Source organism: Mchenga conophoros, linkage group LG14 (genome assembly GCF_057382185.1).
Source record: "Mchenga conophoros isolate Kocher_MC1m ecotype Shallow Benthic linkage group LG14, M_conophoros_male_GT1.1, whole genome shotgun sequence".
NCBI lineage: Eukaryota > Metazoa > Chordata > Actinopteri > Cichliformes > Cichlidae > Mchenga > Mchenga conophoros.
This window is the reverse complement of record NC_140539.1, coordinates 20,420,933-20,523,908: the sequence shown is the minus strand read 5'-3', so window position 1 is coordinate 20,523,908 and position 102,976 is coordinate 20,420,933. Positions and strand designations below refer to the sequence as shown.

Genomic DNA, 102,976 nt, shown 5'->3' with positions numbered 1-102,976 from the left:
AAGAAAACTTCCTGATGTTCAAATCGAGCATCAAAATGGGGAAGAAATGTTATTTATCTGAATTTGAATGCGACATGGTTATTGGTGCCAGACAGGCTCTTCTGATTGTTTCAGAAACTGCTGATCTGCTGGGATTTATCCAGTGAGCGGCAGTCCTCTGGGTCAAAATGTCTTGCTGAAGTCAGAGGTCAGACGAAAATAGCCAGAAAAGTTGGAGCTGACAGGAAGGCAACAATAATTCCGATAACCACTTGCTTCAACCAAGGTGTGCAGAAGAGCATCTGTGAATGCACAGCACACTGAACCTTGAGGCAGATAGGCTACAGCAGCAGAAGACCACACCGAATGCCATTCCTGTCAGCTAAGAACAGGAAACTGAGGCTACAATTTGTACAGACCTATGAAGAAATTGGACAACAGATGAGTGGGAAAATGGTGCCTGAGTCTCACTTTCTGCTGAAATATTTGAATGACAGAGTCAGAATTTGCATAAACTACATGAACAGCTGCCTTGTATCGATGGTTCAAGCTAGTGTTGGTGCAATAGTGTAGAGAATGTTTTCTTGGCACGCTTTGGGCTCCTTAGTACCAACTGAGCATCGTTAGTGCCAGAGTCTACCTGTGTATTGCTGCTGACCATGTCCATCCCTTTATGACTACCCACTACTACTACTCTTCTGATGGATGCTTCCAGCAGTATAAGATATCATGTCATAAAGCTCAAATCATTTCAAACTGGTCTCTTGAACATGACAACCAGTTCATTGTATTGAAATGTCCTCCACGGTCACCAGATTTCAATCCAATAGAGCAACTGTGGGATATGGTGGAACAAAGGATTCCCATCGTGGATGTGCAGCCAGCAAGTTTGCACCAACTGTGTGATTTCATCATGCCAATATGGAACAAAATGTCTTCTGCACTGTTCTGGACAGAGATCGCACACGTCAGTCCAGGATCCATCCTGAGTCACTCACCCTGTTCACTACCCTGTGGTCAACGTCTGAGCCAGTATGGCTTCAGTTATACTGTATGACTCTCGCTCATATTCGAGGTAGGCTTGGGTAGCATGGGGGCTAGTCTGGGCCCCCCTACTGGATGCACACACCTTGGATGCTCACAACACATGAAACTGGGTTTAATCTTACTAGTGATGTCATGTTTTTGTTGTTTTAAATGAGTACCAACTCAGTCCTTACGTTCTTAAAAGTCCTTTAGACATATAGCTCTCTGAATAATTCTATAATTCTAAACCTTTTTGTCAAATTAATGGAATTTTTTAAAAGTTATTAGTATTTACTAATTCTGATGTAGACAGTCAAATAAATCAGCTGCATCTCCTCTCTAGTACAGATTGAAATGTGTTTATTAATCTTGTTTTCACTAAAGCTGCCTTTCTCTTGAGGTGGTCTTTGTCAGATTGATTTTATGTCAGCCTTTGGAATTTACTGGTGAGTGTATTAAATATCATGGCACATCTTTTCTACCATTTGCTCTGTGAACTGAAAATATAGGACAAGTTTTGCCCTTGATCTTTATGATGTGCTACGTTTCAGTCAGATGGTTTATGCACAAGCCAGTGCCCTACATTTTTCTCTCAGTTTTCATTCTGTATTCTGCAAGGAATACATGTACACTCTCCAGGGAGACGCTTGCTCTTTTCCCCATCACTTCCTCCCCCCCCCCCCTTTTCACTCTCAGTCAGTTCTGGTCATTCTGTCCTCTCTCATAATCTCTTCTTCCCTACTTATTCCCTTTCATTTGTTCCTTCTTCCCATAATCCCTGACCTTCTTAAATCCGACTTTGTGACTCCTGTGGATAATGACTATGCCCAGGAATCAAGTGTAGTGAATCAGAAGGAGGGACCATCACTCACACGCCACCATTAGTTCATAGTAAGCCAGTTCAGACCGTTCGCATTCCCTATGTCATCTTTAATTTATCTCACTATGATCACTTCTACACGGACTAAATCTGAAATCTTTTGCTGCATTTTGACCTTTCGGTTCTCATTATAAGTGGGTGTTTACCACAAGCTGATAAATGCAAAAACACCTTAGTTTACAGAGCCTCCAAAGTAATTATAAAGCTCTCGTAAAGACACAGAGACGATAAAGGAACCTCACTCCAGTTACTGTGGGGACTGTGTAAAATTACAACGTTAGATAGTAAAAAAAGAAAACTGGATTGCTGTAGGTGCTTTCCTTTAAATGTCAGTGTTGAAAATGTAACATAAAAGAAAATTTTGGACAAAGCTTGAATTTTGAGCTTAACAGGTGTGCAAAATGTTTAGCACACCTGTTATTATATTTTCTTCTTTGCACAATTAAGTAACGTGGGGACCCTACTGGACACAACACGTGAAACTGGCCTTAATCTTACTAGTGATGCCATTTTTTAATTTTTTTAAATGAGCCCTTAAGTTCTTAAAAGTCCTTTAGACAAAATATCAAAACATAAAGTTCTTTAAATAAAGAGCTTAAGTTTTGCCTTATCTGTTATAACAAAAAGTATTATGTTTCAACAGTAAAAATATTAATTTGATTAAGAGGCTTGTGCATATTGGTGGATTATTACAGACACATAAAACATGATTTTGATCATTTCCAACACTCTTAATTTTAGACATCTGTTAAGCACTGGATAAAAAGAAAATGCCTAAGAATGCAACTCCAGATCCATTTTGTAGATGTGTTTGTGTTGATTTATAACTCAAAATGTCCAAACAGATTGATTGAAGCATTGAAGATAGAAAAACTAAAACAAATCGTAAATGCCCACAGTTTAAGATTTTGACTTTAGTCACTGTGATCAGTGATGTCAAAGGCTGCCGACAAGCAAACAGGAATAAAAAATCTCCCAACAAGATGCTTTGCAAGCCCAACGATTAACCGACCCAAACCTTATACCCAACTGAAATTTCTCTTTTACCTTTTATTTCAACTGTTCTGCTATAGCTTGTCTAGGACCTTGGAAAGAACAATTTTAAGACTGGCCAGAATTATTAAGGATTGAGCACCCTTCTAAGGACAACTTCCATTTTAAAGTAATCAGAAACGGCCTGAAAGGAAAGAGAGGCATAATATTACCAGAAATAATCAGGTTATGAATAGCATCTTCAGAAGGAGGGCATGAGGTAGCGCCAGTGCTCACTGGACTAGAGTATTATCTTACAATCACAGCACCATTAAATGAGAGCATGGACAGAACCAGAAGGAATGATTTTTATTGTACATTCTACATTAACATTCATTTGAAAGTTGGATTGTGAAGGATAAATTGCATTGTCATAGATCAAGATAGGAATAAATAAAAAAGCATTAAATATATACAAATATATACATACAAAAATATATATACAATAAATTGCATCAAAAAAATCAAACTTAAAAAATGTGATCCAAAAATATAATTGTTATGATTCTGAAAAGTTTCATTCCACATAATGGGTACGTATATATATTTTTTGATTTTAAAATCTCTGCACTATTAGCCCAATTTTTATGTGGTTAAAATGGGATTGCTGATATTTAAGCATGTTTTGGGTGTATGACCTGATGTGTAAAAGAAAATCTCTGACTATTTCACAAAGTACTTTAGACCCCTTTAGGCCAACTGGGGGCTGTTTTCTCAAAAAAATGAAGCAGTATCATTTTAGAATAAAATTCCTGATCAGCTGATCAGCTAAAATTGCAAACTCATGTAGATTTAGGACAGGACCCGCCCCCGGATCTAGAGGGAACAGCACAGAAAAGCAGCCTAACACCCAGGAAGGAAAGCAGTTCAGTGATTACAGATATTTCTTATTATGCTTCATAACAATCTGCAGCAAAACTGCAGTGGTTTCTGAGTCATGCTTAGGGATGCTTTTTTTCTGTGTTGCTCAGAAATTGAAGCAATTAACTTCAGTCACAGCCATTTCCATCTCTCATGCACACACTTACACTCCTACACTTTTGTTACCTGCTGATTACACATTTCTTAGGCTCTACGTAGCTAACTTAGCAACATGTGTCTGCATATGTAAAGCCCATAGATTACTTACTGTACATTAGATAACAGCAACTTTTTTAATCAGTTAATTTTAATGCAAATGTTTAAACTTCATAAGTTGATACTGCTCTTATATCAAGAATGTGAGCTGATCTGCCTGCAGTCGAGACCTTTCCCCAACTGAAAACATTTCCTGCATCATGAAATGAAAAAGACCAAAAAGTAGATCCGGGAATATTAAGTAGAGAAGACTGGGACAACAATCCTCTCACAAAAATTCAACCAACTGGTCTCCTCAGTTCCCAAACGTTTACGGACCGTTGTTAGTACTCAGTAACCCTGTCCCAGCTTTTATGGGATGTGCTACTGTCATCAAATTCAAAGTATTTTTGTTAAAATCATAACATTTCTCACTTTAAACAAATAATATGTTGAGTTTATGAAATCTGCAAATCTCTGTATTCTGTTGTTATTTACATTTTACACAGCATCCCAACATTTTTAGAAGTCGTGTTAAACAATCAAAATATACAAGTGTGACTCTTTAACCTGTGAGGGCTTCATTTTTATGCATCAGTGATTAAATGAGAATGAGGATGCCACACAAAACCCTGCAAGTCAATTGTATTAATGCAACAGGTTGAGCCCTCGTCTGCAGTACATTAACCTACTTTAATGAGACAGCTGCAGGTTCTGAAGACAGAGATTGAATGAGACACTGAATGAGAAAATTCAAGGACACTCCAGCGTGTCTGTATGCTTTTTGTAATGTGCACCATCTGACAGTTGTGACCGCCAGTGCAATCAGATACAACTTGGCAGGACAGGTGCTACACGAACACTACGGAAATCTGCTACCCGTCACCTCCTGTTCCTACTTACCCACGTAAAACTGAGCTGTCCTCCAGGACGAGGGGGTTAAGGTGTATGCTGCTGTCATGCATAAAGATCTAAACACTTCACACAGGGACAGCAGTGGCACGTTGTTGGGCTCAACATGATGTGGACACTATTCTGCTAATAGAAGAAAAAAGTAAAGTTTGATGACAGCATTTCATATTTGTGTCTAGGTGGATGTATTGGGTTGATTAGAATTTGCTTAACAGTAGCTTCTTCATATATATATATATATATATATATATATATATATATATATATATATATATATATATATATATATATCTCCTTTCACTAGCCTGTTCTAAATTTGAACAGAGTCGAGATTTCAGCAGTTGAGAAGAACCAAACGGGACTTTTATGAATCTGCACTGGCGTGACAATGGGTACATTTGTTCTTTGTGCACAGCTGCAGAGTAACAGGATCAAATCGGCAAAAACATACTGTCACTTTAATGAAAGGAGCGCACACAAACATACAGTTCATTATAAAAGGCTTACACAGAGACCAAGAGCGGGGATGTACACAGCGGAGGCTCAACTATCAAATTTTGTAAACCAAATCAAAGCTCAGGACAAATATTCTTTGAAAAACATATATTTAAATTGAAGAAGCGTGATGTTCTCACACGAACCCGGTGAATGACCAGCTCACAGCTTGTTGACAAACGCACGACACTGTAGGTTACATGATTCCAATAAAGCTCCGCCGAACTGTGCAGAAATTAGGGAGGAGGGGACAGACTGTCTGAGGAGAGAGGGGGAAAGGAGACAGAATGAAAGAAAGGAGAAAGCGAAGGAGAGAGAGCATTATATTATGAAAGACACCGAGTAGACTCATCGTACCAACGCCTCTCTGTCTGCAGTCAGTCGAAGACGGAGAAAAAGAGGAAGGGGGGAAACCCGTTGTAGGGCGACCTCTCTGAGCGCATCTTACGCCCTGCATCTCACTAACACACAGCCCACATCACGCAGTGAAGACTTGTGTCACGGGACTAAAACGCCTGTGTAACTTGGAACACTGTGCCCGAGAGTTGCCGTGGGTGGAAATGAACTCTGAAGGTGGGCTTCGTGTCGGCGCATTCACCGTAAGAATCGGCGCTTCTGCTCATCACCAGTCCACATGAGAAGTTTGACAGGAGCAGGTTGAAGGGAGTCTACCAGTGCTTCCGATAGGCTGTTCACTTTGCAGGCTGCAGCTCGCGGTCGGAACTCGACCACTGCTCCACAGGACACTGAGGTGAGTTGGGGTTTTTTAACAGTTGCTGTTGTTTTGTAGGCTGTTGTGGGCTAAGTCAAGTCAGACTTTTAACATGTCTGCATTCGATTAAATTCTCACGCTAAATGCCAGCAATTCATTTTAAAACACATCAACCTAGAGTTTCATCAAAGAAATTGAAGTTTATGTAACCTGTAGTGATCGGGACTAGTTAACAGTAGTGACCTATAAGACGTGCAGGGAATTGTGTATGTGTGTGTGTGTGTGTGTGTGTGTCTCACAAAGCACCTGCAGTACCTGCATGGCATCCTGACAAAGGAGCCTTACAGCAGGATCCTGAGTTTTAACTTGCCAGAGGTTTTTCATGCACTAAAAGATGTTCCTTTGATGAAGTTTGACCTGCTTGCGTTATGAAATGCTTTAAAATGCCACCTTAACTAATGTCTCAAAAAGGACGTTCGTAAATTGCAGGAATAGCGCTTGGGGACATTAAGCCCTCCTGTAGGTACTAGAAGCTTTCAATTTGAATAGATCCTCCTGATTTACTGCCTAAGCAGTTATAAGGATATTGTTGAAACAGATGTGCAGGGTAACTGGTGGGTGCTTTAATTTGTGTTCAAACTATAGCAAATATGATGGAGATATAATCCAAATTTAACCATCATTTCCAAACTTTTCCTAACACCAACACAACATCTAAATCCAAATAATCCAGACATTTAATATTTTCATTACCTGAAATCTTAAGCTGTACACGGTTTAACCTGTACAAAGTGTTATTTTTACATAGGCAGCAAAATGCCGTAAGTGTGGTGATTCATCTATGCACTTTACTGCAATTCTCATCCAGCTGGTGACATGGACATCATAAAGGCATGATCAGATTTGTTATTGTTAATTTCCCACGATGTTGCCTGCCTTCAAGCTGCACCTTTGATTACTGGAAGGAGTCGTTCGTTTCTGTTTAGATTTCTGCTCTGCGCTGAGATTTTGCATGCAGAATACAAGATGAGGACACATATGTCTATCATGCTAATAAGGAACAGATAAAGAATGAGGCTTGATGAGCGAGAGGGCAGCACATTCAGTCAGTCACAGCTTGTGTCGGGTGTATATGGTACATGGTATATTGTTTTATTTAAAAAGAAAGAAACGTTTGTGTAGACAGGTGTATATTCGGGAATGATACAGGTATGCGAAGTGCAAAAGTCCTCTCAGTGGTCTAGTGGATAGTGGAAGCTCACTAGAAGCTCAGTTTGTTTGTATCAGAATTATATTTGTATGTGATTTGAACATTTCTTTCAATGCTGACTTACAAGCCAGCCTATTAACCCAGAGATTCAGAAGCTGAAGTCATCCTCCTTCAGCAGTGATTCTGTTTAGGTAATTTAATGAAATATGGCACAATAAAGCCAGATTAAATGCTATTTAGCTGAGTACTTACAGCTGACTAACGTATATCTTTTTTGGGACGCTGTTTTATGAACTCAGTCATCTACTGTTGGTCAAATTCCTTGAAAGTAGGTCAGACCTGTTGCAATAAGCCAGCTCATTTTAGTCTGTTCTAAATAAAAGAGCCAATCAGAGAGAAATGTAAATGTGTTACATGTAATAGTAATAACAGCAGTGTCACTGACATAAATGCTAAGAGCAATGAGTTTGTGTTATTTTCTGCAAAGCGATCGTCAGCTCGCTTCCCTGGAGCAATTACATTCACTGTTTCACATGACTGCTGAAATGGACTGAGGAGGGAGGAGAAGGCAAAACGTGAAATAAGCAAGACAAATGCAAGGAGCTAGAGATAAAGAATTCATACACGGGCAGAGAAAAGGGTCAGAGAGGGACCAGTGAAAGAGATTTAAAAGGAAAGGATAAACACAGCATCCGTTATTTTATTTCTCCACCTTTAGAATTGCCTTTTTGTTTTCAGTATACTCACGAAGAACAACCACAGTATTCTAGTTTGCCATGCAAGGCATTGCCTGCAGACGACAGCTTTTTAAAAAACTCTTTTTTGATTCACCAGAATCTAAAAACACCTTTCATTCCTGATTTACACTCACAGCTTCATATAAAAATGTACAAGAATGAACAACATTATAAAATGCTGCTGTCAAAAGTTATAGACTTATTAAGAAAAAAACACCACCACTGTGGGGCTTTTACAGTGAATCAGCTGTTTTCACAAAGTGTTGATTTGTCATCAGCCAGTGAGACAAATGAGACAAATAAAAAGAAAAAAACAGATTTAGACAAAGAGGGCTCTGTCTTTAGATTTATTGTAAAAACTGGGACATAAAAATCTTTGCATAGAGCTATAAAACACCCGAATGGTTAGCACAAGCATGAGTATATTATGGGAAACCGATTCTGTTTTTTGGTTTTACTCACACAGATGATGCTCATATCAGTGTAGTTCTATTCTGCGCGACACTACACGCAATGACCTGGCGCTCCAGCAGTGCCTGGATAGGTTTGTTATGGAAAATCCCTAACAAGACTGGCGATAACGGTACATGTACTGTGTGTATTTTACTATGCTTGCTAAAAATGATGAGGTTAAGTGTGTGGATTGTACTGTGAAGTATTCAACAGCAGCATGTTGACTCTGCTCTGATGTATCTAAAAGGAGATCTCAGGGACGTTTTATTTTTTTCTTTTAAGTTCTGAACTTTTGGATTATGTGGCATTGAATACAAAATAACAACTAACTACTTTAATAAATAACAGTTAGAGCCTGACCACTTTATTCACCAGTATTGGCTATTTGTATTGGTGTTTAGAAATGAAATTTTTAAAGTGAAGAATGGACGAGGCAAACGCCCTTCAACCGTGTTACTTGTGTTGACACAGCATAGTGTGTCCTCTACAGAACTCTGCAATTTCCCTGTTTAAATACATACCTTCAGCAGATGCGAATGCAGTTAGGCAACACGTAAGTGAGTAAATACAGAGAATATTGGATTTTTTAAACCAAATATCAGCATCAGTTTTATAAATCCAACATTGGTCAAGCTCTAATATCATCTATCATCTAGTATAAGTACTTTAAAGTCTCAGTGGATAAATTAAGGCAAATACTTACTTTCCTCAGGCCACAGTGTGGCCACTTGATGGGCAGGTTACTGACAGTAGAGGCAAGCCGGAGTAAACCTAGATCAGCAGTTTAGTGGCGGGCACGTGGCGGTTATCATCATCTATCATTAGTCATCATTGTTCTTTCAGCTTATTTCAGACGCATTTTCTCCAAGTTTATAGAAAACCTTCCCACACCGACAGAATGCATTTTTGGCCCCCAGAAGCAACTGTTTATCTTCTAGGAAATCAAATTACCTCTGATATGATATCATTTCAGTGCACTGAAGTTCTTAGACATAAGATTACAGTCTTAACATGCCTCATAGCTGAGTTTATGCTTCATTGTATTCTGTCTTGTGGTCTGTTACTACCCATATAATACAGCAGGGTGTGTAGTTTGATATGTTTGAATGTTTCGTTTAAAGATAAAAACATATTGTGGTTTAATATAGCAAACTGTATTTTTTTCTTCTGAGAATCCAGAAGTCATCACCTTTTATTTGGTATTTCAGTTTTAAGCTTACTAAAACAAAATTCAGAAACCTGTTTGTCTTTAATGTTTTGTTATGTTTCTAGGATTATGAGTTCGTTTCCTCTCTGCCAGCCGCCAAAGACATGTTTCTGTTTTTTTGTGTGCTGAGGATAAGAAGTGGGTCACATGCTTGAATTATCCATTTGCAGGGTTGCATGCCTCAGTGCCAAGAAATTGCAATACGTGGGAGACCTCTGCTAAGAAGAAATACATTTGTGGAGGATGGAGGAGAGAACTGAGGAAGGACACACACAGGAGAACGGAGGCAGTGATTGTGCAGCCAGACAGCCTCGCACCTCTCCCTGCACCAGTCTGAGGGTACACACAAACTGCCATGTCCTCTTTGTAGATGTAGTGAGTGTGTAAGTGTGTCTGCTGTGGAGTCACATGCTCTCTCTGTGTACGCTTTCAGACATGTCTGTGTGTGGAGACCAGAAATAACTAAATAACTAAATTAGAGCAGTCCAATAATCCAGCAAGCCTCTTCCTGCAAGAATGATGTGCAGTACAGCACGTACCCTTTCATTTTTAAAATATGGAAACAGAGTATATGAGACAAAAGGCCATTCAAAGCTCTTCTTTGGATGTTGCCTGCCTTTTATTCCATTCTCTGTCGAGATGATCACACACTGATTCAATAATATTAAGGTCTGGGTTCTTGGGAGACCAATCCATGACTGATAGTGTTCCACTGAGTGCTTTTCTCTCCAGGTGTGCTTTTATTGCACTGGCAGTGTGTTTGGGGTCCTTGGCATGCTTAAAAACAAAGCCTTGGTAAATCAGACACTTTCCAGATGTTATTTTATGGTGGATCCAAATCTGATGGTACTTTTATGCGTTCATAATTTTGACAAGATCCCCAGCACTACTGACTGAAATGCAGTTGCAACCATGACAGAGCTTCCACCGTGTTTTATAGCTAGCCTTTCTCTCCCCTGATCTCATCTGCGTATTCTGACAATAATTTGAACCAAAAGTTTCAAATTTGGATTTATTACTCCAGAAAACCTGGTTCCTGTTCTTGTGTAACCTCATCTCAGCATTTCTGATGAAACTTCAATGAAACTTTTCAGGTTCTGTGTCAAGTCTTTGAGTTTTAGGCCTGCCACTTGTCCAGTTTTCTTAATGACACACTGCGCACCAGGCAGACACATGAATACATTTTCAGCTAACTGCCCTTTGGGAATCACCTTGTTAATGCAAAAAAAAAAAGCAAAACTTAGCTTTGTATACCTTCAGCTAACGAAAGTAGAACAAATTATGTGTTTTTGCCATTGCCTTCTACTAGATTCAAAATTAGCTCTTTGCTAAGCTATGTAATAGAAACACAACACGGGTTCATGTTTTGCATTAGGTTCCTTTTTTATACTTGAATGATTCACGGGTCAGTGTTAAGTGGCTTAATGAACAAAAGAGAAAAAACATTCCTCTGAAAATGGTCAGGTACAAGGACTGGACTGAAAATGAGTAAAACAAAGCAACAATGTCCAAAGAAAAACTTTGAAAGACCTTCAGGAAGCCTGGAGGATTAATGCTCAAGAGCTTTAAGAATACTAAAACTCTGGGTCCTTGGAAGCAAAATGTAAGAAAAGGAACTGGGGCTCAAGACTTATACACCGTACTCCATGTGTGCATGACGAATACTGTATTTAATAAATTTTGACCTTTCTTTCTTAATAAAAGAGCACAACCAATTGTCAGAGGGAATGAATGAATCATCTCTGTCTTCTACTGAATATGCTGTCCCTGCAGTTTCACCGTTGATCTGTTCATGGCCATAATCTCTGTCTGTATTAGTTTGAAACTTTTCGTCTCTTGGATTTCACTTGTTGAGGAGTTTCATCATCTCAAAGCACAGAACAACACCTTGTAACCACAAAACAATTTTCCAATCTTTGCAGTGCTTTCTTCTTTCTTTTCCTCACAAAACATGTAAAATCAGCCACCTAATAGCAATTATTCATCTTAACAATATTGTCTACAAACACTAAACACTCCTGATTTTTTGTTGTTGTTGAGCAGTAAAAGTCATCCAAGAATAAAGACGCTCAAATCAAGCATTCTCAGGGTAGTGATTTTTTAAATGATTTTTTTTTTTTTACAGTAATCTCCCTCCCGTGTCTTGTTGTTGCTACAGTAAAAATGTAATAATGGTTATTCAAATTTTGTTGAGGTGAAATTAACAAAAATAGCACAGAGCAAGATGCAAATCTCATATTGTCGCATAATGACCACCTCAGGCTTTCCATCTCAGTCTTTCCCTTCTCCTGACTTAAGCGTTTATATAACATAAGAAAAACTTCCAATTTGCTCAAAGCATGTCTCTGCCAACAACATGAAAGTTATAAAACCTTAAATTAGATCAGACAGCGTTGTTTCTTTTTCCCCACTTGAAAGTGATGTGAGACAATGGTGTTCAAGCAGCTTATCATAATACAGACTGCAGTGGCAGGACAGACTTACTTCTTCTCAGAATTGTTTGGTTCCCTGACCGGCAGGGTGGGACATGGCACAGCCCGTTTCAACTCCGATCAGGTGCTCAGTGTTATTCTCTGCTTTTTGTTAAATCCACCGGAGTCTCAAACTTTGGTGTCATAACGCCTCAGTTTTTTGTTACTTCTAAATCATTCTTACTTTCTAATCGTGTATAGTTAATTATTTTATTCTTTATTAGGTGGATGATATCAAATGAGCCAAGAACAAAAGCAGGTCACAGGTCACGAGGAAGCTTTTGCTTCAACTTTCACACAGACTTAATGTGAATGTCTTTTTAGTGATTTCTAATCATGTCGAGGCCACTGCTTATTTGCCACTTGGTGGAACACTGGTTTGGAGGTCACAATGCTTGCCATTGTTGAAAAATCCCAAAGCAAGCAGGATGTTATTCAGAAAGAAAAGTAGTCCGTTACCACGTTTATACTTTTGTTAAATTGTTAGGATGTCTTACTCACGAAGGAATAATCAGTTCCTGATGACTAGGTCTTTTGAGTGCCTATTGTACTTTTTATTATACAAGCAATTACCTTCATTGTCAGTATTATCTGTAACAGAATGAGGTGTATTACGGTTCTTTGGCTACTTCTTTTAGAGAGATGTTGTGTCATTGGGTGTTTTCACACATTACATAATTTACTGGTTGTGTAACAATGCAGTTTAACTTGCTGATCAATTTCATTTAAGAACATTTCTTTTACAATCCTACTTTAATTCTGAAAAGCATGCTGAATAACTGTACCAAATAATTCAAAAAAATATGAATTATGCTAAGAGTTGACATGCATCAGACATCTGGCTCAACTTCAATGAGCTCTACGCTGGTACCACATTAAAGAGAATGGGTAAACCCATGAGTTACCTGGAAAAATGCAGAGGTGCATAGAGACTACTTTTTATAAATACATCTCCAGGAGATTTTGCCACTCACCAAAATACAAACACTTTGATTTTTGCTGTTACTGAACATAAATGAAGAACTTTATGACTGCAGTAAAGTCAACTTGTGTCTCAATAAAAGTGATATTTGGTGTGAGCTTGAACTAACATAGACACAGTGCACTGACTCCAACTGATTTAAATGCGACTTAGATGAGAAACAGTCATGTGTGACACAGAGGCTTAATTCCCTCTAAGTGTCACTGCTGATTCGTGGCAAGGAGCCTTCACTTGGTGGGAAAAAAATGTGTATGCATGCTTGCTTCATCCCCACCATTAAATGTCATGTCATGACCTACTGGTGTTAATGTTCTACAGCTAGCACTGGCCGGCATGATCTCACCTCACATTGATGGGGTCCCTCAGTCTATCCTGCTTCTAAGGATAGGTGCTGACATAAGACATATTATTAGTCACAGTCTTAAACTCATTATTATCTTAACATATCATGTTAAATATACTCAGAGTTACTTCCATCTGTCTAATTTGTTGATGTAGTTTTACAACAACTGTTTCCAATAAAGCGACTACTAAATGGTCAAAAAGGCCAATCTGTGACCTCAAATCAGATTTGTTATAAAACATCAAGTAATAGCAAAGTACACAAGAAAAGGACATATAGGATATTAAATGAATGTGTTGTCTCTAAGCAATAAATCCATAATAGCCCTTCATCAAATTATAATTTAGGTGCTTTCAGAGTGAGTCTGCGAGCTCTGTTTGCAGGATTTAAATCATCTAGCAATCACAAAGTCAATTACAAGTCTTTTCACACATGATTGAGTTAGGCCTCTAAACAGACAAAAAGTCCATACAGGAACTAAGATGTGGCAGCAAGTTCCAAACTTTCATTTGGTAAAGTGGGACTTTCTGCTAAACAACTTCAAGAACGTACTTTCTTTATGTGCACAAGCAACTTTAGGTAGTACTCTTGTGACAGATATTTGCATTTTGTTTGTCCCGTTTCAATTCTCTGCGGCATCTGTGGCATGCAAAGGCTTCTTCTAGTCCTCATTAAATCATGACAAAGTTGATTATACAATATTAACTTAAAAACATTAAGGCATCATAGCATAATTGTTCTCTATTAGCATTACTGACGTCTAGCTGCAGTTTCTTAACTCTGCTAGCTTATTAAGGGCATTAGAAACCGGCACTGATTAACACAATTAAATAACTAGGATTAGCCCTTAACCTTATGATGTTATGCCAGGATTGTTAAGGCGTCCCCTGTGTGTCTCCGTGAGTCGTCAGAGTACTGTGGTGCATAAATAAACATATCAACAAACATTTCTTCAGATGTAATTTTAGATTTACATATTTATACTCACTGGCCACTTGATTGTGTAAATTGCTAGTACTTGATTGGACCCGCTTTTGCCTTCAGAACAGCTTTAATTCTTTGTGGCATAGATTCACCAAGAAACTAAAAACCTTGATTCTCCTCTGAGATTTTAGCCCACTTTAACATAATAACATCACACAGTTGGTTTGTCAGCTGCACATCCATGATGCAGATTCTGCCACATGCCAAAGGTGCTCTGTGATCTGGTGACTGTGGAGGCCATTTGAGCACAGAGCACTCATTGTCACATTTAAGAAACCAGATGATTTGAGCTTGTGACTGGGTGCGCTATCCTGCACTGTGATACACTGGAGCCATGAAGGGATGGAAATGGTCAGGAGCAATAGTCAGGTAGGCTGTGGCATTTAAACAATGCTTAGTTGACACTACCAGGCCAGAAGTGTGTCAAGAAAATGTCCCCAACCCCATTAATCCATCACTACAGTGTCAGCTATTGATACGAGGCAGAATGGATCCATTCTTTCTTGTTGTTTGCACCAAATTATGACCCTATCAATTGAATGTCACAGTAGAAATGGAGACTCATCAGACTCAAGCAAAGATTTTCCAATCTCTTGCCGTTCAGTTTTAGTGACTCTGTGTGAATTGTAGGCTTAGTTTTCTGCTCTTATTGAATAGGAGTGGCAACTGGTGTTATCTTCTGCTGCTGTGTGGTCAGAGATGCTCTTATGTATAACTTGGTTGTAAGAAATGGTTATTTGAATTAGCGTTGCCTCTATTTCTGCTCAAAGGAGTCCAGTCATTCTCTCCTGACCTCTGGCATTAACAAGACAAGTTTGCCCAGAGAACTGTTTTGGGACTCAAGTGAAGCACAGTGACAGCCATTATCCACAAATGGAGAAAACTTCTCAGGAGTAGCGAGCCTACTAAAATTACTCCAAGAGTAAAATGACAATTCATACAGGAGATCACAAAAGACCCCAACCTAAAAAAAAACCTACAGGCCACACTTACCTCGGTTAAAGTTCCCGATCCAACAATAAGAAAGAGACTGGGCAAAAATGGCATCTATGGGAGAGTTCAAGGAGAAAACCCCTGCTGACTAAAAGGAACACAAAGGCTCGTATCACATTCGCCAAAAAAAAAAAACATCTTGATGATACCCAGGACTTTTGGAAAAATATAACGTGCACTGACATGAGAATTATTTGGGAGTGTTACATCCCTTAACATCTGGCATAAAACTTACACAACATTCCAAAAAAGAACATCATACCAAAAGTCAAACATTGTGGTTCTGTGATGGTCTGGGGCTGCTTTGCTGTGTCAGGACCTGTAATTGCTGGAGTTTGGGCCCTGATGCTCAGGCACACTTGGGTTATGGAACAGGACAGCAGGTCCACCTTAATTGGAGATTATGTATTGGAATTTCAGGAGCGGGACCACACGCTCCTTCCGGTTGTCAGGTTCCCACAGTACTGCAAGCTGATCATTCTAGTTTACGTGCCCCACCCTCCCTCCCACCTTATTCTCAATTCTTTAACTTCTTTATTTCTATTTAGTACATGGGGATCTGCCCGGCCCGGGAGCCGTCACCAGTCCCCTCTGAGGCCTTCCTCAAACCGCAGCTCAATTCATGTCCAAGCATTCACCTTTACTTACTAAAACGCTGTCAAACCTAAAATGAGGACGTGGGCCCAGCTAGTGAAATGGCTCATAAAGCACAAAATGAAGGTTGTAAACACAAGGTTTGTGTGCCGGTTTCTGTGAAAGAAACGATCAAGGAGAATTAAAGCAAAAATGATTTGAGCTCTTTTTGCCATTGTTTTATGACAGATAATTATGTTTCTTTTAGACACAATATTATACCTACTGCCTCAAAAGACAATAATAAATCATTAAAATCGGGAACCTCACAGGCAGGATAATTAGTAGCTTTGTTTACAGTACATCGAGTGCAAACACTGTAGAGAGGAGGGAAATAAGTCGTGTGCACAGTGCACATTACATCTCTTTGCGCTTAATTAGAAATGAGATTACAGGAGACAGAGAATAAATACCATAGGGGGATTTGCTCCCATGGATGTGCAGGGAGAAACATTTACCTTTAGATTAAACTCCATCATCCATTTCATGTGAATCTTTTAAAACACATCTAGTGACTGGAACAGCTCTACGTTATCCATTCCTTCATTAAATGTACAGGAGACTACATCACAAAGTCACTAGAAAAAGAGTAAAAGACATTTCAAGTATGAAGTTTATTTTGTGTTCTCTTAACAAATGTTTTTTTTTATAATGATGGTTAATTATGTAATCAGCCTATAAAACACTAAATCCCAGAGTTCAAATATTCCACTATATATCCTGAAACATCCAGCTATTATAATGCATAAGGCAGAGGACGTGCAGTTTGATTTTGAATGTTTTTCTTTTTTAATTGAAATCGTTTGAGGTCTTTAGAGGATCACAAGAAAATATCATGTGTCAAGTGTGAGCAGTATAATACACGGGCAGTTATGATGATCTTCAGGAAGCGACACAGCAACTGACACCTTGCTGATATTCAGAAACAGTACAATCTCAGGTTGAAGGTTCTTCATATAGCAGCTCTACCAGCACCACTTATCAGTTAATATATTCAGAATCTCTGATTTGTTCATCTGTTTAAGGAATTATTTACCTCCACTTATAGAAAGCCAAAATGTATTAACATTTTCCTGCACTGTGGTTTACCGGCTCACACATTACCACAGTGTTCCTCCTTTGTATGAACATTATTACCATTAATATTGAGCAGATATTGTATTGAACTTATAGTTTCCCATCCTTCATGAATTGTCACCAATCTAAAGCTGTATGTTGCAGATGCTCCCCTCCTGGCTTTTGTTGTAGAATTTTGGCCAGGTATTGAAGAGGGGATTTCCCTGCTGCTCAAACACAACACTCCTTCGATTTCCTCAATCTTTCTTTTAAGGGTCATTTTGTATTTGTTGACGTCATGGTGAAAGAATCAATTCAAATCACATTTTAGGATGAAAGAAATAAGTTTGAGATTCTGATTTCCTTCATTACACCTGCAGCCACAGTGCAACAGTTTTAGTACTGCAGAATTTAAGATTTGGTCTTTAAGTGAAATTGATGTGGGGTTGATGTGGTGATTTTCTCTTCTCTTATTTCTTTAACACTTTAAAGGTATAGTCAGTCGTTTTTTGAGCTTTAAGGTTCTAAGGGTATTGTTATAAATGTACACCGATTACTGTAATTACATCTTCTAACAAATCGATGGGTTCTCATAAGGTGTTTGTGTGAATGCATGCAAATTTCAGTGATAGTGAGGCACTGTTATAACGTTACAGCTGGGATTCATTTGATGGTGTGACTACGGTGTAACTCAACAAACTGCACAAGCCAATTCATTTTTAGTTATATAGTTTTATTTATATAGCACCAAATTAATTAATTTATTGATTGATTGATATATTAATTAAATTATTTTTATAGTGCCTAATTACACCAAGGAGTGTGTCCTATAGGCTAGACCAGCTAATTTCACAATGTGACTTCCAGCCTTCACAGTTATCGAAGGATGCATCCCCTGAATTGGGACAAGTATGGGATAGACAGGCAGAGGGCTGACTAGAGATTAGAGACAGGTTAGCGAAGGAGCTAAAGGTGCAAACCGAACCAAAAACTAAAGCAAGAGAGAAAAGTGACTATCAAAAAAACAGAAAATGTAAAATAAGCGACATGGAGATGCTGAAAAATGAGAAATCAAGTGGTAAACGTGAATTAACTAATTCAGGGGGGAGAAAAGACAGGCACTGACATAATGGAGGGAAAGGAAAACAAGGAAACAGAGGAGTCTATTAATAAAGACCAAAAAAAACACTCACTCACACACAGACACAAATGCAAACCCCTAAAGTAACATTGAACAACAATAAAATTTAACAGCAATCCAAACATAAAACCACAAAGGTTAACTGGTCAGATAACAATAAAGTAGAGAATCAGACTCAATAACATCACAAGAAACAAAGCTCAATAGTAGAATAATAAAGAAACTAAAACAGAAATAAAAAAAAACATCAACAGGCAGAAAATCAAAACTCCAAACACTAGAAGAACAATAAAAGAGAAACGGAGCTACAAACAGTTTAACTAGGAATCAGGCACTCCAAAACAACACAAAACCCTAGGGCCATGACACAGGGATGTTTTTACAAACTTTACTGACTGTGTCTCTTTGTCTGAGTGCAATCTACCACTCCAGAATGCTACAGAGCAGCCTGTTAAAGTGTTGGTTTCGACTTAATTCAATGATGCCTAAATGATTAAATTTTTTCATAGACGTCATGGCCCCCCCCCCCCCCCCCCCCCCCTTTTTTTTTTTTCTTGGAGATTGGAGCTGGCTCTACTTAGCACATAACTACTCTGGACTTGTTTTTGGAAGTGCTTGCTGCAGCACTAGAGATAAGTCTATAACAAGTGCTGACCTCAGTGGTGACTCCCTGCGCCTGGTTCTTCCTGTTAAAAGGGAGTTTTTTCTCCCCACGATTGCACAGGGCTTTCTTATAAGGGATTTACAGTAAGTTACAGGTCATGTTCTCCCTTTAGTGTTGCACAGTCTTTACCTTGTAAACTGCTACTATACAAACTGAATTAAAAAATATGTTGAATTTAATTGAATTTAGTATTTTTATAACAGCAAGTGAAACATGTCACGTACTGTATAACAAAGTTGTCCATTCATCTGTCAACACTCAAAGGTTTGTTTCATCTCGCTGTTGTTCACAGTTCATAGAATCTTATTTGCACTTCATTGCTTCGCGCTCTATCCCCTTCCCTCATCAAAATCCTTGTTATTCTTGTGACGCTGGCAAATGTTAATTATTAGTGATTTTTGGATGAGTTGACGAAGTTGAATGTGGCGCGTCCGTGCATTGTAGAAGCCACAGTGGTGACATAAGCATTTCATTTCCGTCTTTTGTGGGTAGACACAAACAGAAGCATTACATAATCAAGTATATTATGGAGGATGATTATGTTAAAACAGTGTGTTTTCTCCTGTTGGAGTTTCATGCATATCAATGCGTTTGTGTGTGTGTTTCTGTTTTTTAGATGTTTCTGGTGGCATTGTCCTTTGCCTACTTCGCAAAGGCTCTGTCGGGGAGCTACATGAAGAGCACAATAACCCAGCTCGAGAGGCGCTTTGACATCCCTAGTTACCTAATAGGTGTCATTGACGGGAGCTTCGAGATAGGTGAGTAGGCCTGCCTGTGACTGCTGTTATTTTGTTGTTCTATTTGTAGCCTCTGTGTCATGGGCTCCCCTCGCTTCTCCCGTTCTGTCTTTGGGGCGAAAATATGAATGGGTCATCAAGATATTCAAGCTTCAGATAAAAGATTCATCAGAGTTCCCAGAAGAGGACAGAGGGGTGTGTTTGCGTGTTTGTGTGTCTGTGTGCGTAGATGATGAGTCATAATGTTGAGCAAGGACATAAGCTGAGGTCCTAGCTGTTTTTAAGCTATGGAAAGCCACATTCTAAAATTTGAAAGATGTTGTTATGCAATATTTGTTTAGTGCACTTGTTAATGGGCTACAAAAACACTGACCCTTCACACAATATAAAATCAGCTGGGATGGAACTCCAACATAAATCATATGCATTCAATTGATTTCCTAAATGCTATTTAACAAGACATGAGAGTCAGGTCACATCAGAGTACTGGCAGGGACTAGAAAGATAGCTCATATTTCTCCCAGAGTAGGATCAAAACTTTCCTTTTTGTTAAAGGATATAGATAGGGCTGGACCCTGAATCTTTCCTTAGTTACACTGTAATAGGCTTATGCTGCTGGGGGCTCCCTCCCTTTTTACTGGAAGAAACTTCTGGAAGGCTCAGGGAGGGGTAGCTATCTAACATGACTAGTCAGGGGTGAGAGGAAGACAAAGTTCAGTCACTTAAATCACATTTCTTCCATTTGAATTTCAGCTTGACTTGTTTTACAAGCTCAGAGTTACTACTAGGAAAAGTCACAGATGTACTTTGAAACAGTATATCAGCACACAGGCTCATCATTTAGGAACTCCCAAAACAGAAGTGATCATTTACGGCGCTCTTTTTAAAGAGAAACTCAATGAATTTTACAAATCAGAATGTGTGCTGAAGAGGTCATAATACATTTATTGAGAAGTTGTAAACACCCTTTCAAGCCTCAAGAGCAAGAAATGTGTGGATGTGAAAATATGATGTTAGAAAAAAATGAGTTCTTTGTATTTTAATCATATGGTAATAATAGGATCATCTGTAATAAATTTTTCAGTCAAAATTCAGTCCGAGTAGTGTTACAGCATGCATACAATGACCACTGTATATACTGTTATCAGGTTGTTCTCCAATGGTCCACTTACCAATTTCTGGGGCAGTTATATACGTAAGTCTAATCCATTCATCTGAAGCCTCTTGTAGGTTATAAATTATACATGGCTTGCAGTGCAGACTCAGTCCCAAAGAAACATGCTATAGAAACAGGCTACAGAAGATAAAAGTCATTGTGTTACAGTGGGAGACAATAGTAATGAAGAATAATTAGCATCTATGATCTGCAGCATTGCGGGTCGCACATGTGTGTGAACCCTGGTAGTCTGCCGGAGGAGAAGATGGTGATGGCACCTTGGGTGGAGTCGATACGGAGTATCCTGATTCTCTCCATCTCCTGTGAAAGCTGCTGGTCTCATGTGGCCTAGGCAACAGGCTTTTTCTATAGGACTGTTGCCAGGGTAACATAGAGGCAGAGCAGGGCACTGTGAAGAGGAAAGAAAAGGGAAAAAGGACAGTGCAAGGAACAAGAGAGGACAACAGAGGGGGTGTGTGAGGGGGTCGGGGAGGAAATAAAGAATAATAAAAAAGGGAAGCAGAGAGTGATAGTAATAGATGCTGATCTTCAGAGAGATCATGCCTGCAAGATGAGCTCAGGTGACTGACTATACGTACATACACATACTACGCTACATGAACCATTCTTAGTTTGTCATCTTCATGCGTTGAGCAGCCGGCAGCGCTGATATATTCCTCTATAAACTTGTTTAGCTTCAAGCTCACCTCTGTATCCCTCTGTCTCTCACTTTTAACAGGTTTTGGGAAAACAAATCTGTTACTAGATAAAACTTAGATACCCATAATCCATTGATGAATCTACGAGTATAATAAGGACTGCGCTATGAGAGGCATGTGGTTATTTTCTTTACAAGGCACTACTGCAAAAAGTGATAAGTATTGTAGGATACTATGTAAGATGAGATTTCTTCACCACTACACCACCCCATTTAAAATGGAGTTTCCATGTCACTGATCGTGGGCAGAATGCGCTAAAAAAAGGTGGCAGCAGGGAGCCTTGTTTAATTTTTCTGTCATGTTTGCTACTGCGTGCTGTAAATTCTTCTCTCAAAGTAAGATCTCACGCCACTTGAGCAACTAGGATTTCCGCATGAAAAATTAATGCATCACCTTACTCTGACTCATTTAAATGTCACGCATGCTATTATAACATCTACTGACTCTATAGTATAGGATAAATATTTTACTTTTACTGCATGGAAAATAATCGCCTCGGCCTTTTCCTTTATGATTTGTATCTGTACAGGTACAGAAAGCAAGTTAAAAAAAAGACCTTGCTAATTTTATTCTCAGCACTCAGAGCCACATATGAACCAAACACTATCAAAAACCCCATAAAAAAACAATCCCAAGCTAGTGCATGGAGGCAATGATGTGGTTTTTCCCCCATGTCTGTGCTTTCTGCTCTAAATCAATGATATTTCTTGCTCAAACTTTCCAGGCAACTTACTGGTGATAGCTTTTGTCAGTTACTTTGGAGCCAAACTCCACAGGCCAAAGATCATTGCAGTGGGCTGTGTATTGATGTCCATCGGCACCTTCATCATAGCTCTGCCTCATTTCATCATTGGTCGGTGAGTAATCCCAACTAACAGGTCTGTTTGCTCTTTGACTTTAACCATAACCCTAATAGCAGATATTAATTATTGTATGAAAGACTCAAATAATCAATTAATGTTATTCATTTTTGTCAGGTGATGACTTGGGATAGTTTTAGTAACTGTGGAAATAAATGTCATGGTTATTTTGGAATTTTAATGATTTTTGTAACTGTTTTTTATTTCTAATAAGAAATGAGTGTACATGTTTGAATTTATTTTGCAGTTTGTCTAATCCACACAGGCTCAAAATTATAAATACGGTAATTTAAATATTTTAATAAGGGATACTGAAGGTTCTGCAGTGTTTTTTAACTTGATGAGGGCAATACCTGTTGACTTCTCGTTAGTGATGATGGTGTACTGTGACTGGCAGTTTGTTTTTTCCCAGCATAGAAAAAGGATTTTCTTGACAACAGTCATTGGACTGACTAAAACTCAAAACAATGGGAATGTCAAAGGAACTCAGTGAAGATCCAAGAGGGAGAACTTTCGATTTATACAAGTTGGGAAGGTCTCTTTGAGACATTTCTAAAATAATTGCATATTCCAGATCATCAGGTCAAACAATTGTATGCAAGTACAAGTAATTCAGTGTGTTACCACTTTACCAAGGCCTACAAGAAGACCCAAACTGTCACCCTTAAATAAGAGGAAATTGCTTATGATGTTTAGGAACAACCCAGTGACCACCAAGACTCAAACCTTCCATGAACTGGAAACTGATGGAACACCATCACTGTGCACAGCGAAAAAGCTTTTTACGTCTCTGTGGACTGAGAGAGTGCTGACCACGAAGAAGCCTCGCTTCAAAATTGACACCTCCAAGTTTGACACCTCCAAGTTTGACTGGAATTTGTAGCTGCTCACATGTACAAGCCAAATGACTTCTGGAGAAAAATGTTACGAGCTGAAGAGACAAAGATTGAGCTTTTTGACCACTATGACACAAGGCATGCTTGGAAGAGTAAACATGAGGCTTTCAAACCTAAGAACACTGTACTGGCTCTCACGCATGGTGGTGGTCACATCATTCTCTGGGACTGTTTTGCTGCTAGTGGTGTTGATACAAACCACAACCCTATTAAAAATGTGTGGACTGTGCTTAAAAACCAGGTAAATGCCAGAAAACCAGCAAGTATAAACTTGCTAGTCAAGAAGAGTGCTCAAATATCCAGCTAGAATTATCCCAGGAGCTTGTTGACGGCTGCCACAAATATCTGGATGAGGTGCAAATGATATTTAACCAAATATTATTGGAGTGTATGAATATATTTGAGCATATATGTATACTTTTACTCTGTGTGGATTAGAGAAAATCCAAAATAAAGTTCTTGTTTTTTAAAATCATTAAATATGCTGCAAATATTTCCACCGTGGAAAAAGAACAGTTCAAAAATAATTAAAGACCCCATCACATCCATGCCCATGATGAGTGTGTGGAAAATCCGGAGGACAGCTGCGTATGCGCTTGCTATATAGGGAGTGCAGAATTATTAGGCAAGTTGTATTTTTGAGGAATAATTTTATTATTGAACAACAACCATGTTCTCAATGAACCCAAAAAACTCATTAATATCAAAGCTGAATGTTTTTGGAAGTAGTTTTTAGTTTGTTTTTAGTTTTAGCTATTTTAGGGGGATATCTGTGTGTGCAGGTGACTATTACTGTGCATAATTATTAGGCAACTTAACAAAAAACAAATATATACCCATTTCAATTATTTATTTTTACCAGTGACACCAATATAACATCTCCACATTCACAAATATACATTTCTGACATTCAAAAACAAAACAAAAACAAATCAGCGACCAATATAGCCACCTTTCTTTGCAAGGACATTCAAAAGCCTGCCATCCATGGATTCTGTCAGTGTTTTGATCTGTTCACCATCAACATTGCGTGCAGCAGCAACCACAGCCTCCCAGACACTGTTCAGAGAGGTGTACTGTTTTCCCTCCTTGTAAATCTCACATTTGATGATGGACCACAGGTTCTCAATGGGGTTCAGATCAGGTGAACAAGGTGGCCATGTCATTAGTTTTTCTTCTTTTATACCCTTTCTTGCCAGCCACGCTGTGGAGTACTTGGACGCGTGTGATGGAGCATTGTCCTGCATGAAAATCATGTTTTTCTTGAAGGATGCAGACTTCTTCCTGTACCACTGCTTGAAGAAGGTGTCTTCCAGAACTGGCAGTAGGACTGGGAGTTCAGCTTGACCTCAACCCGAAAAGGCCCCACAAGCTCATCTTTGATGATACCAGCCCAAACCAGTACTCCACCTCCACCTTGCTGGCGTCTGAGTCGGACTGGAGCTTTCTGCCTTTTACCAATCCAGCCACGGGCCCATCCATCTGGCCCATCGAGACTCACTCTCATTTCATCAGTCCATAAAACCTTAGAAAAACCAGTCTTGAGATATTTCATGGCCCAGTCTTGACGTTTCAGCTTGTGTGTCTTGTTCAGTGGTGGTCGTCTTTCAGCCTTTCTTACCTTGGCCATGTCTCTGAGTATTGCACACCTTGTGCTTTTGGGCACTCCAGTGATGTTGCAGCTCTGAAATATGGCCAAACTGGTGGCAAGTGGCATCTTGGCAGCTGCACGCTTGACTTTTCTCAGTTCATGGGCAGTTATTTTGCGCCTTGGTTTTTCCACACGCTTCTTGCGACCCTGTTGACTATTTTGAATGAAACGCTTGATTGTTCGATGATCACGCTTCAGAAGCTTTGCAATTTTGAGACTGCTGCATCCCTCTGCAAGATATCTCACTATTTTTGACTTTTCTGAGCCTGTCAAGTCCTTCTTTTGACCCATTTTGCCAAAGGAAAGGACGTTGCCTAATAATTATGCACACCTGATATAGGGTGTTGATGTCATTAGAACACACCCCTTCTCATTACAGAGATGCACATCACCTAATATGCTTAATTGATAGTAGGCTTTCGAGCCTATACAGCTTGGAGTAAGACAACATGCATGAAGAGGATGATGTGGACAAAATACTCATTTGCCTAATAATTCTGCACTCCCTATATTACTAGTACTTAATCTGTTATTTAGAGCATCATGGGTCAGCCTATACCAGCATGTTGCCTTTTCATTAAGCACTTTCCTTTCTTCTTTCACAAATGCACATAGTCACATGTAACTGTACAAACGTCCCTCCCAGCACAAGTTGAAGCTATAACTAGTTTGAATGAGTATTTTTGTCTCTGTCGCTGATCTGAACTGTTTGAATTTTGTGAACAGCTATGAGTTTGAGACATCAGTGCGGTGGGTAGTGAACTCAACTCTTAACCCCTCTCCGTGTCGGCCAGACTCACTAGCAAACCTGACAGAAGACGGTACACTACCTCAAGTGCCAGCCTCAGGTTTGTGCTGACACACACACACACAAACACACACTTGTGTAAATAAGAAATATGTCTAATTGTACTTGTCTTTTGCTCAAGGTTGTGAAGGCGAGTCCAACCTGTCCATGTGGATCTATGTGCTCCTTGGAAATGTTTTGCGCGGGATTGGAGAGACACCTGTTCAGCCTCTGGGAATCTCGTATATAGATGATTTTGCCACTGAGGAGAATGCTGCACTTTATGTTGGTAAGAAAAACATCACCTAGTGGTAGAGATACATTTGCTCTTACCTATTTTGACTGACATACTGCAGATGCACAACCAGAGAGAATCCCACATTGCGATAGATTTGAAAACTGAACGATATGTAGCAGATGTTTTGGTTATTTCTGTGGGAAGAAAGTCATGGGGGAGATAATCTATGGGCTTTATCTGCAAATCACTGATGACTTTCCTGCAGCATTTTATCATAGTTCCTAAGTCAGAGGTAGCAACTATGTGCTCAGACATGTTGTGGTTCAATTCTGGTGCCAACTTTTTGGCATGGGCAACAGTCTGTGCAGGTAGAGAACATGAAACTTGTTCTAGACTGTAAACCTGCACTGCATCAAAGGTAAGTTATGTGCATTGGATGTGCTACCAGGGCTAATGCCAAAGCCAGTGTTCTATTTCTACATTTACAGAAAATGATACTCCTCTGCACCGAAATTAGGTAGGATCTTCTTTTGCCCGTGCTTCACCTTTCCACAAGTTTCAACTTGGTAGTTTTTGCATAAACTTGCTCGAGGACAGAGAGACAGACACACAAACGAGGCAGCTCCTATCATTTAGCCAATAAATGCTCAGCTACAGTTCAGATGTAATAGTTAACACAGCCTTTGTTTGAACACATTATTAGCTCAGAACAATGTGAGGGTAGCAGAAAGTTCTGATTTTCTCTAAAGGAGAAAAAAGGTGATTTAAGTGACTTTGAACTGCTGGTCTGCTGAGATTTTCCTGCACAACCATGTGCAGAAGAGTTCAGAAGAGAATGACCAAACTGTTTTCAGGAAAGGAACAGTAACTCTGATAACCACCCATTACAGTCAAGGTATGCAATGTCACTGGGCAATTTTGCATATGAGCACCTCTGAATGCACAGTGCGTCAAACCTTGAATGAGATGGACCACACTGGTTATCACTTCTGTTTGCTGAGAACAGGAAACTGAGGCTACAGTTTGCCCAGGCTTACCAAAATTGGACAACAAAAGATTGGAAAAAAGCTGCCTGGTCTAATGAGTCTCGATTTCCAGTGCAACATGCAGAGGTTAGAGTCAGAATGTGGTGTAAACAACATGAAAGCAGGGTGGTGGTGTAATGATGAGGGGGATATTTTCTTGGCACACTATGTCTATCCTTTTATGACCACAATGTACTCATCTACTGATATCTGACTGTTTTATATGTCATGTGTCTCTTTTGGCATGACTGTCACATCCTAGGTTGTGTGCAGACCATTTCAGTGGTTGGCCCTGTGTTTGGTTACCTATTGGGCTCCCTTTGTGCCAAAATCTATGTGGACATTGGATTTGTAAAAATGGGTGAGTTTCATACTAACACATTTTTTAAATTGTTATTATGAGGCTAGACTGTCTACACAAATCGCTGCCATTAACACCATGACTCTGATTATTATCTGAGTGACTGTGGAATATTAAAAGTCCCTCGATTCATCTTTTGGTTTAATTATTGTTGCTGATATCATAAAAAAAACAACGGTGCCACAATAGCTGATAAGAATTGATAAACATTAAAGGGTGAGCCCCAGCTAACAGTCAGATGTTAAAATAAAATCATAATAATAAGCACCATCACCGTTAGGAAAAAGCTAGAGGTGGATAAAATGTTTTGTACCCATTAAAATAAATCATATTTGACTGTGGTTTAGGGTCCTAAGGCCAGATCCACAAAACTATGCTGACATGGTTGTGTGTACACAAAAAGACAGAACGTTTTCTGTTTTAATAAATTGTAATCATACATAGCCTGATATGCTTTTCCACAGTTAAATGAATATACAAATGCCCCCAGATAAACATCTGCAACTGAAACTGACTTGTGCAACTGCAGAACAGTTGGCTTTGCAGACAATTGGGGTTGTGGCTATTTATTTTACTGATTTATAATGTTTATTTTTAAATGATGAACGTGATAATATTTCTACACATATATCTACATATGAGTGAGCAGAATCTGTAGCAGAGGGATGACATTTCCTGCACTGGAAGCTTTCAGTTCTATGGACCAATACATGTTTGAGCAAACTTTGGCTGCTTTGGTTGTATCCAGGCAAACAATGCAAATAAAAAGCCCACTGTGTAAAATAGGTAATTTAACATGTTAATACCTCAAAACAAACAAGTGATAAAAAAGGGTTTGTAAACAACGAGCAGCAAATGTCAGCAAATCTTTTGATAGTTTCTGGCCCTAGAAATATTGCCAGTCACCCCCAGAGGCTGAGTCAGCAGACTCTTGGTTGGTTTCTTACATTGTGAGACTAATGGCTAATCAGCATTATTGCTCGATTTTAAATGTCAAAAAGATAATCGGTCTCAAATTGCAAGACTGAAAGAAACATTAGGCTAATTTTAGGACTGTGGGGAAAAAAAAGCTAAGGTTAAATTTGAATTTTGTGCTGAAATCTTAATTTAAATAATTATAAAGCTCATTACTCATTAGCATTATAAATGAAGTCTGATTGCTGAAAAGTTGCCAATTTAAAAAAGCCATGGGATTACATTTCTTGGTTTATACTGAATCTTTTTTTTACATTTCACCTGCATGCAGCTCACTCTATAAAACTCTATTTTTACCTGATCTAAAGTATCCACATTGTTACTGTACCATTTTTCGAAAAAGCAGCAATGTCTAAAGCAGCAGTGTCTAAAATTGCATTACCACTTTTTTGTGCACATGCATTGTTTATACGCTTAAACTCTGATACTGTGCACAGAGACTGAGACTTAAATACAACAGGGCCATTGTTAATGTTATTTGTAACACCTGTTGCCTGACTTCCTTTGGAGCTCAAATATCTGCTGTGAAAAAGAGTTTTTCATTCATAAAACTGAGGCCTGATGTTATCGGGAAAAAATGGCTCACATTCGTTGCGTGCACAATTCTAATCAGAGCAGGTGTACAGGATTAGCATCACTTAGGTAATGAGGCCAGCTGAGGAAGAAGAGGGACAAAGCCCTCTGGTCGGCAAGAAAGACTGAGAGAAAGAGACAGAACAGAACAGAACAAAGAAAAGGGGACAGCAGGAAAAAGCTAAAAGGAAAGTAGCCTTTAACAAAAAAAGGAGAAGAAAAATATAGAGTTTCAGATCAATTAAAAACACACAAAGGAGTAAACACGTGTTCGTCGGCACTGGATTTTGTTATTATTATTCTTAATCTAAAAAAATAACATTAGTTTCTATAGTTTTCCTATGCTGCATAATACATGTTCATAACAAAGTAACAAAAAAAACCCCAACAAAAAATAGCTTGAGTAAAAATATCAATCAGTACCATAAAGTACGTCATTTTCAGACTGGACACACAATCTGAGTGCTTAGAATAGATGAAAATCAGAAAACTAGTAGAATGAATAATACATGTACCTTGTTTTCAGAAAGCATTACTTAACTTTCATCTTCTTCCAAAACATAGAGACCATCACCATTACCCCATCAGATTCCCGCTGGGTGGGGGCCTGGTGGCTGGGTTACCTCATAGCTGGGGTTATCACCCTTCTTTCTGCTATCCCATTCTGGTTTCTGCCCCGCTCACTACCCGTGTCCAGGCCAGAGGTCCCAGAGAAGTGCACACCAGAGCAGACGAATTTCATCAAAGGCTCTCCCCTTCTGAAGCACAAGTACTCAGCAGATGAACACACTAGCTTTATAGAGATGGCCAAAGGTAAGGAAGTCTATAGGTTATTGGGTGTGATGTTTTTATATATGTCATATGTGGAAAACAATGTTTCTCAGAGCACATTGTATTTGGGATTAACACTTCACAAACTTGCAGTAATAACACATTTTCTTTGTGTTAAAGTGAGTACAAGCCGCATTTTAGATGAAGAATTGCTTATACATCATATTGCCAAAAGTATTCACTCACCTGTCCAAATCACTGAATTCAGGTGTTCCAGTTATTTCCATGGCCACAAGTGTATAAAACCAACCTTGACATGCAAACTGCTTCTACAAGTATTTGTGAAAGCATGGGTCGCTCTCAGGAGCTCAGTGAATTCCAGTGTGCTGCCGTGATAAGATGCCACCAGGGAATGACAGCAACTCAGCCACTTAGTGGCACGCCATATAAAATCACAGACTAGGGTCAGTGGATGCTGATGCATGTACTGCGCAGAGGTCACCGAATTTCAGGTCAGAGTGAATCTTTACAGACCTCCAAACTTCATGTGGCCTTCAGCTTAGATCAAGAACAGTGCATAGAGAGCTTCATGTAATCGGTTTGCATGGCCATGGTTACATAACTAAGCGCAATGCAAGTTGTTGGATTCAGTGGTCTAGAGCTTGCTGCCACTGGACTGTAGAGCAGTGGAGACACGTTCTCTGGAAGCACAAATCATGCTTCTCCACCTTACAATGGACAAGTCTGGGTTTGGTGGTTGCCAGGAGAACAGTATTTGTCCGGCTGCATTGTGGCAAGTGTAAAGTTTGTTGGAGGAGGATTATGGTGTTTTTCAGGAGTTTGGCTTACCCCTTTAGTTCCAGTGAAAGGAGCTCTTAATGCTTCAGAATACCAAGACATTTTGGACAGTTTCATGCTCCCAACTTTGTGGACACAGTATGGGGATCGCCCCTTCCACATGTGCATAAAGATATGCCTGCACAGAGTCCTGACCTCAACTTGACAGAACGCCATTGGGATGAATTAGAGCGGAGACTGCGAGCCAAGCCTTCTCGTCCAATATCAGCGAAAATTGGTCAAAAGTTCCCATAAACACTACCTTACCTTGTGAACACTACCTTACCTTGTGGACAGCCTTCCCAGAAGAGTTGAAGCTGTTATAACTGCAAAGGGTGGGCCAGTATCATAATAACCACATAGCATAACACACACACACACACACACACACACACACACACACACACACATACACACACACACACACACACACACACACACAAAACACAATAATCACTTAAGTTCATATGTGTATGAAGGTAGATGAGAAAATAGTTGAGGCGATATAGTGTGCCTGATGCATCACTGCCTTTGCATATTGCTATGTTTTTTGGCATATTACATCAATATGCCGACAATGTACACTCTGTACAATATAAAAAAAGTGGAGGCTCTTATCAAAACTTCACTTGCACAGCTTTATTATCCCTTTGAAAACTAAATGAATTTATACAGTGCAGCTCACCACTACGTCATCAAGACACTGAATCAGCTTTATGTCACGACTTAGAGAGTTATTGCTTATTTTGTGCTGATGTTAATGGCAGAGAAGGTTTGGAGATGTTAACAGTACCACATTTGAATCCAGCGAGCTCTTTAAAAAGACTGGTTCTTTCAAAAAAGGCTCTAAATACATCCTGCTCAGCTAGGAATTTGATTTTAAACACCTGTGGTAATGGGACAGAAAACACCTGAATTCAAAGAGGTGCGACCCAAATACTTTTAGCCATATACTGTATGTATTGCATATTTTTGTCTTCCTACCTTCACCTCCAAACAGTCGCAGCAGATGACTGCCCCCCTCCCTAAACCTGGTTCTGCAGGATCTTTCTTCCTGCTTAAAGGGAGTTTTTCCTTCCTGCTGTCACCAACTGCTTGCTCATAGGGGGTCATGTGATTGCTGAGGGTTTCTCTGTATTATTGAAGGGTGCCTGCCTTACAATAAAGCACCTTGAGGTGGCTATTGTTGTGATTTGGTGTTTATATAAATAAAATTGAATTAAAATGAATTTTAACTCATCTGTATTTTTGACTCCACAGACTTCATTCCAACCCTGCGAACGCTGCTGGCACACCCAGTCTATCTGGCCTACCTGTGCGTGACAATCATTCAGCTGAACTCTCTCATCGGCATGGTCACTTACAAGCCCAAATACATTGAGCAGCACTTCAGACAATCAGCTTCAAAGGCCAACTTTCTGATGGGTATGGTACATGTTTCATGAACATTGTGCCGTTATATAAATTATTAGTGTGTTACACTTGAAAATGATCACAGACGACTAGGGAAAGCTTTCCAGCTTGTTTCATATTGTATGGGAGAAAAAGGACTCGGACGTCCCTTGTTTGATCAAATGAATTCTGGCGTCAAGTATGGAAACGGCGTTATAATGCAGGAATCATGTGTTTAACATGGTAATTATTACAGATTTATGGGCTTTCTGTCCATTCAGCGTTACCCTCCTCCTTCTTCGCTTTTACATTTGTTGGATGAAGCAGAAATAGAACTTCAGGGAATGGATCTTGTTAGAGAAAGGAGAGCTGGGTTAGCTATATTCTAATTCAATCCACTAACAGCCACAGCTGCAGAGACTGGAGCTTTGTGAATATGAGAACTACTTTGCACATGAAATAAAATATCTAATGAAGTTCATAGCGTAAAATGAAAATATCTAGGTTCATGTGGTCTCATCAAGGGAGATGCCTGTGCTGACCAGACTGGCTGCATATGAAAGAGAATGTAATATTAGTGACCAGAGCTAATGACATGGATATAGATAAAAGACCATGTCTCCACATTGATGTTAAATAAAGCTATAAAAAGATAAAAAGCAGGGTTCTTTTTTGATCATGGTAACTTGGAACTAGTGTAGGGTTATTTTACCTCCGGAGCTGCCTCACTTGCAAGGTAGGATAAGCAGGTGTCTGAAAAACAATAGTGAAGCTTTGATGAAAAATTTAAAATGTTACCGTCATTCATTGTTCGAATCCTCATCTAGCCTTTTAAACAGCATCTAATTAATCATGTGCTTTGCTGTTTCCTTTAATCTCAGGTGTGATAAATATCCCAGCTGTGGCACTGGGGATGTTTTCTGGAGGTCTGCTGATGAAGAGGCTGAAGCTGAACATCATGGGAGCAGCCAAGTTCGCCTTTGGCACATCCCTTATAGGTTACATCCTGTCACTGTTCTTCTTCGCAATGAGTTGTGAGAATGCCAAGGTGGCCGGGGTGACACTTTCATATGACAAGTGAGTCAGAGGCGATTATATGATGTGTCGAGGTTAATGGCTACTTGTTTGGAAAATTTATTTTTCCTCCAAACTATTAAACGCAGCAGAGTTAGCCATCTAATATTTGAATGATTCCTCACTATGGTGGCTGAAAGCAACACATTATTTAAATGTTTCATATCATGCATCAGAGTTGATTGCTATGTTTTTTGGCATTTCTCAAAAAAGAGGATTTCTCAAAAAAGAAAATGTATGATAAAAGTCCATTTAATCATGAGGATGTCGACTCATATTTAAGCAGAACTGGCAACATTTCCATGGAGCTGCATATAAAGGAGCACGAGGTACCCTTTTGTTAAGCATATTTGGGAACCAGTAGGTGATTACAAGCTGAAACCAACACAAAATCATCCTCTGGGTTTGCCTAATAATGCATGTCAGTATTCAGACACAGCTGAAGTGACACTGCTGAGATGAAAAGTTAAAAGTAGCCAGAGGGGTGCAGCGTGCTAATTAGTCCATGCAGCGAATGTGCCGAAGCTCGAAAACCAATTTAAAAACCAAACACTGCATGCGGTAAATAAAATATGGAATTTCCTAATGCTCAGCAACTTGCTTATTTAGTTTCATAAATGAATGAGGATTGCTCTGGCGCCAGTCATTTTTGAAGACACTGATGATTGGAAATATGCACATTTGACTGTGTTTATTTGAAGCAGTAATATTTCATCTTATTACAGATTACATTGTCACCGTATAAAAAGGGGGTTGCTTGTAGTGATGAATCTAGAGAGAACTGTGGGAATTAAATCTGCAGCTTACTTAACAGTCTGAGCTCAAGATATAGTCTGAATCTTACTGTGTAAACTAGGTGGTGACGATTTAGGAAATAAACAGCAGGATATTCCTCTCAGGAGATGATGGACCAAAAAATCCACCAAAAAAACTGACCTACATTTGTCTGTAGGCCAGGAAGAGTGACTGAATATGCTGCACTTTGCTAACAAATTTGCCATATCACCTTGATAACGTATGTCTAATGTATCCCTAGAAACTCAAAATCCATATCAAATATATACAAAATTGTAAATAAGTGTATTTGTTTCTGAGTTGTACTTCTTTCTTATCATCTATCTTCCAGCATCGAAAAGATATCGTATGATAAGCACCCGCTCTTCACAGACTGCAACTCAAAGTGCGTTTGTTCATCGAGCGACTGGGACCCAGTCTGCGGTGAGAACGGCATCACATATGTTTCTCCGTGTCTGGCTGGCTGCACCACCTCTGCTGGCTCAGGAAAAAACACAGTAAGTTTACAAGCGGCTCAGAAAGTAAATACTGTACAACCAGAATCGGTTGGAAATTATGAGGCAAAAAACTTTGTTAGTGTCTCGTCTGTTTTAAAACTTGGAATAGTCTTATATCCCAACTGCGTAACCTTGGCTGGCTCAGAAAAACATGCATTTTTCTCGGAAGTGGGTTTCTACGTTTCATTTGGATTACACACTGTTTTGCCATAAAAGTCATTTGGCGTGAACTTCAAGGCATAATTCTCTCTCTTTTTTTTAAACTAAATGTTACTGAGAAGAGATCTTCTGTCACTCATTCATGACTGTGCATTCATTTATTCTCCATTGTGAGAATGAATACAGTTTTCATGAGAAAACATCGTAAAACTTGCCCACAGCTGGTTTAAAGAGAAAGATACATGCTTTAATATGAGAAAATAACAAAATGAGTTGTACAATCTTCTATTCCTGTATACTTAACCAATATAAGATAAAAAATAAGAATAAGACACTAATTTCATTGCATCAAATTGAATTGCTGGTAAAATCTCAAACGTGATCAGTGATCTGGAACCAGGCTATGTCGGTCTTTACGGCTCATGGCTGGTTTTTAAAAGGGGACTTTTTATGCTAATTCTTGCACTTTATTAAATTAACTTTACATGATTCACATTCATGGATGTTTCTGTCTGAAATAGGCAATTTTAGCTCCTCTCCCCTTAAGGCCACTCTGACCATATTAAGGAAATCCCCTCTCTTTGACGTCATGCTTTCGGCTTTTGGTGATGACTTGCACATGCGCAGACCTTTGGCAGTGTTTAAATGATCCTCCGCCCTTGTGAAACTATATTAATTATGATAAGTCTACTTTAATTGTTATTTATTGATTAGTGCAGATATCAAGAAAGGGTATTCACAGTTTTGATGACTAAGTGCTGTTTTAGGGAGCAAGCATGTGACTGAGGGCCTTTAAGGGAAGCCCACACAGCCAGTGCTTTCAAGCACTGGCTGTGTGGGCTCTCCAAGGTTCACACATGAACCTTGGAGAGTTTCATGAGAATTAGATTTGGATATTTTCCACTGTTCCTTTTTCTAACATGTAGCACACAGCAGGAAATAGTCCACTTAGTTTAGGCCAGAGAGTTCCTTACACAGTGGAGGCAGCCTCTCTAAATCGCTGTACACAATCTTTTACATTAATTTGGTTGCTTACTTCCTGGGTATTATTTGCCTGTATATGATTGTCTTTATTTAAAGAAAGTTTGATTGACTAAAGGCTTGTGCTTTTTTGTACTGGTTTGAAGTTTTCTGTTAATCAGTAAGGGAGTTTTATTTAAACCAGCTAAATTCAAAATGAGGGAGTTTAATGCTAGATTTACTAAACTGCTTAAAACTGTCTTATGGTGTAAAAATGTTGCGACAAGTTAGTTAAGTCAAGTTAATTTATTTATTAGCACATTTTAAAACAACACAGGTTGGCCAAAGTGCTTTACAGCTAAATAGAATAAAACAGCAGGGAAATAGAGAAATAACAAGAAAAGCAAGAACCAAAAAGAAAAGAAACGTGTCAAAACTCAGTCAAAATTAAACACTAGTGAGTAAAGGCGTGTCTTTAAGTGAGTTTTAAACATCTCAAGGGTTGCAGAGGTGCTAATTTGAAGAGGCTAACTGTTGCAAAGTTTAGGTTTGACTACAGCAAAGGCCTGGCCTGCTCTGTGTTTAAAGATCTATTAAGAATAGTTAAAATAGGAATAGTTCAAAGTCCAGAAAGGTAAGAGGATGCTAAAGTCCATTTAGTGACTTAAAAACAAGTAATAAAATGTTAAAATCTGTTCTACTGGAAGTCAGCATAAGGAAGCCAAAAGTCAGCATCTAAAAAACATGGACAGAGTTGTGCAGCATCCCAAATCAATAACTGAATATTGACTTGAACAGTGTCCACTTTTATGCACATAGCACTGTTATTGTCCCAGGGGTTGTATTTGAGAAATAACATGCCGTGTATCACTTTTTCCATTAAACATGACCTGTGCCAGTATGTCTGAATGGTAATTCTCACTATTTATTGTATTTTTATACAGCGACATTGTTTTTGCACCTTGTGTTTTGCAAAATCTTTCTGCACTTTTCCTATAAAAAAGACATGAAAGACTACTATCATCTTTTGATTTGTATATAAATGTAGTTTGCAATTCTATGCATACAGGCTAGTGACAAAATAAAGGAAAACCCTCTCTGAACTCCCTCTATCTCAGTAAGGTGTTGGGCAACAATGCTTTGACACACACACGCACACTGGTTTTTCCATTAATTTGTCTGTAGTTGTCTGTGTCTAGCTATATGGTCATATGTGTGGAATATGCGTGTCTCTCCAGGTCTTCTCTAACTGTTCCTGTGTCGGTGTGGCTGGTAACTATACGGCCAGTACAGGTCACTGCCCTCAAAAGGACGACTGTGACAGGATGTTCCCGTACTTCCTGGCTCTCTCTGTCATCACTTCCTTTATCATCTCTCTTGGGGGGACACCAGGATACATGCTTCTTATCAGGTCAGATTAAATTTAAGGCATATAATGAGAAAGGATCTTGAAATAACTACATTATCCCTGTATTCGTATTAGCATTTATATCAAGCCTCAATTTCAAACTTTTAGAACTGTCTATTTAACTAAGGTGGTACAAAAAGCATTTCTTGTACTGTTTAGTATTTTCCTTACCTTGAAATCCCCACACACCTGGGTTTGGGATAACAGTGGACAATTGGGAGGTTCACTCAAAGGACAGCCAACATTTCCTTGCCAGTATTTTGCTCGAAAGTGTGGCTTGTTGAGGCTGTGCCCCGCCTGGCATGCAGACAAACAGCGGTCGAAACAGCAAAGACAAAAAAACTTTGGTCATGATGAACATTTTTCCATTGCCGCACACAGAAACACTAACATCTTGAACCAATTCAGATTTAATAAAATGTTGTTATACTAATTAATCAGCATGTACACGGAGTTGTGCCTTGTGACTTTGAGCACAGACTTCCTGCAGCCATCTCTGCAGCATGAGTCTGTAGCCAATATTGTCATGAATCGCTGTGTGGCAGGTAAGCAGGAGTGGTGGACCCAAAATGCAGAACTCAGACACGGAAGTGAAACTTAAGGCGCAGCTTTATTGCTGGGAAAAACCTCGTACAAACTAAACTCACCAAAAGAAAACCAAAAGTCAGAACAGAGGAACCAAGGACTGAAACACTGGAAAGAAACACTAAACTGGAGCAGGAGACCAAACACTAGGAACATAGAAGCAGAACACACAGCTAGTTGAGGGTACGACGCGACACTGACACAGAGAAACACAGGGCTTAAATACACAGATGGCAGTAATCAAGGGATGAGAGACAGGAGGGGAACACACCTGGGAGAAATCACAGCTGACGAGACAGGGGAAACGTAAACTGAGCACACTCACATATGACACAAACCTTCACAATAAAACAGGAAACTCAGACACATGGAACCAGACAAGACATTGAACTAAACAGACAGATGGGGTGACACCATAGACAGAGACAGACTCAAAGGCAGACCAAATATAACACACAGAACTCAAACAATAATAATCATCATCATCATCATCAACTAGAAAATGATAACTAAAAGCGCTGGGTCACCGACCCAGGACCATGACAGTACCCCCCCCCCCCTCAAGGGCTGGCTCCAGACAGCCCAGCAGAAACACAAAAACGGACCAAAACCAAAAAAGAAAAGCACCCGACCAGGGCGGGCGGAGGGGGCCCAGGACGGAGGGACAGAGTCCAAAAAGGCCCAGATGGCCAAGTTCAGGGGGCCGACAGCACAGGAGGCCAAAACAGTTCAGTTCCGGGGGCCGACCGTGCGGGCGGCAACGGCGGCGCGGATGCAGGTCCGGGGGCCGGCCACGCGGAAGGCAGTGGCGGCGACAGAGCAGATCCGGGGGCCGGCCACGCGGAAGGCAGTGGCGGCGTTTAGGAAGGTGTTCAGGAGGGCGTCCACGGTGGCGGAGATGCCCAACAAGTGGCCTGGCAGATGACCGACGATGTGGAGGTGGTAGTAGGGGACCTGAAGGCTGCGTGGCCCCTGCAGCCCCAGGCGAAGCGGAGGCTGGACCAGACGAGGTGGAAGCGGAGGCTGGACCCGACGAAGCTGATGAGGACGCTGAAGTTGGACCAGGCGACGCTAATGAGGCTGATGAGGATGCGGAGGCTGGACCCGGCGATGCCGAAGCAGGAGCCGGACCCGGCGATGCCGATGAGGATGCTGGAGCCGGACCCGGCAACGGCGTGGGTGGACCTGAAGCTGGACCCGGCGACGGCGTGGAAGCCGGAGACGGAGGCGCTGCAGCAGGCAGTGTGGATGAAACTGTGGATGCGGCTGCTGCTGCGGGTGTGGATGAGGCTGCTGGTGGAGCAGCTGGTGGCTGGATGGGCTCCTCGGGCCCCCCAGCTGACGAGGAAGGTCGCTGGACGGGCTCCTCGGGCCCCCCAGCCGGCAAAGCAGGAGGCTGGACGGGCTCCTCGGGCCCCCCAGCCGGCGAAGCAGGAGGCTGGACGGGCTCCTCGGGCCCCCCAGCCGACGAGGAAGGTCGCTGGACGGGCTCCTCGGGCCCTCCAGCGAAAACAGTCTCAGGACCAGTGGGCACAGGGGCCCCTGGAACACACAGGACAAAACCAGCAGGCGCGGGGACCTCTGGCAGGCACAGATCGGAACCAGCAGGCACACGGGCCTCTGGCAGGCACAGATCGGAACCAGAAGGCACACAGGCCTCTGGCAGGGACCGAACAGAACCAGGCACACGGGCTTCTGGCAGGGACAGAACAGAACCAGGCACACGGGCCTCTGGCAAACACATGGCAGACTGCAGCTGCACAGAGCATTGAGTCTGCTCAGGTAGCAACGGCCAGGTGCGGTCCTCAGCTGGCTTCTTAACCGCCAGGGGTCCAGAGTCTGCTGGGGGCTGAAACCCAGCCTCTGGGGAGGCCCTGGAGTGAATCTCAGTCTCAGAACTGGCCAGCTTTTGAGGACTGATAACAATATTGTTTGGTTTGTCTCTCTGATTAGGATTCAAGGTTGTGGAACAGTTCTGTAAGGGTTGGATAGACATAGCTTGCTGTACCGGAGGTGTAGGTGAAGATGATGGCTGTATAGGTGGCTGAGCTGAGGGCAACTGAAGAAAAGGTCGGGAAAATGATGGTTGTGAAATTGGAAACCGAGCTGACGATAAGGCTGATGATTCCTCTACCAACTGAGCTATTGACTGGGCTAAGGATTGAAATAAGGTTTGTAGTAAGTCAGGCTGTGGATGTGACTGTGCTATGGGAAGCGAGGCTGAATGTGGTGGAGGTGGCGACTGAGCTTCGGGCCGGGCGGCTAACTGAGCTTCGGGCCGGGCGGCTAACTGAGCTTCGGGCCGGGCGGCTAACTGAGCTTCGGGCCGGGCGGCTAACTGAGCTGACATAGCCCCAGAATAAACAGTTCCAGATGAAACAGTCTTAACTCCTGGGTCCGAAGGAGCATCAGAAGCACAGTCTTTTGAACCAAAGTGGAAACGATCGCTCTCAAAATGAATACTGTCATTTTCTGGAACAGGAGGAACAGAAGATCTAGAGTTCATGAAGCTGACGTTAGCGGCCTTGGGGGAAACGGTACGTTTATCCCTCGACACAGAAGGCGAATGTAGGGGGACTTTGTCACTCACCCTAGGCGGTTGGTCGAGAAGAGTCCCAGGCTCCTGCCGGAGCCGTGAGTGCTGGCGGCACGTTCGCCGCTTCCAAGTAGAAGAGGAAGCAGCACTGGCAGAATGTGACAAGGAATGACTCGGCTGTGGCTGCTCCTGCTGTGAAGTGGAAACGCTGGGTGAGTCGGGTGGCACTATAATGATCCCTAACATCTTGTAGAAAGCTTGAGCTGGTGTAAGCTGGTTGCTCGCGGTCTCATAGTAATCCTCCCGGGACCGGCGGGAGCGTTTTCTGTGAGACCGGGGGATCCGGGGGGAAGAAGCAGGTGAGTGGACCGAAGGGTAAGCAGCTAGTGAGGAACGGCAGCACGGAGGCCCTCCAAGCACTAGCCGGGTCCCGTCAAAGGCTGAGCTGCGCTTCCTCAGTGAGTCTGCTGGATCCATACTGGTCGCGTCGTTCTGTCATGAATCGCTGTGTGGCAGGTAAGCAGGAGTGGTGGACCCAAAATGCAGAACTCAGACACGGAAGTGAAACTTAAGGCGCAGCTTTATTGCTGGGAAAAACCTCGTACAAACTAAACTCAGGACTGAAACACTGGAAAGAAACACTAAACTGGAGCAGGAGACCAAACACTAGGAACATAGAAGCAGAACACACAGCTAGTTGAGGGTACGACGCGACACTGACACAGAGAAACACAGGGCTTAAATACACAGATGGCAGTAATCAAGGGATGAGAGACAGGAGGGGAACACACCTGGGAGAAATCACAGCTGACGAGACAGGGGAAACGTAAACTGAGCACACTCACATATGACACAAACCTTCACAATAAAACAGGAAACTCAGACACATGGAACCAGACAAGACATTGAACTAAACAGACAGATGGGGTGACACCATAGACAGAGACAGACTCAAAGGCAGACCAAATATAACACACAGAACTCAAACAATAATAATAATCATCATCATCATCATCATCATCATAAACTAGAAAATGATAACTAAAAGCGCTGGGTCACCAGGACCATGACAAATATAAATAAATATTAGGGGTGCAACGATATTCGTATCGATATTGAACCGTTCCAGTGGCGGCTGGCCCATAGGGGGCGCTCGGGCTCCGCCCCCCCAAATGTGGAGGAGTAAAAATATATATTTTTAAAAAATTCATCAATGATAGTTTTACTATGTGTGTGCCCATATACAGCCAGGCGTATTTTAACATTTTCACCAGCTGACTCATTAAAGTTCAACCAACAAACGGTGTTTTTCTTCTTCTGGGGCGCTCGTCAAAGCGCCCTTGATATGCAGCGAAATAGCCTATCATTAAATGGTTGCCAGGGGAAAATAATAAATATTTGACCTATCAGCGTCGCTGAATTAAATGGTTTGGGGGCGCTTAAAATTGCGCCCCTGCAGAAAACGCGCGAAGATTTGCTGTTCTAGAATTTTACCTCAGTCAGTAGCCTAAGTGAGCTATAAGGTCAGAGAGAGACGATGGCAGCGGTATTGTTAACGGTTGAGGCACAGCCTCCCCCAAATTCGGTTAGATCGCTTCTAACCTACCCTTTTGCCAGAAGGACAATGGCAGAAAAACTGCAAGTTAAAGAGTTGGGACCTGACAAGCCCGAAATTCAACTAACCCAGGCAACGAAGGAGAAGTCAAAAGCATACAACAGGACTTTTTGTCGGAGTTGGTTCCAGCGCAAGTCGTGGCTGACAGGCTGTGGAACAGCTAATGCACTTTTTTGTTTCCCGTGCATACTGTTCAAAAGTGACAAGTGTGATTTGACGTGGACACAATCTGGACAAACCGACTTAAAGCACCTCTCCGAACGAATCAAGAAACATGAAAGCTCACGAGTTCATATGGACAACAGTGTAAAGCTAGCTGTGCTAGGGAAAACTAGCATAGCGGCGCAGCTAGATGATGGACATCGGATTGCTTTAAGAAGGCACAACGAAGAGGTAGATAAAAACCGTCATATTTTATCTAAAATCATCGATTGTATTAAGTTTTGTGGTGCTTTTGAGCTAGCAATGCGGGGACGCATTTAGCCCACCCCCCCAATCAGTTTACAGTTGTTGTTTTCAATAGTTATTTTTCATTCATTCAAAAAAAAAAAAAAAAATCTGTTCATGTTCATTTTTACAAATCTATACAAATGGCCAGAATATGGTTGTTCATTTTAAATTTAAATTAAAATTGTGTTGTTTGATGTACTCATTAACCCTTTACAGCCGATCGGAGGCACGCTCTGTTTTGCGTAACTATTTTTAAATCCCGGTAGCTCTGCAACCAAGTAAGCTAGCGCAATAATTTTTTTTGCATATGAAACCAGAGGAGTTGTACTTACATCTTACGCCATCAGCTTGTCCTCGGTCACAGTTTCCTTCCACATATAGCTTTGCAAAAACTGCATAAAAATCACTTGCAGCAACAAAAACATGATATTCCAGAAACACGCTTCGCCGATCCATCAGCTGTTTGTAACACTTCCTACGTCCATCAGCGCGAACTATCACATGACCGCATGACCTGCCCGAAACCGGAAGTGACGTCATTTTGCGGAAATGTAGTTTTTTACGATCGAGGCCTTATGAGCTTGTGTTTTACTTGTTATGTGTTTTAAAAAGGTATGTTTGACTTTATGACTTTCTGTGTCGTTTCTGGGATGCTTAAGACTCATATTGCACTGCTGGAAATAGTTTATTTTGATGCATATGCTGTTATTTTGCAAATTTGCACTATAATATTTATTTTTGTTTTTCCTGCAGTATATAAAAATTGGTGTATTTCAAAAATAAAACTATGAAGACACTCAAAATAAATTTCCTGTGGTGGGAAACTAGTTTGTGTAACTTTTTTGTATTTACAGTTTTGAGGGATAAGCCTCTTAAATTTCTCTAACTAGAAATATATGTTAAAAAAACAAAAACGATTTTCAATTTTTTTGTAGTTTATTGCACTTTTTTGCAATTTATGTAATTACTATGCACCTAATGCAGACATATTATTAAAGTTTGGGCTATAATGGTTGTATTGATGTATAGCAACTTGAAATGCTCCCAAAAATGGCTCCACAGCATGTAAAAATATAATATAAGCTCTGGCGAACTTGGTTCTATGGTAGGTCTTAAAGGGTTAAATGGGTCATTTTAGTCGATATCATAAAAATTGCCCCCCCTGAGATTTTTTTCAGGAGCCGCCACTGAACCGTTCGATACAGTGCTTTCGGTTCGGTACGCATATGTATCGAACAATACAACATTTGTAATTTCTTTTATCAATTTTCCTTCTGACGATGCTGTCTGTGTTGAGCGCTCAGTGAATCTGTGTTCGACTACTCCGCCTAGGCTGCACTGTCGAGCGCAGATCCACTGAGAGCTCAACACAGACAGCATAGTCAGAAGGAAGAGCGCAGGGCAAGCTAGCGAGACCGAAGTTAAGCTCTCCTTGCAACAGGCAAATTGAACGTCATTCAGATCTGGCGTTTGGAATTATTTTGGTTTTCATGTGACGTATGACCCTGAAGGTAAGCGAGTCGTGGACTAAAGTAAAACAGTATGTTGAATGTGCCATGCAATGCTCAATTACATTGGTGTGAACTAGTGTGTTAGCGCAGTTAGCTCGTTAACGTGTTGGCCGTCTAGCCCCATGCACGGAGTGATCGGCGGTAGCTCGTTAACGGAGATTTGCCGTGTTGTGGCGTTAAGGTCATTTCAACAAGATTAACCTGAAAGCACTAGCGGGAACACAACGAATATGACTGCACATTTACGCCGACATCATCCTAGTGCAAAGACAAAAACAACAAGCATGCTACTAACTTTAGCCGAGTCATTTAGACAGCTGTTAGCACATGATTCTCCTTATGCTGCTGAGAATATAGCCCAGAAGAAGCGGATAGTATAGCTTTTATTTTGGAAAGAGACATTTCTCTGTAATAAACTCTCTTTTCCAAAGATGAGTGATTCCTCAATCAGATACAGGGCTTGCAATATCGCTAGCCCGACGTCCAGGAGCTAGCGATTTTTTCAGTCGGGCTACAAAAATCTCTCTGCCCTGCCGTCGGGCTATTGTAGGAAAAATATATGTCAATGCTTTTGCATTCTTTCGGAAATGTAGCTGGGTAATTATGTCATTGGCATCGGTGAGCCACTGTCAATATGTGACATATTGAAATCGCGTTTGAATTTGCGCTTGTTTTTTTGCTTTCACTTTGCAATCGTGCGAACTGTGTATAGAGAGCGACAGCACTGATCTGTGAGTGATGATAATTTGTGCACCAATTCCTCTGACATCGTCTTATTAATCGTTAGCTTACTATGCAAACATGACAAGTGAAATCTCCCGCAGCTTAAACATGTGAGAGGTTGATCGCGCAGAGAATCGCTGAGCTTATGTGAGTGAGTGTGTAAAAGCATTTCAGTTCTGCTGAGCCAAATAAGACAGGTCAGGGTGAAGAAGTGACAGCCAAAGAAAAGCTTACCACAAAACGGAGAAGTTATGACAAATCAGACTATAAGGCAAAAAGAAAGTGCAGCTTTATGGTTTCATGGACAAAAGAATTTCTGTGGCTGCAATATGACGAGCTAAATAACCAGGGCTGCACATAAGTGGTTCGCAGGTGCGCATTCGCTGTCAAAATAAAAAACACGCACAAGGGTTAGGGTTAAATTCAAAAACTGTACTTTTGAGTTAAAATATATATTTATAATTTTAATAAATGACAAATTAAAAATGCATGAACATTTTTTGTATCGAAAAAATATCGAACCGTGACACCAAAGTATCGAACCGAACCGAACCGTGAATTTTGTGTATCGTTGCACCCCTAATAAATATATAAATCAATATTTAAAAAATCTGTTTTCTAATTGATAAAGAAAAATCTGTAGATTTTGGTGATCTCTAATAATTAATATAGGTCATTATTACAGTTTTTGTTTTCTCATATGAGATATGAGATAATAAAAAGAATATGTTGACAAAGCACATTCGTGAGCAAATCACATAGTGACAATGACACGCTTCTGCAAAAACAAAGCCTAAATTACAGAAAGCTAGTATTGAATTACTTTATATTGTGAACATCCATGTGGGAGTGTTTGGACTGATAGAAAAAGTCCAAAATCTATGTCATCATGCACATTTTCCAAATCTATCCGATGGACTGGATTCGAGTCTTTGCCAGGCCGCCTTATGTTTGACATCCCTGAGTTAGACTATAGATGAGGCTTGATACAATAAGCTACACAGAGATGCCCACACAGTCCATCTGAAAAGACCTAATGCTGTACCTGTTGCATGTGCATGTTTTGCATATGAAGGGCATATCATATAATTTGGACTCTTTAGAACAAGCCCTGTACTGTACTACTACTCCTGTAGTAGTTGAGTCAGTCCTAAATGCTTAATGTCATTTGTTGTAGTTACCATTGACTCTTACACAATTTTATACCTGCTTGTTTCACTACTGCAAACTTTGGAGCTTGTTTTCATAAAGCCTTGTATAAACTTCCTGTTATTAGCAGTGGCTGCATACTTGTTTGTGGATTTGTTTGTCTGCCAAACTTATAAAAAAGGGACTTTGTCAAATTAATATTTTAAAAAAACCCAACATTTGTTCTAGTGGTTAGTTGAGAATGACGGTGAGGGCAAATCTTTGCTCTGCTAGTCACAAATGATTTCAGTGACACTGGAAAGTCTAAAACAGATACTGTTACCTTGTTGACATGTCTGATCTCAATGTGTGGAAGCACACGTATCATTGAAAACTATGATATGCTCCTTAGCACACTGGTAATTACCAGTGTCAGTAGACATCAGTTTCCACAATCACATTACTTAGAAAGTGACAGGTGAACATTTTGACCTGCTGATAATAAACTGATTTATTTGATTTATGACAATAACTCTTGAGTGTCAAGTAGACATGTAACAGTAAAATAAATGTAATAATCCAAGACTACGCTTTATAGCAGCTCCCTTGTACCTGTTATATAGTTAATCCTGCCATCTGAAGCCAAAAATGCATTTTAGGCTGTTCTGTGTTCAGTCTTTCCTGAAAGTTGTTCACATGCCTGTGGGATAGCTGTAGGGCCGTTCACTCGGAGAGCCCGCTTGATGATACAAGTAATCTTCTAAGTCTTATCATAGAAGCATTTCCACTCCTGGATCCAATACACTGACACACAACCAGTCTTATTTGTGTACACAAAAACAGCATCAATGTTGTACAGAAACATCTCGCACATCTTCAGGATTTTACCAGAGGTAAAGGTGGTATACAAACCCAAAATCATGTGTCATCAACCAGGCTTCAAATTTTCTGCCACACAGCGGCCTCTGGTGGTTAACTGTGGACTTTACAGTGACATGCTGTGACACATGCATGTGCTAATCATTTATTTTCTGCTTTGTTCTCCCTATAAATCCAACTCGGGTGTGTTTTTCAAGTAAAGAGATTTATGCTAAGGGAATTACACCCTCCTATATGCGAGCACATAAGCACACACTTAACACACAAACGTAGGACCTCTTAAAGCCATGTCAGCTGATCCTGTTGGATTCCAGTGGCCTGGCAGGAATGTAGTGACTTTGCGCTGTGCGTGAATAGTCATCTTATTATTCCTCTGTTCATTTTCAGAGATCAGAAAGACGGTTTAGTTTCCATAGGAATGGTAAAAGTTCTTCTTAACAGGTTTATCAAATGTCATATATTTTGTTGTTTAAGTGGAACAGCTATGGTTTACATTTTGTATTTACATTTACACTCGCTTGAGTAACAGTGGCATTACTTCTGGTGTTACCTAATAGGCTTTTTTTTTTTGTCCAGTAACAATAGAAACTGATTTAAATGATAGTAACCATGTTCTATTTATTTATTTTATTTTATTTATGCAGGTGCATCAAGCCACAGCTGAAATCTTTGGCCCTGGGTTTCCACGCACTGGCAACACGGACCCTTGGTAAGACCTGTTCGGTAGTCGGGAATGTTCTGGGATTTGATCTTGGTTTAACTCTTCCTGAAAACCTTTGCTTTGTTTGTCCAAGTTTAGTCATAAAATGTTTGTTCAGATTTTTCAAAATAGTGTTCGCTGTTACCTGTTGTTTCATTTTTAGGAGACGTGACTGTGAAAAGACTTTGTTTCCTTTGTCTTACAGCAGGGATCCCAGCACCCATTTACTTTGGAGCCATCATTGACACCACATGTCTAAAATGGGGTCAGAAAAGGTGTGGGGGCATAGGAGCCTGTCGAATCTACAACACCACCGCCTACAGGTTGTACTTACACATGTACTATTCAGTCGTTTGTGAATCCCTTTTTTTAATTAGTCCAAACATTCAACATAATGCAGCCTTAAGTGTGACCTTCTGTAGACCAGACTTAATCTCATTTATTTGCTGATGCTTTACTGGAAATACTTTCATTGAGTTTGAACTGAATTAGCAGTAACCTCTTGCCTACCCTACTTCTTTTTTTCTAGTTTTTCTGTAACCCCTGGAAGCTCTACGTGAGACATTATAATTCCTGTTTATAGCTTCCAAATTATGATTATTAAACATTAATAAATATTATCCCATTACCCTAGCTCAATTTTCTGGTACAACTCAACATAGGGAATCTATTGCAGCATTAATAACCAACTCTTGTCTGATGTCTTGCCAAATTTTGCTAATTTTCATCAAATCAATCTTTTTCGTGCCTCTCAGAATAGCATACCTGGGCCTGACTCTGAGCCTACGGACTATCTCCTTTATTATTTGCATCCCGGGCTTCATCCTGCTCAGTCGACAGCTGAAGGAGGAGGAACGAAGCGCCATCCACGGAGCTCTGAGGAACGGTGGAACCGAACTGGAGGTGCTCAGGAAGGAAGAGTTGGTTATTTCTAATTCTGACCAGCCACACCACCCATCAGAGAACAGCACAGATAGGCAGACACGACTTTGACAGAGCCAGCAGAGCTGACGGCCGCATATATACCCACAGTATGTCCAGAGCGCCGCTGCACACATGCACGCTCGCTCACATGCACGCTCGCTCACATGAAAACAAGATTTGCAGGGAATCACTTGTTGTCCAGTCATCTCATGTAAAACAGAAATTCTATATTTGTACTGCTGGATGGTAAATGGACTGGTTCTTATATAGCGCTTTTCCACTCTTCTGAGCACTCAAAGCGCTTTACACAACTTGTGCATTCACCCATTCACACAAGCACAACTGACATTCACACTCCGATGAATGCATCGGAGAGCAATTTCGGGTTAGTATCTTGCCCAAGGATATTTGGCATGCAGACTAGGGGAAGCCGGGAATTGAACCACCAACCTTCCGATCAGTAGATGACCTGCTCTACCACCTGAGCTACAGCCACCAGCTACAGGATGTGTAAAGGCTTTGTAAATCTGACAGAAATTTGATATGACTGAAATATTTCTTGAATGTACATGCTGTTTTTCCTTTTAAGAAAAAAAAAATACAAACACGATATTTTTGAGTTGAAGAAAATATCAGTTAGGAAATGTGACTTGTACAGACTACTGCAAAACAGTACTATTTTAAACACCAGCATTTCAAAAGCTGCCTCTTTAAGATCTTTCTTTCAAAGTTATTCCAGCTGACAGTAGTGTTACAGAACTGAAGAGGTAAAGTGGCCTTATAAACCAGAGGCACAACAGCAAACTGATATGTCCTAAAAAGAAAAATCTGGCCTTTAGAGACCTGAGATATTTTTTTCTCCTTTAAGTGAGTTGTAGAATTGCTCGTTTCAGTAACACTTGGAGGATATTGATATGATGTTTCGGTATGTGCCTCATTCACTCAACTGTTACCTCTTAATGTGTGTTTCAGAGATCTTTAAAAAACAATTTCATTTTACTTTTAAATTTCAGATCATCGGCTCTTTACTCGTTTAGGAAAAAACAATTGATTTTTGCTTTTTACTTAAAAGCCCAAAGTTGTGAGTGTATAGCAGTTTGTTGTTTTTGTGCTTTCTGGATATGAACTTTGGGTCCGTTGATATTCATAATCACTAGAAATGGGAATTGTATTTTAGTGAAATCTGCTTCAGCAAACAGCTCTGCTTTTGTCAAATTCTAGAGCCATGACACTTACCTCTGAGTGGTGCAAATGTTTTAGTTTCACACACACAACTGACTAAAGCTGTTAATAGCTGGTATCAGATCAAATTTGCATCTTACACTTCTCAGTTGGGCTCCCCAGGCTCTGGTATTAAATAACCGTTGTCGTGCCTTGGATAAGGCAGAGGTTGTATTGTTGCAACACTGATAAAGTACTTACTGTAAAAAAAAAAGGAGAAGAAGAAGAAAACACTGTGTGTGATTGTTGTTGCTGATATGTAAAAGTTCTGTTTCCATCGTCATGCGTTTCACTGGTTGGTGTTTCTACCTTTGTATTCTTTATGTGTGTCTTTATGCCAATGTCACAATTTTATCTCCCCTTTCTTCTCTTAAACATTAACCCCATTTTTGTAAAATCTGACAGTGATTTCTCAGTTGTATGAATCGAGTATGTAGCATTTTTTAAATTTTATACAACTTTTTTTTTAAAGAACTCTTTTTATCCCAGTCTGTCACTGAAATCCTGGACATTTTTTTTTTTTTTTTAGCATTTTCTTTCATTGAGAGCAAATGATCAGATATCTGACTGCTTAAACTAGAGCTCTGTTCAGGGATCTGATGAAATTATCTGAGGGTACACTAGCTGCTCTGATGTGATGTTTTGCAATGACTGATGAAGTCGTGATCTCTGGAATGCATTCAAATTCATGCCCAAAGTATTGATATGGTTGAAAGTCGAGTACCGATTATTGAGACTCATCGCAACACTTTTCTTTAGTGCAGCAGTGTACGAGTGTACACTGCTGCCAATCTCTATGATTCAGAAAACAGTTTCCTTCGACCACCCATTTGTGTAATACCAGACGCCCTTAATATGTACATCAGCAGAAAGACTAAATTAGCCCAGTTTAAAATTCAAAACGTGGTAAAGGATTTGACAGACTTTTTAATACAGACACACTTTCCCGGAGTGTTATTTTCTTCGGACAGTTGCAACAGCAGTAAGTGGATCAGACAGTTTCAGTTCAAGCCCATAGAGACTGTTTGATGTGAGATTATTTTCGAGTCTGTAGTTCTCTACTTTCAGCAAATGATAAAGCTTAGGGTGCATCCTACCACTGACACTAAAGTGTATTCAGAAGTATTGATAATGCAAACCCCTCCCCCTGCCCCCCAACACACACACACAAATAAAATACATAAATACAAATATATATTTATACACATATGTCCCTACATGATTGTATATTTTCATGACAAAAAGCATCATCTGACCTGTTATTACAAGTGACAAAAACTTGCCTCAACATCACATGTTGTGGTATTTGTCACTTTCAACGGGAGCTGTGTGTTTTAAGTAATATGCTGGTTTCATAGTTTATAATATTTATAGATAATATTTATAGTAGCATAAACTCTATTGAAAATGAACACTATTTACCATGTAGCTTTTGTATTGCTGTTCTGCTGTGGGCTATCAGCATCTCATCGCTGATGAGAACCTGTAATCTAAATATGGCTTCTGGTTTGGTAGCTTAGGGGACCTTAACTGAAAGTATTTGCTTGATTTGTGGATGGATGAAATTAGGCAAAATTGGGTTTTAAAAACATGTTAAACTGCGTCCTTTAAAAACAGCGTGTGGATTGAAGGAGGATTTCTTGCATTGCACTGCTGTTAGGAATATTCTGAAGTTTCCTGCAACTTTCCACTCAAGTGCCAAATCAGATTTAGTCAGTCCCATTTTTTTATTTTTAGATATCAGGGTGAAGTGATATTGTTCCAGTAACAGAATGTTCAGTGTGACTCAAAAAAGGCATTCAATATAATTTTGCAGTCACCAGTTTTATTTCAAGGTCATGAATTCACGTTTTTCAAAGGAGCCGTGGACCCACAACACACGTACTATTTGGGCAAGTTGCAGCATGAGGTGACTGTGTCATCTTCAGGTTCAGTTTCAGGCTGACAAACTCAGAACGGTGTAGAGAAAGAAAGTCATTATCTCAATAATGTAAGGTCTTTGCTTGCATTAAAGAAATCAGAATGTAAATAATTTTCTTGGATTATTTTTGTAAAATTTCAAGGAATATCTTAAATGAAATATTAAAATAAAGAATTTTAATACCCAATCACATTATGGGTTTTTTGTGATTTGTTTCATTAGCTGGGAAAATGAAAAAAAAAAAAATGGTTGTAGTGCAGGAGGCACACGGACCAGAAGGGAAGTGTGGTCCTGCTCCTGAAATTCAGATAAATGATTAACAGAGTTTGTGTTAAGAAGTCAAAACAAAGCGCAGGAAAAAATAACCTTTATTAAAGAAAATTCTGCTTTCTACATCCACTGGAAAGGCACTTAAATCTGATTTTTACGTCCAAACAGCAGAGCGCAACATGAACATGTAGTTATATTACCGGGAAAATGAACAATGGTAAATCACTAATAAAAAGCAAACATTTAAATATGTGGTGATGACAATCGCAGGTCCTGTTTCACAGTGACATGGATTTGTTTTGTTTGGATAATTAAAAGATACACAAAAAAATATATATAACAAAACAAAGACAATCTTTTTTTGTGACATAAAATATGAATCCCAGCAAACTGTGCACCTTAACACAAAACTGAGCATGTGAAGAACATCCAGGCAAAAACCTAACTAGGACTTAAAAAAAAAAAAAAGTTTTACTTTATGTGCCAGATCTTTTTACAACTTCAAATAAAAGGAAATAAAAAACTAAACACAGACACAAAAACAAACAGATACTGGCTAAAACCTCTACCTACTGTTATCCATTACAGCTGTACAGGTAAAAACATCTGGCACATCGGCTGAAACACCGCAAAACAAAAGTGAAGCTCATTTATCTCAGTGCAACTGTACATGCAGTCTGTATTTGCATACTAAAGTTAAGCTGCAAGTGGCTGCACAAAAACAAGAGAAAACCTTTAGCATAAAAATACTTTTGTAACCATTTACCACATTTATAGATCGACTCAACTTTCCCCATATCTTGTGCAAAGTGGCAAAAACAAATGAGACAGAAAACACTCATTTTGTTTGATATTTGATATATTAGGTGCTCTGTGATCAGTCCTGAGTCACTTACTAACTGAACTCCAATTGCTTTGCACAATTAATCTGCCCGATAGCGCACCCTTGAAAAAGAAAATCCTCTTAGTCAGGCTGCACCAGGCAGAAACAGATATTACTCATTCCATTTAAGCCAGTCTCGTGCTCTAATAAAGGTTTAAGACTTTTGAAACCATTGCTGCTACCAGCCGAAAGCATGTTCCTCAGATGAGCCAGTCTTTAATTTGTAATTAAATAGTATGACACACGGTGTTACAGATGGTCAAGCATGTGGTGCAATTGTCTGTGACTGAGCTAAGTAAACACTTTAACCTTTAACTTTTCATCTAATCTTCCTTTTTATTTCCACTGTCTCGCAGATTCTGAAAGGAGAGAAAATGAAAATATCAGTTAAAATATTATACTGTATTATACAATTCCACACTCCATAAAGGTTCAAAGTGTCTGTTAGTTGTTAAAGAAATGGATGAAAACCTGAAAGTGAACAGAATTTGCAGTCTTTCACTAGTGATTTGTGCTTTAAATGTTTCAACAAAATATACTCGAGGCCTAAGCTTAAACGATAAATTGATGGCTTCTTTGATCACGAAATATGGAGGAACCACACTGCTGATCTGAGGCTGCCTGCCTGATGTTAATTGTCTTGAATGTCACTTTGAATTGTTACATCTAGCTAGTGAACGACCCAGCAAATCATCACCCTGCTGTGTTCAGAGCTCAGCATTACCTGGAGCTCCTGGTGTTCTTTCAACAGCCTGTCATACTCCCTGGCGAGGCCCTCCATCTGTTTCTTCATTACATCTGCCTCTGACTGGGACTTCTTCAGACCTGGAGAGGAAAACAATGACACATGAGAACAAGGAATCCCCACCCCCCCATGTCTTTGTTTACAGAAACTGACAAGTTATAAAAGCTACATTTGTTTCCAGGGAAGGTGTAGAGGACTGAAATATACACAGATATTAACCATCTCCAGAAGTCTTCAGTTCTTCTTTCAGTTTCTCCACTTCCTTCCTTAGCAGGTCCATGCCCTCAGCAGTAGCCCTATCACCCCGCCCTTCCATCAGAGTCTGATAACATAAAAATACATATATTCAAATCTTCAGTCAAATATAGTTATCCCAGTACCTCCAGTGGAAAACACAAAGCATATTCCAGGCATACAAACTGAACAGTCAAACCATTGAGCAGCCTATAAACATTAAATATGCTCTGGATGTGGATTAAAGGTTAAAGCTGAGTTGGGTAGCTTCCATTTCAATTCATCTTTATATGATTACAATCAACTGGGTACTCTGTTAATATAGCTTTAGATTATGTAAGCAACAAGCTAATATGTGCTATTAAAATCTGGACTTTGAAATTCTGTTTTATCATTCAATAACTGTGTAACTTATTCCCTGACCTATATGAGTTTCCCCACATGCAGTTCAAAGTGGGTTATTGATTACAAATAACAGATCTTTGTGCAATTACCTGTTTCAACAGTTCATTGTCCTTCATGTATTTCTCAGCAGTCTGGTTAGCATTTTCAGCCTGTGCTTGAAGAGCAGCCGTAGTCCCAGACGCTGACGCCAGCTGATTAATCAGAGTGATCAGCCGCTTCATAACGCTGCAAAAACACACAAAGGTTAGAGGAAAGCCAGGTTCAAAGTCCAGGTGTTGTATTAGAGCACAGACTCACAGCCACAGGAAGACGGCAAAACCAGAGATGTACAGATTCCTCTGGGCTCTAAAAAGCTTCATGTGCAAGTGGTCGAACATATTTGGTTGCAGCTTGGCATCGGCGCCGTGCTCTTTAGATGAATACTTTCTCACTTCACGGACAGCATCTTTAAAAACCAAAGAAAAAGAAATCCCCCATAAGTCCAAAAGTAGCCTTAAAAATACAGACAGGGATGATTGTTTGCTTACCGAGGAAGAGAACAATGAGTATTATGATCATGGTGAGAAACACTTTATTCCAGAATCTTGACATCCAACTCCAGATCCTCAGATGGAAAATGCTCTGCCATCTGCACAAACATTTGAAGTCACATCACTATGGTGCACAACATAACATTTCTTACAGGATTACTACAGCTGACAGTATATTTGACGCAGAATCAAACACCACACTTTGCTGCCAGTGGTGAGACAAACCTGACACATATGCACAATGTCGTCATTATTCATTCTTTAGTGTTTAGTTAGTACCTTTTTCAGCAATCCAAAGTACCACAAAGTGCACAATACAGATGAAGAAATGAGTTCAGGCAGGGTGGAGTGGGTGTAAATGAGTTTCTGGGGTAATTTGTAACAGAAGGATGGCAGCAAAAGTGTAAGGAAATGTTCAGAGAGACCTGCTATGATGTGTGAGTTCAAGATGTTGGCAGATTTTAATTTGAGAGTTATCAGAACAGACAAGCTTAGAAATGCATAGATCAGGGGGACATCTTAGGTTGAGATGGTTTGGGCATGTGCACAGGGATAGTGGATATACTGGACAAAAGATGTTGAGCTACTCAACAGGAGAAGGAAAAGAGGAAGACCACAGAAGAGATGCGTGAATGTAGTGAAGGAGGACATGCAGAGGGTTGGTTTGACAGAAGAGATAGAATGATATGGATCCACTGTGGGTACCCCGAAACTGAGCTACCAAAAGAAGAAGAAAGGATCTCCTTTGTCAACAGAGACCTGAGTGCAAAACCATATTCAACTTGAGAACAGAGTGACAGTTATACTTACCTCCTGGCAGAGATAAAGGGTAAACAGAGGATGACAATGACGCCAATTTCCACATAGAGAAAGAGAGCGACAGCTGTCCACTGCAACGTCATCTTTGCTGATGGCTTCTGAAGATAAACCAACCAAAAGACCGGAAACCTAACAGAAAACAAGAAAAGGGAAAGGAATTGGTCTCACCAGCCTCCCTCAACAAACTATCAGGTACAGAGAAGGTAAGCTACCTATCGTACGTGGCCATTTCTCAGTAATAACACTACCGTTGAAAAAGACTGCAATAATCTCGAACCCAGTCTATTTACCTTAACGGAAGCTCGCAGAGGCTTGGAGTGAACTGTCAAACCGCTGTTACTATAACCTGGTTTCACAGCATCACCGCAACAAATACGTGCAAATAGAGTGCTCGTTTATATGTTTAACGGCTAGCTACTTTCAACGATTTCACTCTTCCATCTTTAGCCAGCGTTCAGTATCAAGCTTGCATTAACACATGAGCTAACGCTAACATGCAACTAACGCAGGTGATATAGAAACATACATTTTTTTTTTAACTATTTAAGACTATTATAAGGCCTGCTATAACACGTTATGCTAGATTCCAAGTAGACATATATGAAACTTCCAAAATACCGTAAAAGCAGCAACTGAGATACTTACTAGTTAGCTTCTGAAATCAAACAGGGCAAAGTAAGTTTGTCTTCCTGCACCAGCGAGTCCTCCTACCGCCTCTTCCGAAAGAATAGCTTCCGTTGCAGTTTTTCAAAATAAAAGCCGCGGCGCTATTACAATTTTTAATCTAACAATATAAATGCGGTCCGTCCTATGTACAATTATTTTCCACAGTTATTGCTATTCATTTTTAAACTGTAGTGCTGTTTGAACACCCCTTTCATTTCATGATATTGAAGATTTTCGTTATAGGGAAGATTGTGACATTTACGTTGAAGGCAAATAATTAATTACTTGAAGCCGTTTTTTCCTTCATGACAAGGAAATAACGAAATAAATTTCTTACACTTCATATTGATTATCCACTCTCAGAACACTGAAATATCTTTTTCTTTTAAACCCCTGAAGCCAATAGAAATATTGCATCTCAGTAATGCTTTACATAAACATGACAAACAAAAACAAACTACGCATGTACAGAGATGCACTCTTCCCACGATTATTCTATATTCTGTTTAATAACCTACTATCGCACACTTGCGGAAAAAGGAAAGCAATAGAGACAGAAATTGCACAGCTATAGATTAAAAATTTTTATTGAGCATAAAAACAATAACAATAAAAACTAAAGTCACGCCGTTAATTTTCAATGTGGTCATGTCTTGAGATCATGTACTGATCCATATGTATTCTGGAGGTAATCTATTACAGCTGAAGTACTGGACAGAGAATTGAACACTTTTCTCTCCGGCTGCGAGCTAACCCTCTCCAGCATGTAGATAAGATGATGGTGGAAGCATGTGAATGGAGTGCCCTGTTCAACAGATATGTCCACCCAGTCCCATATACACTGCAAAGGAGTGTCCTCATAGCCAGCAAACATAGCAGGGTTAGCAAGTAACCCACGTGCAGCCATGACACCTAATAAAAAAGATAAGAAAAAACCATGAGCCAAATAGAAAGAAAACTGCCAGAGTTAGAAGTATATTTGTTACAATGTTGCTGAAAACGAACATACCATCAACACCTGTGAGCTCGTGGATTGACTCCACATCCCGGAGATACTTTATGTCGCCGTTGGCAATGACAGGGACAGAAACACTGTCTTTAATTGTCTTTATAGCATCGTAATGGACTGGTTGGTGGCGTTCTTCTGTTGTACGACCATGGACTGTTATCCATGACACACCGGCTGATTCAGCCTTTTGACATAGATCCACTGTCTGCCTTAGGTCCTTGTGAATTCTGTGAAAGATAACAGTAACGGTATTAATATACCAATAATAAGTAGGATCATAATCATAACTAGTATTGTTTTAAATAATCTTCCTTCGGTTGCTCCCTTTAGGGTTACCAGGGCAGACCATCTTTCTGCATCTCACTCAGTTTCTAGCATCCGCTTCTGTCACACCAACCCTCTGCATATCCTCCTTCACCACATTCATGGTGCTCTTCCTCTTTTCCCCCTAACTGGCAGCTTCATATTCAACATCCTTCCACCAGCCCTTCTCTGCTCATGTCCAAACCATCTCAACTTTGCCCCTCTAACTTTTCCTCCAAACTGCTCAATCAGAGCTGGCCCTCTGAGGTACTTGTTTTTATTCCTGTCCACCCTGGTCACTCCCAATGAAAATCTGAACATCTTTAGCTCAACCAACTTCAGCTCCGGTTACTGCCTTTTTGTTAGTGCCACACTCTCCAAACCATAGCAGGTCTCACTACCATCTTGCAAATCTTCCCTTTCCCTCTTGCTGCTATCCTTCCACAAATCACCCCCTGACACTCGTCTCCACCCTGCCTGCACTCTTTTCTTCACCTCTCTTATGCACTGTCCATTGCTCTAGATGATTGACCCCAGGTATTTAAATTCATCTACCTTCACACCCTCTACATCTTGAATGTTCACCATTCCACCTGTCTCCTTCTCATTCACAAACATCTATTCTGCCTCACTTTTATTCACTTTAATTCCTCTTCTGTCCAGTGCATACCTCCACCTCTCCAGCCGCTCTTCCATTTACTCCATACTGTACCTAAACAGTGTCGTTCACAAACATCACTGACAGGTACAGTTATAAAGTTATATATTATAAAGGGGTCATAATTCTTCAAAAAGAAACAAAGTTTAGTATGTGTGGCTTTTTTTTTTTTTTTACCTTATTTTAATTGATGCTGTGTAGTTTGGATTGTCCACTTGATTTCTGACGTGTCTCACCATGTCTTTAACAAGTTCTGGCTTGTTAATGAGGCATGCACCATACCCAGCTGACATAGCCCACCTGAAAACAACACACAAAAAAGATACTGAAGCGTTCTGAGTACACTGAGTTTACTAGATTTGTACCTAACTACTGGTCCCAGTAACTCATTGTTACTTTCTGGAATAAAATGTAAATATTAAGAATCAACAAAGAAAAAGCTACTCTGTACAATCACATTGTTTAAATAATGAAAAGTGACAGCATTAGTTTAAACTATCAGTAGCTGCACCTCTGGGGGCAGCCGCAGTTGAGGTCAACTCCATCTGAGAAAGGTGCCACTGCACAGGCTGCATCAGCCAGACTCTGAGCATCATGGGCAGCAAACTGCACTATCAGTGGTCGGTCACCTGAGCAGATAAACAAAGAGCTGTAAACTATCATCATATCAGCAATAGCAATACAGACAATACTGGCATTAGTAAATTTTACATTATGTCGCAGGGAAAATCTCTCTGTTTGAAGAAACTAGGTATGAAGTGCAAGAAATCAACCTAGTAGCTCATTCCAGCTCATATTACAATGTTACTCACGTTCATTAGTAGTGAATTCACTGTCTCTGGCTTTGATTGAGCGCAAGAAGTCGGCTGCAACGATCATTGGAGTGAAGCAGATATCGCAGTTGTACTTCCTAACCAAGGACCTGAAAGCAAGCCTGAAGGAAATAGATATTAGCACAGTGAGCATCATTAACTGTACACGTGTTTCACCAAAATTCATCCATAAGCAAAGAAATTTGTAAATTAGTTAAAGAAATGACAGCTTTCACTTACTTTGAGTATCGAACCATTGGGGCACAAATTTTCAGTACTTGTCCCTTTTCAAACATGTCCATGACACTCGTGTTGCCGTTAGCGGTCTTCATTCTTCACATAAGCGGCCAAACGTTAGCCACGTAGCGTAACAAGCTAACTATCTCAATATGCACGTGAAGCCTTTCGCGGTTTAAATGTACTATTGTCCGACGTATTACTTCAAGGCTAAAAGAAGACCCCACCTCACAGTGTAAAACGCCATTCTGCTAAACAGAGATACGCAGGTATGATTACATGGACCTCAAGACGACACTCACGGAAATGTGCCCACTCAGTGGTACAGGGGAGGAAAAAATACGGGCGTGTGTTTGGGACTTATGAACTGTTACGTCATGCAACAAGATGTATGTTTATGTATTTAATCTTTTTTAATTTATTTGTTTTTTTATTATGACCTCCAAACATACGCTATAGCTATTTCGGAGTGTAATGTGTATTTTTTCAAATAAATAATCATGAAAAATAAAGAAAATGTTGTTCGACGCCCCGACCACACCTTTACGTCACGCAATGCGACCTTCAGGTTCTGCGGGGGAAGTTAGCTTTTCAGCCTTCAAAAGACTAAAGCGCGAGACTGAAGAGCAATGCTGGAATAGAAGCTTGCTGATTGATAGGTGAGATTTGAAAAGATGAAGATATTTACGCTAAAGAAATAACAAAAAACACAGTCTGTGAAGATTTATGTTTTAAAAATAAAGTTCCACCCAAATGCTTAGTAAACACCTTTTTCATTATGTTAGGAAAATTGAAAATAAGTGCAAATAGATTTATTGAAAAATGTACGTGCGTGGAATTACAGTATAATAAGGCAAAAGCAGAATTTGTATTGTACTAAAGAGCTTGAAAGTCAATTCTTTTGTAGGTATGCATTTATTGCACCAGAAGAGTGTTTAGCATCACTAACATGCTGAAAAATAAAGCTGTTGCCATTAAGATGCTTTCCAGAAGGTACTGCATAGTGGATGAATATATTATGGTATTTTTACATGTTCATAATTCCATCAGTTCTGACAAGATCCCAAACACAAGTGACGGAAATGTAGTTCCTTCTTGACAGTCCTCTCTCAATTGACTCAAACAGCAGATGGATAAACTGTATGGGTAGATGCAACTCTCAGGTCCTGTTTCAGGTCTTTGTTGTGTGTGTGTGTGTGTATATACAGTGGGGCAAAAAAGTATTTAGTCAGCCACCGATTGTGCAAGTTCCCCCACTTAAAATGATGACAGAAGTCAGTAATTTGCACCTGAGGTACACTTCAACTGTGAGAGACAGAATGTGAAAAAAATAAAAAAATCCATGAATCCACATGGTAGGATTTGTAAAGAATTTATTCGTAAATCAGGGTGGAAAATAAGTATTTGGTCAATAACAAAAATACAACTCAATACTTTGTAACCTTTGTTGGCAATAACAGAGGTCAAACGTTTACTATAGGTCTTTACCAGGTTTGCACACACAGTAGCTGGTATTTTGGCCCATTCCTCCATGCAGATCTTCTCGAGAGCAGTGATGTTTTGGGGCTGTCGCCGAGCAACACGGACTTTCAACTCCCGCCACAGATTTTCTATGGGGTTGAGGTCTGGAGACTGGCTAGGCCACTCCAGGACTTTCAAATGCTTCTTACGGAGCCACTCCTTTGTTGCCCGGGCGGTGTGTTTTGGATCATTGTCATGTTGGAAGACCCAGCCTCATTTCATCTTCAAAGTTCTCACTGATGGAAGGAGGTTTTGGCTCAAAATCTCACGATACATGGCCCCATTCATTCTGTCCTTAACACGGATCAGTCGTCCTGTCCCCTTGGCAGAAAAACAGCCCCATAGCATGATGTTTCCACCCCCATGCTTCACAGTAGGTATGGTGTTCTTGGGATGCAACTCAGTGTTCTTCTTCCTCCAAACACGACGAGTTGAGTTTATACCAAAAAGTTCTACTTTGGTTTCATCTGACCACATGACATTCTCCCAATCCTCTGCTGTATCATCCATGTGCTCTCTGGCAAACTTCAGACGGGCCTGGACATGCACTGGCTTCAGCAGCGGAACACGTCTGGCACTGCGGGATTTGATTCCCTGCCGTTGTAGTGTGTTACTGATGGTGACCTTTGTTACTTTGGTCCCAGCTCTCTGCAGGTCATTCACCAGGTCCCCCCGTGTGGTTCTGGGATCTTTGCTCACCGTTCTCATGATCATTTTGACCCCACGGGATGAGATCTTGCGTGGAGCCCCAGATCGAGGGAGATTATCAGTGGTCTTGTATGTCTTCCATTTTCTGATGATTGCTCCCACAGTTGATTTTTTCACACCAAGCTGCTTGCCTATTGTAGATTCACTCTTCCCAGTCTGGTGCAGGTCTACAATACTTTTCCTGGTGTCTTTCGAAAGCTCTTTGGTCTTGGCCATGGCGGCGTTTGGAGTCTGACTGTTTGAGGCTGTGGACAGGTGTCTTTTATACAGATGATGAGTTCAAACAGGTGCCATTCATACAGGTAACGAGTGGGGGACAGAAAAGCTTCTTACAGAAGACGTTACAGGTCTGTGAGAGCCAGAGATTTTCCTTGTTTGAGGTGACCAAATACTTATTTTCCACCCTACTTTACGAATAAATTCTTTACAAATCCTACCATGTGAATTCATGGATTTTTTTTTCCACATTCTGTCTCTCACAGTTGAAGTGTACCTCAGGTGCAAATTACTGACCTCTGTCATCATTTTAAGTGGGGGAACTTGCACAATCGGTGGCTGACTAAATACTTTTTTGCCCCACTGTGTGTGTGTGTGTATATATATATTTTTTTTCCTAAGAACATTATTTTCATCTGCTAGTTTGTTTGTGTTTTAGGACTGCCCGAAGAACTAATTCTCAAGAATAATAATAATAATAAAAAATACAACAGTCTGGTTTCCTTACATGCAAAATATATGGAAGAAGTTCTAAGCAGGAGTTCATGGTTCCTTTTCTGATTAAGTCAGATCCATTCTCTTCCATTTATCCTCATCAGGGTCGTAACTCCCGTCTAACAAAGGGCGAGAGGCGGGTACACCCTGTACTGGTCGCCAGTCTGTCTCTGGGTCACATGGTTTATGAATAATGAAAAGTCCAATTATGGTGCAGGAGGCTTCTGCAACATTCATACTCTAATCAGGGAAGACTTGCCAAAGGTGAAAGTACTTTCTGAAGAAACTCACCTTGGGCAGCAATGCTTTAGACATATTGAACTAATGCTCACAATGCTAATAAACAGAGCACAAACTTTAAACATGAAGAATTTTGATGAAAGCCAAATTACTGCACTTTGCCTCTGTGGCCACAAGAGGGCATTAAAGTAACACAATTCTACAAAAAAACAAAACCAAAAAAAAGTCTGACTTAAAAGGGTCAATTCACCCCACATCAAAATATATTTTAATGCTGCCGACTTAAAAAAAAACAAAAACAAAAAATCCTGATGACTTTAGTTAGATCTTCAGATTTAACAAGGCATTGTCTGGACAATAGGTTAGACACTAACTAGCATTTGATCTGTAACCATGAAATAGTTCAAAACAGTTTACAAATGTAAATTAGAGGTCAGTCATTCCCTTTTTCTCACTCCATATAAAACATACATCTTGTTCTTTTAACAAATCTCTTTATTTTAAACTGGCACTGAATATGTGACTGATGTGGGGGGAAAAGAAGAAGAGTCAACCAATACACCAATTAAGATTTTAAAAAGAAATTACAAAAATACTCCTCAGCACACCACACTTGTGTAGAGACTCATTTAACCATCTGATAATAAAAAAAAAGTCAGATCTAAAATATCAACAAGATAAATACTAACTCCAAACAGGTCACAGGGAAAGTTGTAGCAGGGGAATGCAGCTTGTTACTTTGACTAGTAAGCTAGTAAAGTATACCAACATAGTATCCACTTCAGTAAACTCCACACTCGTGATTCATCTAAACTACCTGCTTGTTCAGTTTAAGCTTACACACGATTATGAATAGAGAAGTTTCCTTAATCCATCAATATTTACATCATACAATATTAAGTGCGGCCTTTAACAGTAGCTAGAGGCAAGGCTTGCAAAGAGCTTAAGTTGTTGGCTGTGCACAAAAAAAAAAACAAAAAACAAAACCAGATGTTTTGTACAGTGTGGATAAGTTAGTGATATATTTTTTTAGCATATATATTTAAAAAAAAAAAAGTGTTTACTGCTCTTCTGCTCGTTTAACATCCTCAGCAGTGTTAAAAGGTGCTCCTCTCTTTAGCTACAGCCTCATCGCTTTAAAGATAATTTTAAAGAAGCCACTCACACGCTTGACCAGCTTAATGCAACACAATTCGCTGAGAGCAAATATGCATTGTCCTAATTTTGGTCCATATTGTTTCTACAGCTAATAAAAACAACACATCATTACACCTCTGGAAACCTTTCAACCAACTACAACCTGAAGCATTCAAAAGTAACACCCATGCTAGTGGAGAGCTTCATTCATTGGCAGGGATATAAACATGTCCTGACATGGTCTGAATATTTAATCTACTCAAACCATGTCTTACCTCCTTTGTTCTCTGTAACATGTTATATAAACACACTTCATAAAATGATAGCAGGCTACACAAGTGTTAAAAAAAAAACAAAAAAAGACAAGACAGCAGGTCAGTGGCAACTAGCCTTAAGGGAGCACCAATTTAGGGGCCGAGGGAATGACAGCATGTCCCCGGCCATCTCCCCCCGCGAGTCCACTCTCACTGAGGTAACTTTCTGTTGGCCACAGCATCCAGCTCTACGCTGGAGAGGAAACGCCTGGACAGCCGGTGACAGTTGTAGCTCAGCTCTGTGGTATAGATGGTGCTGGCTTTCTTGGGGTAGATGATGGTGGTGCTCTTGAACTGCTTGGGACGATGGCGAGGCTGGAACTCTAGCTGTGTCACGTAGTGGCGCCAGGTGCTGTTGGACACAGCCATAATGGTCTGCCTGCAGTGTTCGAGGCTTTGGCCCCACGGCTCCAGGCTGACATTCTGGATGAAGTGGCGGTCTGAGTCATAGTGCACTGAGGAGGTGTATCTATGGATAAGAGAGAATGCAGCGATTTTAGTCAAACAAAATACAGTAAAGCTAACTCGTGAGCCAACAGTGCCACTTTTCTCTTGTACGTGCTTTTTGGGCTGTCACATCAAAGACAACACACCTCATTTCCTTTGGTGGTAATGGATCAAGTGCTATGCCTTCCCCGAAGGACAGCGGGTGTAGCTGTGGGAAAGATCCAGCAGGTAAAGCTGGAACCTGCAAAACATGAAACAGACCCTCAGTGGATACATGGGACCTTTGGCCCAGTTCAGAGCCACAGGCGCTTTAAACAAGACGTTTTGGTTTTTTACGCATATAAACAAATAACTTTAAAAACTAGGCTGTTGCCTAGTAACTTCAATAACCTCTACTTTATGTCTCAAATCAATAGCAACATGCATTCAAAAGTAAAACAGTCATTTTTAAGAGCAAGAAGTCAGATTTCAGGTGCAGTTCACGACCATTTGTTTTGCTCCGACAGGAAACTGATGGGTTAGATCACAGGATGTAGTGAGACACACTGGTGGTACGTACCAGGGAACCCCTTCCTTCGTCTTCGGACACAGAGCTCACTCCACCGGCTTTATCTGCGGACACAGGCAGCAGCCAGGCACTGGGGCTCGGACTAGGGGGTAAGCCAGAGTCCGGGCTATCAAGTCCTCTCTCAGCCCTGCAACTCATATCCAGAGGATCTCCTTCACATAAATTTGGCAAGTTCAAACTGCCAACCATTTCTAGGTAAAAGTTGCAAAATCCCAGCGAGTAAGAGGCAGGTTACGAAAGAGGATTCCTTCCAGCGTGCAGTCCGCCGTATTCTTCTTCTTCTTCTTAATTATTCCGTCACAGAGTCCCGCGGTGTAGCTGCTAACCTCTTCCCGGACAGCATTCACGGCTGCACGCTGGAAAAGTCATCAACCAGGCGGTAAATCAGTTTCCTTCCCTCCACAACGCCAAAGCCAGAAACTCGAGCTTTCGAACTTCTTTATCTTAACATCTCAAAAACGCCGAGCACTTTGTGCCACCTCCACGGTGAAGACATTCAGAGAGACTTGAGCAGGTTTGTCTCTGAGAAACACTGAGCTTGTCCTGCTGCCCGCGGGTCCTCTTCAAACTTCTTCCCCCTTCAAAGGGGGCTTTCAGATCCACGAACACAGGAAAGGAAACGCCTTTCGAATCACTTGAGTGGCTGCTGATTGGTCAGAAGATAATTAGCAACAAGAGACCGGGCCAGACATGGGAACTTTTCCAGATCCTCATTCACTTGCAACCTGGCGAAATCAGGTTGATGCGTTTTCCTGGTATTGTTCGAAACGCGCAAGTGAGAAAAGAAGTAGTGTACGCCCATGTTATGAAGCATAAGGAAAAACTTTATGCTTTGCACTGTTTTTGCACTGTTGCCAAAGCAGTGGCATTTTGCACCTGAAGGAACTAATGCAGGAGTATCAAACATAAGGCCTGGGCACAGGAATGGCAAAGACTTTTTCCTAACACAATTTTCCAAAATGTGAAGGAGTGCATATAGATTTTGATTTTTTTAAAACTGTATTTTCATAGGACTAGCGTTTCCTATTGATAAAGACCACCGCCCCACTGGCATTCATACTACACCAAAGTAATAAAAGTAATGGATACAATAAAATAAAATAAAATCAGTTAACTTACAGAAAATGTTTTTTTTTTCTTTTTTAAATTAAGTCCACATTTTTAAAAAACTTTTTCTCCAGTTTTACACGTTTATGTTGTTTTACTGCTCTGGCCAATGTAGCATAACAGAGGGCTGCATGTGGCCCAAGATGTAAAATAATGTGCACACTAAATGCAGCCATCTAGTTTGCCAATGAGGACTTATGGAGTTGGGAGACACCGATGTCAAAATGCATAAACACAGCCAGGGAAAAGGCATCGGATAAGGTTTTGGTGTCTGCAAGCCAAATTTGGAATATATTTGACCTTGAGATCAAAAAACAAACCTATTTGTGCACTTTTATGGACACACATTCACTAAAAGAAAACCTTTACCTTCTATCACTAAAGATGATTTTTAACAGAGGAGTAACCTTTACAGAATATGACTGCACACTTGTGCGATTAAGGTCAAAGACAGCCTAAGTGTTAAAAACCGAAGGGAATCCAAAGATCCCGTTTGCTTAAAGAAGCTACGAGTTCAGTATGGGTCACGGGACAAACACAGCAAAAACAATCAGAACACCTATGATCACGCCCCCTTTTAATGAATGGCACACAGATTTCAACCCCACACTGAATTAAAACAGATGAGCAAAAAAAGAAAACCCACGGTTATCCTTGAAGTATAGTATTTTCAGCTTTAATTAAGATCAGGCCTCCTGGAATAGATATGTCGAGAGAGAAGCAGCCAGAAGCTCTCTGATTAGAGTTTAGTCAACAACTCCACATTCTGCAAAACAACAAAAAACTGTGCAACAATTAAGTAATGTTACAAAACTCGGGCTTTAGTGTAATAAAACCACAGAGGTACATGACATGTGTAACAACATCAAACAGTTAAGGAAGTTTCCTCATAATCCACCCTCAGCTTGGGTAGGCATCAGTCAGAAAACTCAGTCAACTTCTTCCTCCTTCTCCACGAATACAGAACGCAGCACAATGATGGAGTCTTTGCGATGAATAACCGCAACAAAGTTGAAGGCCATGCCAGCCTACGCTTTTCAAGATGCGATTTCACAGCCTCTTCTTAATGAGCTTCTCTAGTTTGCGGATACGTGAGGATTCCTGCTCAGGGGTGGGGGTACTGAAGGACAGAGAGGGCCCACCGTCTGCCCCCGAGGGCGGAGTGGGTAGCCTTTGCCTGAAGAGCTCCAGCATGCTGCTCTGCTCGCTGCGCTTCAGGCCCTACGCACACAAAATAAAAATAAAGCACACACAAATATATATTTAAAAAAATAATAATAAAGGACGCAGGATAACAACGACAGGTAAATGAACCTATGCAGCACAGCCTTATGGGAGATATCGTTGAAAGCTAGATGAGAAAATCCACACTGGCAGAGACAAGCTAACTGACCTTCATATCCAGAATCTTCTGGAAGGTCTCGGGATTGCCATCAGCCAGGAGCTTGATGTAGTTATCAACAAACACCACCGGAGGTTCATGTGGGGCCATCACCACCTGCAGAAAAGTAGAGTTTAGGATTGTTGATGTCGCCTTACCCTCCCACCACAACCACCAGCACCAACCACCTTCCTGTGAGCCATCACACGATGACCCGAGAGATCTTTAAGTGATCCCATATGGGGGCAGCTATGGGCCAAATGGGAGGAAAAGGAGGGGCTCCAGCTGATGGAGCCATGCAGTTCTAGCTGCAAACAAAGTTTAGATTATACTTCTATATTTAGGCACTTCTCCTTTTACACACCAATTACCTCAAGCACCAGTGGATCACCCATAATTATTTTGGAGGTATAATGAGTCTGGGTGAAAATCAGCTTTACGGAAGAGCAGGCAAAAAAAAAAAAAAAGTTTAATGGGGCGCAACTTTTCTGGATTTAATCCTCTTGGTTGTTTTTTTTGTTGTTGTTTTTTGTTTTTTCCCTACAACAGAGACTGGGTGGAAAACGCAGATCAGTTAGCATTTCTTGAAGCCGCTACAAAGAAGGAAGACCAACACATGGCTGACAGACCACCCCTATTCCCATCTCATGCATACGCGTCCACAGAAGGGACCAGCTCACAAAATGTTTCTCCTATCTGTCACTTAACAGAGTCTAAAGTCTTTCAAGCTTTGGTTCCATCTTCACTCGAGGTAAAATAAATGAGAAGACGAGCTGCGGAGGGAGTGAGCGAATGGAGGAATCAGAAGCAAAAGACGGAGCGAGTGAAGAGCAAGCATCAAAGGCTCAGGATCGTGTGGAATTCTCTGCTTTCTTACAAGCTCTGCTGACTGAGTGATTTACTAAGCAACTGTCCTGGAGCCAGGCCAAGAGCAAGGCCTGTAGGGACCCTTGTAAAAAACAAAAAAAAAAAAAAAGAAACAAAGAAAGATGGAGATGCAGTTTAGAAGTAAAATGGGCATTAAAAGGGAGAGAGAAACCGAGTAAGTGGGGTGGGGAGATTTAGCACAGTGAGAAGGGTAGGGATGAGAGCTACCTTTAAAATACTCTCTAAAAGAGAAGAGAACTTCAAAAGTGGGAAAGAGAGCCGGAGCCATGGCAGGCTGGGCTGGGTGTGGAAAACAGCCACGTCTCAGAGGCTTTGTACCGGCCAGGAGAGGCCGTCTCAGACGGACCAAAAAATTCCTATGCACTTTGAACATAACTAAGTACTGGCTCGCAAAACAGACAGCCCAAATAAAGACAGGTGACAAATTAAAGGAAAAAACCATAAGGAAAAACGAAACACACCCATTTCATCTTTTCCAGGATGACAATACTCCCATCCACACACAGGGAATCACAAAATGGGTTGACGAGTAAGAAAATAACACATGCTATGACTTTGTCGTCAACAGGTCGCAAATGTGATCAGAAAAGGCACTAAATAATAACACACACAGAAAATTGTCCTATCTATAAAGCATGGTGGAGGGATCATTGTTGTTTAGAACTGTTTTGTGTTTTGGAACTGTTAAAAACAAATTAATATCCTGAGCTAGGCAGGCTGGTGACCTAAAAAGCTGCTACAATAAACATCTCATGGAGGTTGCACTTGATAACTGAGGTTCCCTAGGTTACCAAATTCAAGTATACCAGGGAGCAGATGGAGTGATTTCTCAGTAGGTTTCATTTATTTTTGGCACATTATGTATATATTTTATTTTGTATAGATGTTATTTATTTATTGTGATTACTTCTTGGCCTTCTTTTAGCGCCAATGTGCAACAGTACCGCAATTTTGTTGTACTATTGTACAAATTATGAGTGTGCAGTGACAATAAAGAGGTAAACTAAAAAAAACATGCCTGTGTGTTATCAGTTTTATCTAAAATTCGATTAGAGTTCCAACTGAAATTTTGGTAATTTTAAAAGGTTAAACACAAAAACATGAAAGACTGCATTTATCCTCTGTTTTATGGAGCATTCTAGCAGTTTTCAGGTGATTGTTTTGCTTCATGACACAAAACTTAATATTTTGGTGGTGGCACACTCAATGTGGACTACCTACCTTTATAGGCTAAAGAGGCAGAGTCTGAGATAAAACTGAGCAAAAAAGCAGAGCGAGTGCTGGATGTGTATGAATCACATCACCGTGTCAGAAAAACAACTCCAATAAATCATTATGTTGTTCCACTTGTGCTGTCAGTGAAGTGTTTGATAATCTATTAACCATAACTCTACCTCACACACGCAGCTTGTTATGCTACTCAGGAAGCAAGCATAATCAACGTCTGCTGCTTTAAGTCACAGTAACATCTACTTGCAACAAAACACCATGGTTTTGATCTTCATTTGGTTCACAAATGCTGTTATTCTTATAATTCTAAGATCAGCTGATTTAAATACTAACTATTTTAAACTCTAATTTACCCCCATGGACTTCAAGTTCTCCAGGGTATAAATGAAAACTTGCAAAACAAAGCTGTTTCCGTTCAAAGAACTTAGACTGCACTTAATTAATTGACACGTACAAGGAATCTGCTTTAATCTCAGAGCTTTAAATACTTAAAATTGCTCCTTTAACGCTCCCACTGAATTGCAGTTTCTCAGGAAGACGGATTTTAATTTCAAGCCACAGCATCACAGAGTGTAATTTAAAACTATCGTTGAGGTTAGGCAGAGGAATTCTCGTATTGACCTCCTTTCATTGGGATTGTCTTTCAGAGGCTTCACTCTAAGCTCAAGGTGGAAGCAATTACCTACAAGGAACCTTGATGTTACACAAAGTCAATGCGTAAAATGTTGGATAGTACAAAAAGCTTCTCTTTACCGTCTACAAATAGTTACAGTAATATATCTTCTTTACATATAGTCTATATTATCATTCAGTCTATCATATCATTAGAAATACTCCCTGGTAATGTATTTACAATTTACAGTGAATTTTCCTCAGCAGTTTGTTTGGTATCAAGTTTTTGGTTTTTTGACATGTCTGCTGTATCAGATTTCTAGCCTTCGGAATGATGATTCTGTCTCCAGTTGTCACAGTAATGCATATAAATCAATCAAAGTTAGCAGCTATGTCTGTGAGAGCTTTCCACAAGCCATGCAGATCACATTCCAGCTAAAGGGGCCCACTGGCAGTCGAATTCAGGAAAAAAAAGAATAAAAAGAAGCAGACAGTTGTGGGTTGATGTGAATGAATTAACATAATTCTATAATGTGAAAGCCTTCTTAATGTGTGGCAGATGAGTGGAAATGTACGTACGCACATTCAGGGCATTTATCAGGCAGACAAAGACAGGTTCTACAGAGGCCCCGTGGAACAGAGCGTATCCCTGCAGACAATGGGCTGAACAGACGATCGAATATGAAATGGTTAGGAGGGTTTGCAAAGACAGCAAATGTCTAAGACAAAACAATGTTAGTGCGCCCGAGGGCCAGAATCTAAGCTAGGGTGTAAAAGCGCCATCAATCTAAACTATTTCTTATACAGTCTCACAGAAATCCACTCCCTTACTGGGAAAGCTTGGCCAACATAGCATGATCAGAGCAGGTCACACTTAATCACACATCAAGACTGTCCATCTTTTAGAGGAAACACGGCCTCCTGGGAGCCCAAGAGGAAAATCAGGGACAGGCGGGTGTTTTCTACCCTCGTGGGACAGTTAATTAGGGCGAGATTAATCTATGGCATCCGCATACCAGTGTCCTCAGGAGCCTCATAAGGGCTGATCCCAGTGACTGCACTCCACAGCTGAAAACAACGTCCTGCATACAGCATGCCATTCTGCACGTGTGGCTGTGTATTTTTCCGCGAGTAGACACAAGGTTATAAGCATTTATTTATTTACTCACTCATACCTTTCCACTGGCTCAAAGTCAACCACATACTGAGTTAAGAGTATGAGCGTGAGTATTACGTTGGCCTGTTTAGCATTCATTAAAACAGCAGTGCATTAGATTTGTTCCTATTCTTTCATTACCTCCTGTGAGACGCTTTATTTTGTGGAAACATGCTTATAAAGTGTTAGTGTAAGTGGGGTTAAGGACACAATTAAAGGACTGTTCTGCCCAAAATAAACTCCAAGTAGATAATCTGCTCAAGTGACTCAAGACAAACATTTAAAAGTTGGCTCGCCCGTCCAACCACAAACACTCGCAGGAGAAATGTTTGTTCAGTCTATTGTTGAGATCGGTGGAAAAGCAGTTAGCTGTAGGTCGTGCCAGATTGTTCTTGGTTAAATGTTAGTGTCAGCACAAAAGCTCGTGTTTAACTGGATCTGTCAAGTTTCGACATCAAATCTGTAAAACGGCAAATAAAGGATAAAGGAAAACCCCAAAAACCCTTTACACTGCACCTACGTAAAAGGCTCTATCTTACAGGCGAAGCCTTTAAAGGTCAGAAAAAGGAGCTTCAGTTGTTAAAAAAAAAAAAAAGGCCAGCAGGAATTTAGCCACCTAAGTTAGATATAATAAAATCTTAAGTGACCCATAAAAATGACTATCATTGATACTGTGTTTAAGTTTAACTATATGGTATTTAAAGCTCTCATTTAAATCCATCGGTTTAAGATTCTTGGTTTATGCAAGAAGTGTAAACCAGCGGCCTAAGAAGCAAGGTTAAGTGGTTTTCCAGCATACATTTAAGGACGGTTAACTGGGATTGTTTTCATACTTGCACAAACATTCACTTGAAAGCTGCCAGGAAATACGTGCCTGAATCAAACAGCTGCACCGAAGTCAAGCTCACATTAATGCCACCCCTCCCACTCCTTACCTTAAGTATCATCTCTGCACGAGTCATGCCTTTAACCACTATCTTGGTGTAGCTGGCAGGTGCCTTGCGGAGCACCTGGGAGCCTATGGAGGGCAGATCCAACAGGACCGTCTTCAAGGAGTGAGTGTCGAGGAGAAGCTGGTGGGATAGTTTGCACAAGACTTAAACTCAGCCTTATACAATCAATCGCAAGTAAATGTATCCAAGAGCCATAACTTTTCAGACAATTACAGTAGGGGTTTTCTGTTCACCACAACAGTGGATTTTAAATCAACCTATCGTGATGTGACTAAAGTGCAGACTTTCAGCTTTAATTTAAGGGCTTTAAATGGTATTGCATTAACTGTTTTAGAAATCCAACATGCCCCGCTCATAACGATGCCTCCACCATGTTTGATAGATGATGTGATTTGACTTAGATCAAAGCTATTTTTCTCCTTCTCCATCACTTTATTTTCCTATCAGTCTGATATCAGGTCATTCAATAGATGTTTTCTGGCAAACTCTAATCCTGAGTATAACCATTCATTTGCAACACTTTGTATTTATGTTCATACAGGAGTCTCTTGATTGTAGTCTTTGTTAATGATATGTCTACCTCTTTGACAGTTGTCTTGAGAAGGTAGGTGTATCATTTTCTCAAGTTTTCCAAGTCAAGAAAATGAGGATGTTGTCAAGAGGGTTTTATTAAACAAGGAAAAATGTTGCGATAAGCCATTTTAGTTGTCTTCAGCGGCCTTCCAGGCCGTTGACAGTCATTGTCCTGGCCAGTGCATTTATACAATACTTGAATGAATGTACCAGACTGCTGATTTGGCCACTCTTAAGTTTCTAATAGGTCGATTTTGTTTTTCCAGCCTAATGGTGACCGCCTTCACCTGCATCATCAACTTTTTGGACCTCACATTGAGTTTCAGAAAAGAAAACACCCCACTTAACTCCAGATCTTGTATATGCTTTGTAATGAAATAACAAAGGAACAGGCCCTCTGACTGGGGAGGATGACACATAAAAATGACTCTAAGTCCTACATAGTTACCGTAATGTAATACTTTTGTTAAACCCTTTAAAGTAAAAAGGAAAGTCACATTTTAATTGTTTGGTTTTAAATCCCTTGTGGTGGTGTAAAGAGGCAAAGCTATAAAAACACTGTAAGGCCCTCATTGTATATGCATCACAACAGTAATGCATCTTAATACAGATTGCAATAAATGAAACTTACTTGTTCAGCTCCCACCATGCTGATAGGCTTACATCTAAACAAGTGGTTGATGAATTTGGGAATGAAAGAACTAAGGATAGAAAGAAATGACAAATATATCAACAAACAGGAGCTTTCACACAGGGCTTAAATAAAGAAGTGTAAATGTGTGCTTATGCACTGTACTTTGTGAACTTGATGCAGAATTGCGTGAAATATTTGCGTGTGGAGGCGAGATTGTCTCTGATGATTGGCACATTTTGTTTAATGTGCATTATAATGGATGTCACATAAGGACTCTGGTCACCAACATGCTCCACACTCTGCCACGGCATCTAGAGGCGGAGAATTAGAAGTTTAGCATATTTACCATCTGGTTAATACAATAAATCCTTTAAATGCACTGAAATAAAGAGAACTCTACTGTTTTTCTTAATGACGATTTTTGACAAACAGACATTCCCAAAACAACGATCTTTTGGGGATTTCTAAAAATACACTATAATACCAAAAGTACTCGCTTGTCTGTCTTCACACATATGATCTTCAGTGACGTCCCATTCTTAATCCATAGGGTTTAATATGACGTCAGCTCTTCAGGGAAGCTATTCCACAAGGTTTAGGAGTGCGTTTGTGGGAATTTTTGAGCCACACACTGATGTTGGACCAAAAGGCCTGGCTCTGTTTTAATTCATGCCAAAAGGGTTCTATCAGTTTGAGGTCAGGACTCTGTGCAGGCCAGTCAAGTTGTTCCCCACCAAACTCACTAATCCATGCCATTATGAACCTTGCTTTTTAAACTGGTGTGTAGTAATGTTGGAAGAAGAAGGGGCCATCCCCAAACACCCTGCAGAAAGTCGGTAACCTCTGTGCACTATGTGCCTATGTGACCCTGCTCTGTGATTTTATGTGGCCCACCACTTTCCCAGTCACTTCCATTTGTTATAACACCACTAACAATTGACTCTGAAATATTTAGTAGCGAGGAAAATTCACAACTGGACTTCTTGCACAGGTGACATCTTATCACGATCGCCTGCTGGAACTCACTGAGCTCCTGAGAGCGACCCATTCTTTCACAAATACAGTGGAACCCCGACTTATGAAATTAATTTGTTCCAGAGGGTCTTTCATAAGTCAAAATTATCGTAAGTCGAAGCTCCTTTTTCCATTGCCTTTTAAGTGAGGCGATGCTGGCTGAAGACAGCATACGTATGCATGCATACATACGTACGTGTACATGTACATTACATTATGGAATTTAATTCTAAACTTTAAAACGAAAACTTACATTTACGTTAATTAATTTACGTACGTAAACTGTGCAATGATATTTTTTAAACATTTTTTTTAAACTCGCTCATATTTATGCTTTATGCCGGCCCCATTATGAATGAAAAATAGGCTGATTGCAAACGAAAAGCACACGAAATAGCGCACTGCAACAACAATACATCTTTCACGTGGAACAGTGAAACGCATTTCGCAAACGGATTTCGTTACACGGGCATTTTGTCGTACCACGGGCAAAAATATTGCCGTTAAGTGCCTTCGTAACTTGAATTTTTCGTTAAACGGGGTCTTCGTAAGCCGGGGTTCCACTGTACTTGTAGAAGCTGTCTGCATGCCTAGGTACTTGATTTTATAAGCTGTGGCCATGAAACTGATTGGAACGACTGAATTCAAAGATCTGAGTGGGTGAGTGAATACTTTTGGCAACGTAGCGTATTTACAATACGAGCTGAATGTGTGAGTGCATGATTGTGCTCAACCTTGCTCATAGCAGTTAGTGCAGGATCACAAGCAGCATCAAGATCCTGAACAAGCAGCTGGATACTATTTGAGATCACACTGTGAACACATGAAAAGGGAAATCGTCACACTCTTCACATAATAGCAGCTAGGCTTTTTTTTTTTAGAAGAAATAAAAGCCGGTTTGCAGTTGTCACGTACGTGCTGAATGTGTCCATCTCCCCCGTCAAATTGATTCTCTCTACCAAGACTTTATCTACCTTCTCCTTCAGCTTCTCTTCCAACTGGAACACAAACAGACAAAAACATGAATGTGCACATAAACAGACAAATAAATGGTCTTTACTAAGAAAACATCAAATGTCTTTTTTAAATTGTCTGTGTGAAAGGACAGAATGGATGAAACCTTTAAGGCTTTAATCATGAATGTTTTCCTGATCAAACGTGTCATTCTGTTAACTGTTAACATGATGGACACGTTGCACGCTCCCAAAGGTATTTCTTTTGCTGATGAAGATCTAAGTTACATGTAGGGCTGAACGATATATCGCATTTGCGATAATATCGCGACATGATCAAGTGCAATTTTCTAACCGCAAAGGCTGCGATTATACTCTGGACATGTCCAAATTCATGGGCTGCATCCTCCTGAGGCCGCATTTGTAGACCGATTACGTCACAGCGACGCGCCGAAGGCTGTCCAAATTACTACCATATCCCAGAATTCATAGCGCGGCCCAGCCAAACTCCAGTTTCCAACAATGGCGGCCGCTACTAAGTTTTAAAATTACTCATACTAATCTTTCTGGGTCACAAAATAAACTTTTAACATATTTTCAGGCAAGAAAGTAGTTGTGTAAACATCAAATATCTGCTCGGTTTATCAAGATATCCCATATTTGCAAAAGTGCTTCGACGTTTTCAGAGGCGTCTGCTACCCACCAGCTCGACAGCTAGCCGGGAGCTCGAGGGTTACTGATGCGGCCGAGAACGGCACAACTCCCGGCACATCATTTTCAGATCACCGCGGAGTTTCGCTGCTCGGGTTAAACGTAATATATAAGTCACTTAGACAACCTAAAAATGTTATTGTTGGGCTTTTTTCAGTGTTTTGTTTGTTCGTGAGTAAATCGGTTTGGCTGAGATTAAAGTTATTAGATTAGATAAAATAAAACTTTATTAATCCCCCGGGTGGGTTCCTCCTTGGTTTTCACACAGCTGACTAAACGTCAAACAGAAAACTTATTAAACAGAAGTATGAGACAGTCGAGAATTTACGCCAGTGTCTGGTTATATTTTAGATAGCAAGAAGCAGACGGCCGAGTTTATTAAACTCCACCGAGACAGCGGTGACGCTAATCAGAACTAGACCGTCCAATTTCACGCCTTTAAACTTTAAAGGCGTGTTTGTGTGTGTGTTTATACAATTGCTATTATGTTTGCACTTTATGTGTAATGTTACTGACTGCAGAGATCAGTAAGATGTGTGTATTTTTTATTTATTAGTTTTATTTATTTAATATTATTTTTTAATTGAATGACTGTCTAGTAGTTCACAGATGTCGAAAAACTGAGTGTGGTAAAGCCACTGATTTTTTTTATGTATATTTCTGCAATCTGCACATTGTACTGACTTTCATTTTAATGTTTACACCAGGGTTCCTTGTCAGCACTTTATGCTCAGATGTTTGTAAGCTAAAAATAAACTATTGTGTATGTTCAAATATACTGTTGTGATTGAAGAAGTTAAATAAAAATGTCAGTCATCAATTCATGCATCACCTCATGTCATCATAACAGAGGTCTGTCTTCCAGGAAAGAACAGTTTAAAATTAATGTAATATAGTATTGGCCATACTATATGATGTATTGCTTGTCTTTGTTTAATAATACAGAAGACAAAGACCTTAAAAAAATAATCGCATATCGCATCGCAATCGCAATATTGGGGCAAAAAATTGCAATTAGATTATTTTCCATAATCGTTCAGCCCTAGTTACATGATGCACCATATGTGTACATGCCTGCTGTGTTGTAGCCAGACAGTACTCCGCAGTGCTCAGAATGCTACAGATCAGGCAGAGCTCGTCTACAGTGAACTTTGCTGCTTCAGAGACTTCTTTTTCTTTTAACAGGCTGCTGATGGTAAGACCCCCGCTGTTAGTGCTGGATCTGGACAGAGATTGACAAAATGAGAGGGAGAAAATCAGCAGTGGAAAGAGATAAAACAGAAAGAGACAGAGGGGTCATGGCTGGTCCGAGCAAAATACAAGAGGAGAAAAAACAAGCTTTAAGGCTTTATAACATACTTTACAACCCTATTAAGAAAAAAAAGTGCTCTGTAAAATGTAGATCAATTAACATTATATTATATTTATGATGATATCACGTCACCTCTTCTTTTAACAACAGTGTCAGCACTTGGGAACTGAGGAGACAAATAACATTTTCCCATTCTTCCTTGGTACAGAATTTCAGTGTTGTGGTATTTTTATTTTTTCATGTGTGTAATTTATCAAAGGTTTTCAGTGGGTGAAAGGTCAGGCCTGCAGGCAGGTCAATTTAGCACCTGGTCTCTGTTGAAATAAATGCAGAACATAGTGAGGCATCATCTCCCTGAAATCAGAACTACAAAACGGCTAAATAGCTTGGTCAGGATTAATGTGCTGTCATGTTACATACACTAAAGCATTGAACACTATAATGGATGTTGGTTTGTGACAAGAAGAAAGATTTTTTTTACATTTTGATTTGTCAGACAACAAAACAGTTTTCCACATTACCGCAGTGGATATTTCTGTTAATTTATATTTTTTTCTTTGACTGGCTAAAATAATAATAATAATGATAATAATAGTCTACTAACAGGACACTGCAGAGCTCAGATGGAAGAAACACTGGGTGGGTGAAGACTGTATCCCCATAAATATGGAGGTTTGTGCAAGGAACAGAAATCAGATCCATGGCTGAGTATCGCAGGATTTGAGACTATGTGTGTGGGTGAAGGAGATCGAACAGGTACTGAGGGGGCAGGACATTAAGGGATTTATAAGTGAGAAGAAGGATCTTGTAAATGATGCGTGACTTAACCGCGAGCCAGAGGAGATTTATGGGGGTGGGGGCGATTTGTTGTCAGAGCTTGGTGCATGTTAGAAGCCTGGCAGTTGTATTCTGGACATACTGGAGTCTGTCCAGGGCTTTGTCAGATATCCAAAGGCATGGATGAGGGTTTCTACTACATAGTCATTGAGTGATGACCAAAGTCAAGAGATGTTCATTAGGTGGAAAAAAAATAATCTGGTGACAGATTTGATATGAGCATGGAATGAAACTGTGGAGTCTAGAATGATACCCAGGTTGCAAACTTCAGGGAACTGTTAGATGGTGCAACTGTCAATAACAATGGGTACAACTCCTATCTTCCGGAGTAGAGCCTTGAGGGCGATAACCATTAGCTCTGCCTTGAGGCACACCGTGGTTAACTGGGGAAGAGATAGACCAGGAGCCTCCCGTGATGACAAAATGTGTTCATTTAAGAAGGTACTTATACAGCCCTGAGAGTGCTGTACCAGTTAGGCCAAGAAACTCAAATATGCGTGAGAGAAGGACGGTGTGAGAAAAAAGGAATAAGAATGCTGAAGTGCTGTGGTTGGATATCTTCCAAGGCAAGAGCTGATTTATTATACTTATAAGAGGGCACCGAGCAGGTACGTTCTGCCTTGCAGTTTTGTAATAAGTCCTGGTCATGGATTAAAATGTACTTTATTAAAGCACACACAAACACTCCATTTGACAAAAACTATGAATATACAAAAAACAAAAACAAAAAAAACAAACGGTAAATAAAAAACGAAGACTGTGGTATATTGTTTGTGCTTGCATTGTATTGTAATTGAAATGTTTGTGGTGGGACTTCACATTGTTTACAATTTGAGACAAAGAATTACTCTATGCCATTATGTTATGCAATATTGACCTCGGGATGTTTTTTTATTCTTCTTCATGAATCTAGCTGATGTGGATCCTCTTTTCTACTGAGCTTTAAAGAGAACTCCTTTAAAGAATAAAATAAAACACTGGTAAAGAATCCATTATTATTTGTAACTGAGACACAAATGTGGGCCACTGGGCCAGTGAGACTTCACAGACGACCCAGTCATTAATAAATGTCAAAACAAAATATGTGTTTAAAACCACAACACAGCTCAACCTCCATTCTAGGGGCTCTTCCAAAACCAATTCACAGCACACCACACTGGACGGGTGTCTTTAAGTAAACACACTTGCAAAGAGTCTGAGTGCATCTATGACAGTGTATGTATACAAGTCAGAACATGGTATGCATTAGTCGCCATGCTCAAGTGTGTAATTACAGTGCAAAGCATACGCTTGTGTGTGTGTGTGTGTACACACCAAAGCTAGTGATGAGTTCTTAAGTGGCCAGTGAAGCAGAGATGTTTTTGCTGGTAGCATTTTGGGTTTTGCCACAGCTTAACCAACTCCAGATTGCTTACAACACGCTATTCTCATTCATCAAACAGAGCGAGGACTGAGGATGTTAGTTTCAGACTGAACTGCTAAACGGTCCCAGCAACAGTTTATGGGTGTGACACACTTGTTTAGGAAATGGTAATCCCAAATAAATATGTGTCATTGATGGAAATTGTTGAAAATTACTCATATATTTCAAAGTCTGATTTTTGTTTTTGTGTGGATTCAGCATCTTCAACAATGTCATGCTAGTTCTTTTTTTACTTACGTGTAAAGTGTTGCAGAGAACCACTGAAACGGTCATGTTGATAATATAACTTTTACCAATTACATTTTAGACATATCGTTTTTAATTTAGACTGAAAACCTGAAACGGTCTTACTTAGGCAGGTTGCCAGAGAGGATCTTCCAGGCATACTCTCTGAGGAATTTCTGGAAGATGGTTGTGAGGGCTATCATCGGTTCTCCAGTGCTTAGTTGGGAGCACTGCACCATACACTTTTTGTAATAGACAAACAGGTCAGCACAGCTGGGCAGTACTGCTCCACCCTCCTCCGTGCCAGCCTTGGGAGGGCCTTGTGCCCGGAAATCAGCCACAAACCGGTCAATCAGCTCACCCAGATTCCTGCAGAAACAGAAAAGAAAGCAAGCACCCATGCATGAAGTAGGGTCTTGTGAAATTAATTAAATCTATTTAATTAAAACAGGATTGTGTTTTTTCCCCATATATCGATTCATGGACGAACTATCAAGCAGACCGAGTGAGACGGATAAATAGGAGAAACTAGTTTAAGCATCAAAATAATCAGCGCTGTAGTCAACAGGTCCACAGCCAGTTGGTGTGGCCCACTCCTGCTGAATCAAGGAACTAAAGCCAAGGACAAAACAAGCAGGCCACTGTTCTCTTCTGCTATGTCCCACTGGGGACAAGCTGATCTGGCCGTTGCCTGTAAGGCTGTAGCTGCAGAATAGGTCAATCCCATCCCCTTGGACAGACAAACACTATTTAACGCTCCAAAGAGCCAAGAACCAGGGGCTGCATGCAAGCACCACAGTTCCAGAACTGTTACAGGAGCCATCACCAACACTGGGGGAGGGGAGTGACTGACTGAGGACGTAAGGGTGGTGGTAAAAAAGTGAAAGGGGAGGTGAAAAGAAAAGAAAACAGGCAGGAGGAATAAAGAGAAGGAAAATCAGACTTGGAGAAAGAGGGTTATAAAAAAATATAATATGGATCAAGAGAAACAAAACTGAAACATGTATTACATAAAGGGGGCCTGAAGAAAGGCTACCAAAAAAGAAAAAAAACATAAAGAGGTGGGAAAGAAAATAGGCAGATCTGCTGCGGCAGCACTTACTCAACCTCCCTCTCTCTTTCGCTCACTGTCTGTGGTTGTGGAGCTAATGGGAAACATTTATGCCACAGTGGATAGAGGAACAACGGATGGAAAGACAGAAAAAAAGGGAGTGAAGTAGAATAGGAAGGAGGGGAAGGGGGGTCTGATTGATGAGTGGGCAATGGAAAAAGTATGCATGTGCCAGCTTTACACACAACCTGCTCCCAATTCTGGGTTTGTGTACCCTGATCCAATTAGATCTTTCCTGCTTCTATGAGTGTGTGTTGCTCACTTGTCTTGGGACTCTATGTAGACGTATAGATGAGGTTCAAAGCATTTGGAGACAATGCCATGGAAAGGGTTGTCTGGAGCTTTGGGCTTCTTTGGCTAAAAGAATCAGAGAATAAAGGTGACAGGACATTTTTATTTAGCCCCAAGAAAGTTATTCATCAAAAGGAGGAAATATCTGAGAGCGCAATTACTTTGCGAAGAATGTCAATAAGGTCAATCCAGGTTAACTTACCTTAGTCAGATCTTCATCCTTTTCTGTGCCGGCCTCCTCTCCTGGCTCATCCTCCAGAAAGGGGTTAGTTGGGTCTAGTGGGCTGTCTGGCCTCTTCTGCTGTAAAAATAGAATAATAGAGCATGTAATAGCTTGATTCTCACTAAAGAATTTGTGGCATATCTATTACATATTATTATATTAAATATAACAAAGCTGTTTAATATTAAATTCAGGATTTATCACCTTTTTGTCAGCACAGACCAGGCTTTCATAAATCTGCACCTCCAATAATTAAATTCCACTCAACCAAATCCCCGATTGAATAACCAAACCAGCAAGGGTGTTAATTGAACTGAAGACAAGAGGGACTCTGTCTAGCCTAAACATTATCAGTCCTGAACAAGCCTGGCCTACTTGGCCATGGCAAAACTAATCACACCCCTCATAATCCATCCATTTCTGTGTGTATCACTTCCACCTCCACATGGCAGAATGACCTGGATTAAAAGGTTTCTTTAGGCTGTGACACACCAAAAAGCACTCAGTGTGCGTGTGAGCAAAATTAGCTACAAATCAACAGTTTTATGTATATAAACAAGAAATAGAAAAAAAAATGAAGATATGTTTTGACTGACTGGGATTAATCTGTAGCCTTCCAGTTGGCTTAAACTACAACAAAGCCAACTGGAAGTATTTCAGTGAGTGTTAAGTTCCCAACTGGAGAGCACATGTTTTGCATCAGTTTCCCCTGTCAGAGTATTTAGACGGCTTTTTATATAACAAGGAAGGTGTGACTGAAGAGTGCTTTTAATGTTGCAATTATGATCAAATTTGCTACATCTAAACTGTATTTGCATGTGGATATTTTTAGCCTTAAAACGTGTATTGTTAGGTGGGTATTGTTCGTCTCTGTGTGTTTTTCTTACTCCAGGTACGTCCGTCAAAGTGCATCCCGTGAAGCGTTTGGCCAGCAAGCCCTCAAAGTTTGTGGTCCTCTGAATGGCAAACAGAAGCAGTTTCACCTCAATCTCCTTAGCCCGTGTTCGCATCACTTTGGCTAGCTCAGCCCTGGGAGAAACCGAAAACACACACAAAACACGGACATAGTGTCAATTTGAGCGCGTTACCTCTAATTTCTATAATTTGACATCCCAAAATGTTTGACACTGCTGCAATTTTGGCCAGATGTTTTTCATTCCCAGTAGCAACACATGGTGCCCGCTTACTTCGACGTCTTCTCATGTAGTTGAGGGGGGAAAAAAAAGAGACCGAGAAGTGTTTCCCACTAGGTCACTGCTCATGTAGGCCACCTACGTCAACTGCGCAGAAAGTTGTACCGGATCCCGGAGTCAGGCCTGGCACACCATAACAGCGGGGTTCTTTTCATAAAGCCAAAAAGTCCTAACAAGCAATTTCTCGATTTTTGCCTGGATAATTTCATTCAAATTCTTCTCGGCTGGACAGACACACAGTGTTTGCTAATCGGCATAAATTAGACCAGTTATGCACAGTGTAACTCATAACCTAATTTTTGTGTCAACACATGCCCCCAGATGGGTTTTAAATCCCAGGTTTTACTGTACGTCTATACCTGGTGATGTGGCAGAACTCCACGGCGATACGCTCCGTCATGCACCACTCTTCAGGAAACATGCGTCCATATTTTTCTTCATAGTCCAGCAGCTGGCGCTTGATCCAGGCATAGCGGCGATCGATCTTGTCGAGCCAAGCAACCTGATAAACAGGGACAGCCATTTCTTTTAGAATGAGATTTGACCTGGTTCCCCCTCTCTATTATGGAACCATACAGTAAATAAAAACCCATTTTTTCCTCCCCAGTTCTTACGTCTTGATTTTCCTGGAAGAGGACCAGATACTCTGAGAGGTGCTGCCTAATAAACTTCTTGATGATCTCTTGCTTGATGCGTGGGTCGAGTACATTTGCCACCAGACAGGCATCCCTCAGCACGTTACTGGGCCCACCTGGTCTCTATAAGAATAGTTCGGGACATGAAAGATGTGTTTGTTCTAAAATAGAGGTAGATAAGGAAAGTAGGCACATGAAAATGGAGAGTTTGGGTGGAGATATTTACCTTCGAGCCCTGTGAGGGGAAGGCTTCTTCAAAATCTGCCAAGATCTGAGTCCCCAGCTCACTCTGTGCCGCCTTTACTCTAGACAGGTCAAAATGGTCATTGAGCAATTAACTGTTATCTCAGTCCATTTTGCTGAAATTACAGCATTTTAATGTTAGCCTCCAAAAATACTGAACAACAGAGAACAGAGGCAGACATATTTCGGTTCACTAGCTACTGTGACTGAGACCTTTCATGACTAACAGCCAGTTAGCAGATCCCTTATTTAAGTTCTTGTCAAAAAGTCAAACGGGAAAACTTTTTACAGCCGTCAGCCTTTCACTTACACATAATGACCAACTGTGTTTTTGAACTGCTACAAAAAACATAAAGACTCAACAGGGTAAAATACTTTCAAAAAATATTAAATAAATAAATAAAAAGGCCAGTTTGGCTGTTCCTTGAAGATGTTTGTATCCGCCTGCAGACATCCACAGCATCCAATGGCACGACGGTCATTTCAAATAAACAGGAGAGGGTGGAGATGCAACATCGCATTTGGATGTTGTTGTCTGAACATCTACGGCTGTCCTGATTGGCTGCAGAACATAAGACTCTAATTATACGGGGACTCCACAGCTCACAGTGATTTCTGTGGCATCTATCTTACCACGGTTGAGCAGTATGACTCAGATGGGGGAAGAAAAAAAAGAAAAAGAAGAAGAAAAAAAAAAGCATTAAGCGATAAAGTGAGAAAGGCTTATTAAAAAATAATCAAAGTTAAACTTGCTCAAAGGTGACAGCTACACTGGCTCCATTTAGTCATGGTTCAAAGTACTGTCTGAACAAAAAAGGTTAATTTCTCAGTGAATTAAATAGAGGAATGTCAAAGAGAGCCTGTCACATAGCTATAACGTGCATATTAGCCAGTTAAGTTGACATTTTTAGAACATGACTTAATGAAAAAAAAAAATTGAACCGAAATATCTGGGGTTTTTTTTTTTTTAGATTTGAAGCAGTGTACATGTTTTTTCATTTAACTTCGTTAAACCGCACTGCCTGAAGAAACCTTGACATCTGAAATTATCACCACATTGAAATTCCAGTGTTTTTTGTCACTCATGCCACCTTTGTACTTCGCATGGGATCCCTAATCCCTTCTCATATACCCATTCTTGTTCATGTTTTATCTGTGCAGCATTCTCTTGTCTGCGTCTGCCATCTGTGGCTGTGCGGTTGCAAATGTGTATTCCCCAGAGGCTACAGTCTGTGTAGGCCGTGTTTCTCTAGGAGAGGTCTTGATACTTTCTATTGACTGTCCAGCATCCAGCTGTCAGCCCTGCCTTCATATCTTCCCCATGTCTTTCCTCTCATCCTTCTCTCCAGCAGAGTCACTTCTTCCATGCAGCTGTTATTTGGTATGAACACTGTCTACCACACCTCAATCATAACAGAACAGAAGGTCATCTTATTATGTTTTTTTGTTTTTAGGGATCAGCTTTTGCTTTGAACCTGAATATTAACCAGCTTAATATGTCCCATACTGATTCTGGTGTTCTTGGAAAATATTAGTAAAAATGGAAATTTGGGAAGAGCTTTAAGAAACAACAACAGCACAGCTAAGAACTGTGCCTGCACGTCTTTGTGTGTGTGTGTGTGTGTGTGTGTGTGTGTGTGTGTGTGTGTGTGTGTGTGTGTGTGTGTGTGTGTGTGTGTAAATCTCTGTGTGAGGCAACCTTCAGATATTGGAATGACTGACTCAAGACTGAACAAACATCCTCAAATGAAGAATTGCGTTAGAGGTACGAGACTGATGAGAGACACCGCAAGAACAATTAATCTCAAGAACATGGTGTGAAAAAATGCTTTTTCCACACACATATGCAAAAGGAGTACATGGAGATAAAAACAGCCTCAGAAATAGTGTGTCCCTTCTCTCTCACAATGGAAGAAATTCTGGCATAATGCAACCCTATTCAGTGAGTTTCCTTCCCGTGTTTCCCTGTATGTGTGCAATATCTGCATAAACAGGATGCAATAAGCAACATACTTCATCTACTAGTGTAACCAGTTTTCAACCGTTTTTCAGCTGTAAGAAGAAATCACCCTGTGGCTACTAAAAATGAGATTCTCACCAGAGATTGCCCATGTGAGCTTGAACTCAAACTCGAACACATATACCTTATAAAGTGGCTGGTGTGCGTGTGTTCATTCGTATAAGTTACCTCTCTGAAAGCTGTCTGATCTGGGGTATGCCCATATACTTGTGGAAATGTTCGAGCACGTTGACCACTCCCTGCAGCAAGTTGGCCACCTCCCCATACTGCCTCTTCCTGGTCATGGCTCTGGAACATAAAATGTGTGCAAGTATAACATTTTTAAAAACTATCAAAACCTGTACTCTGTAACTGCAGGTGTAAAGTAGTTGGGCCAAATTTCTCTATATAATGTGCATCCAAATCAGTCCAGCAGAATTCTAGCAGCATGCTACTCACTGTATATCATGCAGTTATTGCTTCTGTCTATATGAAATGTTCTTGTTTCAGTTTCACGTGCTGCAGTATGCAGTAGAAGGTTAAAAAAAAATTTTCTGCACCACTTATAACACTGTAGTAAACCCAACTGTACCATCGCATCGGTGCAGATCATACACTAAATCACTCGTTATCACGATGGGGAACTTTCTGAGTATTTCTGTTCCTAGAGTTAAGTATACCCACTCTAAAGAGTCGACACCCCCCACCAGCATGTGCAGGTGGTTCAGGGTGGTGATGGAAGTAGTGAGGTGGCGCTTGGCATGGTCCAACTGCTTTATGTCCCTCGTTATCTCCTTGACCTGTGCGGGAACAAGTCAGACAGGAAAGGCAAATAACCCACAAGGAGAAAGGGTGGGGAAAACAACATGGAATGAAGGAGGAGGTCAAAGCACACAAAAGGGAAAGGAAGAAGCACAAAAAGGTGAGTGCGCCTTGTGATGCAATATGCCAAAAAGACAGAGCAGGATTAACGGCACACCCACTGCTTTGAGAAACTATTTTTGCCTCCTAAGGGAGAGTCAGCCTGCCACTCCTCCCCCTCACAATCCCATCCCATCTTCTTTGTAAACACTCATTCTACTGGCCTTCCCTGGACTCTTGTAACACAAAGACACACGGACGGCACATTACCTGGACTTTAAATAACTTGCCGCACTGTCTCTCTTGTAACAAGGAGGACACAAATGGTAGCTCCCATCTGCTAGGGTCAAATCCCCAGTGAGCTTCAGAAACCTTTGTGTGTTTGTATACGTGTGTGTTGTTGTGTGTACCATTTGTTCAGACTTCTCAGCTTTGTCCTTGATGTCTTTGATTTTTCCAAAGAGCTGCTGGATAGCTATCTGGGCCTCCTCCAAAGCCTGCACAAAATAAACAGAGCAACATGATAAGAAGACTTCTACTGCGCAAGAACCACTAAAACAATTAATCTCACACAGTATTTGCATGCCAAGGTTTGACCAAGTGGACAGAGAGTTTTCTGCTTGCTTCCTGGTCAACCATTAGAGCAGAATACATAACAAGAGGGGGAAAAGGCCAACAAATGTTTATGTGCTTCTTCATGAAGTACAATGTTGTCTCCACCATCATGCTATGTGTGAACAACACACAGACGCCCCCCCACAAAAAAACAACAACATACAAACAACTCAAATTCATTAGCAGAGACGACGGAAAGTCTGTTAGGAGCAGATGGTCAAATTTGATTTATTCTTTTAGCAAACTTTTAATTAAAATATGTCACTTCAAATAAAAACATCAACTTTCTATAAAAAAAATCCAAAATCCAAAAGTGAGATTCACTTCTAATGATGTTTTGTTGTGAGAAGCAGGTGTTGGCTGCAATATTTGTCTGTCATTTGCAGTTGTGGGTCAAACTTTCATGGAATTTGTTTTTAAATTAATTAATCTGGTCACAACACTGGCTTTGGCCCAGGTGACAAACGATCACGCTAATGCCTATTCCCAGCTCTGGAATGAAGCAATGTCAAACATACTAATTGTGTGTTTAACTGACACGCTAACTCAATATCTGACACTGATAGATCCTAAGTTGACACATATGCCATAAGGCTAAGCACTGCATAAATGCTGTCACTATAAAGGCTAAAGACATCATTAGCAGCTTTAACAGCCTATTAAGCCAGGGCAGATTAGATAACATTATACAGTGGAAATTGTCAGATAGCTGAGGTGCCATTCTAATATTTCCCCATCATCTGACATGGCAGCTGTTCTTTGATGGTCCATTTTGCTCTGACATCTGATGCCAAGGTAACGGGCTTCATTTGGCCCGATGCTGTGGCAGCTCTGCAGACGCAGCTTCGACTGGCCTCGGACTCTTTTGCACAGAAGGAATGCTAACAGCCGGCACCAGCTGTGCAAGGAATTTACCACTTTTAAAAGCACCTCTGAGAAACAAGTGGACATCGAGTTAACAAATGCACACAAAACTGTGGCTGTACCACCAACAACCACTGCACAGACATATAAATACAGCTTGCACTGACAGCAGGGGATTAATTTTCCTTCCTGTTTGGTGTCAAAGAGCTGTGATTACTGACAGCCTCCTAGGGAGGCATTCAGCAAAGTAAAGATGACACACTATGACCAGTTCAAGTAGTCACGAAACACTGATTTGGCCTTTAATCCTGCAGAGGGTGTTTTAACATGAAAGTTCTTCTATTAAAACGGCATCTAGCTATCTATCCAGCCTCTCGTGTATCCTTTTCTTCGCTTTTTATGCAAGCTGAGTAATTAATTGGAAAAAATTAGAGGTTAAGTGATCCCTCTTTGATCTGATGTTTGGGAGAAAGAAGTGCCACTGAATCTTTAAAGAGGATCCCTGGAGCACATCTTAAACAAACAAAGTGCGCGCACAAGAGGCTTAAACTTCCCAAGCTGAAATTTGTCGCTCATGCAGACTCAGCTGAGTCAATCTGGCTCACTTCCTAGCGCTCATTTCCTGTATTTAGCCTTGAGGAAAGCTGAGAGAGACCACTGCCCAGCAGGCGCCTCTATGCCAGAGATGTTATCTGCACTCACAAAAACACGCACATCCAAACCAGTGTGTCCCTAACATGCAATAAGCTGCACATGTTCCATGGCGCACACAGACTGTATTATGGAGAGCAGACAAGAAGCGGAGAGCTTCGATTCATTGTTTGAACGCAGTTGGGATGCATTTTACCTCTCCCTCTGGCAGACTCTCAGCGTTTAAAAGTAAAGGGCATATTTAATGTTACTTTTGAGTTCTGCGCCAAACACAATAAATCTGATCAACAGCTGAAACGCTGCCTGAGCAGCTTTCGTGTACATTTCACTGAGACAATTTAGACAAAGGAGAAAAGCTCAGGAAATCGCCACTCATGTTAAAAAAGGGTTGCTATAGCCAAATGTAACAGAAAATAATATCAAAGGCAGCATTTTTCAAACGCACTCTTGTGTATTTAAGAGTGGCCAGCTACTATGCTGCTTCTACTGTTTTTCTTCAGAACTTCATCTGCACAAAACTGTAAAACACACATGGTGAGATAGCTTCAGGACTGCAGAAGACTAAAGATGAAAGCATGGAAACTACAATAAAAGCCCAACAGCCAATTTAAAATGAACATTAACTAACAATCTAAGGCAACTCAATAGGAAGATAACCCAAAAGTAACATAGATATAATATGCGCCTAACACCGTGCAGGGAGACTTATTACGGTGATCCAAATCAAAAGACACCAGAATTTCTAAAAACAAGAGTTTTCCTTTGATTACTAATATAAACAAGTTGAAATTTGCAGTTATTGTGCATAACTGCTGCCAGGAAAGCATGACGTGGTCTAAGCAACCCAAGGAAAGCCTTCCTCCACCCTTTATGGGGTTTATACAATCATCATTTAAGCACGCACAACATCCAAAGACTCAACAACGACAGCTGCCACCAACAGATTATTGTTTCAGTGCACCAGCCACTCAACAGCAAATCATTATTTGGTTCTTTACCTCTTCCAGCCACTTTTTTCTTTGTCATTTAACCATTATTTGGATGGTGGCTGGTGCCAATCTGCCATAAACCTAAACAGCAACCAGTTAACAGGATTGTGAATGGTAGGCAGAAAATGATACCAAATATTTGATCTGCAGTTCGAACCCATTCAAAACAAAATTATTTAACGTCCTTAATTTTCATTATAGAAAAACACAAAATAACCTCTTCATTAGTGCTATGGCGTTATAATCAGATGACTGTGGAGCAGGTGTGCGCCCCCAAAAAAACAAAACCCCTCGTTGCCATGACAACGAGCAGGCGAGAGGATGCAAAGACCAAGCTGTATGTGGTGGGAAACTTGCAGGCTGGTAAACAAAAGCTGGTAAATTTAAAATATAGCCAGATTAGCAAAAACATCAAAATTAAACTTTATCATTAGCATGTTAAATAATAGCATCTGTAATACTAAGTCATGCATGTAAACTACATATGAGCACTGCTGCCATTTCTTTAGCTAATGGGAGCAACCATCCTATTATAAACCAAGTTCGTGCTGATAAAAAAGAGAAAAGCATTTGGCTGATTGAGTGTCTTGTGCAAGATCCAGTGTTATTGTTTAAAAAACATAAAGGCAAGTAAATTAAAACAAGCGTTTCATTTTCTTCACAAAGATGCAGATTCTTAATCTTATAGGTGCAATTTCACAAGGTTGCCAGCTGAGGATCTGCGAGGTGTCAAACCAGAAACTCTGATGCTCTTGTCCTCTTACTCACTCTCTCTCTATTCCTGTTAGAGCCAGTTTGCACTGTTTTGGAAGGAGTGGTGCACATGTATGAAAGGTTCACTTTTTGCAGTGTCCTGCAAGGAATAAATTTCATTTTTTTACACTGAGCAAACCCTGACAAGTTTCAGATTAGCCCTTTTTCTGGGCATTTGGAACTAATTAGAGAAAGAGTTTTCTAGTGATCAGTTAGTCTTTTCACGTAGCAAACAGCCGTTGGAGCACAGATGACGCTGGTGGTTGCAGAAAATGGGTCTTTGAGCACCTGCAGATATTTTGTTAAAAAAGCTAAACGCTTTGTGATTATTAAAAATAATAATAATAAACCCACTCATTAAAAAGAAAAGAGAGAGGAGAGATAACAGATCTCTCCTGGACATTCATGCTACATCCACTCGCACAGTGCTCTCTGTAATTTCACCCTGGTCCTCAAACATGTGCAGAGAGAGAACATTAAGTTGTGTTTCAAATGAACCGAATACTTCGTCAACAATCGTCGCTGCTTATGAGAGCACAGTCTTTGGTTACAATCCAGACACTAAACCAACATTTTCAGTTTAAAGGTTAAGCCTAAAGTTAGTGTGATGAAGGTGAGAACATCTACAGGGTTGTGCACTGTGAATTTGCCCCCAAAAGCTTTTAAAGTCCTAAAAACACAATCTTCAATTATCACCCAATTTATTCACCCATCTGTATTTCACCGGACTCTGACCACTAAGGCAGTCACATATCCATATTCAGTCAGCACATGTGACAGTCTAACTCTATAGAAACTCAAAAAAACCTCAGTTGAAGTCATACCCAGACTGCCTCAACTTTCTCTCTCTTCCTAATGTGCTCACCCCATCCTTCATTGTAAATATAACTATCTTGGGTTTCAACTGGAGGAATGCGCCGAGCTCAGTGAACAAGTTCGGTCAATAGCAGAAATAAGAAAATTGCTGATCTTGTTGTTTTTACTCTATAGCTGTCTGCATGTTTCAGTTGCCCTCTTGAAATGCACACTCCTCCATCTTTCCATCTGCAGAAAGGATTTTCCCCCTGGAAAAGTTGGAATGGCTCTGTGGGGTTGGAAAAACAAAGTAAAATTATTGTGTGAGACTGTTTAATGTTATTGGTCTGGAGGGGATTTAAAGTGTTTCCGCTACCAAACAGTAGCTAACTGGGAAAGACGCGGCCACCGGGCCAGACTACCTGACGACAATGCACACCTAATCGCATGAACTGGTCAGAACACGCAGGGCTCACCCACCAGGTGTCACATTCACTTTAACAACTCTGACTTTGCAAGGACCTGGATTAAATCAGGAGGCGCCGTTTTTTCGTTTTGTTTTGATTTTATTGTTTGTTTTTTTCCCAGCCATGATCTCTAAAGAAAAGGCAAAGATTCCAAACCCTGGGTTGTAAAGAAATCTAAGTATTTACATACGGGAATCTATTTCACAGACGTGTTTTCCGTAAAGAAGGGGCAGTGTGAGCTGCGGGAATGGATCTGAGTCATATTGTCCTTTTCCATGGAAGCAATATGGAGAGACGAAAGAGAAGGAGAGGGGGAGGGGCAGCGTCTTCTGAGTTTGTTACAGCCACTGGCACCCTTTTAACTTCAGCAGAAGGATGTAAGCCTGAACACCACAACTAATGAACAGACATGTTATGTATGGGCATAATTACTTTCCTTCGTCTCCCCCACTGGGGATTACAAGGTCTTCAGTGTGTGTTTTAGCATCGATTTGTGAGAAACAGCGGTGCATAATAAAACACACCTGCTATACATGCCTCGGGGGACAATTATATCAATATTTCCAAAACAAAGTATATTTCAAGGACAGCTTACCTGTCTGCCATCTTGGCCTACATTGGTTTGGCCCCTGACAACTGTCCTGATGTTGTCATCCAGACGCCTGCCAAATGTGAAAGAGCAATTTATTCACACTGAGGGTAAGATACAAACAAGGAGAAAAATTGACAAAAAACAAATTGACTGAAATCGAACTCACCGTATCTTCAATCGAATTTTGTTTACCACATCGTCGATATTAGCCAAGGACTGATGGAAATACAAAGACAGGAAATCAGGGAAGTATACAGTGAATTTTCCCAACACATTTTAAAAATCTGCGTTTTAATGCAAGTTGACTACTGTTTTTTAAGTTCTTCCATTTTCCTAACTATGTATCATTTCATGTGTTACATTTAACACAAAACAACACTGAGCATAAACCCATATGCAGCTGCTTTTCACAGATTTGTGCTTCAACAAGCAGATAGCTTTGTCTCAGATGATACAGTCAGTTCAGTAGATCTACACAGGGCTAGTGTAACTCCTAACCTAACTATTATGCATATAACACAATAGGACGAAAATGCCTCCACAACTGTGCTCACCTCTGCAGTCTAAACACAAACTATAGGGTTACAGTGACCCCTTATGGAACTAGAGTATACACATGTTATGATATAGATGGTTTAGATTTAACTGTTGCAAGAGGAATAAAACAAATTAATATGAAAAAGGATACTTTGCCTAATCTATCAACCAAAGCTGCAAGAAAAGCAACAATAAATTTCAATCTTTTCTTTTTTGTATTCCCTCTATGTCTCACAGTCAGGTTTGTTCCATTCCCTTCACAAACAAGCCATAACTGTACAGTTCTTCTCTCATGACCTTCTTCTTACATTTAATCATATTTAGCAATTTCAGCAGGACACTGACACACTTCAGTTGCATTAGGTCGTCACTTTGGGACCCTTAGTACAGACCAAACCATCAGCAGGACATCATATTGGACATGATAAAAAAAAAAAATGATTGAGTCCTCACCAGGTCTAAATACAACCTGAGATGGACAACAAAAACATGGCTTTTTACACCATGTCATTGTGTTCACTGTTTAGTTAAAAAAAAAAAAAAAAAAAAACGCAGAAGGACAGTGTCACATTTTCAGTACACCCTATTCAGTAGCTTGTGAAACCAAGTGTTTTCTTGGTCTCTCACATTTTGGTGGAAGACTTTGAGGCCACTCTTCTTTACAACCTTCTTTCGGTTCATCGATGTTTTCAAGCATTTGTTTATGCTCAGCTCTAGTAAAGTTTGCCCCAGAATTCAGTCAAGTTGATGTCTGGACTTTCTTTTTTTGTAAACATTGCACGGTTCGACCTCAGGGGTGAATTTGCTCAAACATCCAGTTCTGGGAAGCCTGGCAGCTGTCTTGAATGTATTAATTTTTTATTTATTTTGTAGAATGATAGACTTCAAATTGCATAGAAAATTGTTGAATCTAATTTGCCCATAGGTGTGAATGTGAGTGTGAATGGTTTCCTGTCTCTCTGTGTTAGCCCTGCGTCGGGTGTCACATGTCCTGCCCCTATGGTAGCTGGGATAGGTTCCAGATGACTATATTCACAATACTACGACAAACATTCCTGGCTGTCTGATTGGCCTGAATATGTAAAGCCTAAATGCAGGAACCTACTTCCAAATGGGTCCTGTTACTCTGCCTGCTAGTTTAAAGCTCCAGAGTAGAATGGGATCATTCATTGTTAATACTACATTATAAGTAACACCGGGACGTTTCCCACTGTGGCAAATGAGAACATGACTTCTAACTTAAAGATTATCACTTGATTATCAATTGTGTCAGTCTGTGTCTGGACCACACCACATCTGTATATATGTGTAAGTGAAAACCTGGCTGCAATCAGTTGTGTAGCACTTCAGTGTACCTGCTCGGTGGGGAAAAGTGTGTTGATGTATTCCACCGCATTGAAGTCGGCTCTATCCAGCGGGTCTTGGCTGGGGAATACCTTGCACACAAAAAAACAAACAACGTTTGGTCGGAAACTCACGTGCTGACCGACAGATACTTTGTATAAACATGTTGTTAAATGAGTTGTGATGTGATGCTAATTATTCATTATATGATATACTAAATTTAACAACAACAAGAGATAAAAGCTAAGGCTAACGTCGTAACGTTAAAGCGATCATATTTTAATTACTTGACATGCCTATTGCAAGCCCAACACTGTTAATATTACGGTCAGCTTGGTGTTTAATAGCTAGTATTCTTAGTCCAGCTTTTTACCCTACAGTAAGCCCGCAAGATGGTTAGCCTACCTGCTGAAAGCTGTCAGCACATTAGCAAAGACCAACAACAACAGGTTACAAAGAAATCCTTCAGTACCGAGGTGAAGCGGTTACCTGTTCAATGGCTAGCTGCACCTCTGGGGTTAGATGCAAAATAGCCTCTAGATCTTCAGCAAATTCAAATTCTTCTTCCTCCATCATTGTCAAAACAAATACAAAGCAAAGATCTCTTCGGCATAACACTTCCTGGACAGGAGGCTTCTGGGATACCGGTGACGGAAGAGGAAATGCTGCATTCCAGGACTGTCGGAATTTACAAATTTTGGGAGGGTGGGGGTATTATTGTAGGGTCTCTACCTTACACTATAAAGTGTCTTGGGGTGACTGTTTAGCAAATCGTGATTTGGCAGTACATAAAGAAAAACTGAATTGAATTATTTTTAGATTATGATATAAATGTAAAGTAAAAGTAAATACTCAGGACCACAGAAATGTTATTTAATAATGTTGTGCATGTTTTATGTTTGGTCATGTTGTTTTATGTATGGAAACAGGGCTGCAAATCAGTATTAGTGTTTTCTTAGAAAAAAGTCAAGTATAATAAAGACTATAAAGTAAGGTAGGAAACTTAATTTGTCTTCTTTTGATAATACAGATGACAGTGTTCAATCTATTCAATCTAGTTTGAAAAAAGTTAAAGGATAGAAAATATGTCAAAGAGGATTGACCTTTGTTCTGTGGTGTTAGCACAGGGCTTGACTGTGCACCTTTGTTATGCCACTTATTGTTTTATCTCTTCCTTTTGCAAACTAAGTAGGTTTTGGTTACAATGTTGCATATGTGCTGTGGGACAACTTGCAGTATATAATTACTATTTTTAAAAATCTATTGATGTTAAAAAAAATATCATCTAACAATTATAGGAGACATGACAGGTGTAATTAACACAACAAGTGTTTTAGTGTTTTTCTGCATGGATTATTTTCGAACTTGTGGGTAGGACAAAATTGTAGTGGCCCACAAATAACTTAAAATGAGGAATAATGAAAGTCCACGATGAACTGCCAAAACAATACAATTACTGGTAGGTTATATAATCTCATATCTCAAGTTACATGAGTGTTGCAATACCTTGATATGAAACACGATGCTGGTGAATTAAATTAATCAAGAAATCATTGTAGATATTCGGAACATTGTTATTTGGCAGATTACAAGAATATCCTAGATTTTGTGCACAACAACAGGAACTCATGAGAAGCATCATAAGGTCCCATCTTTTCTCCTGACTGCATGAGAGGTCATGTGTAGTTTCAAAACTATTAAATGTAAATATAATAATCAATTAAATACAGTGTGCTTGGAAAATATGCACTTTCTATTTACTCCCACTCCTTAAAGCCTTGTGTGAGATGATGTGATGAAAATCCCTTCCCAGACTATTCTAATTAAATTTTACACAGCCTTACGAGCTCTTCCCACACCGAGTGTCTGCCTTCAACAAGTCTTTAAATCTCCTCATAGCTCTGCTCTAATTTTAATATATCACCATCTGCTCTGACCTGTAAATGATTCCCTGGACAAGGTGCCTGCTCCTTATTGTAAGCACAGTTTTATAAGCTTACCAAAATTACCTGCTATACATATATATATATATATATATATATATATATATATATATATATATATATATATATATATATATATATATATATATATATATATATATATATATATATATAAAAACTGACCCACTCCACTAGACTAACATATTTGTAACACACCTTGTCATTTAAGGAGCAGCAGTGCCTCCTGCTGTCATGAGAAGCAATACACAAACACACGTGCACATGTAGACATGCCTCATGTGCTCCAGTTTCTGAGTATGTATCTGCATTTCGTAGCAACTGTTATGAATGCCACAGTTAAAACCCTAACATGCAAATGAAAAAGGAAGCAACATAAAATCCAGAAATGTTGCCGTGTTCTTGGACTATGAGTTCGTTCAAGAACAACGGACCAGAATAGGAAAATTATACCTGAGACAAAGTGCTGTAGGTCTGGAAGCAAAATGCTGCTTTTGGGGGGGAAATCTTGGAGCTGCATTGTGCTTCCAGGACTACAACACTTTGTTTCCTCAGTTCACAAACACTTACGGAGTGTTGTTTGCAGAACAGATGATGCAAGACAGTGGTAAACATGTCCATGTTCAGACTGTTGGAATTAAATTCCATCCATCCATCCATCCATCCATTCGCTTCCGCTTATCCTTTTCAGGGTCGCGGGGGGTGCTGGAGCCTATCCCAGCTGTCATAGGGCGAGAGGCGGGGTACACCCTGGACAGGTCGCCAGTCTGTCGCAGGGCCAACACACAGGGACAGACAACCAGTCGCACTCACATTCACTCGCACATTCACACAATGGCAATTTGGATTTTCCAATTAACCTATCCCCTCAAGCTGCATGTCTTTGGACGGTGGGAGGGAATTAAATTCAAAATGAGCATATATTTTTCAAAGGACAGTACAAAGATAGCACATCAAATGCTAATGCTATTTCATTCTGTTTATTAACTTTGCACACAGCATCCCAAATTTCTTGGAAACAGAATTGTAAATTTTTATCCTGTTCGGTTTTTGAAATCAGTTCTCCCCAGTGTCGAGACTGGGTTTCCTATAAATGGACTGAGGCAGTTTCAGGATGATTTTTATGGTCGAAACATCTGAAAGTAAAGTTTGGTCACAAGTTATTTGATCATTTGTAATTTTTTTTATGTGACACTTTTTAAAAAATAAAATATTCATATACAGTTTGGTCCATAATATTCTTTTTTTTTGTAGTTTTGCTTCAATCACACAGGATTTAAAATGAAACAATCAAGATGTGAGTGGACTGAAGGGTGGAGTGCCCACTCCGGGTCAGGGATGATTTCCTGCCCCAAGTGGAGGAGTTCAAGTATCTCGGGGTCTTGTTTGCGAGTGATGTGAGAAGGGAGCTGGAGATTGACAGACGGGTTGGTGCTGCGGCCGCAGTGATCCGGACACTGCACCAGTCCGTCGTGATGAAGAGAGAACTGAGTGTAAAAGCGAAGCTCTCAATTTACCGGTCTATCTACGTCCCTACCCTCACCTATGGCCACGAGCTGTGGGTAGTGACCGAAAGAACGAGATCGCGGATACAAGCGGCAGAAATGAGCTTCCTCCGAAGGGTGGCCTCTCCCTTAGAGACAGGGTGAGAAGTTCTTCCAACCGGGAGGGGCTCAGAGTAGAGCCGCTGCTCCTCCACATCGAAAGGAGCCAGCTGAGGTGGTTCGGGCATCTGACAAGGATGCCTCCTGGGCGCCTTCTGGGTGAGGTGTTCCACCGGGAGGAGGCCCCGGGGCAGACCCAGGACACGCTGGAGAGATTATATCTCTCGGCTGGCCTGCCGGGGGAACGCCTTGGCTGGGAAAAGGGAGATCTGGGCTTCTCTGCTTAGGCTGCTGGCCTAAGCAGAGCTGTGAAGCACTGTCCTATCAGATCTGCAGCATTTGGCTGAATCTGAGCAGAGAGTATCGCCCTACGCTTCACAATCCACCCTGCTCCTTCTACCAGCATGCACATCATCAGTAAACACTTGTGACCCCTGTTCTGCTGGAGGCCATACCTGTCCATGTGATGTTTTGCCTCCACCACATCTGACAGATAATGTGACATGCTTCAGATCATGAGCTGTTTCTCTCCTTCTCCATATTTTCTCTTCCCATTATTCTGGTACAAGTTCATCTTGACATCTGTCTAAATAATTTTTTTTCTCAAAACTGCACAGGCTCTTTGAGATGTCTGATCTGGCCTTCTTGTTCTTTGAGTGCAACCTGCTCAACACTTGGAATCAATTCACATCTTGTGTCTCCTTAATTTTTAATATATCAAGCCTCATCTGGCTGTGAAAATGTTTGTCAGTTAATAGTGCAATTACTTTTGAGCCTCTGAAAATGAGGGAAATGTGCATAAAAATGGCTGTAATAAACAGTTAATGCAGTCAGTTTCTTACAAAGATAAAACTGAAAAAAAGTGTAAAATGTATGGACCTCAATGTATTTTCCTCATCTTTGCTTCTTAAATGAAATGAACTGAAACCATTTGACGAATTTAGATGACAAATGTCTTTGGTGGAAATGCTGAGAACTGAAGCATTTAACAAGGCAGCCTGTGCTTTTTTATTCGGGGCCACAGGCCAACAAGATTATCAGAGTAAAAAAATATAAAGCAGAAGAAAATGAAACCACGTCAGTCTGAGTGGTTGAGTAAACGTCCTTAGTTACTTTCTGTCACCACTTTAAACACATTCAGTGTGAGATTGGAAAAAGCTGGGTAGACAGAGTGAATAGATAACCACAATCATGATGGCACTTAATTAGCTAGACGGTTTTTGATAGCCAGTGGAGAACCATAAACTCCTAATGCCTGGGCTGAATATGCTGGACTCTTGTCACTAACAGCTATTTTTTCCCCTGCCAGGCCTTAGCTGGGAAGCATTCGAGTGAATAGGGATTCAGGTCAAGCAAAAACAAGTGGTCTAGCAAGTCAACGCATTCCCGAGTCTCTGGAGAGGCAGAGGAGGCAGATGAGATTAGTTCATGTCAGGATAAAGTCATCACAAGGTCTTGGACTTATTTGTGGAGATGGACATGACGTCTTTCAGGTTCATGCAGAGGTCAAGGTTTATAGCGTTTATGAAAATCGTCGATTCAAACTTGTTAAAAATAAACAAGTTAAAGACAGGGTAGGGAACATGTTTTTGGCATCGCTAGAAAAACAAAACCCATTCGAACTTTTCATCATATTATGGTTCAGGGGATCAGAAGGGTAAGAGCTGATCCAAGGTGCATGGTTACAGCCAATCGCAGGTCTGTTTTTAAGACGAGATCAGACAGGTTAGTAATAGTAAAGTAGCGTAAAGAGCAACAAAAGTCCATATAAGAAGAAGGGAAATCATGCAGTTGGTTATGATGAAGACTTTCTCTTGACAGAGCTTTCTTTAAATCCTGCTTGAATCTTTAATCACAGCATTAACAGAAGGTGCGGAATATAAACAAGGGGCAAGCATGTGTGCCCAGAAACCAATAAATTTGTATGGGACAAAGAAGCAAACATCAAAAAAGCTGAGAGGTAGTCTGAAATGTTCATACCTAACTTAAAAATAAAAAACACAATACATTGTTCATGTTGCTTTATTAATGTGGTCCGAATATAGTATATTTTCTCTCTTGTTATAGAATAAGGATGAAACGAAGCTTACGTTTATTTTCATGTTCTCATGCCTTTGTATACTTCCATATTCTCTTTAAGGTCACTCTTATTTCAACTGCTCTTCTGTCTGGTATTAGGTTTTGAGTTTTAGTTTGGATGATTGGCACACCTGTTTTGAACCATATCTGACAACGTAAATTTTTATCCATTTATAACACATATATTGTGTCACTTCACACCATGTTGGTGCACTGTGAGAAACTAGGAATCAAAAAATGCAAAACCTTTTTCGTTGTAGTTCCAGTTGTATTCAACAAAATCTGCAAAGCTTGTGAATTTTTGGTGACTTGAGACAGGGGCAGTGAGAACAGAGGTAACTAGCATCAATTTCTTATTTATTCCAACATCTCTGCACCATCACATCATCATGTGCTGTTATTGTCTTTGTCATGGTGCTATTGTCTGTTATTTATTCTGTTATGTAAACATGTACAAAGTTCAATTCTGGTCAATGAAGCTGTTTCTGATGTGTCAGTCCTAAGTAAGCGGTGGTGTGCTTCTTTCTTCCAAAACAAGCTACTTCAGCCATAATTTGCTTCTGGAACTGGACTAAAGCCTTAAAAAGTGGATACAACAGGCAGGGATTGGAGTGTGGTCCAGGGATTTAACTCTTGGAAGAAAAGGAAAGAACTGTCAGTGATTCTAGCAGAGCTAAAGTTACTTCCAAGTTCAATACAAGACATTTTGCACTGCTGGTTCTACATTGAATTCTGCACTGAATCAACATTATTGATATATTAAAGCATTGTATAATTAAGATAAAAATCTGAATTATAAACCCAGCAGCTTGTCTAATTATAGATAACACCAGTATCTGACTATTTGACAGCGGGCAAGTCTTTGGGATTTGCAAGAGGAAACGGCCTGTCCCAAATCATTTTATCCTATGACCTTTGACAACCACCTTATAATCAGTTCATCCTTGAGATCAAGTCAGCATTTGTGCCTGATAAAATCTAATTTCACCCTAGTGTGCCTGAGGTACATACACATTTTTCTAAATGCAGTATGTGTGGTCAGTGTGCCCCTAACATTTGACATTTTGCCACTAAAATCTGTATAATTTCTGGCCTCACAAAAAATTGAAGAAATTTCTAAAATGCAGTAGTTTTTAATGTATTTTTGTTTTTATTTTCAAAGGGCAAAACTAGAGCTGACCAATGTAAGATTTTTTAAAGACTGATAATCATACAGACAGTTGCTAATTTAAAAATCGAACGTTTCGTTATGTTGGTCAATGCTTATTTCTTTTCGCCTCACAAAAGATAAACAGATTTCCGTCACATGTTTATGTGTAGTTATTTATTTATTTGTATACACTCTACATGACTCTGCTAGTTGTTGTGTTTGTGGTGTTCCAAATGTGTGTTGTCAACAGGAAAGTTGCAGACTGCCCTCTGGTACACAAACTATGCAACATCAGCACTGAAAATGTCCAGGTCTCTCCTGTACATTTGAACTTTTCATTCATTTCTTGTTTTAAATTATGATACCGATAGAAATGGCTAATACTGGCAGTGTGCAGTGTGTCCTTAAAAAATCTTAAAGAAATTGAACAAACAGAGGACAACAGAAGAAACAGTAAGTCTAAAACACCAATAACAGTAGATGGAAAGTTATGAACCTGAGGCTGCATTTGGTTTTTGAATTGGTCAAACCACTCAAGCTTTCTGTGCTTCGTTGCCACCAGGTCAAACTTGACACTACAATAAAAGTTGTATTGAACTATGAAACACGTGGTTTAACTCTGGCATGACTCTCACTATGCTTCTTCTTCAAGACGTCAAACACTATGCGTCAGAGTTCCTTTAGTTTCTAAAAAAAAAAAAAAGAGCAACAAAACAAAAAAATTCTTGGCCTGTATAATCACTTGCTTTTATGAAAAACCTCATGAGGTATCAGCAGCATGCCATTTGCACAAACCTGATAAAGAGTCATGCACAGTGGACACTCTGCAATTGTATTCATAGACCTGCTGATGACAGTCAAACAAGAAAATTTCCACATATTAGTATCTAAACAGTTTGTCTGGCCAAGATCGTCATCATGCATAAATAATAACAGATGAGAGACAAGAAAAAAACAAAAAACATCAAACACCAAACAATCCACACCCAGTACTGTTGTAGACGAAGAGCTGCTGCAGAGGAGGAAAAACTCAAAAGGCAGACATCCAAGGCTGGCAGCGCTACATACTTGGCAATCCAGTCAGTCTTCAAGCTGCAGCCAGACAGCTTTCTGATCAAGCTTGAAAACTGATCAACTGAACATGCAGATCTTGCCATATGAGCACTTTTCTTTCCCTCTTGGTCTCTACCACTTATCTGAGTATAATTTTAAAGCAAATAGTATCAAACCACGGTATGTCCGAGGTGGTGTGTCCCCGCTAACGTGAAATAAAAATTCTATTTGATAACAGCAATTACATGTATCTTGCTCAAGGCTAAGGTTAAAATTACTTCATTGTCTCCCATAGGTGAAAATAACTCTGTCTTTAAATGACATCTTCAAATCTCATTGCACGGTACTCGCCTGCTCTGTGTGACACTAAGCATAATAGAAGCATGTGGTTCCAGCCTCCCCTCTAGCAGTTTAAAAATAACATTCAGATGTAAATGTCAAGGTTAAATTTGATATGAAGATGTAGCAAGCACTGCAATAATTGTGTTTTCTTCCCTTATTTTAACTTTGATGACAGATGTAGAAGTTCACTTGGCTTGAATCTGATGAAATATAATGAATATAATGTAATGAATTTAGCCACGCGGATTTATTTAGTGTTTGTAATTGTCGCAGTGGAAGGTAAATTCAAAATGATTGCATTCATTTACTTGTACTATGACTATGGGGTGCAGGGGATTTAGTTTCTATGATACAAATGATTTAATTACTCATAAACTAAACTGCATGTTTTATTGATGAACTTTTTGCTGACAGAGTTAAATTAGGTTGTTCAAAATGCAATGCTTTCTAAGCAAATGATATCGTCTTGAGATTTTGAATCCAGTTAGCACCGTGCCTAGAAGGGCTTGGGAAGAGGTTAGCATGCTAATTTTGAATGCTATACCGTAAGATGGATGAACACAGAAATTGAATTTGTGCTATAGTGCTCAAGTCCAGCACTCATTTCCTTTTTAAATTGAAACACCTGATATTGCTTTGCAACAAAGTACCATTGATTTGCTATATTGCTACATTACTAAACTGCATTTCTCCTGCATGCAACTGCATGAAAAATATGTTGTGCATAAATAGTTTTTTGGATGTAAAGTTTAATTCTGCGTGCAAGCTGATGGCTAAGCATTATTATGCATATTAGGCCTATCTTTTACCTGCGCGTGTGTGCGTATCTGTGACAGATGGTCCATTTAATGGTCCATTTAATAAACTTGCTACGATGGTCGCCTTCGGGGTTGGCATGCCCAAGATGTGGGGAGTGACCTTGTTTATTATGACCTGTTACAACTGGGACTGTGTATTGTGTGTGTTTGTGCAACATTAACAATCAAAGTTCTATGCCACTTCTCTTTTCTCAAAGGGCTTTCAAGCAGACACCCTCTTGGATACTTTTGCAAAAGAGAACACAAAAAGAAGAAACATCTTAAAATAGCATTCAGACTCACGGCAGCTCATGTGTCCCTGTTATGAGATTTCATCAAAATGTTCCTGAAACAATGACAAACATTAAAAAGCATTAAAAAAAACAAAACAACTACCTTTCTACTACATTCTACTACATTTTTTTTGTGTGAATTTCACTCATTGCCTTTAATGATAAAGAGTGAAACTGACATGGTCAGTATAGTAAAAATCCAGCTTTGCAGTTTACCCAGTTAACATTATATTGTGGAAGTATTGTAAGGATTACACGAGAAATCCCAATATTTTACT

The 102,976-nt window shown here is 40.2% G+C and overlaps 5 protein-coding genes across 7 annotated transcripts; 1 reads left to right on the top strand and 4 right to left on the bottom strand.

Moving 5' to 3' along the window:
* The first annotated feature begins 5,418 nt into the window (after positions 1 to 5,418).
* LOC146559640 (solute carrier organic anion transporter family member 1C1-like) lies at positions 5,419 to 51,222 on the top strand. The gene is made up of 15 exons (XM_085243280.1): positions 5,419 to 6,131; positions 9,870 to 10,038; positions 19,583 to 19,724; positions 22,303 to 22,435; positions 25,712 to 25,833; positions 25,915 to 26,061; positions 27,298 to 27,396; positions 29,509 to 29,757; positions 31,813 to 31,977; positions 32,826 to 33,021; positions 34,145 to 34,310; positions 36,668 to 36,840; positions 46,909 to 46,973; positions 47,170 to 47,287; positions 47,720 to 51,222. Exons 2-15 carry the CDS (start codon positions 9,943 to 9,945, stop codon positions 47,955 to 47,957), a joined length of 2,109 nt encoding a protein of 702 aa, XP_085099406.1. The 5' UTR covers positions 5,419 to 6,131; positions 9,870 to 9,942; the 3' UTR covers positions 47,958 to 51,222.
* A 158-nt stretch (positions 51,223 to 51,380) lies between these two features.
* Positions 51,381 to 55,671, bottom strand: bcap29 (B cell receptor associated protein 29). 2 transcript variants are annotated; one of them, XM_085243283.1, is made up of 8 exons: positions 55,562 to 55,671; positions 54,908 to 55,045; positions 54,095 to 54,195; positions 53,865 to 54,012; positions 53,657 to 53,792; positions 53,148 to 53,250; positions 52,908 to 53,008; positions 51,381 to 52,542 (listed from the first exon to the last, which is right to left on the bottom strand). In XM_085243283.1, exons 2-8 carry the CDS (start codon positions 54,997 to 54,999, stop codon positions 52,507 to 52,509), a joined length of 717 nt encoding a protein of 238 aa, XP_085099409.1. In that variant the 5' UTR covers positions 55,000 to 55,045; positions 55,562 to 55,671; the 3' UTR covers positions 51,381 to 52,506. The 2 variants fall into 2 exon arrangements, with proteins under 2 accessions (XP_085099409.1, XP_085099410.1); XM_085243284.1 differs by lacking the exon at positions 55,562 to 55,671 and adding an exon at positions 55,207 to 55,427.
* Positions 55,672 to 56,153: 482 nt separating this feature from the next.
* dus4l (dihydrouridine synthase 4-like (S. cerevisiae)) lies at positions 56,154 to 58,947 on the bottom strand. The gene is made up of 6 exons (XM_085243281.1): positions 58,605 to 58,947; positions 58,365 to 58,486; positions 58,064 to 58,181; positions 57,730 to 57,852; positions 56,592 to 56,818; positions 56,154 to 56,494 (listed from the first exon to the last, which is right to left on the bottom strand). The coding sequence occupies exons 1-6, from the start codon at positions 58,694 to 58,696 to the stop codon at positions 56,229 to 56,231; spliced, it is 948 nt and encodes a 315-aa protein (XP_085099407.1). The 5' UTR covers positions 58,697 to 58,947; the 3' UTR covers positions 56,154 to 56,228.
* Positions 58,948 to 62,013: 3,066 nt separating this feature from the next.
* rflnb (refilin B) lies at positions 62,014 to 64,904 on the bottom strand. Its single transcript, XM_085243279.1, has 3 exons — positions 64,239 to 64,904; positions 63,826 to 63,920; positions 62,014 to 63,701 (listed from the first exon to the last, which is right to left on the bottom strand). The coding sequence occupies exons 1-3, from the start codon at positions 64,434 to 64,436 to the stop codon at positions 63,383 to 63,385; spliced, it is 612 nt and encodes a 203-aa protein (XP_085099405.1). The 5' UTR covers positions 64,437 to 64,904; the 3' UTR covers positions 62,014 to 63,382.
* A 1,104-nt stretch (positions 64,905 to 66,008) lies between these two features.
* vps53 (VPS53 subunit of GARP complex) lies at positions 66,009 to 94,061 on the bottom strand. 2 transcript variants are annotated; one of them, XM_085243277.1, is made up of 22 exons: positions 93,909 to 94,061; positions 93,431 to 93,511; positions 91,705 to 91,754; positions 91,542 to 91,608; positions 86,223 to 86,309; positions 85,636 to 85,751; positions 85,141 to 85,260; positions 82,936 to 83,014; positions 82,689 to 82,832; positions 82,434 to 82,576; positions 81,769 to 81,910; positions 80,861 to 80,959; positions 80,630 to 80,724; positions 79,383 to 79,625; positions 76,534 to 76,681; positions 74,711 to 74,793; positions 74,530 to 74,608; positions 72,944 to 73,092; positions 72,779 to 72,848; positions 71,557 to 71,694; positions 66,748 to 66,852; positions 66,009 to 66,575 (listed from the first exon to the last, which is right to left on the bottom strand). In XM_085243277.1, the coding sequence occupies exons 1-22, from the start codon at positions 93,993 to 93,995 to the stop codon at positions 66,405 to 66,407; spliced, it is 2,496 nt and encodes an 831-aa protein (XP_085099403.1). In that variant the 5' UTR covers positions 93,996 to 94,061; the 3' UTR covers positions 66,009 to 66,404. The 2 variants fall into 2 exon arrangements, with proteins under 2 accessions (XP_085099403.1, XP_085099404.1); XM_085243278.1 differs by having other exon boundaries at positions 80,861 to 80,956.
* Between the last annotated feature and the right edge of the window lie 8,915 nt (positions 94,062 to 102,976).

Bases quoted from the DNA above. Each gene is read 5' to 3' on its own strand.
- vps53 (XM_085243277.1), bottom strand. From the start codon at position 93,995: ATGATGGAGGAAGAAGAATTTGAATTTGCTGAAGATCTAGAGGCTATT. The intron at 91,755-93,430 runs GTACACTGAAGT...TATTTCCATCAG, and splicing joins CACTTTTCCCCACCGAGCAG to TCCTTGGCTAATATCGACGA. The intron at 85,752-86,222 runs GTACACACAACA...GTTCCCGCACAG, and splicing joins CTGAGAAGTCTGAACAAATG to GTCAAGGAGATAACGAGGGA.
- LOC146559640 (XM_085243280.1), top strand. From the start codon at position 9,943: ATGGAGGAGAGAACTGAGGAAGGACACACACAGGAGAACGGAGGCAGT. The intron at 29,758-31,812 runs GTAAGGAAGTCT...TTGACTCCACAG, and splicing joins CTTTATAGAGATGGCCAAAG to ACTTCATTCCAACCCTGCGA. The intron at 47,288-47,719 runs GTTGTACTTACA...CGTGCCTCTCAG, and splicing joins TACAACACCACCGCCTACAG to AATAGCATACCTGGGCCTGA.
- dus4l (XM_085243281.1), bottom strand. From the start codon at position 58,696: ATGAAGACCGCTAACGGCAACACGAGTGTCATGGACATGTTTGAAAAG. The intron at 56,819-57,729 runs GTAAAAAAAAAA...TATCTTTCACAG, and splicing joins ACAGCATCAATTAAAATAAG to AATTCACAAGGACCTAAGGC. The intron at 56,495-56,591 runs GTATGTTCGTTT...CTTTTTTATTAG, and splicing joins CGAGCTCACAGGTGTTGATG to GTGTCATGGCTGCACGTGGG.
- bcap29 (XM_085243283.1), bottom strand. From the start codon at position 54,999: ATGACGTTGCAGTGGACAGCTGTCGCTCTCTTTCTCTATGTGGAAATT. The intron at 53,251-53,656 runs GTAATTGCACAA...TTATGTTATCAG, and splicing joins ACAATGAACTGTTGAAACAG to ACTCTGATGGAAGGGCGGGG. The intron at 52,543-52,907 runs GTAATGCTGAGC...CTCTCCTTTCAG, and splicing joins AAGAACACCAGGAGCTCCAG to AATCTGCGAGACAGTGGAAA.
- rflnb (XM_085243279.1), bottom strand. From the start codon at position 64,436: ATGGTTGGCAGTTTGAACTTGCCAAATTTATGTGAAGGAGATCCTCTG. The intron at 63,921-64,238 runs GTACGTACCACC...CATGTTTTGCAG, and splicing joins ACGAAGGAAGGGGTTCCCTG to GTTCCAGCTTTACCTGCTGG. The intron at 63,702-63,825 runs GTGTGTTGTCTT...TCTTATCCATAG, and splicing joins TTACCACCAAAGGAAATGAG to ATACACCTCCTCAGTGCACT.